This window comes from Sminthopsis crassicaudata, chromosome 6 (assembly GCF_048593235.1).
Source record: "Sminthopsis crassicaudata isolate SCR6 chromosome 6, ASM4859323v1, whole genome shotgun sequence".
Taxonomy (NCBI): domain Eukaryota; kingdom Metazoa; phylum Chordata; class Mammalia; order Dasyuromorphia; family Dasyuridae; genus Sminthopsis; species Sminthopsis crassicaudata.
In genome coordinates this window covers 234,097,851-234,242,029 of record NC_133622.1, presented here as the reverse complement: position 1 = coordinate 234,242,029, position 144,179 = coordinate 234,097,851, and the positions used below count along the sequence as shown (strand labels likewise).

Here is a 144,179-nt window from a genome sequence, read left to right as displayed (position 1 = left end):
GAGAGATGTCATGTGTCTAAGGTGTCTCTCTCTCTCTCTCTCTCTCTCTCTCTCTCTCTCTCTCTCTCTCTCTCTCTCTCTCTCTCACATACACACACACACACACACACACACACACACACACACACACACACACACACACACCAGCTAGATTTTGAGTCTAGACCTGATGCTCTTTCTGCTGATTTGATGATCTGGATAGAAAATTGATGAGCTTCTGTTGCCATGGTTGTAAGATTTCTTGATTGTTCACCAGACTTCATAATAGGTGGTTGATGCTGTGATTGATGCCGACCCTACTTCATTCAGACTGAAGCCGGCTCAGAATCGACCTATTTATGTGGATGTCCTCTTCCCTTCCCAGGCCCTGGCCACTGGCTCTGGCGAAGTCCTTCTCTCCATCAGTTACCTCCCGGCAGCCAACCGACTCCTCGTAGTCCTGATCAAGGCGAAGAATCTGCATTCTAACCAATCCAAAGAGGTCCTGGGGAAGGGTGAGTAGGGAAGCCCTGGGAGCAATGGGAAGGGCCTTTACTCAAGCCCCGGGGGACCTGGCTGAAGAGAACATGAAGGAGCAGGCATGTGGCACAGCAGGATTTCGGATCAGAAGACTTGGCTTTGAAGATGTACACACATACACACTCGCCGCACACATATGTTATACATGTACAGATATATACTTGAACACATGTATACATATGTATCAAACTTATATAATACATGACACACACATATATATACTTGCTATACAATATATGCATCCATGTACTTGCACATATGCATGTATACATACAAATTGTCTACATATGTAGAGATGGACATGTATGCTTACACATATACATGTGACACACTGTATTATTGCTACAAAATACCTGTATACATATACTTGCACATATGTATGGATGCATGCACACTGGCTACATATGATTATGTGTATTTATATATATATATATAACACATATACACTTGCTACACAATATCTATATACATATACTTGCACATATGTATGGATGCATGCACACTGGCTACATATGTATGTGTGTATTATATATATATATATATACAAACACACACATAACACACATATACGCTTGCTACACAATACCTATATACATATACTTGCACACATATATGTAGACATGCACTGGTCACATATATACACCTACACACGCATACATGAGTATACATATACACATCTGTCCTTGCATACACACACATACACACACACTCATCCACTCACACAGACACACAGAACATTACCCTCTTGTAGATTGCTTTGCATACATTCATAAACCATGTTAAAAAACATGTTTTTTTAGATTTAGAATTGTCTTTCATTTCTTCACCAAGAGCCCTTTCCTTTCCGTATCCCACAATCCTTCCCTGTCAAAAACAAACAAGTCTGTCAGATCGAATGACCTCGCAGTGGGTCTATCCTCCTGTACCATATCTAGCATCCTAGTCCTGTGATCTCTGGAGTCAGGGTTGGTCACTGCATTGGTTCTGAGTTCAGCTGCCTATTCTATGTACTGTATTCTTATTGTCTAGATAGCTTTTCTAGTCCTGATTCCTTCAAACTGTAGCCATTTCTATAACTTCATCTATAAGAATATACTGGTTTCCCTGCCACCATATACACACCCACTCATTGGCTAATAATAATAATAACAACAACAATTGCCATTTAGCAAAGCTTTCAAGTTGGTAAGATTCTTTATATACATATATGTGTGTTTGCGTGTTTAAGCCCTTTTGATCCTCACAACAAACCTAGGAGATAGATGCTATTATTATTATTTCCATTTTACTTGTGGGGAAACTGAGGCACAGAGTGATGCTGTGACTTACCTAGGAATTATTCCTGAGAGCATTTGCATTAATATCTTCTTGATCCCAAGTTCAGCCATCTGGACACTACACCAGGGACACAATCTTTGTCTAGTTCCACTCTTCCTTCTCTTCAGAATTTGCCAGTTCTCCACCTTTAGACCAGCTGAGTTTATGCAATGGCAGAAGGTGTGTGTGTGTGTGGGGGCTAGTTGGTGGGGCCTGAGGCAGGGAGAATCTGCTTGTTATAGGGACCAGCTTACCCAGAGTGCCCACCCAAATGGCCACCTTTCAGGACTCAGAACCCTGCGACTTTCTTTATCAGTGTCAGGGATCCCAGAATCTCTGAGAGGAATCATCTTCCCTTGGGACTAGTATGGGCTCATGGCTGATGATGTGAGCCAGAAGGAACAGAATCTTAGAAATGAGCGCTGGAATGGCCTCAGGAGCCATTCATTTCTATTCCCTCATTTTACAGAAGAGAAAACTGAGACCCAGGGAATAGTGACAGATCCAGTTCACAGCTAACAAATAACAGAGCCCAGTCGAATCTCTTTCCTGTCTCCCAACTTATAGACTTTCCCACTAAGCCATCCCAAGAGGATGGGAATCTCTCGGTCATTGTCCCTGAGCCCCACTGGGCTCCCAGAATGGAGAATCAGAGAACAATACAACCTCAGAGTGGGAAGGGATGGCAGCAGCCGCCTGGTCCAACGTGTTGTCAAGAATGAGCTCCCCAGCGTCCACAATGAGGACATATTCAGCCTTTGCTTGAAAATATCCCTTGAGGGACAGCCCTCCACCTCCAGAGGCAGCCCCTTTGCAATAGTTCTAATTGTTAGGAAGAACCTGTACTCTGGAGGGGAGCGATCACCTGAAAAGCCTGAGACAAGAAGTCTTGTCCCATGATTCCAAGATTGACAACCTTTCCATGACATCTTTCAGGGACTGTCTTAGATTTGTGGGAGCTTTTTTAGCTATAAAATGGAGATCTCTCCTGTCTTTTTCCAGTAGATCCTTGAGGGCAAGGACTGTGTTTCTTATTAATAAAAAGTATTTCCAGCTCCTAACATAGTGCCTGGCACAGAGTAGATGCTTAATACTTGTTTATTGGATTTACTGGATTTTTTTTCCCACTGAAGCAATTGAGGTTAAGTGACTTGTCCAGGGTCACACAGCTAGGAAGTATTAAGTGTCTGAGACCAGATTTGGACTCAAGTCCTCCTGACTTCAGGGGTAGTGCTCTATCCACTGCACCACCCAGCTGTCCCTTTGCTGGATTTTTTACAGCTCACTCAGGTAGTTCTCTTACAGCACTTATTTGTCTCTCAAATACCATTATCAAAAGGAAGCACTAACCACCCGAGGGTGATAATTATACTAATAAACATTGAGTTGTAATTACTCTCCCATTAGCTTCCATAACCCTGAGTTCACTAAAACTGGCTTTGGCTGTTAGATTATATACGAAAATGGAGCATAATGGGAAATGTATTACATTTGGTTTTAGGAGAATCTGGGATTGAAACTTTGCCTTTTGTGATCTTGGTCAAGCCCCTTCCTCTGTCTGGGTCTCAGTTTCTTTACCTGGGATATAAGACAGTTAGACTAGATGGTCCTAAGGTCTCCTCCAACTTTGAATAGTATGAATTCCTATATTGGGCATGGTCTTAAAATTCTGGGAGAAGCTTCTGGCAGTGTGCCCAGAACCTTTTCTCCCTTGGGGAGGGAGAAAGGAAGAGAGGGAGGAAGGGAAAAAGGAAGGAGGGGAGGAAGGGAGGGAGGAAGGAAGGAAGGGAGGAAGGGAGGAAGGAAGGAAGGGAGGAAGAGAGGAAGGAAGGAAAAAGGAAGGGAGGAAGGGAGGGAGAAGGAAGGAAGGAAGGAAGGAAGGAAGGAAGGAAGGAAGGAAGGAAGGAAGGAAGGAAGGAAGGAAGGAAGGAAGGGAAAAAGGAAGGAAGGAAGGAAGGAAGAAAGGAAGGAAGGAAGGAAGGGAGGGAGGAAGGAAGGAAGGAAGGAAGGGAGGAAGGGAGGGAGGGAGGGAGAAGGAAGAAGGAAGGGAGGAAGGGAGAAAGGAAGGAAGGAAGGAAGGGAGGGAGGAAGGAAGGAAGGAAGGGAGGAAGGAAGGAAGGAAGGGAGGGAGGGAGGGAGGCAGCAATGTAAGGGAGGTCACTTTGCCTTGGGTTGGGTATGCAATGTGGAACAGTGGGAAGTTTGGAGCTTGAAGAGGTTGGTTTGAAGTCTAAGAAGCGCGCAGAATAGTGGAATGAGAACTGGTTCTGGGCTTAGAGGAGTTGGGTTCAAATCCCATCTCTGATACTTACTCTCTGGGTGACCTTAGGAGGGCTACTAAAATTCAGTTTCCTCACCTGTAAAATGAGGTGTTGGAATAGATGACCATGATCTGAGGTCATGACTGGCGAAGTCATTGCTTATCTCAGGCTTTGTTTCCCTTGCTATTAAACGAAGGAGAAGAAGATCTCTCAGATCTCTTGTAGCTTTAAAGTTAGACTGCAGAGCCAAGGTGAACGTCTGAAAAAGTCTTTTTCAAAGAACAAGAAAACAGATGAGAGGGATCCAGCCAGCTAGTCAGCCAGGAGACGCATCATCTCAATGGATTTGGAAGGACATTGAATACAAGTGAGAGGAGGCTGAGTGCTGGCTATTCCCAGCTCCCATCTGCACTTGGAAGGCTGCCTTCTCCAGGAAGCCATCTCTCTTCTCCCCATCCCCATCCTCAGCTCTTTCTTCTCCTTTTGATACAGAGGAAAAGCTGCTGATTCAGGATTCAAAGCCCACCTCAAACACTTACTATCTGTGTGACCTTGGACAAGTGCTTAGCACAGTACCTGGCACATCTTAAGTGCTTCATAAATGGTTATGAACCCATTTATTGACATGAAGTCACTTCACTTCCTGGGCCTCAGTTCCGTAAAAAGAAGGAGCTGAATTAGATCACCTCCAAGTCTATCCCCTATCATCTCTAATTCTCACAGTGCCATGTTGGAAACTCTCCCCTTCACTTGGCAGAATCTGATTTGTGACTGGGTAGCTCTCAGACCTGGGCTGGTTTTCCACACCTCAGGGAGCCTTCCTGATCCCAGGAGCTCCTCATCTTCTTGATGGACGCCCAATTTAGTCTGTGATAGCTCAGACTCCTGAGCTCAAGCACTGGTCTCAGCCTTTCTCAGCAGCAGGAATTAAAAGCAAGTTCCTCTGCCATGTCCAAGCTCTTACCACCAGCTTGAAATCTATAATCCCCAAAAGGGAACGACTTAAAATCCCACTAAGAGAACCTCTGTGCCATTGTTCCCAGGAATAAAGGGATGGAGAGGCAGGGATGTATGAGGTGAGAGGTTGGCTTCCTTGGTCCAGATTATGCTCTTCAACTGTATAAAATAGGAGGCTGAATCAGGTTTTTCCCAGATTCCAAATTCTAGGATGTTATGACTAGTTCCATTCTGTCTCCTTCCCTGACTGTTGTCTAAGCTGAGGCCCCAGGAAATTTTGGGGGGCATCATGGTTCTTCTCTAGAGCAGTGTTGAAACTTACCTGTTTGTGTCTCTCATCTTCCCCTCCACTTTTATGCCCCCTCCTTTGCAGATGTCTCCGTCAAGGTGACCTTGAAGCATCAGGCCCTGAAACTCAAGAAGAAGCAGACCAAGCGGGCCAAACACAAGCTGAATCCCGTGTGGAATGAGATGATTATGTTCGAGGTACCCGACGACCTCCTGCGGGCTTCCAGCGTGGAGCTAGAGATGCTGGGCCAGGACGAGGCTGGCCAGAGCCACGTGCTCGGCCGCTGCAGCCTGGGCCTGCACTCCTCCGGCACCCAGCGCAGCCACTGGGAAGAGATGCTCAAGAACCCCCGCCGGCAGATTGCCATGTGGCACCAGCTCCAGATGTAGCCTCCGCCAGGATGGCAGGCCCTCTCCTCCTTGTCTCGCCCACCCTCATCCATCTGTCTCCCCGCCTTCTCCCCATTCCACCCTCAGTCAGTCGTGGGCTCAGATGACTCTGGAAGGTGCTTGGGAAGGTCGATCCCTGTACCGTCAGCCAAGTCGCCTCTCACTGAGCATTTATTAAACAATTACTGTATGCTGAGAAAAAAAGCCTTTGATCTCTGACTACAGAGCCCAAACGGGATCTCTGTGGTCGTGCTACCGAGTACATCCAGTAATTCCCTTCCCACTTGCCAAAAAGATGGGTGAGTTACAGCCCGTGTGCATGAGACAGCCCACACACAGATGGGCAGACAGGCCCTGGAAAAAGGCAAAGGAAAGCTTGATCTGACATTCATTATTTTTGAAAGGCCTATTCTTGAACATCGTGTTCTTTTTTATTGAGTAAATAAAAGTTTCCCTATTTTTTTTAAGAATTAAAAGAACCCCAGAATGTCAGTGGAGAAGAACTTTCAAGGTCATGCAGTCTGACCCCAATAACCCAGGAATAAACTCTTCAGTATCCCTGAAACAGTCAAATTAATCAAGAAACAACTATTAAACACCGGTCCATCCTCTGCTTGAATCCATCCAGTGAAGGAGAACTGGAGGGGTGGAACGAGGGCTGAGTTTGCAGTCACAGAATTTGGGTTCCAATCTTGACTATTTCTTAGTTCCTGTGTAGCCTCGAGCGAGAGAAGTGAAGGTTTAATTATATGATCTCTAACATCCCTTCCATCTCCAAATCTATGATCCTAATCAGGCAATTAGCTGTTTTTTTAAAATAAATTTTATTGATTCTTTTTTGTTTTTAAATGGTAATTCTGGATATACCTCTCTCCCTCTTCCAGCTTTAAATCCAATGCCCCGTGAACAAATAATAATCTGGATTCTTGTTCTGGCTCTATCCCTTCCTTGTAACTATAGATTAGTCACATCGTGCCTCTGGGTCTCAGTTTCCTCATCTGTCAAATGGAGGCACTCAGGCTACTACCTATCTTGCAGGGTGAGAAAACCCCTTTCATAAGGACTAAAGTACTACAGAAGTGTCAGCCGCCATTATTAACTTAATTATATAGTCCTTGAATCAAGCTTTTCTCTGCATTTTGGCAGTGCATGCAAGGGTCCACCCATAGCAAACGGGCAGTTGTGCAGGGCTTAGTGACATGTACACTGAATACAATGTCTGAGCCCAATCAGTGTCTTTGTTCGCGTTATAAAACAGTGGCTTCTGGCAAATATTAAGCCTAAGCTTGTTGGCCAAAATGTTGGGAGGCAGTTAAGGTACAGTGGGGAGATCCTGGCTCTGGAGCCTCTGACATTGATTATCCATGTGACACCGGGCGAGCCCCCTCTCAGGATCTCAGGCTCCCCATGATAAGAATGAAGGGGTCAGCTGATGTTCCTTCTGCTCTAGATCTGGGAACTTCCTTCTCTAGCAGGAGAATAGCCAAAGACCTGGCCACATGAATAGAGTATGCGTCAGGAGATGACGTGGTTGAGTGGAGTGGATGACGTGGTTGAGCCCAGGGACACCTGAGGTTTCTTTGTTGTCTGCCTTTGATTCAGCGAGGTGCACTGGGCAATTTGCTCAGTCTTTAATTGTCTCGGTTTGGCCCTGTCTAAAACTGGATGAATGACCCCTGACCAGAGTTGTAGGTGGGCCTTTTGGAGACTTTGAGTTTTTACTGAGGACTCCAAAGGATATTATTGGCTTGTGTTATTTTCTTTCCGTTCTGGTTTTCTAGCAGGGAGCATCAGAAAAGCTGGAGCAGTGTGCATGGCTAAGACTTCTAGATCTGAGAGTATCTGGACTTTGGAATTCTATTAGTCAAACACTTATCTTTCAGTGTTGGAACAGATTAAAAAGCAGAACCCTTGCTGCAATGGGAAAAAGAGTCTAGAACTCATATACTAGACTTTAGAAAGGGGACTTTGCAATCTGGAACATAGTGTGCTAGAGTCAAATAAGACTTTACAAAGTAGAACATAGAATGTCACGGCTAGAAGGAGCCTTAAAACACAGGACGTGGAATGTTAGAGTGGGAAGAGCCCTTAAGGAACACAGGATGTTTGAATTGGAAGGGACTTTAAGACACAGAATATATCAGAGCTGGGAGGAGCTTTTGAACATGGAAGGAAAAACCTTAGAACACAGAATGTCTCAGATAGGAAGGACTTCAGGATAAAGAAGGTCAGACTTGGGAGAGCTCTTAGAACACAGAATGATAGAGATGGAAGGGGCTTTTGGACATAGAAAGTAAGATCTGAGAAGTACCTTAGAACATTGTCATTTAGGAAGCCCCTTATATATAGAATGTCATAATTTACAGGGACTTTAGAACATAGAAGGTCAGACCTAGGAAGAACCTTAGAACACAGAACGGCATACCTGGGAAAGACCTTAGGACATAGAAGATCAGACCTGGAAAGGATTTTAGAATATGAGTTGTCAGAGCTGGGAGGGCCCTTATAATATAGAATGTTAGAGGTGAGAGGGCCTTTAGAACATAGAATTTCAGAGCTGGGAAGAGTCTTAGAATATAGAATAAGTCTTAGAATATAGAAAATGAAGCTAAAGGGCCTTTGGAGATTATTTACTCTGTCTTTTATTGAACATTTAGGGACATTGAGACCCTGGGAAGGAAATAGACTTGCCTGAGCTTACAAAGGGACTGAGTAGCAGACTGAGGACTTGAAACCTTATCTCCTGGGGTCTCTTCTAGTGGGAGTGCTGTGTCAATACAATATCAATATAAATAAATAAGTGCATTCGAAAGCTAACAGAGCAAATGAAAAGTTATTTGAGAACACTACCAGTTTTGTGGGGGAAGTGGGATTAGGGGGTTAGGAAGGTCCTAAGGAAACTGGGATTTGAGCTGACTGTCTTGAAGGAAGTCAGGTGGTTAAGAAGTGGAGGTGATGAAGGAAGGCCTTCTGGACACGGGAGACAAGTACTTCAGAAGCTTAGAGATGGGACGGGAAGAAGAGCAAGGTGGCCAATGTCACAGGGTCCCTTGGCCCAATAATTAGAAGGGAATAAAGTATATGAAGATCAGAAAGGAAGGACGAGGCTGAGTTACAGAGAGCTTTAACTGCTAAAGTTAAGAATCTATATTTAATCCTGGAGATCTCAGAAAGACTGACAGAATAGAGGGGTGAAGTGGTCATAGAAAAATCACCTTGGCAAGCTGAGTGGAGGGTGGATTAAAGTGGAGGATCAAAGCAGAGAGGAAAATTAGAAGAGTATTTCAGTAATGCAGGTGAGAGGCAATGACCTAGTGGTGGTTGGGTGAAGGACATAAACATACATGTGTACATGCATACAGACATACATACATATATATATATATATATATATATATATAATACAATATGTGATATAATACAGATTTATCTATATGTGTGTGTGAGAGAGAGAGAGAAAGGAGAGAGAGAGAGAGAGAGGAGAGAGAGAGAGAGAGGAGAGAGAGATGAGAGAGAGAGAGAGACAGAGAGAAGGAGAGAGCAACAGAGAGAGAGACAGAGACAGAGACAGAGAGACAGAGAGAGAGAGACAGAGAGAGAGACAGAGAGAGACAGAGACAGAGACAGAGACAGAGAGACAGAGAGAGAGACAGAGAGAGACAGAGAGAGAGACAGAGAGAGACAGAGAGAGAGAGAGAGAGAGAGAGAGAGAGAGAGAGAGAGAGAGAGAGAGAGAGAGAGAGAGAAGAGGAGAGGAGAGAGAAAAATGGGTGGAAACAGAAACCAGAAGACATGGTAATGAATTGCATATTTGGTGGTGATGGAAAATGAGGGGCAAAGAAGTTGTGATCCTGGCTGATTAGGAAGTTGATGGTCCCCTCAACACCAACAGGAAAGACAATTCAGAAGAGGGGAGGGTGTACAAAGGAAAGCCAATGTGCTGGTCTGAGGTGTCCTAAAAGCTGCTGGTAATTCAAGATGGAAAGAGGACCCAGGATAGAACCTGGGGGCAGGTACCCACATAGTTAACATGTGTGTGACATGAATGAAGAACCAGTAAGCGAGACCAAGAAAGAGCAGGCGGATATATCTGGGAAAGCCAGGAGAAAACAGCATCACAAAAACCCAGAGGCAAAAGACTATCCTAGAGAATGTGGTCAGGGCTCTCAGATGCCACAGAGCGGTCGTGAAGGTTGAAGATGAAGAATAGTCCATTAGACCTGGTAATTAAGCTCGCTGGGACCTGTGGTTTTCCTGGCACCTCTGGGGCACTTCTAGGCAGTGAAGGAGCGCTGTAGCAATCTGCTTGAGGCTCACAGGATGTAGCATCTGAAGGGATCTTAGGGATGAACTAATCCAGACTCTCTGATAGATGGGTATTTTTGAGGGTCAGTCTTGCTGTTCTGTGTCCTGAGTTGGGCATTCAGTTTTGTTTTAAAGGGAAATGAACAATTAATTATATCTGGAGAAAAACAATCGGAAAGCTTATCGTAGAAGGAATCAGAGCTGGATAGTCTGGAGAAGTCAGTGGGAATGGGAAAGATCTGATAGCCATTTGTGGATGGAGTCACACCTTTGTGATGTTGCACAAGTTGTTTCATTTCTCTGAGCTTCAGGTTCCCTCATCTAGAAAAGAAGAGAATCCGGCTCAATGATCTTTTAGGTTTCTTCCAGCTGTTTATGAAATCCCTCACTTGATGAAATACGGACCCATCACTTTATGAAATAAAGTCAGTGAAGAAGAAAGACCACAAATTCCATCTGCCTGGCCCAAGTCAGATGACATTTATCTTATTTCTTAAAGACTGGGCTCTGAATATAAAATGTCAAGGCTGGAAGGCACCTTAAAACAATGACAAGGGTAGAAGGAACCTTAGAATAAAGGGTCATTGCATGTTAAAGTAGACTGAAATGTTTCAAAATGCAAAACAGAAGGCCAGCATTAAGAGGATCCGAGAGCAGTTGAATATCTGAGCTGGAGGGAGCAATCAATGTCACAGATGAATGGGACTTCACCATGTAGCATGTTATAGCTATGCTATGTCTGTAAATTTAAAATGTCAGAACCAGGAGGGATCTAGAAACAAAGAGCTTGGAATGTCAAAACTGGGAGAGATTTTAGAACACAGAAAATAGAATGTCAGATCTGGAAGGGATTTTTAAAATAGAATATTAGAAATGGAGGAGGAATTTAGAACATGGGATGTCAAAACTGGGAGAGATTTTAGAACATAGAAAACAGAATGTCATATCTGGAAGGGATTTTAAAAATAGAATAATAGAAATGGAGGGGGAACTGATAACATAGAACATGGGATGTCAAAAGTGGGAGAGACTTTAGAACACAGAAAACAGAATGTCAGATCTGGAAGGGATTTTAAAAATAGAATATTAGAAATGGAGGAGGAATTTAGAACATGGGATGTCAAAAGTGGGAGGGACTTTAGAACACAGAAAACAGAATGTCAGATCTGGAAGGGATTTAAAAAATAGAATATTAGAAATGGAGGAGGAATTTAGAACATGGGATGTCAAAACTGGGAGGGACTTTAGAACACAGAAAGCAGAATGTCAGATCTGGAGGGTACCTTAGAGAGAGAATATTAGAAATGAATGGGAAGTTTAAGAACATAAGATGTCAGTGGTAGGAAGGACCTTAGAACACCGAATGTCAGAGCAGAATGGGACCTGATACCGTTGTATATTGGCACTGGAATGGACCTTAGAACATAGTCCATGGAATGTTAGATCTTAACATTCTATGTACGTTGATGTGTATCCCTATCTTTAGATCTTGGAATGTGGATAAACATTGTGGGACTCATTTCAGAATGTCTTTTGACTTTAGTTCTATTCATCAAACATTTACTAGTCAGTTAACCAGAATTTATTAAGCATCAATTATGTGCCAGATGGATTAAGTGCCAAAGTCAACAAATAAGAAAAAGGAAAAAAAGAAAGGCCAAAGGTCTCTGTCCCCAAGAAGCGTGTATCCTAATGGGCGAGATACCATATAAATAAATAGATGCATACACAGAATAGATGGAAGACAGTTTCAGAGAAAAGACATTATGGCTGAGGAGACCGAGAAAGGTTTCTTGCAGAAGGAAGGATTTGAGCTGAGTCTTGAATGGGGGCAGAAGGAAGGAGAGAGAGCATTCTGGGCATGGAGGATGACCACCATAAGGACACTATCCACCAAGTGGGGCAGCTGGGAGGTGCCATAGTGCATAGAGTATCAGGTCTGGAGTCAGGACCCAAATGGGGTCATGAAGAGCTGGACATGATTGAAGAACAACTTGTGCTTTTACCTTTTAGGCTTCTTCCAGCTCTTTATAAAATCTCATTACTTTGTGAAATACAGTCCCATCACTTTATGAAATAAAGTCAGTGAAGAAGAAAGACCACAAATTCCATCTGCCTATTTTGGGAACTGAGGGTAAAAGTTGAAACAGAGGCTCAGTGATCCTCTTAAAACTCATCTTTGCATTTTCATATGTCTCCAATCCCCTTCACTTGTAGATGTGTTGAGCAATAATATGATACAGAACAAAGATCTGATGTGTATGTCATTACCAAGGAAATGGGTTTGGGTACACAATTTATCTAAACCGTCTGTGGGTGCTGACATAACTTAAAGATACTGACTACTTCCTGATCAAGACTAGAATGAGCTTTATAGACATAGTAACTTTTAGATAAGCTTTCTAGGTAATTCAAATATGGTCGTGGGATCTGAAAATGAGAACATAATGATATCTCAACCTCTAGGACAGTCTCAACAGGGTTCCCACAGTTTATGCTTGCTTACTTCCAGTAATAAGGAACTCATTACCACATAAGGGAGCCCACTCCATTGTTGGACAAGTCTAGGTGTTAGAAAGTTTTTTTTTTCTGACTACTGAATCAAAATCTGTCTCCTTAAAACTCCTCTTTATTGCTGCTGGTTCTTCTCTCACAGGTCTTATACTCTCCTACATGGTAGGATTTTAGAACTGGAAGCTATTAACCCCATCTCTCATTTTTCATCCCTCTCTACATTTTCTCTCCAAACTCCATATCCCCAGCTCCCTTAATTATAATATTTCACATTTATAGAGCTCGTTAAATTTTGCTGTTTTCCTCACAAGTAGTAATTAGTGAAAATATTAGCTTGAATTTATAGATTTTATAAAGCCTAACCGTGGTCCAGATATATTTTAATCAGGTTGCGCTATGAGTTTTGTGGGCAAAGCCACCCTTTCATTATTTTATGTGTTCTTGGACCAGAAGACCAGAGGTCCTTCTGAGGCCAGCAGCTCTTTACTACATTTTCAGGTTTCAGATAGAAGGTTTGCTGGACTCGCCAATCATGACTCATTGATTATGACTTCTCATATCATTTTAATGAAATACCAGCTTTCATATAATAAGAATTGAGACATTGAAGGTGACCAGCTGTGTAGAGGCTGAATTTGCTGAAAGGAGCCAACACATTCAAGAATTATCCCTTAAATCATCATCCTCTTACCTGACATTGCCCTTGAGCATGTGGGGGCCACAGGAACTTTAGTAGTTCTACTCCCTCTCTCTCACCAAAAGCCCTCTGAGCCTGACTCTTAAATTGTGCCCATTTTGGTTGCCCCCATTATTCTGGTAATTTGAGATATTTCAAATGAGATGTTTTAATAATAATGGAGAGTGTTAGATATGAGATATTTCAAATGAGATATTTTGATAATAATGGAGAGTGTTAGATATGAAATCACAGGACCTGAGTTGCATCCATTTAGAGTTCAAAAATAAAATAAAAAAGAGTTCTAAAATAAGGAGGATCATGTTTTAGCTATTGGCCCCCAAGTCCAGAATTCATAATCCAGATTTCATTATAATTATCTTGGTTTCATTGATCAAAACTGGATACAAATATGTATTTTGTATAGTGGATAGAATGCTGGATTGAAAATTAGAAAGACCAAGGTTGAAATCCCACCTCAGATACATACTAACAGTGTAATTCTGGTGAAATCGTCATTTCTTCTATTCTACTTCTACTCTACTCTATTCTACTCTAAAGGAGGTTTGTAGAATGTCATCTAGCTCAACCCCCATTTTAGAGGTCATGATACAGGAAAAAAATGGTGAAATGACTTATCTAATGTCACACAGAGTGAAGCTGGCCCCGGAATTTTCAGGCTTATCTCTTTCTACAGTGCCTTTCTGTTTCCTAATGATGTAACACCTCTAAATCTCAGTTTACTCATCTTTAAAATGGAGAAAACAATAGTATCTTTTGCAGAATTGTTGAATAGATCAAATGAGATAATGGATTGCTTTGCAAACCATAAATGTAAATTTATGATTCAACCTTGAAAATGTGAATAAGAATAAATTCTACTAGTCTTAAAGGCAGGAAAGCTTAGGTTTAAGACCCCATTTGACCACATATTGGCTATATGGCCCTGGACAATTCAACCTCTAAGTGTCTGAGGCAACTCACTAAAGCAAAAACAAAAATTGCCATGAAGGTGCCTATCTGTATTGGTAGAAGAAATTACTTACTGTGTGGGGGAGGAGGGTGTCCCTAAACCATTGAAATCACAGATCTGTTAAAAAGTTGAGCTTTTTTCTCCCTAATTTTTCTCATTTTAATGTTTGAATATAAAAAGTTCAGGATCAATTTATTATTGTCTTTTCACGTTTCATATTTGGTCAACTACTGCATTGTTGGAGAAAGTGACTGATTTTGCCATTGAATCAAAGGGATGGGATCAAGTCTCATCTGTAGATTCAGTGAATTATTATTGTTGTTGTTGTTATATCATTAACGTCTCTATTATTATTAGAAGGCAACTTGATGTAACAGAAAGTTGGCTTTGGAGCCAGTCGAGCTGGGTCCAAATCTTGGAGCTGACATTTCCTATCAGGATAGACATGGGCAAGTTGTCTCAATTCCATATTCCTCCAAACCTCTGGTCTCTAAATTGTTGACAAGTGCTTCCCTGCTTTACAGAGTTGTTGGTAAAAAAAAAAAAAGCTTTGCAAACCTATACATGTCATATAAATGTATATTGTTATATTGATGTAATGAACAAGAGAATATCTCACCATAGCTGAAATCCTCTATCTCTGTCTCAGTGAATGTTCAACCTCTGATTGCTCTAAGTTGCCCTTGTGTGAGAAGATCCTTGTGTCATCTGACCACGTATGTATTGGACTTGTTTGTGATGGTCCCCAAAGCCAGGGTACTTGACCCCATGCAAAGTTAGTGCATCATTCTGGAACAGACCTATGCACATTTCACTCTGGAGGAGTTTCTAAATAATTGAATGAAGGACGATTGAGATACTAGCTCAGGCAGGGACATGATTACCAGTAAATTCAAAAGAAAAAATCTGCTCCCTCTCTCCAGAGTTCAACCTGACCATTATGTCTTGCACTGAATCCAAATGGATCAGCCACCATTTGCTGGGCACCTGCTATGGACAAGGGATGCTGCGTGCATATGCGTGTCTATTCCAGATGTGATCCTAGATGCAAATCCTCCAGTAAAATGACCAGATGGAGTCCCAGGAATTTTTGCCAGGAACTTAGTTGCTGTTGGATCTCAAGGAGACCAGGATGTGAGAGATGAACAAAAAGACAAATGGCATTGGGGTATAGAAGCTGAACGAGAGAATCCTATCCCTGGTGACCCTGTATTCCTATTTCCTGTTGTCTATTCAGTGCTAAGTGTTTTGGTCTTTGTATTTCAATAATGATGTGAAGCACAAGGAGACAGCATGGGGCTTCTGTTGTCATGTGTCTGGTGTGATGGTACCAGAAAACAGAAACATCCTGTGGTAAATAAATAACCTTCAACTGGGAGATCTGAGTGACAGTTTCTTTCTTTTTCAGACTCTGATGGGACTATGTGTGTTTGGAGCCTTTTCAATTCAGTTCAATTATATTCAACAAATACTTTTAAATCATTTTAATTAAATCTTATTTTATTTTCAAATGAAGATCTGTCTTCTCTGCTTTCAACTTCCCCTGCTTACCCACCATTGACAAAGCAAGAAAAAAACAAAATCTCTATTACCAAAATGTGCAGTAACATAAAAACAAATTCTGCATTGGTCATGTCCAAAGAAAAACAAAATCCCTATTACCAACATGTACAGTAAAATAAACACAAATTCTGCAACAGTCATGTTCAAAATAAAACAAAATCTCTATTACCAACATGTACAGTAAAATAAACACAAATTCTGCATCAGTCATTCCAAAGAAAAACAAAATCCCTATTACCAAACTGTACAATAAAATAAAAACAAATTCTGCATCGGTCATGTCCAAAGAAAAACAAAATGCCTATTACCAAAATGTACAATAAAATAAAAACAAATTCTGCATCGGTCATGTCCAAAGAAAAACAAAATCCCTATTACCAACATGTACAGTAAAATAAACACAAATTCTGCAACGGTCATGTCCAAAATAAAACAAAATCTCTATTACCAAAATGTACAGTAAAATAAAAACAAATTCTGCATCGGTCATGTCCAAAGAAAAACAAAATCCCTATTAGCAAAATGTACAATAAAATAAAAACAAATTCTGCAACGGTCATGTCCAAAATAAAACAAAATCTCTATTACCAAAATGTACAGTAAAATAAAAACAAATTCTGCATCGGTCATGTCCAAAGAAAAACAAAATCCCTATTACCAAAATGTACAGTAAAATAAAAACAAATTCTGCATCGGTCATGTCCAAAGAAAAACAAAATCCCTATTACCAACATGTACAGTAAAATAAACACAAATTCTGCAACGGTCATGTCCAAAATAAAACAAAATCTCTATTACCAAAATGTACAGTAAAATAAAAACAAATTCTGCATCGGTCATGTCCAAAGAAAAACAAAATCCCTATTACCAACATGTACAATAAAATAAAAACAAATTCTGCATCAGTCATGTCCAAAGAATAAGCTCCAAATGTATTCTGAGACCATCATCTCTCTGTCTAAAGAGGAATAGCATGTTTCATAAAGAGTCTTCTGAAATTGTGGTTGGCTATTGTATCGATTAGTGTTCCTAATCTTCTGAATAACAACAATATTGCGCAGACAAATAAACTTTGTGCAATATTGTATTTGTTTTTCTTCTAGTTCTGCTCACCTTGCTGCATCAATTCATATCAGTCTTCCTGATTTTCTTAAAATGTCCTCTTTCTCTCTTTTTAGAACACAGTAGTATTCTATCACATATATGTACTATACCTTGCTCAGTCATTCCCCAATTGACAATCACCCCTTAGTTTCCCTTTTTTTTTTTGCCATCATAAAAAGAGCTGCTATAAATAGTTTTGTACATGCGAATCCTTTTCTTCTTCCTTTGCTCTCTGGGCTATAGGTCTAGTATTGACATTTCTGAGTCAAAGGAATATACAGTTTCATAGCTTTTGGGAATGGTTACAAACTGCTTTCCAGAATGACTTTCCAGAAGTCCTGTGACCCACCTTCACCTTATCTCAGTGAAGTTTAAACCATTCAGGAGTATCCATTGGTTGGATTTACTAAGTTATGGCTGGTTGTCATCTATCCTAGCGGTCTTCACTATTGAAATCCTAAAGCTTTGTTTTATTAATGTCATTAAGCCATTGGGTTGTATATTTTTTAAAGAATAGGGGTGGGTGGGACAACAGCACAACCCCTGATTTCAAGAGGTTCATAGTCTATTTGGGTAGAGAGAAGAGAATGACATGTACTTGTGTTCGATTCCAAAGTCTAAATCTCACACAGAATTTGAGTAGGAGGCAATGTAGTATAGAGGAAAGAATATTGGCATGTGAGACAAATTGGAAGGGACCTTAGAGATTATTTGGTACGATGTCCTCATTTTACAGGTACGGAAACTGAGTCCTGGGATTAAGTGGTTTGTCCAAGGTCCCACAGATAGCTGAGATTCAAACTCAGGATCTGTGACTCCAAGTTCAGCCCATCTTTTCCCTGAATCCCACAGTCCAGGGTTTGAATCCTGGTGCTTCTGTTCATTGACTCATGTGACCTTGGTGCAAATGTATTTCATCTTTAGAACTCTCAGTGTCTTTCTCTATAAAATAAGTAGGGTTCAACAAGATCACTAAGGCCCAGCTCTGCATCCTTTGGTCCTGGTATCCTAAGAGATGGATTACAAAGGGATCTTTATGATCCTGGCAAATAAAAAAAAAGTCAGGAAGCCACATCATCTTCCTTGGATTAAAAAGTTGAGAAACTGGGCTGATGTCCATATGCCCAAGAGCGAGAGGGGAACAAATGCTTTGCTGAAATCCATTCATCTTGGGCCAGCAGAGATGCTATCGTGATGCCATCCGTGGCAAACTCCTTGGTCAGAAGCCTCTCTGCGCTGTGTCCCCTAGAATCCCACCAGAGCTCCAGTACTTTCATGTTGATCAAATCTTCTAGAGCTTTCTCTCTTATGGTAAAGATTTCTAGGACTTGGGGAAAATGTCACACGATATTGAAGGAGGACCTTACCGGTGCTGTTTGTCTAACCTAGGTGCTAAAAACTTCCCTTCTGGAGCACTTAGCTCAGACACTCCCAGTCCTCCCCTAGAACCCCAACATTCCCCACACTCTGATTTCCCTCTGACTGCCCTTCCTCATCCCCAGCAGAACCAGCTGACTTCTAACATCCCTCCGAGCTTCTACATTCAATGTTCTGTATTCTAAAGAGCATTCCAACTCAGTCAGACATCGTATGTTTTTTGGACTAATGCCTTTTCCAACTCTAATAGTTTTCCCGACCGGCCATCCCGTCCATTGTCCTGCGCTTTAATCACCCTTCCAACTCAAATATTCTTTGTATTATGATCAAAGGTCCCTTTTAGCCCTGACATTTTTCCTAAGTTCCTTCCAGATCGGATGTTCTGTGTTTTAAGTTCTCATGCCTCTAGCTTTAATGTGCTGGGCTCCCATGGCCTTTTGGGTTTGAAGAGCATATTTTAGGTTTGAATGTATCTTTTGGCCATGACAGTCTATGCTCTAATATTTCTGTCAGCTCAAACATTTAGTTTTCCGGAGCCCTTCCAGGCCTTGGCACTCCACCCCTAGCCGTGCCACTTAAGGACCTAGATAAACCATTTCTCATTTGTTTAAGTGCCCAAGTGGTATTTTCCACAACTTTCTAGATCTATAGAGCTACTTGGAAACACTCCACCCCCCATGGGCAGGAGAGGCAAACCATAAGATCCCAACTTCCTCCCAGGGCAGACACCTGGCAAAGGGAGAGGCCCAGAATGTGGTAGGCAGCAGCTTCAGAGTTCCAGCCATTTTCCTGATGGAAGTACTGGATCATTGCCCCTGTTCCATCCTCCTTCACCCTGTGAAGGTGAGTCAGCCCAGATGGCCCTTTTGGCACGAGCTCTTCCCTTAGCAAGTCCCTCTAGTCCAATGGAGGAGGCACCTACCTGTGAAGGGGATAGAGCAGAGGTAGCCCTTGGCTTTGAAAGCAAGGGTTGCCATAGAAACCAACCTAGAGTCAACCTGTTTCCCAATGGAGAATCTCACATTGAAGAATCTCATCACATGGAAGGCAAGACAGACCCCGGGTTCTGTCTACTCTCTCACAGTCCCTCGGTTCTGCCCACTCTCTACCCGTCTCTCACAGACCCTCGGTTCTGCCCACTCTCTACCCGTCTCTCACAGACCCTCGGTTCTGCCCACTCTCTGACCATCTCTCACAGTCGCTCGGTTCTGCCCACTCTCTACCCGTCTCTCACAGTCCCTCGGTTCTGCCCACTCTCTACCCATCTCTCACAGACCCTCGGTTCTGCCCACTCTCTACCCGTCTCTCACAGACCCTCGGTTCTGCCCACTCTCTACCCGTCTCTCACAGACCCTCGGTTCTGCCCACTCTCTACCCGTCTCTCACAGACCCTCGGTTCTGCCCACTCTCTACCCGTCTCTCACAGACCCTCGGTTCTGCCCACTCTCTACCCGTCTCTCACAGACCCTCGGTTCTGCCCACTCTCTACCCGTCTCTCACAGTCCCTCGGTTCTGCCCACTCTCTACCCGTCTCTCACAGACCCTCGGTTCTGCCCACTCTCTACCCGTCTCTCACAGACCCTCGGTTCTGCCCACTCTCTGACCATCTCTCACAGTCGCTCGGTTCTGCCCACTCTCTACCCGTCTCTCACAGTCCCTCGGTTCTGCCCACTCTCTACCCGTCTCTCACAGACCCTCGGTTCTGCCCACTCTCTACCCGTCTCTCACAGACCCTCGGTTCTGCCCACTCTCTACCCGTCTCTCACAGTCCCTCGGTTCTGCCCACTCTCTACCCGTCTCTCACAGACCCTCGGTTCTGCCCACTCTCTACCCGTCTCTCACAGACCCTCGGTTCTGCCCACTCTCTACCCGTCTCTCACAGACCCTCGGTTCTGCCCACTCTCTACCCGTCTCTCACAGACCCTCGGTTCTGCCCACTCTCTACCCGTCTCTCACAGACCCTCGGTTCTGCCCACTCTCTACCCGTCTCTCACAGACCCTCGGTTCTGCCCACTCTCTGACCCGTCTCTCACAGTCGCTCGGTTCTGCCCACTCTCTACCCGTCTCTCACAGTCCCTCGGTTCTGCCCACTCTCTACCCATCTCTCACAGACCCTTGGTTCTGCCCACTCTCTACCCGTCTCTCACAGACCCTCGGTTCTGCCCACTCTCTACCCGTCTCTCACAGTCCCTCGGTTCTGCCCACTCTCTGACCGTCTCTCACAAACCTTCGGTTCTGCCCACTCTCTACCCGTCTCTCACGGTCCCTCGGTTCTGCCCACTCTCTGACCATCTCTCACAGTCGCTCGGTTCTGCCCACTCTCTGACCGTCTCTCACAGTCCCTTGGTTCTGCCCACTCTCTGACTGTCTCTCACAGTCCCTCGGTTCTGCCCACTCTCTGACCGTCTCTCACAGTCCCTTGGTTCTGCCCACTCTCTGACTGTCTCTCACAGTCCCTTGGTTCTGCCCACTCTCTGACCGTCTCTCACAGTCCCTCAGTTCTGCCCACTCTCTACCCGTCTCTCACAGTCCCTCGGTTCTGCCCACTCTCTACCCGTCTCTCACAGTCCCTCGGTTCTGCCCACTCTCTGACCGTCTCTCACAGTCCCTTGGTTCTGCCCACTCTCTGACCGTCTCTCACAGTCCCTTGGTTCTGCCCACTCTCTGACCGTCTCTCACAGACCCTCGGTTCTGCTCACTCTCTGACCATTTCTCAGACACTTCATTTAGATCCTTGTGTATTCCCCTCTCATTCCCTCAGTCTCTTCTTGTGAGCCCATTATCAAGAGAGCAGTGACAGAGATTGTGCCCCATAGAATCCTATTACAGCCAGAAAAACTGACCCAGGGGGTGGCCATGGAGGGACTTGGTCATCAAAGGAATAAATGACTCTCTGCCCTCTCCTCAATTACTAAGAGTTCTAATGGTTTCAAAGGAAATTTGGGTAATGGAAGGGGGAGAGGGGGAAGAACTACAGAGCCCCAATGTGCTTCTGAAAAGTAGGTAGCTGAAATGGATTTGTTCTAGTCATCAAATGGAGCATTATAGTTACATAATCTCAAGCCCAGCATATGGGCAGTCTCAGGAAATGGCTACCATTTTGCTAAAAGAACCATTACGGCATAAAACAGTGAAACCTCTCTGCCCTGGGCATCATCAGGAGTCGTGAGGGGAAAACGCTGTTAGCAAGGAACAGCAAATAACTCTTCTGCTCTCATCCCAGAGAACTTTAAGAAGCCATAATAACCAGATGGAGGAAAGTGACTAACTGGGCCTTAGGAGACTTGGTTTAAATGACAGCTCACATATTTACTAGCCATAGGGTCCTGTGCAAGAAACCTAATATTTCTGAAAGGCAATTTCTTCACCTATAAAATGAAGGTGATCTCGACAGTTCCTTCCGACTCTAATGTTCTAAGTTCTGATTGGGTCCCGACAACTCAGACATTCTATGTTTTAAGGGACCTTTCAGCTCTTTGGCATTCCCTAGAAAAAAATGCAAGCTGATGGAGCAGAAGGAAAGCCAGTCAGCAGCTCTGGATTTAAATCCCAGTTTAGCCATTTGACAAGTCACTTTTCCAATAAGTGAGGGAGTTGGGGTGGGATGCTCTTTGAGGTTCTTGCCACCTCTAAAGGACCTCTACAACTGACATTTGATGCTCTAAACCAGTGGTCCTCAAACTTTTAAAATAGGGGGCCAGTTCCCTGTCCCTCAGACTTCTGGAGGGCCAGACTATAGTAAAAACAAAAGCTCACATTCTGTCTCGGCCCTTCAGCCCATTTGCCATAACCCGGCGGTCTGCATAAATGTCCTCAGCGGCCGCATCTGCTCATGGGCCGTAGTTTGAGAGCCCCTGCGTCTAAACTCTGGGATCTAGAGTTTATGAACCTTATGATCTAAGGCTCGGACACTTTCTGCTTTCTGTTCTAAGGTCCCTGCCAGTCCCAACCCTAAGGACTGCGACTGCTTTCTCTGCATCCAATTGTCTCCAAACCAAGATGAGAATTGTTCTAATTTAACTTGACTTTTATCATGGAACTACCATCCAATAGTTCCTCTCTTCTGGCCTCTTGCCCCTGCCAACTTCCTTTCCCAGGGAGAGTGAGGACATGAAGAAGGAGGTCTCCCCATGTTCTAGCAGGTTTTCTCTTTCTGCACTTACTGTGATCACTATCATGGCTTTGGTCTGAGCTGGCACTTCCATAGGAATGGTGATATCCATTATGAGGACGCTCCCTCCCTCAGTGTAGACTATAATCTGTTTGACAAACAATTTATAGTCAGAATTGCCTGAAGATTGGAGGGTTAATTGATTTGCCTACAGTAAGACCGATGTCAGAAGATTTGAATCCAGGTCCTGCCCTGGAGGCTTGCTTCTCTCCATTCAGTCATGCTGCCTCCTCACATTAATATTACATCATCAATCGAAAACCATTTATTTAATGATGTCAGGCACTGTGTTAAGTGCTAGGGAGACAAAGAAGGGCAAAAAACAGTCCCTGCCCTCAAGGAGCTTACATCCTTTTTTTTTTCTTTTCTTTTCTTTTCTTTTTTCTTTTTCTTTTTCTTTTTTTCTTTTTTTTTTTTTTTTTTGCTGAGGCAATTGGGGTTAAGTGACTTATCCAGGGTCACACAGCCAGGAAGTGTTAAATGTCTGAGACCAGACTTGAACTCAGGTCCTCCTGACTTCAGGGCTGGTGCTCTGTCCACTGCCTCAAGAAGCCACAAAGAAGGGCAAAAACAGTCCCTGCCCTCAAGGAGCCTTACATCTCCTTTTTTTTTTTTTTTTTGCTGAGGCAATTGGGGTTAAGTGACTTATCCAGGGTCACACAGCCAGGAAGTGTTAAATGTCTGAGACCAGATTTGAACTCAGGTCTTCCTGACTTCAGGGCTGGTGCTCTATCCACTGCCCCAAGGAGCTTATATTCTAAGGGAAGAAACAATATGGACAGGACTTAGAGAACAGGTAGTTCAGGCTTCGATTTGGCAGGTGTCCATTAATTCTATCTCCTCAACATCTCTCCAATCTATTTCCTCCCCTCCACATAGGTGGTAATTAACTTAGCTCTGTGCCCCTTACCCTCAGATTTGCACATGGCACACCATAGGTACTAAATAAATGTTTACTGTTACTGGTTCTGACAAATAATGGAGAACCCCAGGATGGACACTGAGGGAAGGCAAAGGGGAGAGGCAAGAATTGGAGACCAGCCAATAATAGATTTAAATGATTTTATTAACAATCATCTTACATTACGAGGATAATATGACAAAAGGAAAGTCTCCGTGTACATACTATGATATACCAACATAGCTCTATTTGTATCCAGTGTTCTAGGGCCCCTCACACAGGTACTATAAAGCAGAGTCTGTCAAATAATAACATCGAGAGGTTTTATTTTCTTTTGGAAAGGTGATATTAACATATTAATACATATGTAATAATAGACTTCTAGATACTGCCCTTCCCCCCCTTTTTATTTTAGCTTTTCTGGGTGATTGAAATGAACTGTTCAGCAGCAAAGGGAGAGAGAGGGAGGAGAGAAAACAGGATGGGGAAAGCCCCCAGATCAATCTCTTGATTTTCCCAAAGAGACAGAAGTGAAGATCTGGAGAGAGGGGATGGATGGACGTGGGGAAAGCTGTGCCTTCACTTGTTTTCAGCATTGTCCCTCCAGGGCCCCCCTGTCTTCTCTCCCGGAGGGTCTGGGATTGCCTCCATGCCCCAAGGAGCTGAGGTACAGTGCATAGGGGATCCCCACCTACCCAGAATGCCCCATTTCCTGACAGCCCACTTGATTGGTTTTCTATGGAAGGAGAGGCAGAGACCAAGCCAGGACTGTGTGTATCTCAAGCTGGGCACCGAGGGGCTTCGGGAAGCCTGTTTGGCAGTTGTAGCCCAGCAGAGACCACGCTGGATTGGGTGGCGGGGAGCACTGGGGGTTGCCGGGAGGTTGGCACGCCAGAGGCACGATCCCAGGACCCTGGATTGCAGTAGAAATGGGGATCTACTGGAAGATGAGGTACATCGGTAGAATGGTGGGGAGGTGGGCACAGGGCCGGGGTCAGAGGAGGCTGCTTCATCTCTGAGTCTCAGTTTCTTCATCTGTAAAATGAATTGGGGAGAGGAGATTGGACCAGAGGACCTGGCTCAGAGATTCTAGGAAGTGACCCAGTCTGAGAGCTGGAGAGTGGAGTGGGCCGAGGGGCCGTCCAGCTGCCCACATCTGGGGTGACCGCCATGCCTCTTCTGACCCCTCCCTCCCTCCCTCCTATAGAAAGAAAATGAATCTGCTGCAGGTGCTTCTGATCCCGTCAGGGCTGCTTCAGCCCTCCGTCTATGGTACATATAAGCTGCTCCATGGCCAGGCCACGGCTGCCCCGCTTTCCCAGGAGCTGGGGAAGTATGGGAGAAAAAGGCCCTGCCGCCGGGACCCAGGCACCGGCCCTGGAATCACAGAATCACAACAGTGACTAAATAAACCTGCCTACGGTGGGGTCGGGGCTGAACCTCAAGAGGAGGCGGAGGGAGAGGATGGGGGAAAAAGTGCTGTCCTGAGCTGAAGCCAGGCTGTGCAAAGTTGACTGGGCTGAAGCCCTTGGTTCTGAACTTGAGTAGTTGTGTGTGAGAGTGTGTGTGTGTGTGTGTGTGTGTGTGTGTGTGTGTGTGTGTGTGTGTGCTGACCCCATTCTAGCAGCAGGTGCCTTCTCTGACCACAGGCACGTCTTCTACTGCAAGGACACCGATGAGTTCCTGGAGAGGCAGACCTGGGCTGCTGGGCTGTAGGGCTGGGGCTGAGGAGGTTTAGGAGAGCTCTGGCTTGTTCTGCTTGCCGGCCCCCCTGCAGCGCCCGGTCCCGCTCTCTACCTCATGTCTCTCGGGTACCAGGCACTCTTGGGTGGCGGCCCCTCTGAAAGTCCATGGCCAAACTCCCCAGGTCCCACGAGTCCTGGCCCGGGGTTGGGGGAGAGGAAGAGATGATACCTTGGAGACTCCCATCCATCTCCCTGTCCAAGACAACGGACGGTCGGTCCCCTGGGTGGGGACGGGAGATAAGCCTTGGGAAGTTGGCAAGCAGCTCCCTCTCCTCCTCCACCCTGAGGGCCATCCCCACAAAGTCAAAGTCGCGTGGGATAAGAATGTCGCTCCATCCCAAAACTCCAGAAGGAGAATGCTCTCTTCCCCCCACAGCTCCTTCTGCCCCCCAGAGACAGGCGTTCCGCGGGGCTGCCTCAGCTCTCAATAGAATCTATTTTTTATATCTATTCAAAACATAGAAATGTATAAATATATAGGATATTATTTATAGATATATAGACACAATTTAATCTGTTCCTCTGCATGTATACATACGGCATATGTCCATATATACTCTCTCTATATATGTATATATATGTATGTATGTATGCACCTATAGTATACACCGATATAACCCCTGCGTCCATGTACACACTCTATGCGTCCCCAAGGGAGACTGGAATTGCATAGGTCTTAAGGGGGTGATACCATTCTAAAAATCCGGGAGGGAAGGCTCTACAAAAAGAGGCACGTACCATTTCCTCCTTCCCCAAGAGGACATCGTTCTTTAGGTTAACACGCAAAGACAAACCGGCTGTCCCCTTCTCTACTCTACCCAAGAAAAGCGTACTGGCCAATAGGGCAAAGGACCCTCCTCCCTCGGAAGTGGGGAGAGGGCCTGCATGATCTCACTGATGAGTTTTCTTCCACTCTGAGGATTCTGGGAGATAGAATTTCCAGAGCAGCCTCCGGGAGGCTGGAATGTGGCATAGGGGCAGGTGGGGAGAAGCACTGGGATCTCCTGGGTCCACAAAGGACCCTGCTCTTCCCTCGGAAAGTCTGACCTCAGCCTAGGGCATTCCGCTTGGGTCAGGATGGCCAATCGGAGCTTGAGGTGGCGCCCCCACCCAAAATACTGGGTGGGAAAGCTCAGTAGAAATGGGGACTTGGGTTTGGTAACTATCTTAGTGTTGAGAGGGGAAAAAAAATCAAGACATTTTTCAAACTGGAAAAAAGTATTCTAATTCAGATTTCCAGGTCTGAAACCTGGATCCGATGGTGTTAAAAATAAAAAAATAAATTAAAAAAAAAGAAAAAAAAAAAGAAAGGTGTGTTTGGGGAATAGGGGGGAATAGGAGTTGGATGTTCTTAGTCCAAAAAGTAAAGGTTGGATGTAGAACACGAAGAGAAAAGATGGGACCAAACAGAAAAGTGAAGAGGTAAGAAGTAGGGAACAGAAAAGAGAAAAATGGAAAGGAAGGTAACCCAAGTTTGCATTTGGAGTTGCCCCAGCTCCTAATGCTGCTTCTCAGGACCAGGGAACATCCTGAGATGTCTTTCTGACATCTTCTTCCTCTGAGAGGGAACCTGGCCTCCTGCCTCGTTCCCTCATGCCACCAGGGAAAGGACGGGAGACATCCTGGCCACCCTTGTCAGCCTCTCGCATGAAGGCGAAGCCTTCAACTCCATCGTCCCAACCTCTGCTCTACAGTCACCCATAGTCCTTCCTCTTGGTATACTTTTGAAAAAACACACACAAACACATCACAAAATCAAAATCAAAAAGTCCCTTTCCAAAAAACAAAGAACTTGGCACCAATTGCTATGACACTGGCGGGGACACTGGTCAAAGGTGACACAGAAGTACATGGCAAGGACCCAAGTCACCGACATGCAACCCTGAATGGTATTAACGGGATGGTGCTCCTTGCGAACACCTTGGAGGCAATGGAACAGGGAGGGCCCATTCCCACATGAGGATGAGAGTGAAAGGATGGGAGACCAGGAGGTCTCAGGGCTAGATGGGACCCTGGATAATGGAACACAGAAAGAACTGCAGAATACAGAACAAGGAATGTGAAAGCTGGAAGAAAACTCAGAACATAGAATATTGGATTCTGGAAGCACCTTAGAACGTGTAGAGTTGAATAAAACCCCATCCTGCATTAAAAGGCTTAATATGACAATAGGAAAGTCTACAATACATACTACAAAATGTATGAACATAGTGACCAGAAGGTCAAAGCCAGGAAGAATTTCACTCTGAAAATAGAATGCAAAATGTCAGAATGTGATGACTCTACAGAACACAGAATGTCAGAATTGGAAGGGAACCTAGAACTCAGAATTCAGAGGTAGAAGGAATTTTAAAACATAACACATTAAAGTGAAGAGACTTTAGACCACAGACTGAGCTACAATGGATGTTAGAACCTAAAAAATAGAATGTCAGAGCTGGAAGGAATCGTAGAGCATAGAATCTCTGAGGTAGAAGGGATATTAGAACATTAGAACTAAAAGGAACTTTAGAACATAGACTGAGCTAAAATGGACCTTAGAATCTGGAAAACAGAATATCTGAGCTGGAAGGAACCTTAGAACATAGAATGTCTGAGGTAGAAGGGATCTTAGAATATGAAAACTAAAAGGAACTTCAGAACAGGCTGTCTGAGCCATGATGGACTTTAGAACCAAGAAAACGATGTCTGATCTAGAAGGAATCTTAGAACATAGACTCTTGAAAATGAAAGTGACCTTAGAATTTTGAATGCCAGAGCTAGACTGAACCTTGGATAGATTATAGAATGTTGGAGCAGGAAGAGACCTTACAACCTAGAATATTCAAGTTGAAAAAGGCTTTGGGAATACAGAATGTCAGAGCTAGAAGAGACCTGAGAACACAGAAAATTCGATCTTCAGAGATCATCTAGTCCAATTCCATCATTTTTCACATGATGAAACTGAGGGCCACAGAATGGGGAGAGGAATATGATTTTCCCAACTTCGTACAGGCCCTTCCATCTTGAAACTTTTGGGAAGAGCTCTTATGAACAACCCAACCTAGAACATCAGCGGGACATTAAAAGACATTGTTTACTTATCTAGAAATTGGGAACCCACTTGGATTTTACCAAGGGTGAGGGAATCATTCAGAGAAGTCATTTCTCAAGTGCTTCTGCTGAGAACCACACCAGATTGTTCTCCCAATAGATATTCAATGGCGCCAACGGACTCCGTTTAAAAGCACTTCATGTCTCAATCACTGGGGCTTCTCTTTGTCATGCTTCTATTGCACCCATTTGACCTGTTTTCAAATGAAGTCGGTGCTCTGAGCTTGCCCAAGAACAAGAGACTGAATTTTCCTCCATGAGCCTAGAAGGAGAGAGAGTCATTCTTGATCAGGTAGAGACAGAAGCACTGAATTCCAAGTCCACCATTCTCTACTTGGAAGCCAAAGGCTGGGAGAAGGGTCCTGCTCTGGACTAAAGTGACAGTAACAGGGAGGCCTGGGGCCCCAAGAAAATAGGAGACCATCAGTGGTGACTCAGAGAGGAGGAGGTCTGAGGATCCGCTTGAAAGCATGAGAAATATGGTATCCCGGGCAGTTCACCTGAAAGTGCTACCCACTGAAAGACCCCTTTCAAGGAGACTGAAAGGGAAGGTCAGCCTGGGAGCATAAGAATTCACAGGTTCTGGAGGAGATTCAGACCACTTGGAACTAAATGACATGAGAGAGAAGGTCCATAACTCTAAACTGGGGTTACCCAGGATGCTTTGCAGGCCTTTTCTGCCAAGGGGTCCGCGTCCCCCTGGAAGTCTAGTCTGGGGCAGCCCGAAGCTCCCACTTCCTCGGGTGCCCCAGCACATTCTACTAGCCCCTAGGCCTGGCTAAGCCTGCAGAGGTCAAGCCAACAAGTCTGGAGAGACTCCCGTCCCTTGCTAGTATACTGTTTCCACAGGCTGGAAGGCCATTGAAGGAGGTCTTAGGACGGAATGCTGACCGAAGAATTCTGGGGACACGTGTGTCCGTTCTTCCAGAGTCAGAGCCTAGCACTCAACCCCAAAGGGTCAGTCCTTGAGGTCCAGATATGGAACCTCCCCTCCGGATTCTACATTGAGTGGTTTCCAGATAAGGGAAAGAACGCCCACCCTATGGGGTGGGCTAGAAGAAGGTGCATGGGCCAGTTGGCCTGGAGGCCCGTGCAGTTTTGGGGCTGCCTTGGCACTAACCTTAGGAAAGTCCAGACCTGCCCTCACCCATTTCTCCCTGTCTTGTCCAGCCTTCCCGAGCTGCCTCCAAGGAAATCTTACTGCCAGCTATGCTTGTGGTCCGAGCATGGTCCAGGTGGGGAAGCGAAGGAATGAAGGGAGGGGGCAGTCTAGTGCTTTCCAGTAGTACCCTACTTGGGTAAAGACCTAGAGCTGGAAGAGACCTTAGAGGTCATGGACTCCAGCACCCCCACTGGTCAGAGGAGGAGGCCAGGAGTGAGTGACTTGCCCACTCACAAAGGGATTAAGTGGTAGAGTCAGGATTTGAATTCAGGTCTCCCGGCTCGGAATTTAGTGCTCTTTCCATGACATTATCACTGGTTCCTGTCACCGTGCCCACGTGACAAACGTAGGGGTCAGGAGTCAGTGAGAAGCCAGGTAAGTGGGCCTTCTCTTTGGGGGTAAGGCAGGAAGTGCTTGGGTCCTTAGGTACGGGCCCTGCCCACCCCCCTCCTGGGCTAGGGCAGGGGAGGGTGCGAGGGAGCTGGGGGGGGGGGACGCTGAGTGAGAGCCAGGCAAGGTTGCTTAGTTTCATCGTAGAAGGCAGCTTATGAGACCCGGCAGTGGAACAAGTAAGTGGGAAAGACTGGATTTTGACAACATGCTACATCACTGTTGAAAACAAACAAACAAACAAAGTTTCAAAAATAATATATAATATATATATATAATATATAATATATTTATATAATGAAAAGCTATCGACTAGCAGCAATGGTTCTAGAGTTCTCTTAGCACCAAGACCAATGGGAACGAGGGTGGGGATGGGGACAGGAGAGAGTGGAAGGACAGGGAAGGGAGAGTATGAAAGGTTCAGTGTTGATGACCTCGACACTATGGGTTGTGGGTGGCCAGCCTCCGGTAAGGGACCAGGTCCTCTGAGATGGGAGAAAGCGAAAGAGGAAATCTTCCCAGCCCTGACGTTTCTCAACGAGCCAGGCTGAGGATGCTGGTGACCCGACCGGGCTGTTCCCAGCTGACCCATTCCGCTGCCTAGGATGAGGTGGATGAAATGCGAACGGTTCCCACCCCCACCCAACGTCCGTATTACAGGGAACTGGATTTTGATTTAAATACACATATATGTCATCCTTATAAATAAGTACAAAAGTTTTATCAGCCCACACAATTATTTGTGACTCCCTTAGGAGGTACAGTGGTAGCAAATGAATGAAATAGCCCAAATTTAGACTTTCTTGGTCTAAATTGGTACTTGTCGGAGAGGGAAGGTGAGTGGCTATTTCTAAAGCTTATGACATTTCCATTTGTCAGTGTGTGGGAGAGAGAGAGAGAGAGAGAGAGAGAGAGAGAGAGAGAGAGAGAGTGTGTGTGTGTGTGTGTGTGTGTGTGTGTGTGTGTGTGTGTGTGTGTGAGACTATGCATCCGTATGCAATCAGCTTTGCTTGGACTCACAGCCAAGCGCGTAAGTGTGTGAATGTTTGTGTGTCCAGGGCTGTGCATTGTGAAAGTGCATTTGTGTGACCATGTGCGCAACCAGAGAAGTGTGGCTGTGTGTAAGCTAATTCACTGAGAGGCCTTTTGCTTGTTTTTTGCATCTCTTTAGAAGATTTTTTACCCTTCAAAGAAGAAAGATTTCACAGGGATAGACAAAGCATCCAGCTTCCTGCCAGGCTGTGGACTGACTGTGTGATCACCTTGGTCACAAGAGAAAGAGTGAACCTCTGGGAAGTCCCGGAAAGGAGCGACCCAGAACTCACCTTGCATTGATAGCCCCTGCTACTGAAGAAGAGCAGGTATTCTGTGACTCTATCATGAAACAATAATAACACCATCCCACCCCCCAATACAACAATCTATGCCTACTGAATATAAATAATTAGAATATCTTTTTGTTGTCATTTTCTTATTTTCAGCCCCAAATCTTTGCCTCTTTTTGGGAATGGATTTGAAGGCTTGTTGGCTGTTCCCAAGGGCGCTGGAACTGAAAAAAAAAATCTTACTGTCTTATCCCCTATGACATCACAACAGAAGTGCAAAAAGTTGACCCTCTTCCACTTGGTTCAAACCCCAAGAACTATTGCCATTGGAGACCACGTATGGAGAGGTTCCTGGGTGGAGCCCAGGGGAGGGGTAAGGGGAGATGAACCGCTTGGATCTCCTCCTCCTCCTCCCATCGGGGTAGGAGCCAAGGAGGAAGAGATGGATGTTGTGTCACTATTTGGCTGACACTCTTGCTTCTAAGACAGTGAGAAAATTAAATCAGGAAGCAGATTCCCAAATGGAAGTAAATGGAGGAAGAGGAGGGGAGAAAACACTCCATTTTACAAATTGCCATCGGAAATAAGAAACCCGACTCCAACTGGGCCAGAACCAGCGAACAAAGCCCAAAACAAACATACAGACAAATAAACAACAACCTTTCCAACCAACCAGAAGAACCAAAAAATAAACGAACGAACGAACAAAAACAACAACAAAAAACCCCACCAAAACCCCAAACGAGAACATACATGAGGTGAGCTACCAGAGAGGTGGTTGACAGAGACCCGTCATTTTAGCTTATACTGTTGGTTGATAGTTAGACTGGAACCCCAGTGGCCCCCAGCATGGGCCATGATGAGTAAGAGTGAATTGCCATGGATATTGCAGCTGCCAAGTTTTGTAGATAAGAGGAAAGTGTTCGACATCATTGCATTCTGAAAACTCCAAGTAGCTTCAGTCAGATGCATGTCCCCTTAATTTTTTTTTTTTAATTTTCAGTGTGGGTTTATATATATATAATATATATATATATATTTATATAATATATCAAAGCTTAGGAGTATAGATATTTTTCTTTAAAAAAAATTATTCAACAGCTTGGTAAAATCTGAGGCAATGACTTCTTAAAGATCCGAGTAAAATTCTGACCCGTGGTCCATGCTTGGAAGCATTGGCTTCTGGTCCAGGGCAGACATCCTACTGAGGACTTCAGCAGACAGTGTGTAACTATTGCCAGACTTCTCTTCGAACCAGCTATCCAGTGCCCTCTTGGCATCAAAATTGGCAATGGGGGGACCATTTACAGCAATTGTCAAAAGGTCACTGAGCTGTTCCAAGGTCAGGCGGGAGCGGTTGTTTTTGCGCACTCGCTGGAGGGCGACTCGCCCTTTCTCGCAGCAGGCCGTGGAGGTGGGGAGGACCTTAAGGATCTGGATGATTTTATTCAATAGGGGAAACCTCTGTTTGTACTTGCAGATGTGGCTGATCAAGTCTTTGAAACCATTTTTGGTATAGTAGTCCGCCTTGAGTTCCCGCCACTCCATCAACAAGCTTCCCCGGGGGTCCATCCCTTCCCTGCAGATCTCCCTGGAGAAGGATGGGATGGCTTCCAGATGGTCGAAGATCTGGACCATGTCCTCTTTGCCGTAACTCATGAGCTCCTCGGTGCTCCTGGGCCAGGCTGCCAGGTCAAACACCTGGCAGGCTTTCACAAAGGTCCGGCTGCGGGAATCGAACCTCTGGGCCAAGATCACCTGCGTTTTCTGGCAGATCTTCTCCCGGATGGACTGGAACTTGGCTTCAGCCACCCGCAGGTTCTTCACCGCGACCCCGTTGAAGCTCTCTCGGAAATTCTCCTCAAACTCCTGCAGGTACTCTCCGGGAGAGTCGGCCAGCCGACTGATCTCCTGGATGGCCTCCTCGATCTTGTCGTCCACCTGGGACACGAGGAGGTATTCGCCCTGGAAGATGTAGGCCAGGCGGGAAAGCACGGCGATCACATCGAGCAAGAAGTAAATCAGCTTGATGGACTGGTAGTCCATGAGAAACTGGAGCAGGGCCAGTGCGATGGCCGAGGCGTCGGCGCGCTGCGTCTGCCCGCTGACGTCCTTGAGGTGGGCCACCACCTCCAGGTAGTCCTTGATGAGTGCATTGAGAACGTTTTGCTCCCCGATGATCCACCTCACGGCCCGGATGTCCCCCAGGAACTCCGTCTCCTCGCAGAGGGTGGACGCCGTTAATCGGAGCTCGCACATGAGGCGGGGCGAGTAGCGGTAGAAGCTCAGCAGCTGCTTCAGGTTGTTCTCCAGCTCCTCCAGGCACGGGAGCTCCTTTCCGCTGATGGCGTCCAGGATCTCCAGGTGGGGCCGGTGCACCATGAAGGGCAGACAGAGCAGCCAGGGCAGGGTCTTCCTGATCGTCATGAACATGCTGGCGCGCAAACTGGCCGTGATGTTGGCCCCGTCCACCCCCAGGCCGATGGTGGGCTTCTCGTCCTGCAGCCTGATCCCCAGGGAGGAGAAGGCGCGATCCAGCGCTTGGAGGTAACTGTCCGTGGTGGAGAAGCCCAGCTCCTGCAGGGACAGAAACTCCGTGGCCGGAGGCCCGTCGCTGCTGGTGTACTGCACGTAGACCGCCACGGTGTCGGCCAGCACGTCGTCGCTCTGCCCGTCCAGGATGATGCTGAGGAACGGGGACTGGCGGATGCGCTCCACCAGGTCCTCCCGCAGCGCCCGCGCGATGTGGTGGATCAGAATCTGGCAGTCCCCTTCGTTCATGTACTGGTCCACCACCTTGAGCTCGCACTTCCTCAGCAGCTCCGCCAAGGGCCGGAAATCAAAGTAGGGCCGGCCCTCCAGGGCCAGGTGGTAGGCCGTGTTGAAGAGCAGAGTCATGTTCCGGCACATCTCCTCCGTTTTCTCGGGGTGCATTCGGAGCTTGTAGAGCTGCAGGCATTTCTTGTGCAGGTTGCTTTGGCTGTGGAGCTTGATGGTGTGGATCTTGAACTGCTTGGAGCCGATGATGAAGGCCGACGTCCGGGAAGACTGCACCGTGTACTGGCGGCACACGTGGCACCACATCTCGTTGAGCGTGGGGGAGTACCGGAGGAACCAGAACTTCTTCAGCCACTCCTGCTTGAAGCGCCGGATGCGGCGTCCGGTGGCGGAGGACATCTTGGAGGGCTCGTCCGTGGCGGCGATCATCTCGTTGGAGACGGACTCGTCGGCCGAGTCCACCTCCTGGTCGTCGTCCTCCAGCATGGTTGGCACGGAGACCACGCTCTCCGAGGCTGCAAGAGAAACGGAAAGGGAAGTTTACCACAGGTTGGAACGTCCGCGGAATCTCCCAAAGCCGATGCATTACTGTCCAAGGACTTGACTACATCGAACAAGGTAATGTCTCAATTTTGCATCCCATTTTGGATCTAATTTTATTTTATTTCAAAATTGTCTTGTTAAATATCTCCAAATTACATTGTTTCAAAACATTTTAAATACTCATCTTTGGAAATGTTGAGCTCCACGCTCTCCCCTCCCTTTCCCCCACTCATTGAGATGGCAAACAACGGAATATCGATTAAGGTACGCAAAACATACTTCCGTATTAATAAGGGACACTGGTGACTCATGTCCATCCGGGACATACCTATAAACACCAACCTGGCTAGCTCCCAGCAGCCAGAGCCAAGCTTCGCTCTTCAAATCCAAATTAACTTCCAGTATTCTGGACTAACATCATTTACCAGGTAGAGACATAACTAAGTTCCTTTCCCTCTCTAGATCTTAATTTCCTCACCTGTAAATGGGGCGATAAAGATGTACAGACTCACCTCTCAGAGCTGTTGGAAAGAAAATTCTTAAAGCACTAGGCTCAGGAGTAGTACAAAGAGCTGTGGTTTCTGCAGATCACAAACCTCCCTGCCTTGGGGAACACTGTTTTGTCTATCACATTGTCCAACAACAACAAGAAAACCTATTGCCCAGAGACCAAACTGGAGATGAGCTGATATGTGGCGAGCAAGGCCATCCTCAGAAGGCAGAAAGCAGCCATTGGTGGCTGGGACCAGCTTAGAAGACTTTGTCACAGCTAAATCCTATTCTCTTAATCTTTGAGAGCTGGGCTTCTTTATTTAACTTGATGAGATATTAAAGTAGAATTGAAAGTAGAAAGAGAATAGCTAATATATTATAAGCTGGGTAGTTCAGCATGGCAAACTGGATCAGAAGGCATTCATAAGACAGAGCAATGACTTCTGGGTGTTCTGGGCCATTGTTCCCTACCATACCTATAGTCAACTAACAGCTAATAGACCTGGAGACAGACCTTCCATAAGAGCTTGATGAGATTTAGCTAATACCCCATCTCCACCCACCAAATCGATATCCTTTCCACAAGTGACTTTGAATTTATTTTTAAATACACAGCATGGTATAGGGGATCAATATTCAGCTTTAGATCCAGGGAAGATGAAGTGCTGCCTCTGGCATGTATTGGCTGGGGGCTCCCAGACCACTCATGGAACCTCACTGTCATTTGGTAATTCTCTACGATTTATAAATAACAAATCAGTTAATATTAGTTAATAAATGCAATTTGCATACTAATCTGCACTGATAAGAGAGAGTTTCTGAAGTCATAAGTGTATACTTATGGCAACACAAGTCCTATAAAACCCAACATTTTGCATTCATACACATTGTCTCCCCAAATAAAGAGAGGCTTCCAGAGAGCAGGGCCTGCTTTATTTCCTTCCTTTTAATCCCCACTAGCTAGCACACAATAGATACTTAATAAATGCTTGTAGAGTGACTGACTGCTTATATCATTGGGTAGGTAAATCGGTATGCCTGATGAGCCAGAGGTGGCCATTCGGTTGCATGACTAGCCAGGGCTAATAGATAAAGGTGTTCAAAGGGAAGAGAAACCAAATTTGGCTACCAGGGGCTCTGCAACTTATCATCCAGTCTGTCCCTCTTGTCACGGAAAGAGGAAAGAATGGTAGAAGGTGGGAAGGTAGGGGAAAGTTAGGGATGTGGGTCAGACAGTTCCCTTGGGAGCAGTATTCTTGGGCCACCCTCCATCTCAGTCTCTGGGGTTTTGAAAAGGTTTCATAAATGCATAAATAGCAAACAGCTTCTGCAAATTAAATAGATAGGTCTCATACATCTTTGCACCGCTATTCTATCTGTAGATGCAGATGTATATGTATGTGTATGCATATATATATATATGTGTGTGTGTGTGTGTGTGTGTGTGTGTAATCCCAACATATTCATGTGACTGATTAAAAAAGTCATTTCTTTCTTTCTTATAGATTTCTGTTAATTTCTTTTCAGTTTTAAGTTCAAATTCTGTCAGAGATATTTATTTCAAAGGTGGTTTTCTTTTAACCCATTCTATAGCTTTCTTTCTGATGTTATCAGCACTGATTTTAATTATGCAAAACCCTTTAAATTTCATGTAATTAAGTCTGTTGATTTTGGCAAGTGTGATCTCTCTTAATTCTAGTTATTAATTTTTCCTCTATCCCTAATCATAAGAGATTTAACCTTCCAGCATTTTCAATTTGTCAAACAGATAAATGTTGGGTATAGATTCACAGTATCTTTTTGTCAGGTGGGGAATTTCTTTTTTTTTTTTTTTTTTTCTTTTTTTACTTAAGAGGACAGCTATCCTTTTTTACTAATTTTATAATTATCATTTTTTTTGCCAGTACATATGCATGGGTAATTTTTTTACACATTATCCCTTGCACTCACTTCTGTTCTGAATTTTCCCCTCCTTCCCTCCACCCCCTCCCTTAGATGGCAGGCAGGACAGCTACTATCTTATCTTAGGATTCTTACAAGGTGCTAAGTCACTGAAATGGACATAATTATCTAATTTAGCATGGTACTTAACAGTTCTCTAGTTCAGTAATGTGTTTACTAGAATTCTATAAGATTCACACCTTTAAGAGAGCATACTTTTAAGGAGCTCCCACAAGCCCAGGGAGTACTCACAAACCCATTCTATGGGAGGATATAAAAAGCCAGGATTCAGTCAAGGAGAGGACTTCCTGGGAGAACTTCAGGGGACTTCGGAGGAGAGGACTTCGGGAGATTCAGGGCCAAAGAGGACTTTGGGAGATTCAGAACTAGGATTGACTTCTGGGAGATTCACAAGGCAGAAACCCACAAATCTACACTCTTCGAGGCAGAGTCAGATTCATTCCCACGTCTACCTTTGTGCTGGCTGGAGACATTGGGAGGATGAGAGGCTGAAGCTGGCTGGAGACATTCTGACAAGAGCTCATTGGGGAACCAAGGAGAGAGACAGGCCTCTATTAAAGCCAACTGGACCCCAGGAAAAGATTCAAGACTTTGAAGGACACAATATAGGATCTGGACTTTAATTCCTGGCTGCATTTTAGGATTATTGGAACTGAACTGAAACTAAGGTTGCCTCCAGAAGCTCCCCAAGAAACCTGCCCTCAAGAGAACGAAAACAATTTAGAGAAAAGAGAATATTACATTTTCTAATGTTAGAAAAGAGTCTTCAGATCCCAAAGATTGGGAACCACTACTCCTACTAATAAGTAGCATTTATATAGCATTTTAACATTTGCAAAGTGCCTTACAAATATCTCATTTTATTCTCACAAGCCTAGGAGGTAGGTGCTATCTTTATCCTTAGTTTACAGATGAGGAAACTGAGGCAGCCAGGATAAAGCGATTTACCAGGGTCACATAGCTAATAAGTGTATGAATCTGGATTTAAACTCATGAAGAGGAATCTTCCTGATTCCAAGCCCAGTGCACTATCCATTCTGTCACCCAGCTGGGCAAGGATTACTTCTTATTTATATTTCCTCCTGCACTTAATATTTGTGAGTATTAATTCATTATGAATATAATCTTGATGAATATTAATAGGTGCATGTTGGTTATGCAAGAAGAAACAAGGCAACGTGTCTCCCCACTCTCTGAAGACCCACCCCCCCTCTAAATTTTAGCCCCCACCCCGATTCTGGGCACAGCCTTGAACTGGGAATGGAGATCAGCTAGACTCAGGGGCCAAGCTCTGGGACAGTCTCCACTGGGTTCCACCACAAAGAGGTCAAGAACACAGCACACACCCCCTTCTTGTGGTGGAACTTGCTTTATTGACAAGGGCTCGGGGTACAACGGGAAGTCACAAAATCGCCCGCCCACTGGACACAGTGCCACAGACCTGGAGCCTCCCCACCCTGAGGTCCCGGATGCCCTCTGCCCAATGTCCGCCCTGGCTCTGGGTCCGCCACAATCTCCCTTTGGAACAATCAAGCTGAGGCATTTCTGGCCACCCTCTGCACTGCCTACTGTGCGCTCCTCCCTCTAGCCATCATCTCAACCAGACCAACTCACCTGCGGGGTCTGAAAACTCAGGGAGCTCCGGTACCTGGGGTGGCAGCAGAGGGGGCTCAGGCAGCTTCCCGGACTTGAGCATATCCAGTTCAGCCTGCAGCTCCCTTATCTTCTTCTTCAGGCGGATACAATTAGGGCAGAAGGAGGTGGTGGGGAGCTCGTGAGGGTCGGACGCCAGGGAAGCCTCGGCAGGGCTGTCTGCCTTGAATGACGAAGGCTCTTCCTCCTCATCCTCCAGCAAGCTTGTGTCCTTGGAGGGACCATAGGAAGCCCCTTGGGGAGCCTTCCACTCTTTCTCCCCCTGGTTTCTGGAGAGATCCTGGGGCTCCTGGGGCACGGCCATCCCACACTGATCATACACGTCTTCTGCGTGGAACTTGGGAGCTTTCCTGAGAACAAGGGGGGTGCCTGGGGCCAGAGGGGGCTCCTCTATCTTTGCTGTCTCCAGGGAAGCCTCCAAAACGTCCTTGAAGATGAGGTCAATCTTCTTCTTCTTGGGCGGAGGATGAGCATCCACCTCATCAAAGCTACGCTTGTAGGCGCTCTTGCCATGCCGCAAGACCGTGAGCTGGAGAGGGCCTCGAAGGTCCTCCGGGTGGTCCAGAGCCTTCTCAGGCTTCTCTCGCTGCAGCTTTTTATCTCCTAGGAAGGAAAACCAGGGTGTGAGGAGGTGGGGAGAAAAGATCAAACGGGAAACACCAAGCTAGATCAACAAAATTGTCCTCTGGGCAGCCGTGGCTGGGGGCTTCCAGATCCTACCCAAAATGGCAGATGGGTCACCCAGAGGAAGATGGATGGAGGGCCCTGGGAGCAGGTGTGAAGATGGAGTTCTGTAATGGAAAGAAACCCAGAACTGGAGTTGGCGGACATGGGTTCAGTTCTTAGCTCTTCTACTTACTCTCCACTGGATCACAGATAATAATAATAACAACAACTACAGTAGTTTCTAGCATTTATATGGTGCCTTAAGGTTCACATAGGGATATTATCTCATTTGATAATTTGGTCTGAAGAAGTCCTCAGTTTCCTCTGTAAATGAGAGGTTTACGCTAAATGAGTTCTAAGGTAACTTCCCACTGGAAATCCCAAGATCTTGTGAGTTATTCATTCATTCATTGACAAAGGAAAGGCTAGAAGCAATCTTTAAGATCCCCACCAGGCCCAGGAGCCAGAGGATGGCTCACATGGTCAAGCTAGGGGAAGATACAAGGCCAGCCAAGTGATGTCATTCATCACCCTCTTCCCTGCCCCATTCCCAAGGACTCCTCCTTCGTCCCTCCTTCCACTTTCCCTCCTAACAACCTGAGGATTTCAGCTTCAACTTGGTAAAAGGTGTCAGGCACACAAAATGACTTTCCTGTTCTCCATCCCAAGACAACCTGGTTTTAAAAAGACTTTTCCTATAAACGCCTCTCTAGTGGAAATTCCGCCCCCCCCCAAAACAAACAAACAAACAAACAAAAACACACACACACACACACACACACACTGGTTCTGGAGCTAAAGGATTTGGATTCAAATCCTACCTTAGACACTACCCTTGTGACTTTTAGCCACTTAAGACCTCTGTGCCTCAATTTCCTCATCTGTAAAATGAGATGGTTGAACTAGAAGACCTCTAAGGTCCTTTCCATTTAAGATCTAGGATCCAAGAATCTTTTTCTTGGTTAAAAAGCTAGATGAAATAAGAACAAGCAAGGTTTTTTCTCATCCTCATATCTGTTAGTATTCTCTCTGCCAAAATCCCTCCCTAGAATGTAAGTACACACATAAACTCTCTCTCTCTCTCTCTCTCTCTCTCTCTCTCTCTCTCTCTCTCTCTCTCTCTCTCTCTCTCTCTGTCTCTCTGTCTCTGTCTCTGTCTCTCTCTCTGTCTCTCTCTCTGTCTCTCTCTCTCTCTCTCTCTCTCTCTCTCTCTCTCACACACACACACACACACACACACACACACACACACTCACACACACACACATACATACACATACAGAGAGGAGGAAAGGAAGGGGAGAGAGAGAGAGAGGAGGGGAGAAGTTACTTTAGAAATAGAGTGGTGCAGAAGAAAAGAATGAGTACACACAGATATGAAGAAAAGAAAGATGAAAGGAAGGAAAGAAGGGAAGGAAAGAGAAATAAAGGGAAAAGGAAGAAGAAAGACAGAGGAGAGAGAAAAAAGAGAGAGTGAGAAGAAGGGAGGGAGGGAGGAAAGGAGAGAGAGAGAGAAAGAGAGAGAGGAGAGAGAGAGAGAGAGAGAAGAAGGAGAAGAGAGAGAGAGGAGAGAGAGAGAGAGAGAGAGAGAGAGAGAGAGAGAGAGAGACAGAGAGAGAGAGAGAGACAGAGAGAGAGAAGGAAGAAAGGAGGGAGAAGTACTTTAGGAAAGGGAGGTTTGGAGCTTGGCCTCAGTATCTGTATCTGTAAAATGAGGGGATAGTTAGATGAACTCTGGGGCCCCTTCCAGCTCTCAATCTATGAAATTTTGTGTATATCTTACATTTACTTATCTGTGTTTACATCTCTTTCCCTGGAAAGGAATGTAAACTCTTTGAGAACAGGGATCATTTCATTTTTGCAACCCCATTTTACAAATTAAGGAACAGACTCAGGAAAATTAAATTTTTTCATTCCCATGCTACAGATAACAAAACTGACATACAGAGATATGATGTTATTTGCCTAAAATCCTAATCCTAATAGGCAGCAGAGCTAGAATTTGAACCGATCAATCAGTCAATGTGCGTTTATTTAAAAACCGAATCAAGGACGCTTGTATTATGTCCAGTATTAGACACCAGAATCAAAAAATAAAAGTTTTCATTGCCTTTATGGGGGCTTCCATTGTATTGCCAGTCATCTGACTCCTAATCTAATGTATTTTCCATTATTCCATACTCTAATAGAAGGGATTTTTAACACTCTTTCCAGCCAAAGACATTTGAATCAATGATCCTCAAACCACTTTTATCAAATGAGAGAGTCTTTCAGCAATCTAGCTGCCTGAGTCCTTAGTGCTAGGGTGTGTGTGTGTCTGTCTGTCTATATTAACATGTTGTTATAGATATTTGTGAATGAACATATGCATGTATATAAATGCATATATAGATATATATGCATATATCTATATAAGCATATCTATCTATATCTATATATCTATATATGATCTATCTATCTATCTATCTATCTATCTATCTATCTATCTATCTATTTACAATTAAACACACAAATGCAATGATTGTCCTGATAGCTGTAAAGCTGCAACAAGATTTGGGGGATATCCTGTGTATATACATGAAATGTGTTGCATTCTCCCTTGCCTCTGAAACCTTGCTTCACAGGATCACAGGATATTCGTGCTGGAACGGACCTTTGTTCCAGTCACTTTTCAGTCCTGTCTGACTCTCCGTGACCCCATTTGGGGTTTTCTTGGCAGAGATACCGGAGTGGTTTTCCACTTCCTTCTCAAGCTCATTTTCCAAATGAGGAAACTGAGGCAAACAGGTTGAAGTGACTTCTCCAGGGTCACACAACTAATAAGTGTCTGAAGTGAGATTTGAACTTAGAAAAACGAGTCTTCTGAACTCCAAGTCAGCACTCTGTGCAATATGGTGCCACCTAGCGGCCAATGGATTGCCCTTACAAATCTAAAAAATGTTAAGGACTCCTGTAGTGGAAAGACCTTAAAGATCTTTGTAATCTAGGAGTCCTTAACCTTTTCTGTGCCCTGGACCCCCTAGATGGTCAGCCTGGTGAAGTCTATGGACTTCTTAGAATCGTGTTTTTTTTTTTTAATGTTTTAAAATGAAAGACATTGGATCACAAAGGAAATTGATTCCATTGAAATAGTTATCAAAATAGCTTTGTTTTTCTGAAAATAACAAGTCCAATTTAAAAAATATTTATTTAAAAACAAGAGGAATGGAATAGAGATTCATGGTTTCACACATGGTTTCACAATATTTTTAAAACCTAGTTCATGGATGCCCAAGTTAAGAAATCTTGACCAAAGCAACTTCCTTCACTTTATAGCTCGGAGGTGGGGAGTGAGAGGTCCGATTCATACTGAGATGGCAGAAGCAAGATTCAAATAAGAGATTCTGGCTCCAAATCTAGAGAGTTTTCTCTGGGGCCACAAAGATGAGGAGAAAGGAGATGTGGTTTTTAAGAGATCAGATTCTCATTTTCTCAAATCTTTTCACATGCCTGAGTGACTTCAGAACCATGGGGGAAACTGAGTCAGAAGGGAGGAAGGAGAGGTACAGCAAGCCAGCACCATTCCCTACTTAATGGTCCAGAAGAAACATCTGATTTTATGAGGCCCCTAGAGACCAGGGACTTCTCTTCTTTCTCTCTAGCTAAACTGAGACTGCATTATCTCTTTCTCTGTCTCTCTTAGTTCTCTGTTTGTCTGTCTCTCTCTCCACACCCACCCACACACACATACACACACATTTTCCCCACAATAATACAGGATCACAACTTTAGGGAACAATGGGACCTCATAAGCCATTGAATCTATGTATCTTATTTTAGAATTGCCATCTGTTTGTGCTGTGGGGAAGTGGGTAGAATAAGTCCCCAGCATTGAACTCTCTCTGTTGCCAAGTTGGGACTTATCTGGTTTTTGAGGCTGTCTCTTCAGCCTTAGGATTACATGAAAAACCACTGTGGTCATGGAATACATCCCCTGCTTATCAGGAAGGCTTAAAACCCCCACAATAAATCAATAGAATCTTACAGTCAGAAAGGAAAGTGGAAAGAGAAATCAGGTCAAATCTTAGCTCCGCCACTGAGCAGGTCATTTTCCCAGCCTGAGCCTCTGTTGGTTTGCTCATCAGAAAAATAAAGGTGTGGGAAAAGATCTCAAAGGTCCCTCCAGTTCCGACATTCTGGGACCTCAGAAGTCATTCTAATTTCTTCTATATCATCTCCAACATCAGCTCCGACATGTAGGTCATCCAGGTTGAAGTTGAAGACTTTCAGTGACAGGGAACTTACTCCCTTATGAGCTGGGCAGTTGAAATCGTTAGGAAATCCTTTCTTATCCTGAGCCCAAATAAGCCTCTTTGTAACTTCCTCTATCAAATATTTGTTGAACACGAAGTCCATGCGTCACAGAGATATCCCAGATCACAGAGAAAAAGATCCCCTGACGTACTCCAGACGACAATGAGATCTCCAATTTTCTGATGAATAAGTCAAAAGCTCAGAGCTGGAAAGACCTTACAAATCATCCAATCCTACATCCTCATTTTAGAAATGAGGAAATCAAAGATGGATCCCATAATCTAGGTCACAGGGTTGATGAAGAGTTGAAGTGGCATTCAGATCAAGGACCCCTGAGACCAGAGTCAGCTCTCTTTCCACTATGGAACACTGATCAAAAGACACTGAAAGACAGTAGGATCTCTGGCATGGCGTATCTGGCCTCCACTGACCTCATTTCTCGGGAGCTTGAGCAGATCTTTAAGAGAAGGAGTAAAAGACTTCCAAATCTGACATTTAATAAATGGTTACTGAATTGAAGTGAAATAAAGAGGCAAGTCTATGAGGAAGAATGGTCTCCAAGCACTACCAGTCATGGATTATCTGTGTGACCTGTGTCAGCTCTATGGGAATCTCTGCATCCCAATGTGGGAGAAGGAGGACTTAGCCACACACACACACACACACACACACACACACACACACACACACACACCATGCCATGGCCCAAAAAAGTTAAATATATCAACGCTTCTCGGCTTTTGATCCAAGCTCATCCATTTTTTTCATCCTTCCTCTGCAGCTCTTAAAAAATTCCAATTTCTTTGGTGAAGATCTCCATTGATAGGGCCCTCCCTACAATCTTTTGTAGCTCAAAACCTGTGGTTTTCTTCTTCTCTCTTATTGTTTTCCCCTGGGCAGGAATATTATCTTGCATATTCCCACTTGTCTTCATCTTTTCCCACATGTGCTTCGGGATCACTTTCTACAAAAGCTCTCTTCCAAATGGCTCCCTATCACTCATTCCCTTCAACAAGCTCTTCCCTTTTATCTCTCAGCCTCTCCTCACAATGATGGATATTTGACTCTCCGAAGGTCACATTGAATCCCACTGAGGAACTTTTCACCAGGAAAGTGCTAACATCCCCAAACCCAGGAACTAGGACATTCAGGAAATGAACTTAACCAGAATTTCCCTTACCAATGTCCACTGAGTCATGAGACACCTTTTACCAAGTCATATAGCTGCTGCATGCTTAATGGAATGCCAGAATTTCAAAACTGAAAGGGACCTCTGAGAACATCTAGTCCAAATGTACCTGAACAAGGAGCTTCACCTTGATGAACCCCAATGAAATAGGACTCACTACCTTTTAAAGTAGCCTGCTTCACATGTTAACTGTGGTGATGGTTAGTGGTTTTAATTTTTTTCCTTAAAAAATTAACTTCAATGGACCACTTCCAACCTTTCCCATACCCTCCATTCTTCCATTAGTTGTCAGGTTCCTGATCTAGTGAGTTTGAACTTACTCCTTGTGGTTGGACCAAATAGACTCTAGGCCTACTGGACAAATTTCATGGACTAAGAAGACTTTGGAATTAATCTGAAGGTGATATTGGAAAGAATTCGGCTTTTACAGTTGATCAGCAAGTCCAAATGTGGCTCGACTTGTGACGATGATGATATTCTAAATTACTTTCTTGTAGTATCCATATGTCCCTATGGACAGAGACCCATTGCCCATCTCTCTCTGGACCTCCTTATTTACTAAGGCTTCCCACCTTCCCTCAAAATTATCTTTCGGACAGGCTTAATGGCCAAGGAAGAAGAGAGAACCATTAGCTCAGCAAAATATAAAGCATGGGAGTAGTGAGAGTTTAGCCTTAGTAGGAAATAGAGAAATAGGTCCCAATAAGGTCCTTTCCCTCTTCCCCTCACTGAGTCTCCATTTCTACTTTTCTAATGCTCTGGAATACGTGATCAGGGTCTCTGTTCCTCTGGTTACTCAGAGATAGAAATCTATAGGATGGGTTCTAAAATCTCACTTGGTTTCATTCATCCTTTCTCTTAAAAAAAATTAGCTTCTTGCTAGTTTCCCATGAGAAATTTATTAATTTTTCCCTTTCTTTCATCCCAAAGATAGTGGCAATCTGAGTAGTATATCAGGGTAGTGAGAACTATGAAGAAGACTGGGACATCTTGCTCAGTATCTTCAATTAGGCAATATTCCATCAACCAGGAAGGAGGCAGTAGGGGCAGGGAGAAGGTCTGTGGGTAGGGAAGGACTCACCTCTGGTCAGATTGCGCTGTATTGTTTCCTGGGACATGCTGTGTAGACGTTTCATATAATCCTCACTGTACCACACTCGTAACCGCTCCCCAGGTCGGATATCACGGCACACCCGGAAGTAGATTTTCTCACTATGCTGGAAGGCCATCAAATTTTGCTCTCTCTCTTCTCGTGAGATGATCACATATCTGGGAACAAAAGTAAAAATGACACGAACTTAGGCCACAGGTCCTTAACACATCCCCATGTGCATCCTCACGTACATGTACTCATATAGAGACACTAGAATAGGAGCTGGATGACAAGAGTTCAAATCCCAGATCTCCCTATGTGAGCTCGGATAAGTCAATTGGAGTTAAACAACTCTAGGAAATTCTGGATTACTCTGAATGTCAAAGTACTCATCTATAAAATGAGACGGTTGGACTAGGTTATCTGTCTGGTTCCTTCTAGAGTTCTATGAGCTCTGAGCTCCTATCACCAAGTACCTAGTATATAATTTCGACTATTTCTCTTATAGTCATCCTAACTTCAATAGTTTCAAAATAGACTTCAAAACAGACAATAATAATTTACAATAATTTTTACCACTAAACCCCCTTACCCCCTTACTAAATTTTATCGCTTCCGTCAAATCCCAAAACTGGATGATAGGCCTCCATTCAAAACCCACTTCCTTCCAAAATTCCCCCTTTGTTTTGTTTTGGGATTTTTGCACTTAATAGTATTTTATTCCCTCCCCCCCAATTACATATTAAGATCGTTTTCGCCATTCATTTTGGTAAGATTTTAGAGTTCCATATTTTTTCTTCCTCCCTCCCTTTCCTCCCTCCCCTAAAGATAGCAAGGACTCTGACATAGGCTATACACATACAATCATGATACACATATTTCCATATTAGTCTTGTTGTGAAAGAAGAATCAGAAGAAAAGGGAAAAACCATGAAAAATAAAAAAAAATCAATTGTAAAAAGTGAAAACTGTATGCTTCAATCTGCATTAAGACTTTACAAGTCCTTTAGAATTGGCTTAGATCATTTATTGCTGAAAAGAGCTAAGTGTATCATAGTTGATCACTGCACAATGTTGCTGTTACCGCATCATTTTCCTGTTCTGCTCATTTCACATCAGACTCTAAGTCTCTTCAGGAATTTCTGAAATCAGCCTGCTTATTATTTCTTATAGAACAATAATATTTTAATACATTCATATATCATAACTTGTTCAGACTTTTTCCGATTGATGATGTCCCATTTTGTTAAGGGACTCTATCCTTCTGGTCATTCAGGTTCACAAAAGTCATCTTTGATTTCCCTCAATTTCACTATCAATATCTGATGGCTTATCAAATCTGCTTAATTCTGTCTCAACATCTCTCACACCTGTCATTCTTTCTACACTTAAAGGTCATCCCTCTAGTTCAAGCTTTCATCGCCTCTTGCCTCAGCTGTTTTAATGGCTTCCTAATTGGATTCCTGATTTCTGGTCTCTGCCCCTTCAATCTATCCTCTATACAGTTGCCAAAATAGTTTTTTAAAAGCTGTCTCACCAAGTATTTCCTTTGCTCATAAAATTTTAGTAGCTTTTGCTTTTTATTGCCTTTAGGACAAAATGCAAATTTCTCAGCTTGTCATTGAAAGCTCCAACATCCCTTTCTGGGGTCATTGAAAATTACACCTCCTCACATTGTGGACCAAAAGGAATACTGGGTATCTCATCTCCCATATTTGCTTAGGCAGTTCTTCATGAGTGGAATATACTCCTCCTCTTCTCTGTCTCTTAGAATCTCTAGTTCCCTTGAAGATTAAGCTCACATATCATCTGTAGAAGAGACTTTCTAATCTCCTCTTCCTCCACAACTAATCAGGTATATACTTATCTGTTTCTATGTTATATCCTCCCAGTGGAAGTCAGCTACCTGACGGGAGTGGCTACTATTGTTCATTTTCGTTATTTCCAAGCCTGACACATAGTAGGTGTTTTATCAATGCTTGTTGGTTTGCAATAGGTTGTAAAATGGGGATAATAATAACTGTCCCCTTGTGCAAAGCAAGAAGGTATATTGACAAGAACAATGGCTTATGGGCAGATGGCCTAGGTTCAAATTCAAGTGGCTCTGCCATTCACTCTCTGAATTCTTGGGCAAGTAATTTCTTTCTCTAGGTTTCTAATTCCTTCCCAGTAAAAGGATGGGGTGGCTAAATGACCTCCTTTCAGTCCTAGGATCTTGTGAGCTCACTGAGGGTTGGAAATGGGTGAGTCTCACAAAAAAAAAAAAAGTGAGTCCTGATTATATCCAAATGTTCTCAGATGGATGAAAAAAAAATCTTAAAGAACTAGTCTTTCATAGAGTTGAAAATACAAATGGCCTTGGGACAGAGGGTAAACTGTAAGGAATATTGCCTAGAAGCAGTGGAAAGAACAAAGATTGTGGTCAAAGGTCCTGCATTCAAGTTCTGACTATTATTTCTTCCTGGGCTATTTTTAGACAAGTCATTTTCCTTTGCATGGATGTTAATTTCTTTTTTGATAAAATAAGAGGGTTGTACAAGATGGCCTCTGAGATCCCTTTGTGTTTTAAATCTCACATTCAAGTCAGAGGACTGGGATTCAAATCCCATTTCTGCCCCGATTACTTGGCTGACTGTGGAAAAGTTGATTTCCCTCTTTTTACCTTAATTTCATAATCTGCATACTGAAGCAGTTAGACCGGGAGAATGCTAAGGTCGGTTCCAGTTCTAAATCTTATGAGCCACAGAGAGTCATGGGGTTGTCGAAGAACTCTACCTTTTCGATCCAACAACCAAGGTTTGATATCTGGCCCTCAGGTTCTAGTAGTCAGACTTGATTCTGACTACTAATGAGGAAGAAAGAAATAATTAATAAATGAATGAATGAATAACTGAATGAATGAATGAATGAATAAATATATCTAAAAATAAATCATAGAGTGAGTCAAAGGATCCAGGAAAGACAGATGATGAAAACTGACTTTCCGGACAGATTCCGGAGCTCTCCAGGATTCTGAATAAAACCTATCAGAAGGAGAATTTCCCATTAGGGACATTTTAGTCTCCCACCCTCCTTGATATTCTGCCTTGATGCTTGTTCATCATGGCACATAGGTAACCCTGGGTCTGTGAAGCAGTCTCTTACAAATCACTTTACTTCTGTTACTTCAGTTTCTTCAACTGTAAAATGGGGATAATAATAGCACCTACCCTGCAGGGCTGTTGTCGGGATCAAATGAGATAATATATGTAAAGCACTTGGCATTTTTGTTGTTGCCCAGTTGATTTAGTTGTATACTACTCTTTTGGCCCCATTTGGGGCTTTCTTGACAAAGACTGGAGGGTTTGCCATTTTCTTCTTCGGCACATCTTACAGATGAAGAAACTGAGGCAAACAGGGTTAAGTGACTTGTGCAGAGTCATATAGGTAAATAGCTCAGGTGAGATTTGAACTATCTTGCTATATCCACTGCACCATCTAGCTGTCATAGGAGACATTGTATAAATGTTTATAACTCCTTTTCTTCCTTTTCTTCCCTACTCTTCTATGCCCCATATAATGCCTTGTGTTTCATCCAAAGACCTAGCTCACTGAAGATGGAAAGCCTTGTCATCAGAGCTGGTCACTATGGGACAATTTTCTAGCCCATTGGCGGGCACATGGAAGGAACTTAATAGTGATTTGTTGACCAAACAATTTTTGGCCATAGCAACTCATGGTGTCATCTACTTAGGTCATGGCAGGGGGATTTCTATAACCTGTGTCTGGAGCAAGTAACTATGGTAATGAAATCATGGGGCTTTCAAAATCCTATAGCATTATTTTAGCCAGATTCACATTAGAAATGTTCCAGCAGCTTTAGTGTAGTTGATTTGATGCCTTAAAACTGAATCAAGACTTTTAAGGTTCCCTATATTTCGATAGTGCCTTAAGGTATGGAATGGGTACATTATTTCATATCTTTCATAATGTCTTTTGATGTATTTTGAGTCTTCCAGGCATAGCACATATAACAAATTTCAATCCCCCAAATCATTGGAGTCTTTTTGCCTTATTGTTCCAGATAATTGGGCATCTTCTTTCCACAGAAGTGAACCTTTAAAAAAAGTCTAAAGCATCCGATCAAAGATCTGGGGCTGGAAGGGACCTCAGTGCCTACCTAGTCCAATGACCTCATTTTACCATAGAGAAAACTGAACTCTGGGGAAGGGAAGGAACTTGGCCAATGTAAGTCAATCAGATGGTACCAGATTCAGGATATGAATATGAGACCTCTGACTCTCCAGAAAGTTCTCCTACTGTTTCAATCTGTTTTGAAACAATGCTGGTTCTCCCTTACAGAAATTGTGAGTGTGTGAAGATATGAGGACCTTTAGATGTGCTCCCGGAGTCCAGGTCTTCCCCAATGTGATAAATTTCTCCATAATAAATGGACTTCAGTCCCCCATTTTGTGTCTGCCCTGCCATGTAAAGAGAACACAAAAAGTAGCAATGTTTCCTGATTATTCTGAGTGATTATGTGCAAGATAGCAAGGCCATCTTATGGCAGGTGCCATATTGGAGGAAGTCATATCATAACCCTGGAAGGCAGAATGCATGATGGGAGGGGGAAGGGAAAGGGCAGGCAAAAACCCTTAAAAAAATCCGGCTGACTGCCAAAAGTTGAAACCTCACTGGCTATTTCTGTCTCATTTGAAGTTAGACAAATCAATGAAATACCAAAGAGTCCTAGACTAAATGTCTCAAGGCAGACTCAAAGTTTTCCCTCCGATGTTGCTGACTCAGACATGGAGTGGCTCCAAGAAAACTTAATCCATTGTCCTCGGACTTTTCTCTAAACAAAGCAGGTTTTCCAGTCAGGTCCAGAAAGTCCTCAAATCCAATTTAAGAAAGATAAGCCTGGATAGATTCAGTTTGCCGGAAGGCATGAGCAAGGAGTGGTTGAGGGAGATCTCAAAGTTGAATCTTTCTGAAGAAATAAAACTTCTAAGGTAGTTGAATGGGGTAGGAATGAGAATGGGGGAAGGGAGTTTGGGAGTCAGGTGGGTAAAGGTTGGAAGTGGGGAGGAAAGGAAGTAGGTATTTCAAGCACATCAAGGAAAGATTCTCAATCTCCTTCCTGCCCAGCAGTAAGAGGTATATTTTTAAATACATTTTACCATCTCCCACCTGGCAACCTCAAAAGAACTGGTGCTAAAATTTGCATATCTTGCATTTGGGACCTTATATAAAGTAAGTGTTTAATAAATTTGTGTTGACTAAGACCTTATGTATATGTCACCTCCCTAAAGATACCATGAGCTGTTTGAGAATAGAGAGTGTATTTTATGCTTCTCTTTATCAATCACAAAGCCTAGGGAATAGGCTAGATGCATTTTTCATCCATCCATCCATCCATTCATTTATTCATTCATCTAATGCTTTTCCACAGCATTTTTTTCTTTTTTCTTGTTTTATAGCGATTGGGGTTAAGTGACTTGCCCAAGGTCACACATATCATATCCTGATGTCATAGCCCTCTTCCAGAATGAAAGAAAAATAATAACCTCCATTTCACCAATAAGGGAAGGCTGGATTCATTTATTCATTTTATTATTTTCTACATTCACACCATGGTCTATTGGAAAAAGAGGTTCAATTTCCATCCATCTATCTATCCATCTTATGCTTCTCTGTATCCAGAATAACATCAAGAACAAGGACAAGCACATTCATTCATTTTATTGTTTTCTACATTTATATCATGTTCTTTTGGAAAAGTAGCTTTAATTTTTATCCACTCATCCATTGATCCATCCATCCATCCATCCATCCATCCATTCATCCATATCTTATGCTTCTCTGAATCCTGAATGACAGACATCAAGACTAAAGCTGGGCATGTTCATTCGTTCATATATTTCTTAAGTGTTTTACTGTGTGGGATGCATAGCTAACAGTACTGGGGAAAGTACAAAGAGAATTAGATATAGTCCTTGACCTCAAGGAGCTTACAGTCTATTAAAGGGGATCAGATGAATAATAAAAAAATGGAATATTGTGAGTGCACGAAAGGAGTACAAAGTACTATGGGATCAGATCAGGAAGAACTCATTTCCAGTAGGAATTCCTAAAGAATGAGTCGGATGTGAACAGGTATGATGGGATGGGGACAGTGCTCCAAAGATACTTCCTGACTTGAGTGATATTAGTTAAATCTAAATATAGATTTAGAAAGCATTTTATGCCCTTTGCCTTCTTTTCAACCAACTACACTAGTTTCTTAAGGGCTCAAGGACATATTATGGTGAAATGGGTGAGGGTTGGATGGGAGTAGGGTAGGAAGTGAGCACACACCAAAGAAAGAACTTGAAGGCTAAGTATGTTAGAAGTGTTAGATATTTCTTTTTATTACCATTTTAACAAAAATACTTCCAAAGGAAAATTGTTTGTAGGGGAAGGGGCGAGGGGAAGCATAGCCACAGGGTAGGGGATAAGGAGAGTCTCAGCTCAGGTAGCAATGCAATGCTATTCTAAGAGATCAGAGTGGAGAGAGAAGGCTGAGGGGAAGCGCTGAGGCACCTAATGCCTCCTCTCCTACCTCAGGCTTGAGAGCATAGGCTTTATGTGTTATGATGAGTCTGGGAAGGACTCGCTTTTCAGGTCTAGGTGGGCACTGGGTATCAGCCCTGACTCAGGGGGCTCTTGCTTGGGCCAGCCTTTGGGACAGGAGGCCAAAAAGAACATGGGGCTGAATACTGCACATTCACGTTCATTAAAGCCGCCTTTAAACTCTCTCCTTGACACCATGAATGCAGCTTTCATGCCAGAGGCCAAACACCAAAACAAAACCCAGCGAAAGTTATGGATGTGAGTATTTGTACCCTTACACATGTTAGCTTATCTACAAGACAGCTCTGGACAGCCAGAGCAATGGAAGGGGTCCTGATGTCCCTGGAGTGCCAGGAGGAAGGGAAGAGAATCGCTCATCTCAAGAGTTCTCTTGTGACACACTCCTGATATTTGGACCTCTCACAGAGCACAGTAGAAAGCTCCACCAGACTCCTGAGAAGTCTGCTTCCTCAGTGTCAAAGCCAAGGGATCAGGGTCAAGAACAGCTACAGGAAGGTTGACGGGGCTGGGACAAAGGCCAGGTTCTCATCCATAAAGGGTGATACATTCTCCTCCTCTTTTGCTATCAAAGATTGATCTCCTGGCTGGTGGAAAAGAAAGGATGGGAGTCTAGAAAAAAGAAGGCCCAAATATACTATTTTGGCCCCTTGACAAGCCAAGTCAAGACAAGTCACTTTAAACTTCCTTGGGCCTCATTTTTCACAAATGAAACTCAGAATCTCTTCCTGCCTCCCAGTCTCAGAGATGTTCAGAGGATTCAGCGAGACAGTATATTATGAGTGAGCTTTATAAAGTACATCGCATCAGCTTTGGGTAGGCAAGGCTTTAGGGGGATTTCCTTCCATTTCATCCTATATTCCTTCTAAGATACCCTATCCTGCCCCACCAGAGGCAAAAACACAAAACTAAACTCATATAATGGCTCTCTGAAAAGCAGGCTAGCCGGCTGGGCACAGTGACCAGGCAGGGACGCCACCAAGCAGAAGACATGGCCAGCTTGTCTGAATGCTGAGCTCTAACCACCACCCTCTCCCCGTCTTTCATCAGCAGAAACCATGCCTGGGGCCTGTGCTCAAGAAGGTTGAGCCCACCTGCCTAGACCATACGGCCAGTCACCATTCCAATCTCTTTGGGGTGGAAAGTCAGATTTCCCACCCAGACCCACCCAACGTAGGCTGGCTGCCCAATAAGATGAAGACTTTGGGGAGTGACTCACTGAAGCCAGCGAGCACCCACGGGTTCCTGCAAACCTCCATTTTAGGTGGGAGACAAGGAGGAGGAGGTGATGGCTTGGCCCTAGACATGCCTAAGAGATCAACCGAGACTTTCCTGATGATGTCCCTAAACATTATGAATCGAGATGAGGAAACCCTTCTCTGTAATGAAGGTTCCCATGCTCAGGGACAGCTAACCCCTTTCTGTATCTTTTCTCTCCAGCTCAGACAGGTTTGGTTAGAAATGGTGTTTTCGCTTCCGAGATCGAGTAGTCCGTACGGTTGGGATTGGCTCCAGGCTGGGCTCTGCTTGCTGGGGCTCAGGCTGGAGTGGTGTTTCTGTGGTGGCCGCCAGGCTGGGTCCTCGCTGGAGTGCCTGGACTCCATCTCGGATCTCGCTCAGCATCTGGCACATCTGGCTGACCCACCCAGTCAGTTCGGCCATAGCCTGGCCTATAGCTTGCATACTGTCTGCCATGCCCCGGTGGACGTTCACCAGCTCCTGGCAAAACCGTTGAAAGGGCTCAGACTCCTGGGCATGAGAGTGGAAACGATGTTGGTCAAAGCCTGAGAGTGGGGGGCTCTGGGAATGGGCATGCGGGGTTGCCTGGGGCGATGGCTGTGGCACATCCTCTGGCTTTATTTCCACTGTCTCTGACTGGTTGGAGGAGGGCAAAGGTTGGAAGAGAGCCGGCCTGGCCACTTGGGCAACTTCTTCTTGATCTCGATGCAGAGACGTCAGAGGGGGTTGATGTGAGGGTCCAGGAGTCTCCTCGTCTTCATCATCTTGGGAGAGAGAAATCAGAAATACAAAGGATTAGTAAGGCAGAAAAAACTGGTTGTTCCAGAATATCTACTGCCAGGTCTTTCTTATTTCTGCCGGGGACAGGGGATGGTGGTCCTCACAGAGTTAAACTTAATAAGACAGCTGCCTCCCCCACTCCCAGATCTATTATCCTTCCTATATTAGTGTCTGGGACACCCTGATTGAATGGAAATGCAGTCTAGGAAGGAACATCATGCTCTTCAGTTAGGGGCACACCTGGGTAAGTGAAACAAGGGTCAACAACTGTCCTTGGGAACCATTTCCCTGGGGAATATTCTGCTTTAGAGAAAGCACTGAACTAGGGATGAAAATACCAAGACATTCCCAGCCTTGCCATCAATGACCTATGGGACTTTGGACATCTCTTTAGGCATCAATTTCCCCACCATAAAATGAAATGTTAGACTAGATGACTTCTAAGGTTCCTGCCTACCTTGATATCCTATGATTTGTGTTCTAAGGTCCCTCCCAGCTCTGACATTCCATATTCTAAGGTCACTCTAGGCTCCAACATTCTAAGTTCTAAGGTTCCTCTATGCTCTAGCATTCTATAGTATAAGGTCCCTTCTTACTCTGACATTTAATGTTCCAAAGTCCTTCTAAGTTCTGACATTCTATGTTCTAAGGTTCCTCCTAGTTCTGACATCCATGTTCTAAGGTTCCTTCCAGTCCTAAGATGTTGTGTTTGATATTTCCCTTCTAGTCCTGATAGTCCACATATATGTTTACATATATACATATGTATTGGAAGGTCCCTTCCAATTCTGACATTCTATGTTCTGAGATCCCTCTAAGCTCTAAGGTCCCACCTAGCACTGGCATTCTGTGTTCTAAGGATCCTCTAAGCTCTAACATTTTTTGTTCTAAGGTTCCTCCAACCTCTGACATTCTAGGTTCTAAGTCTCCTTCCAGTCCTAAGATGGTGTGTTCAATATTTCCCCTCTAGCCCTAATAGTCTCTATTATATATCTGAAGGTCCTTCCCAGTTCTGACATTCTATGTTCTAGGTCCCGCTAAGCTCTAATCTTCTATGTTCTAAGGTTCCTTCCAGCCCTGACATTCTATGTCCCTCTAAATTCAAACATTACATGTTGTAAGGTCCCTCCTAGCTCTGACATCCTAGGTTCTAAGACTCCTCTAGTCCTAATATGTTGTGTTCAGTATTTCCCTTCTAGTGCCGATAGTCCATATTATATGTTTTAAGGTTCCATCCAGTTCTGATGTCTTGTGACTCCGTTTAAAGGCTTACAATTTTCTGGACTCCAAGCCTTGAGTGGCCATTTACCAGTTTTGGGGGCCATCTCGTGGCCACCGTGGATATTGCAGTTTTTGAAGCCGTGTATGGGACCAGATTGGTGAAGAACAGGAGAAATCACACCTCGGGGTCTACATCCCCACCGCTACCGTTTTCTCGTCACTAGAACAGATCCTGAGACCAGAGGGAGGAGTGAGGAAGAAACACATCAGGCTGTCTTCAGCGTGTGGACTAGGGGCTGGACCTTCACACCCCCTAGTCCACAGGCAAAGGCCATCTAGAACAAGACAACTAGCTCGACGTGTGGTTCCTCGTTAACTGAGAGAGGGATTTCCACAGCAGCAGACTCCATGACCGCTCCGCCATCTTGGAATGGAAAGCTTCCAAGTGGCAGTCAGTCTCAAGAGACTACACTCCCACCCAATCTCACCTATCACCCCAGTGCTGCTCTCATCTCCCTGGGGAACGTGCACACCCACACACACAGTCCTAGCCCCACGGTCGGATCTCGGAGACCAGAAAATCCACGGTCAATGAAGGATGAGGGACCTGCTCTTTCGAATGGGAATTTCATAAGTTGATGGGCAGAGGGAGTCAAGGTTCAGTATCTCCTCTTTGTACCCTGTACTTGGGCAGGGTTGTAGAGTGCTGGCAGCATGGCGGACTGGATGGAGCACTGAACTTGGAGGCAGGAAGGCCTGGATTCAAATCCCACCTTGGAAACTTAATACTTGTATGATGATGGACAAGTCATAGTCATAGCCTCTCTAGCCTTCAACTTTTCCATCTGCAAAATAGGTAGAGTTGGACTCACTGGCCTCTAAAATCCCTTCTTTGATCCTATTATTTCTAATGTATCTTCTACTTGGAAGCCAGCACGGATTCAATTGATCATTCTAAGGAATGACTTTGGACACCATGAAACATGCAGAATACAAAGTGTTGAACTAAGAATCAGGAAGACCTAGCATTTGGATCCTGGACAAGCCTCTCTAAGATTGAGTTTCCTCATCTGTTTAAAAAAAAAAAAAAAAAAAAAAAAAGGGTGGGCTGGGACAGACAGCCGGAAAACTCACATCCAACTCTGGCCTCTTGAACAGGCTCCCAGACAAAACTAAATCCAACCTGGCCCCAAGCCTGCACTCCACTGGCACGGGGCTTCGGACAAGTGGCTCTGGCCTCCAAAAGTCGGCTTCCCATCAGCTGGGCTCCCCATACCCTACACACCCTTGCCCTCACTTCCTCAGTAGCTACTTCAGCTTTTAAAGAAGGTTATCCCTCAGCAAGGATGGTGGGGATGGAACAAGGTGGGGCCCGAAGAATTTGGAAGTCCTGTGATGGGAAGAGAGGCAGGTCCCTGGATGGGCTCCCTCACATGCTGAGCAGTTGCACATGATACCAAAGTCCCAAAGGACTCTAAGAGGCTAGGAAAGGATACTCTGCTCCCCCAAACCCTGGCCTAAGAGTCAAGTCTATGTTATATGCAGGAAGGAATTGTGAGAGAGAGGAAAATATTAGAGAAAACAAGGAGACAGAAGTGAGAGACAGTGGGAAAGTATAGAAAAGAAGGGGAAGAGAGCAAGAGCAAAAGCGAGAGAGAGAAAAAAAAAGAGAAAGAGAGAGAATCAGAGAGACAAAGTAAGAGAAACAGAGAGAGTTAAAGAGAGAGAAAGAGAGAGAGAGAGAGAAGAGAGGGAGGAGGGAGAGAGAGAGAGAGAGAGAGAGAGAGAGAGAGAGAGAGAGAGAGAGAGAGACAGAGAGAGAGTGAGAGAGAGAAAGAGAGTGAGAGAAAGAGAGTGAGAAAGAGAGTGAGAGAGTGAGAAAGAGAGTGAGAGAGAGAGAGAGAAAGAGAGTGAGAGAGAAAGAGAGTGAGAAAGAATGAGAGAGAGAGTGAGAGAGAGAGAGAGAAATTGTAAGGCAGAAAAGATGAAGAGAAAACAAGGAAAAGGCATAGAAACAACAGCCCAGAGGAGGCTAAAAGAACCAGGAGGCCCAGAAAGAAAAGGGAAAAATCAGTGGGAGAGAGAGAGAACAAGGCAGGTTAAAGAAGTGATACTTACAGCTAGTCGAAGGACTGTCCACGCCATTCACATCTGCTCTTGGGAAGCCACGGACCGAGTGGGAGGTGTGCAACGTGGACTCAATGGCTCTCTCATGGGCAGTAAGGATAATGGTAGGGGGGTGGCTTCCACTGCCAGGGCCAGACAGCGACTTCTGCATGATGGCCAGTTTGTCTTTAGTACGCCTCTTCATATCATCCCATCTGTGCTTAATGTCCTTCACTGAGCGGGGGACTTGGCTGACTGAGGTGATTTTCCGAGCTATTCCTTCCCAGATCTTGTCCCTGTCGGCATGGGACAGCCTCATGGTCTCCCTCCCAAACAGGACGGCTTCATTGTGGGTCACCTCAGTGACCAGAATGTCCAGCTCATCCTTGGAGAATTTAGGCTTCCTCTTACGTTCAGTCATGGACGCCATGTTCCTTGGGTTGAATATCCCACAAAGCACAATTGGGTAAATAGAAATCAATGAGGGGTGGGGAAGGGGGGGTCCTGCTCCTACCTACACTGCTGAACTCCCCAAGGGAGAGCTGACTTCATCGCCACTCCTATCTAAGTTAGACCCCCTCTATCTTCCCCCAGCAGATAGAGGGGACAACCAAGTCCAAGAGAGAATAGCACCCAGCTGAATGGTCAGAAGGGCACAGGCAGAAGAAGGGATCTTTATGAATTCTGATAAGAATGCAGGCCATATAGTATCTGTTGGAGGCCCCAAAGAAAAGAATCTGGCCAGAATCCTTCCGATGTACCCCAAGGGCAAAGGAGTCACCTTGGGGGAGCTCCAAGCCCACACCAGCCCTGCGGCCACAAGAACGACGCATGACTTCCAAGGACACGAGGCCCACCAAAGAACCAAGAAAGGGATGACCAAAGGAGGAAGCCGCCTGGCTGGAATTCAAGGAAGGCTTTGGGTGACGGGAAACAGGGCAAGTTGGCGGGAGGCTTAAGTCGGTATTGTTGGATGTCGCATTGGTAAAATGTGGGCACGCCTGAGCTTTCACGCCAAGGTCCACATTGACCAACTTCTCAAACCTAAGCCACATCGGGGAGGTTCCGTTCAGCAAGCAGGCACTTAGGCAGCCTTGAGAGGATGGGGAAGGGACATCCAGCAAGCTCACAGTCCCTGACCTTTCCTGAATACTCATATGGAGACCAGGCTCCTGGGCAATCCTGCTGGACCTTCTACTAGCACCGAGATCTCTACCTAGGAAAAGCTGTTGAGGAAAGCAGTGAAAAGAGAGAGCCGATGTCGAGTCCACAGCTTGGCTCATCTGGAGAAACCATTCTAAAGGACTAGGTGGAGAGATTCGTTCACTCCTCACAGAAACAGTCAGGCACCGCATTTTTTAAGCGCTTACCATGTGTCAGGCACAGTTGAAGCAATGAGTTGGAAAGCAGAGGACCTGGGTACAAAGGAAGTTCTGCCACCTGCTTCCTGTGTGACCAAATAAACTGGTTTCTCACCCTGGCTTTGCCCCTTCTGACTGAGCATGACTGGGTAAGTCACTCACCTCGATTTCGGGACTTTTCCCCCCTCTAAACCTAAAATCCTAATCCTATAAGTCACCTCTCTCTCTTGTAAAATGAGAGGGTTGAATGAAATAGCTTCTAGGATCCCCTCTACGTATGACTCCAAAGAATCTCCACTCACAGCCACATTTGAGGGTACAAGGAGAAAGTGTCGGAGGTTGGCAACCTGGCTCTTCTGAGTGATCTTGTTTCTCTGAAAGCTGACCAGCTCATCCCCATGGAACTGGATACAGGTCTCCTGGCCCCTAAAATTAACACCTGTCGTCCCGAGCCACTTCGGTGATGGCAAGCTATTTGAACACTTGTGAGGAATATTATAGAGCACATCCCTGGTGAGCGGAGCGGGCCGAACACAGGATTCGGACTAAGAAAGATCAGAGTTTGAATCTTGCCTTAGACTTCCTAGCTATGTGACCTTGGGAAAGATATTTAATTTCTCTCTGTCTCAGATTCTTCATCTGTAAGAGTGGGATAATAATAGTACTTTTCCCTGTTGTAATGAGGACCAAATAAGATTACACATATAAGTGAGCGCTGATCTATCCATGCATCTATGTATATATGTATCTATTCATCCAATTATTCATTCATCCATCCATCCATCTATCCATTCACCCATCCGACCATCCATTCATTCAGCCATATAACCATCCGTCTCTTCATTTAGCCAACCATCCATCCAACCATCCATCCATTCATTCATCTATCCAACCATCCATCCATTCATTCATCTATCCATCCATCCAACCATCCATCCATCCATTCATCTATCCAACCATGCATCTATCCATCCATCCATCCATCCAACCATCCAGCCAGCCTGTCCATTATTCTATCTAAATGTCTAGCTACCTAATAGAGCCATACACAGATATTATGAGTTTTGGTTAGTATGCACATATGTGTATATAAAGCTTTACACACCTTAAAAAATCAACATCACGATTATTTGCATGCTCAGGAAAGCAGATAAACAGGGGCATTTTGAAAGGTTACAGAAGGATTTTCTAACCCTTATCATGGATTCATCCCATCGGAGATCATTTTTATTCATTCTGACAGCCCAGAACAGTAGCCATTCCACTGCAGCAGTGCTCCTGAAAGCAGGGAGCTTCGAATTCCCCCAACAGTCTCATCTCATTTGTGTCAAACCCATTTCCTGACCTCTCCCCTCAAATCTCCCTTGCACTTCTCCAGTGGTTCTCCTTCTAGGTACCCCCTGCGCCAGGCAGTCCTGGACAAAGAGCAGCTGGACCACATGAGCTTGTCCACCTCTCACCTGCACACATAGGTCTACACACGTATACATTGGCCACTGATGCTTCTCCCCCAGCCTGAGAGGTCAAGTTCACCGCTCCTGTACCAGACACCATGGCTGTGTCTATGGCACTCCGTGGGTGAATGGGGATTTCTCAGCCTGGTTTGAAATCCTGCTTGAATTCACTTAAGACTCTTGGGGAATATGGCTTTGACACATGGTCTCTAAGAGCCACTACTTCCATCACCCCCCACCTCAGCCATCTGTGGGTATACAGGTGTAGATCAAGGGTTTTAGAATCAGAGGTTCTGGGTTCAAATTTCAGATCTGTTATTTAGTATCTGGGTGAAGAGGGGAAAAATATCATTTGACCTGTTGATTTTGTTTCCTTAGTTGTGAAATGTAGGGGTTGGTCTAATTGCTTCCCAGCCCTGACCATAGTGGCCCAGCCACAGCGAACATGCTCCGAAAGATACGAGGAACCCAATGTACGCGACAGGGTACTAAGTTTCAGGACAAAGATGGCGTTCTCTTGGTGACAGATGTGATTTAGGAATGGTTGAGAGGCTTGGGGAAGTACTGGTGAAGCAGAGAAATCCACCCACTGCCCTTGTCCACAATTTCCCAGAGTCCAGTCCCACCCAAGCAAGATACGGGCAGGAGGGCAGCCCATGGCTCTGGAGAGCTGGGTGGAGGGCCTGCCCCATCCCTGGTCCCAAGAGGCCTGAGCCTCCACTGCCTGGCAGCAGCCTTTCAAGGAAAACCTTGTGGAAAACCAGCCATGGGCCAATTTCCTCTCTATTCTCAGGGTTCCCATGGCATCATAGTCATTTCTTCTGACCCCTTTGGCTGGACAGCGGCAGGAAGTCAAGTCACACTGAGTGAGGTATTTCCAAAGCATGGGAAAAGATGAGAGGATGGAGGCTACTGTCCTCTCTCCATGGTCACTCCCACCCACGCCCCCCACTCCCTGACTCCTTCATTTGGGGGGGCGACAAAGAGGCCCCATGACAGAGCAGGACTCACCTCATCCAATTGGCTTTGGTTTCATCTGTCCCATCGATAGACTTGTAATGGTTGTTCTTGTCAACAATCTGGAAAGGCAGAGAGAGAGAGAGACTGGCAAAACCAGGGCAGAACCGTACCGGCCAAGCTGAGGGCGCTTCCTCCCTTCTCTCACACTCAGAATGGGGGAAGATCTCCCCTCTCACCCTCCCTCCCTGAGCTCCACGGGGCCCTTTCCAGTACCCAGCATGACTCCATGTTCTTATGGGAGATGTCAACGTTCTAAGCCCTTCTCCAGATGAATGAATGAAAGAATTTTGTTAAACCTTTGCTATATCTCCAATCCAGGCAACCAGGTGGCACAGTGGATAGAGTGTCAGGCCCGAGGTTGAGAAGATCTGAATTCAAATCTGAAGGAGATCACTGACTGTGACCCTGGATGAGTCACTTAACCCTGTTTGCCTCAGTTTCTTCATTTGTAAAATGAGCCAGAGCAGGAAATAGCAAGCCACTCCAATATCTCTGCCAATAAAGCTCCCAAGTGGAATAATTAATACCTGAATAACAACAACAATATGTCTCCGATTCCTGCACTAAATGACAGAGATGGTTAAAAGAAGAAGAAGAAGAAGAAGAAGAAGAAGAAGAAGAAGAAGAAGAAGAGGAAGAGGAAGAGGAAGAGGAAGAGGAAGAGGAAGAGGAAGAGGAAGAGGAAGAGGAAGAGGAAGAAGAAGAAGAAGAAGAAGAAGAAGAAGAAGAAGAAGAAGAAGAAGAAGAAGAAGAAGAAGAAGAAGAAGAAGAAGAAGAAGAAGAAGAAGAAGAAGAATGGGAATGGAGGTGAGTGATCTGGGTTTGGGTCTGGGAAGTCCCAGAGATGTTGAGTGGTCACAAGGAAGCAGCGATGATAACATAAATCAGCTTTTATACAGTGCTTTAAAGCTGGCAAAACATTCTACCAATATTATTTTATTCAATCCTTATAATAACCCTGAGAAGTATCTCCATTTTATAGATAATTAAACTGAGACAGAGACTCAAGGATTTTCCCAAAGTCATGAGGCTAGTAAATATCTGAGGGAGGAGGTTAAAGTTGTATTCAGATCTGCCTGATTCCGAGTCTGAAGTTTTATCCACTGCCCCACCTCAATGGCAGATCAATGATCTGCCAACAGTTAAGAACCTGAAAAATGGGGAAATGGGATGTTTATGTGGACAGTAAAGAGATGACAGTGTTAGATAGGATATGACCCCTGACCTGGCCTAAACCCAGTTATAGATAGGACAACTAATGCATGCCAAGAAAAAAGCAATCTGCCAGCTAATTGCCCTCTACTTTCCCATCTGTATGATGGGGATGGGAATGGTATAAAGCCTAACTTCTAAACAGTTCTAACGTTTTCCTCCTTTATTCATAAATATGCTCCCAGCTGCTCTGAAGGCCAGTGATATGGGTCTCCCTGCTGCCAGTCACACGTGACACTCCAATTTCTAATGCTGCATTTCAGACAAGTCTCCCAATCTGGAAATATCTCCTCCTCCCTCCCTATCTTCTGGCTTCCTTCTGATCTTGTTTCAGTTTCCCTTTCTCCAAGAAGCCCTTCCCAATTCCCCTTAATGCTGGAAGTTTCGTCTCAGACTTTCTCGGAGTGATCCCGAATGTTTCATTTGTACCCAGTTGTTTGCATTTGCCCTTCCACAATTGAACTCCTAGAGAGCAGGGACTGGTTTTCCCCCCAATAATTAGCACAGTTCCTGGCACACAGAAACTTAGTAAAAGCTGGCTTACTTGACTCTTTCTTCAGCGATAACTGCAGGGTTGGAGCGTAACTCTGGACAATGGTGTACACCAGCTATGGGTACCTGGGAGCTTGGAAGATATCTGACTTGAACAGGACAGGGTGACTTATTTGCTATTCCTTTTTTCCTCTTAAAAGGCTCCCAACATGGCTATGAGTAGAAACAGATGCTCATTTACCCAAAGCCTTCTGGGTAGGGAGACAATGGCAGCAAAGGTTCTGAATGCGAGGTTGGGGGAGAGAGGCTGGAACTGAAACAAGACCTTGGAGGGAAGTGAAGATCACAGGGTCATTGATTGGACCTAGAAGAGGCCTGAGGAGGGGAATCATTCATACTTCTCCTGTCCTTCCTCTTGATAACATAAAAAATTGTGGAAAGGTCATGATGTAGTTGGTGATCCCCCAGTTAGCTACTGGTCATGGATCAGACAGCCTGAACTGGTGTCCCACCTCCCCAGGGCTTTGGTAGTAATGTGGCCCTGAGTGACTTGCTTTACAGCACTGGTAAATGGGATAATAATCTTCCTTGACTTACAAGGTATCCTAAGGAAAGTACTTGAGAGACCTGGGGACACTATGGAAATCTGAGGTTTTGCAGAGCTCTGTGCTATGATCGGAAGCGCTCCAGATTGAGAGTCAGGACACTTGAGCTTGACACATGTTGGCTTTGCGACTCTGGACAGGTCTCTTGCCTTTCTCAGTTTCAGTTTCACCATGTGTGAAACATGGCGATACTCACAATTCTTGCCACACTGGGTTGGAAAGAAAGGGGTTTAAAGCATTCAACCTCTCTGTGACTCAGTTTCCTCCTCTGTAAAATGAAGGAGCTGGACTCAATCACCTCTAAGGTCCCTTTCAATATGAAACAACCCTAATTTTATGTCACAAATGTGACTTTTATTATTGTTATTACTATCAACATCATCATCAAGTAAGCATTTGAGAAGCTCTTAAAGAGCACAGCCCACTGCTCTTGTAGCCCCTTTCCCTGATGGTCAGTCCCTCCTGGACTTATTCACCTTAGTTTGGTGAAAGATCCAGGCCAGTCCCGCTCATTTTTCTTTCCTTTCTGAGAGCTTCTTTCTCCAGCATCCTTGTCCTGACCTTTCAACTTTCTCCCAAGTACTATCTTCCCCCATTTGAATGCAAGGCTCTATTTTCTTTAGGCTGATATTTGTATTCCCTGCTTAGATGGTACCCTGTAGGCACTTAAGAAATGTTTTTTAAGGGGCAGCTAAATGGCTGAAGTTAGGAGGACCTGAGTTCAAATCTGATCTCAGACATTTAAAACTTACTAGTTGTGTGATCCTGACTAAGTCACTTAACTCCAATTGCCTCACCAAAAAAAAAAATTGCTTATGGAAATATGTTTAAAATGATTGTGCATGCTATTGTGTTGGGGATGTGTGAGATAAAGAAGGGAGGAGGGAAAATTTGGAACTCAAAAGTTTATAAAAATGAATATTGAGGAGTAGCCAGGTGGCACAATGGATGAAGCACTAACCCCTAAAGTCAGGAGGACCTGAGTTCAAATCTGGCTTCAGACACTTAACACTTTCTAGCTGTGTGACCCTGGGCAAGTCACTTAACCCCAATTGTCTCAGAAAAAACAAATAAACAAATAAAAATGAATGCTGAAAACTATCTGTATAGGTACTTGAAAAAATAAGATACTCAAGTGGAGAAAAAAAGAAAAATGTATTCATCCTCAGAGAAGGAATTGATGGTGTCTGAATAGAGACTGAAGCATAACTTTTAAATTTTATTTTTCTTTATTTTTGTCTATATTTTCTTTCATACCATGATTAATATGGAAATATTTTACAAGACTATACATGTATAACCTATATCGATTTGCTTGCCTTCTCGGGGAAGGGGATGGAGAGGAAGAAAGGGAGAGAATTTAGAATTCAGTTTTAAAAATGAAGGCTAAAAATTGTTTTTACATGTAATTGGAGAAACAAATAAAAAAGAGGAAAGAAAATTGTCTATATATAATTGGAAAAATACTATTTATTTTTTAAAAATAAAATATATTTAAAAAGAAATGCTTGTTGACAATAAAGGTGAAGCTTCACTACAGAGCAGAAAAGCATTGTGATATGGGGGAAGGAAGAAGATTAGACTTGGAAGAAGAATGGGTTGAAATTTGGATTCTGCTCCCTGCTAACTAGATAAATAAGTAAGTAAATTAGAGCTAGATAGATAAATCTTTGCCCCCCACCCCCACCCCAGCCCCTCTGGGCCTGTTTCCTTCTCTATGAAATGAAGGGGCCTAGACCAAATGAGCTCTCAGGTCTCATCTGCTCCAGCAACTGATATTGGGAGGCAGGTGTCGGGCTTTGATTCTTTAGAGAGATCTTTATCTCTCTGAGCCTCAGTTTCCTCATTTTTAAAACAAAGGCAGCCATTTCCAAAGTCTCCATTTCACAAGGGTTGTTGAAGGGATCCCACGAAATAACCCTTTCAGCTCTGATATTCTGTATTCTAAGACACTGCTGGCTTGAACATTCTATGTTCTAAGATTTCTTCTAGCTCTGATATTCGGTGTTCTAAGGTCTCTTCCAGCTCTGCGTTCTAAGGACAATCCCAGATCTGACATTCAGTGTTCTAAGGTTGTTCCCAGCTCTGACATTCTGTGTTCTAAAAATCCTCCCACTTGTGGCATTCTTTGTTCTAAGTTCTCTCTTATCACTGGCATTTGATATTCTAAGATCCCTACTAGCTCTGACATCTGTGTTCTAAGGTCCCTCTTATCACTTACATTTCATATTCTAAAGACACTACTGGCTTGAACATTCTATGTTTTCTTCTAGCTCTGATATTCGGTGTTCTAAGGTCTCTTCCAGCTCTGTGTTCTAAGGACAATCCCAGATCTGACATTCTGTATTCTAAGGTTGTTCCCAGCTCTGACATTCTATGTTCTAAGAATCCTCCCAGCTCTGACATTCTATGTTCTAAGAATCCTCCCAGCTCTCACATTCTGTGTTCTAAGGTTCCTCCTAGCTCTGACATTCTGTGTTCTAAAAATCCTCCCAGTTCTGGCATTCTTTGTTCTAAGTTCTCTCTTATCACTGACATTTGATATTCTAAGATCCCTACTAGCTCTGAGATTCTGTGTTCTAAGGTTCCTCCTAGCTCTGACATTCTGTGTTCTAAAAATCCTCCCAGTTCTGGCATTCTTTGTTCTAAGTTCTCTCTTATCACTGACATTTGATATTCTAAGATCCCTACTAGCTCTGAGATTCTGTGTTCTAAGGTTCCTCCTAGCTCTGACATTCTGTGTTCTAAAAATCCTCCCAGTTCTGGCATTCTTTGTTCTAAGTTCTCTCTTATCACTGGCATTTGATATTCTAAGATCCCTACTAGCTCTGACATTCTGTGTTCTAAGGTCCCGCTTATCACTGATATTTCATGTCCTAAGAATGTTCTTGGCTTTAACATTTTACATTCTAAGATTCCTCCTAGCTCTGATATTCTGTGTCCTAAGGTCTCTTCCAGCTCTGTGTTCTAAAGACAATCCCAGCTCTAACATTCTATGTTCTAAGGTCCCTCCATCACTGAATTTCCATGTTTTGTCTTAAAATCCCTCACAGCTCTAACATTCCACATTCTAAGGCTTGCCCAGCTCTAACATTTATATCCTAAGGCATCTCTGAGCTCTTGCTTTCTATGTACTTAAGATTCTATCAGGTCTGCCATTCATCCTTTGTACCTCACCACCAGAGCACCGCTGCCAGAGGGATCTCCTTTCGGAGCTCTGCTTTGCCCTCCCTGCCCATACCCATCAGCTTGTCTCCCACACCAGCTTCGTCACTCCATCTCCCCTTACTCTCTTTGACTAAGATGTCCAGGTTTTTGCCCCATCTTCCTGGCACAGGTAAGGGTTTCTATTGGGAGACCTAAGGAAAATATGAAGCTTTGCTGCAAAGAGTCCACTATGTCCTCCTGCTTTAGGCATCTTGCATCCCAGAAAGCATGGAAGAAAGAGGAAATGCAGAGAGCAGTAGCATATCCATCCAACTCTGACATTTTTGGTTCTAAAGCCATTTTGTTTGCACCAAGCAGGTCTTGTAATCCAATAATATGAGCTAAGAGGGATCTTAGAGATCAATGACTCTAACCCCCTCATTTTACAAATATGGAAACTGAGGCAGAAAGAAGTCAAATAAGTTGCCCAAAGTCCCAGAGATAATGAATCTGGATTTGAACCTAGAGTCCCTAAATCCAAATCCAGTGTCTTTGCCAGTGTACCACCATGTTTGCTAATGAATTTTCCTATTGCAGGGTGAGCTCCTTAGCCACTGTGGACCTCTGTGGGCACAGTAGGATTACTACTTCCCACATCTCTTATGTTAAGGAACTGAAACCTAGGCTCTCTGGCACTGAATCCCCTCAGGGAGGACCCACGTGAGTAACAGAGGGAAGACTCACCAACCAGGAGAAGAAGCCGGCCGACTTATCCTGTGTCGAGATCTGCCCTTCGTATGGCCCGAAGATGTGCCCCTTGGGGATGACCTCATTCATGCAGCGAACGTCGTTCTGCCCACTGGCCTCCTTGACCACCTCCATGCCAGGCGGGATAGTGAGGGCCGCTCGGTCAGGGATGCCCATGGGCACGGGTGTGTCAGACACAAATACGGGGGGGCCATGGTTGGGGCATTCATCCACAAAGTATTCTTGGCAGGACTCACAGACTGCAAGGGCAGAGGGTAGAAGGAGGGAATTAGCTTTTACAGCAGGCACTTCTCCATGGCTTCACCTGGCTGCCAAGGGAGGGATGGCAGGGACCAAACAGCTGGGTGTGGGGAGGCAGCACAGTAGAGTGTATAGCACCCTGAGCTTCAATTAAAAAAAAAATCAGTTCAAATTTCACACCTGATCCTTACTACCTGTGGGATTCTGGGTAAGACACTTAACCTCTGCCTGTCTCAGTTTCCTCATCTGTAAAGTGGGAATAATAGCTTCTATCCTCCCAGGATTGTTATGTGGATCAAAGGATAGAATATTTGTAAAAAGCATTAAGCACAGTGCCTGGCACATAGTAGGTACCATAGCAATATTAGTTATTATTATTTTTGTTGTTGTTAGTATTGTTTAAATCAAAGAGTTGGATTTACTCTAAAGCTGTTATTGGGGTAAATTTAGATCCTAAATATCCTTGTTTCTTTCTTTGGGATTTTGGGTAACCTCGTTGGACCTCAGTTTCCTCATCTATAAAACGAGCAGGTTAAACTCAATGTCCCAAGGTTCCTTCCAACTCTAAATTTATGATCACCTCCCATAAGAAGGCATTCCCAAGCCCCACCACGGCCAGTTCCCTCCCACCCAAACCACAGCACATTCCACTACATTCTATTTATTTGCAGTTAGTTTGTAGGCATTTCTAGAAACAATTGCTCTCTACTCCATTCGAGTCAGCTCTCTGAGGGCAGGGATTGGTTCATTTTTATTATTTGTATCCCCAACACCTGGCCCACATCATACATATAGTAGGTACTAAATAAAGTTTTATTAAACAATGGCCAACCACAATTCTAAGGATTCATAATTAAATATGTCTCCCAGCTCCTGATGGAGAGGTGAGAGACCCAGAGCCTGGATGGGAAAGCACATTTCGTGGAGGCGGCCAATGAGAGAATGTGTCTGCTTGCTATACACGGTCATTACAAGGATTTTGTTTTTGTTTCTCTCTTTTCAAAGAGAACAGAAATAGGAGGGATTTTTAAAAATAATAATAAATAAACCAATTCTTGATGACTGATCTATGGGCCTTCCCGTTATAATCTCTTTTCCATGATCTCCTTTAGCTCTGAGATTCTTTATCATCAGGCCCCTTCCAGCTCTGACATTCTATGTTCCACAACCTCCTGGTTCTAACATTCTTGGCTCTAAAACCCCTTCCTGCCCTGACATTTCATTTTTCAAGCCCATATTCTATGTTCTAAGGCTTCTTCTGGCTCTGATATTCTATGTTCTAAAACTTTCCAGCTAGGACATTCTATGCTCTAAGATCCCTCCAACTCTAATATTCTTGGTTCTAAGACCTCCTCTAGCTCTCATATCCTGTGTTCTAAGGCTTCTTCTAGCTCTGATATTTTGTGCTCTAAAATTCCTTCCATCTCTGACATTCCATTTTCCAAGGTTCCTCTAGTTTTCCTATTCTGAGTTCTAAGATTTCTTCCAGCTCTGATATTCCATGTTCTAAGATCCTTTCTAGCTATGATATTCTATGTTCTAAGATCCCTTCAGGGTCTAATATTTTTGGTTCTAAGACTCCTTCTAACTCTCATATTCTATATTCTAAGGCCTTTTCTAAGCTCTAATATTCTCTCTTTTACATTTAAAGGAAGGCAATTCCAAAATTCTGAATCCATGCCATTTGAGATCAGCTAAAGAAACACGTGGCAGTTAACCAATCCATCGAAGAAGAAAAAGCCCAAGCAGAGACATGGTACCTGTTGTCTGACATTTAAAAGGTTATTATGTACAAGAGAGAGCAGACTCACTATGCTTGGACTCTTATTAGAAGCAATGGGCACAAGTTTCCAAGAGGCAAATTTAAGCCTGATGTCAGGAAAATCTTCATAATCACAGCTATCCAAAAGTGCTCCCATAGAAGGTAGGGAGCTCCCCGTTCAAGCTAAGGCTAGATGCCCACTTCTCTGGTATTTTATAATGCAGTTCCTTGTACCAGATATGATGGGTTCATAGGGAAGCTAGGATGGGGCCATAGTGCATAGAAAACTAAGTTTGGAGTCAGAAAGATTCATCTTCTTGAGTTCAAATCTGGCCTCAGATACTTACTAGCTGTGTGACCCTGAGCAAGTCATTTTATCCTGTTTGCCTTAGTTACCTCATCTATAAGTTGAACTGGAGAAGAAAATGGCAAGGATCTTTGCCAAGAAAGCCACAAATGGGGTCACAAAGAGTCAGACGTGACTAAAAAACAATCGAATAATGACAGCTTTGACTAAAAGCCCTTGGGGTTCCTTTTACCTCTAAGGTTTTGTAATTAAAACATTCTCTAAAGCTAGAGTTGAATGGTCCCCTTTACCTTCTCTTTTCTGATACCTTTTCTCCTCCTACTGCTAATGGCTTCCCTCTGTGATTACTGCCTATTTATTTTGAAAACACCTTGGAAGGACATGGTTCTTTACAGGTTTCTTCCATTAGACTGTATGCTCCAAGAGGGCAGGGATTGCTTTCCTGACTTTATTTGTATCCCTTGACTTAGCCCAGTGTCTGCACATAGTGAGCACTTAATAATTGTTGAATTAGTGATTGATTGACTTTTTCTATCATCACTCTGCATATGGAAAACTGGCTCACTTGTGCTTTCATTGCTTGAGAACTCATGGAAGGACCACAATTCCAGATTGTCTCCTTGACATGGTCTCTGGCCCCACTCAATCCCTCCAAATGTTCAGGCTCAGAGAGGGAGTTGGGAACTCTTCGGTTCCTCAGTTCGGTCTGAGTCTCTTTTCTCCTATCTCCTAAGGTTCTAAGGTTCTATGTTCTAACAATGGTTGCCAATGACTACCACCTCACTAGAACTTGCTTAAGCATGTCATCCTATTCCAAACTTGAGATCCCTCCTAACCTCTTTCCCCAGTGGGTGGAGGGACACTCATAGAAAGGGAGCAGGGAATACCAGCCAAGGCCCTACTTACACCAGAAGTCTACTTGCTGGAAACTCTTGGTCATGATCAGCTCTCGCTTTCCCTTCGGTTTCTTGGCTTCCACTTCCATGGATGAAGGGTCAGGCCTTCCGGAGCTGGGAAGGTCAGGCAAGGAGACAAGGAAACAGAGAGGAGAAACTTGGTTGGGCCAAGCACTAAGGATAGTAAGAGAAGCTAGAGGCTGGGATGTCTATCCTAGAAGGGCATCCCCCTGCCTCCACCCCCTCCAGGTCTTGGCCTAGCTTCCCCATCACTTTCAGTGACCCAGTTAATTAAGCTGTTGACAAGATGGGTCCTGTGTGCTCTGCCTACCGTAAATGTCTACCGTAAATGTCCCTTGGCTTGGTCAAGGACTTCCTAGATCTTTAAGCTAATCGTAATCCTCTATATGGCCTCAGTGCAAAATTGGACACATGTAAATATTAAGGCAATATGGGAAGAGTTGGGAGAATGGGTTCAAGCCTTGGCTCTTCCACTGTGTTCTGGGAGCTCTTTGATCTTAGGGTATTCCCTGAGCTCCTCTGGGTCTTTTCTTGATTTAAAAAAAAATTAGGAGAGGAAGAGTATGAATGACATGATCTCTAAAATCTTTTCTAGATTTCAATCTATGATGTATGATCTCTCTAGCATCAACATTCTATGCTCTAATATCTTGTTTGTAAAATTCTAGGTTCTATTTTCACAGACTCTTTTTGGCTCTGACCTTCTATGTTCTGTCTTCTAAGGACCAAGTTATCTCTAACATTCTATATGCTCTCTTCTTAAGTCTATTCTGCTCTAATAGGTATCATCCATTCCTTACATTTTATGTTCTAAGATCCCACCTAGTTCTAGAACCCATGTTTTATGTTTTAAGGGCCCTTCTAACTCTGACCTTCTATGTCCTGTCTTCTAAGGGCCAAGTCATCTCTAACATTCTATATGCTCTTTTCTTATGTTCATTCTGCTCTAATAGGTACCATCCACTTCTTAAATTTTATGTTCTAAGGTTCCATCTAGTTCTGATCCCATGTTCTATGTCAGGGGTTCTCAAACTACAGCCCTCGGCTTAGATGCAGCCCGCTGAGGACATTTATGCGGCCCACCGGGCTATGGCAAATGGGCTGAGGGGCAGAGACAGAGTGTGAGCTTTTGTTTTTACTCTAGTCCGGCCCTCCCACAGTCTGAGGGACAGTGAACTGGCCCCTATTTTAAAAGTTTGAGAACCACTGTTCTCTGTTCTAAGGGCCCTTCCAGCTCTGACCTTCTATGTTCTGAATCGATACAACTATTTGGCTGATATCTCAAAGAGATCAAAGAGAGGTCAATCTAGCAAGGTTTTTAGAGAAGCTCTTTTTGTAGTGTCAAACCAAACCAAACCTAATCTGGAAACCAGGGGATGGTCCATTAAATTGGGGAATGGGTGAACAAATTAAAAATGTAACAGAATACTATTGTCCCATGAGAGATGTCAAAGAGAATGGTTCCATTTGAACCCCATATGAACAGAACCAGGAGAACAATATATTCAATAACAACAATATCACAAAAACAAAGTACTTCGAGAGTCTTAAGAACCCTCATTAATGCAATTTGGACCCATCACTACTCTAAGGGAGCTTGCTCCCTGCCTACTAACAAAGAAGTGGATGGACTCAAGATGAAGAACGAGACCTGCATTTCTGGACATGGCTAATTCAGGAATTTGTTTTGCTTGATTATGCACATGTTACAAATTCCAGTGAAGAGGAAGAAAAAAATTAAATGCTTATAAATTTGCAAAAACAAAATTTGAAAAGAAAATCTAGGTATTCATGGAAATTCCATATTCTATGTCTGAAGGTCCCTTTTGTAATCTCTCAAATCCAATGGTTCTTGAGGCTTTTTTCATTATAAATGAAATGAACCCACCCAGATACTACCCCAAATGCCCTCTCTGGCAGCATGATGGGAGGAGATGCCTTACCAGGGCTGGCCATACTCCTGGTCCTGTCGGGGTGAGCAGACCTCTGTCTTCACAGTCACCATCTCCCCCATGGAAGCCTGGGTATGAGCCAAGCAGGCCTTCAGGTTCTCAGTCATTCTGTTCTAGGGACAGGGGAAAAGGAGATGGGGGAAAGCAACAAAGAAGGAAGGGGAGAGGGGTGAGTGATGAAGCAGGCAGGGTTGGGAATGGCTGGGGGATAGGAATCAGTTTCTTATTACCCTTGAAGCCAGTAAACCCTGGCCATTTCTGGAGGAAATGCTAATAACATCAATGACAAAACAGTTGTATTTTGGCCAAGAGGAAATGCCATTTCTACCCCAAGCCGGTCTTGGGGTTGCCTGAAGCCATGAGAGACATGGGATTGGAGGCGGAGTAGGCATGAAGCAGCCTAGGCTAAGTAGGAAGTCCCTCAGAGACATCAAGGCCCAGTGGTTGGCCCGGGTACAAGGAAAAGTTGCCCTCAAACATGCCCCCAGTCCAGATCATAGAGTGCATGGCCAAGAAGGCTCCACTCAGTTCCTGAGCATGTAGCAGAACAGACTAGAGAGGGGATAAAGACAAGGGGGCAGCCTTAAATTCAAACCCACAACTCTGCGTCTCTTTTGTGTCCCACCAATGGATACTTATGGTTTCAGGATCAAGAGTTTAATAACGATGATGATGATGATGTTGACGACCATAATCATAATAGCTAGCATATATGTGGCCTTTAAGTTATATTAATTTATTTTATCCTCAAAACCTCCTGGGATATGGAGGGAAAGTAGATATTGTTATTATCCCCATTTTACAGATGAGGAAACTGAGATACAGAGAGGGTAAGTGTTCTAAGCCCAGGGAAACACAGATAGTAAGGACTAAGACTAGATGTGAACTCTTCCTGAGTCCAGTTCCACTTTGCACCTAGATGCTTTAGCTCTGAGAGGGACTAGAGATCACAGAAGAAAACCCTCTCATTTCACAGGTGAGAAATTTAGGCCCAGAGATGCTAAATGCCTTGTCCAGGGATAGAGAAGCATTTACAGGAGGTTGTTCAAATATTGTTGGAGCTACATGGTCCCAGTGGTTAGAGAACTGACCCTAAGGTCTTGAATTCAAATCCAGTCTTCCACACTGGGACAAGGTACTTTAACTACTCGGACTCAGTTTCTTCAACTCTCAAATGTAAATGATATCAACACTTCTCTCCCAGGGTGCTACAGAGATCCAACATGATATCTTTAAGGAGCTTAGCCCAGTGTTACAACACAGTAGGTGCTTAATAAATGCTTATTCTGAATACCAGATTTCAATGCTCCTTTATGTATTATAGACAAATTTTGCCAATAAGCAAATCTCCCTACCTCTCCTCCCCAATACTCAGAAATATGAAGGGAGCTTTTTCTTCCAAAAACACCACCCAACATGGCAATCATGACTGAAAGCACATGCAATTTTCTGCTATTTCTTAACAAAAAGGAATAAAGTGTGCTTTGCCTTCAATCCTCCAGAACCAACCTTCGCCACTACTTTTAATCTGAATTCTGTGGTCTTGTTTGCATTATTGTAGACACTGAATGTATTTTCCCCTGTTTTTTCTTTCTTCCTCTGCATCAGTTCAAATAAATCTTTCCATGTTTCTCTAAATTCTTCATATTCATTATTCCTTTGAAGGGGAAAAGGGCTCTAGAACTATCATTAAATCAGTTTGGAAAAACTGATAAGTCCCAGTGTGGAAATTTCCTTCAACTACACAGAGAAGCAACTCCTCTGCAGCTTCTAGTAGCTGAACTTTGTCTGGTCTGGGACTTCTTAAGCTTTTTCCACCCATAATCCCTTTTCACCAAGAAACTTTAATGCAAACTGAGTACAGGGGTATGTAAAAGAGTTACACAAATCAAACACTGACTGATAATAAATCCACATTTTGCAGTTCCACATTTAATTGAGACCCCGTATGAGGCTGTGACCCACAGTTTAAGAACTGCTGACCAATCAGTTTTCACTGAGCACCTACTAAGGCTCTATGTATTCCCTGGGGATACAAAGAAACAAGGGAACCAATCCAAGATGGAAAAGTTTACAATGTAATAGAGTAAGCAACATGTAAACAAATGTATCAGACTGTATACAGAGTGACTAGGAAATAATTAACAGAAGGAAGGCACCGGAATTGAGAGGTCAGGGAAGTTCAAGGACTTGCCAGTGGTCATGTGGCCAGAGCAAAGCATGAACTTAGGTCTCTCTAGCCCTCTCCCCCCTCCTCCAGGCAAGTTGTCTGTTTATAATATCCTCCTCCAACTCCTTCTCCTTCTCCTTCTCCTCCTCCTTCTCCTTATCCTCCTCCTTCTCTTCCTCCTCCTCTTCTTCCTCCTCCTCCTCCTCCTCCTCCTCCTCCTCCTCCTTCTCCTCCTCATCCTCCTTCTCCTCCTCCTCTTCTCTTCCTTCTCCTCCTTCTCCTCCTTCTCCTCCTCCTCCTCCTCCTCTTCTTCCTCCTTCTCCTCCTTCTCCTCCTTCTCCTCCTCCTCCTCCTCCTCTCCTTCCTCCTCCTCCTCCTCCTCCTCTTCCTCCTCCTCCTCCTCCTCTTCTTCAACTTGGCTGTTCCTTGAGGTTCAGTGATCATTCAGTCCATTCATTCTCTCCAGTTTCAGGAACCGTTTCCCTCTCAGTCCCTGGGCACCCAGCTAGCCTAAGAAAAATGCTGCTGTGGATGTTCTGAGGCAAATGGAGTTTTTCTTTCTGCCATTGACCTTCTTAAGATAAAAATCCCAGGATGGGATTGTGAATTATGGATAGATTAGTCGCTTTTTTTCAATTACTCAATCCATCAATTGAAAATTGTCATGTTCCGGGTATTGTGTTAAACTCTGGGAGACCCAAAGAAATATGGGGGGGAGTCACTGCTCTCAGATATTTCTGAAACATTTTCCAAAATGATTAGATTAATTGAGCTCCATCAACACGGTATTAGATTCATTTCACAGACCCTCCAACAATAGCTGTCTCCCTCTTTGCCCATCCATGTGAGCTCCTCCTCTCCCTACAAAGTATAAGTCTCAGGTAAGGCAAAGGTAAGAAGGTAGGGGAGGAGACAGTGCACTTGAAGGGGAGAGAAGAGCTTTGAGTTTATATGTAGGTTGCACATCCCTGATTGCCACCGCCAGGGCATCTCCCTTCCCCCAGGTGTTTAGTCCCTCCTTTTAAGGCCCATTGCTTGGAAATGTCTCCAGGATCCTGTAGCCTCTTTAGGAAACGTGGGGTTGGATTCAAAGCCAAGCCTGAGGGATGGGCCACAGGCCACCGTCTTCCATCTTGTCAAAGAAGACTCCCAGGACCTCAGACATAAAAAGTCATTCCTGCAAGCCTTGCCTGGTTATATATATTTCAAAACAGCCAAATCTCTTTTAGCCATAATATTGAGATCCCCAAACCCAGCTAGGCAGCTGGCTAGCAGCCTGACTCTGGTAAATACAATAACGCTACATCTTATCTCCTCATCTCCAACCTTCTTTATAGTATGCAAAGCATTTCCCTCTGAAGCAGGTAATGAAGGCAATATTAGTCCCATTTTACAGAAGAGAAAACTGAGGCACAGGGCAGAAAGTGGCTTGTCCATTCATTACATGACCATAGGCATGGGACTCAAGTTCCAATCTCAACTCTGATATATATATGTGTGTGTGTGTGTGTGTGTGTGTGTGTGTGTGTGTGTGTGTGTGTGTATGTGTACATATATAACCTGTGTGGCTATATAAGCTCATTAATCTTCAAGGTCTCTCTGAGTCCTAAACCTTATGATATCTTAGAATGAGACTCAGGTAATTATGATCCTCCTGGTCCAAAACAGGTCAGAGAAGTCCCAGGCCAGAGCCGTACAGGGGGCAATCTGCCACATCAATGCAATGTCATTGAGCAAGCATTTATTCAGCACTTGCTGTATGTAGGAGGCTTGCTGTGGGGGGTACAGGAGGGGAAGGCAAAAAGAAAGGCTTCTAGGTGAGTCACTTCCTTCCCCTCTCTGGACCCGTATGTAAAACAAGGGGGTTTACATCTGAGATCACTTTCAGCACTGGAGCTATGATTTCCAAAAGCAACTAATGTAACATTTTCATTTAACATACAGGGAAACTGAGACCGGCTGCTGCTGAATGGCTTCCCCAAGGCCACCCAGGTAAAGAGCAGATGGTGTCAGATTCTGGGCCCTTCCCATTCTCCCAGCTGACTCTCGGCGTCACTGACCCCAGGCAGGAAAAGGGAAAGAAAAAAGAGGCAAGAAACAGAGCTCAGAGAGAGGCCGGCCTGAGGAGACTGACCTAGGAGGGGAGGAGGGGTGCAGTTCCAAGGGGAAGGAGGCCGGAGGGGCAGCAGAACGGGGAGAGAGGGAAGCTCCTTTGCTTTTTACTAACCTTCCCAGCAGGCAGCAGCGGGGCCACATTCTTTGCAGGGACATGTGCCTTCATGCTGGCCTTGGGGGCAGGCAGTTGGCTGGGGTTTCGGGAGGGTGGCGGAAGCTGGGAGGCCAGGGAGGGGGGCAGCTGGGCTGCTGTGTGCCCGGGAGGGGGGAGAAGAGGGGGAGTTCCCTCAGAAGCTCAGCTCCCCCTCCTACCCTCAATGGAGCCCTTTTGGAGGCAGGCCCAGCAGGGCCCCTTGAGTGGGCCACTTTCGGGGCCCCTGGCTTTCTTCCCAAGGAGTGTATGCGAGAGTGTGTGTGTGTGAGTGTATGTAGGGGGAAATCAACAGAGCTCCTTGTGGGGGCCTGAAGCCTCACCAGGACACACAGGACTGGAAAAAGGGAGGAGAGGAAGGAGGAGGGGGTAGAGGGGGATGGTGGAGGAAGAGAGGAGGAGGCGGGTGTTTGGGTGTCTGGCTCTGTGTGATAGGTGCTGGGGTGGGGGCAGGGCTGAGCTCGGAACCAGCGCTTGAGGATGGGGGAGGGGGGCAGGGGGCCCCGGGGACCAGGGTGCTTTGGGCGGAAGGAGAGGGAGAGCTGGCCTGCCTCTCTGCCTGTGGAAGCTGCTCCTTGTTAGCCTTGGGCCAGTGCCCTGAGCAGTACCTGGCTGAAACTTCCCTGGCTCCCTTCTCCCTTCTGTCTGAAGCTGGCAAATGGAAATGAATGCTCCCCACCCTAGAGACTTTGTCTTCCCTCTAGATTATATCCCCACACAGCCCAGAACTGATTTTCCGACTGAGCTGCAAGGGTGGGATTCAAGCAGAGGATGAAGGATACAAAAAGAATAGCCAGCCTTTATGAAGCACTTATAAAACACTATCCAAGTATTAGATCGGAACATCTGTTTGTGGAAGAAGCTATTATTACTACCATTTTACAGATGAGGAAAACTGAGACTGAGTCATATATCCGAGAGCAAGATTTGAATTCAGGTCCTTCTGCAGCCAGACCTAGGGCTCTGTGGCCTTGAAAGTCCATCTTAGGTTTTCCAATGCAATTACTTTTTTCTACTCCCATCCCCAAGATAAACCACATGATAATCCCTGGGAAGTATGAAGGGGAGGACCTTTTAGGCTTTTTTTCCCTCTCAGATGAAGATGCTGAGTCCTAGAGAGGACAAGTTCAAAAGATGAGAGCTGAGGGCAGCAAAGTAGCACAGTATTTTAAAATGCTGGAGTCTGAAAGACCCAAATTCAAATTTGACTTCAGATACTTACTAGCTGTGTGACCCTGAGCAAGTCCCTTAATCTTTGTCTACCTCAGTTTCCTTAACTGTAAAATGAGGATGATAACCTTTATCTCTCAGGGTTGTTGTGAGAACCAAATAAGATAATTCTGTAAAGCATTTAGCATAGTTTCTTCCTCTCTTCCCTTCCTTTCCTTTCTTTTTTCTTCCTCTCCTTTTTCTCCCTCCCTCTCTTTTTCTTCCTTCTTTCTCACTTTCTTTTCTTTTCTTTTTCTTTTTTTCTAAGGCAGTCAGGGTTAAGTGACTTGTCCAGTCACAAAGCCAGTGAGTGTCAAATGTCTGGTGTCATTTGAACTCAGGTCTTCTTGAACAGAGCTATTGTGTTATGCCATCTAATTGTCCCTTCCTCTCTTTTCTTCCCTTCCTTCTCTTCTTCCTATTTTTCTTCCTTCTCTCTCTCCTTTCTTCCTATTTTACTTCTTCCTTCCCTTCCTTCCTTCCCTTCTTCTACCCTCCCTCCCACCTTTCTTCCTTCTCTTTCTTGTTCTTTTCCTTTCTTCCTCCCTCCCTCCCTTCCTCTCTCCCTCCATTCTTCCATCCCTCCTTCTCTCCCTTCTTTCTTTCCCTCCTTCCTTCCTTCCTTTCTTTTACTCCCTCCCTCTCTTCCTTCCTTCCTTTCTCTCCCTCCCTCTCTTCCTTCCTTTCATCCTTTCTGTTGTCCCCAATTTTCTCATCTGATTGAATGTAAATAGCAATTGCTATTATTTGCCAGGGTCTCCCCCTCCCAGATTGATTTTTTTTTAATCTTAGCTATGAGGCCATTCTCTGCCTCATTTCTTACCTAGCCTTAGTCACTGAATGGGCATTTCCTCAGTCAAACTAAAACCCATTAAAGAGCTTAGCTTAACTACTGGGCTTATATCCCAAGGAAATACTAAAGAGTGGAAAGGGACCTGTGTGTGCCAAAATGTTTGTGGCAGCTCTTTTTGTTGTAGCTAGAAACTGGAAGATGAATGGATGTCCATCAATTGGAGAATGGTTGGGTAAACTATGGTATATGAATGTTATGGAATATTATTGCTCTGTAAGAAATGACCAGCAGGAGGAATACAGAGAGGCCTGGAGAGACTTACATCAACTGATGCTGAGTGAAACAAGCAGAACTAGGGGATCATTATACACTTCAACAACAATACTGTATGAAGATGTATTCTGGTGGAAGTAGATATCTTCAACAAAGATCTAAATCAGATAAAATTGATCAATGATGGGCAGAATCAGCTACACCCAGAGAAGGAACACTGGGAATTGAGTGTAAACTGTTTGCACTATTGTCTTTCTACCCAGGTTACTTTTACCTTCAGAATCCAATTCTTAGCGTGCAACAAGAAATTTGATTTTACACACATATATTGTATCCAGGATATACTGTAACATATTTTTTTTCCCTTGAGGCTGGGATTAAATGACTTGCCCAGGGTCACACAGCTAGGAAGGGTTAAGTGTCTGAGATCAGATTTGAACTCGGGTCCTCCTGAATTCAGGGCTGGTGTTCCATCCACTGCTCCACTTAGCTGCCCCTACTGTAACACATTTAACATGTATGGGATTGCCTATCATCTAGAGGAGGGAGTAGCGGGAGGAAGGGGAAAATTTGGAAAAGAAGTGAATACAAGGGGTAATGCTGTAAAAAAAAAATTACCCATGCATATGTACTGTTAAATATATATATATATATATATATATATATATATATATAATTATAAAATTAATTAAAAAAATAAAAAATAAAAGGTCTGGGTCTCCCTCTTCACCCAGGGCCATCTCTAGTTCTGATCTATATCTGGCCAGTAAACCCAGATGGCTCTGGAGGGAAAAATAAGACAGGTGACTTTGCCCAGCCTGCCCTCCCTCAAATCCAATTCCCTTGTGTGTCATGGCAACATCTCCCTGACGTCATGGTCCTCTTCAACAATAAAGAACAAAGAATAACAATAACAACCACTTTCCTTCCCCAGTTTTCTCTTCAGTCAAGTGGGGATGAATAACATATGTCACAGATTGGGTGGAAGGCTCCAAGGAGACAACATGACAAGCCCTATAGAAATATGGGTTATATAAATATGAGTCGGATACTATCTTGGAGATCATCAAGTCCACTCTTTTCACTTTATGAGAAATCTAAGGCTCAAAGAGGCTGATGCTTCGTGTGAGATTACAATGACAGGAGCAGAGGCAAAATATGAATCAAAGTCTTTTGACTTCAAAGTCAATGTTACTTCCACTGTACAGCACTGTCTCCTATGGGAAAAATCCTTATTTTCCACCTCCCATCCATTCCCTTTTTAAGACATACATAGATATTTGTGTAATCGCCAACTTCTCCTCCTTCTTGAGGGACTCTAAGGTTGAATCTGGTCCTTGATTATTGCTTGGATGGCAGAGTGGTTCAACACTGAGCTAGGATCCCTGAGATTTCAGGGAATGACACAGTCTGTCAGATCACTTTTTTTTTCCATTTGGAGCTTTATTTGGATTTTAGAGCCTAGAGGGGCCTGAAAGATCAGACCTCTGTCCCCTTCGCTCTCCTTAGAAAGATTAAGGATTCAGAGCAGGAAGTCATTAGTCCAAAGTCACTCTTCTGGGAATTAGTGGCAATATTTGGTCATACTCTTGCTGTATGTGTGCTATTTTTGAAAGTAGGTCCCTCTTCTCTCTACAGAGATGGTGAAAGGGGATGGCAGAAGAATGAACTCACTTGAACTCAACTCTTCCTCCTCTTTTTCTCTCCCCTTCCCTCTCCTTCTCTCTGTCTCTCTGTCTCTGTCTCTGTCTCTCTCTGTCTCTCTGTCTCTCTGTCTCTCTCTCTCTCTCTCTCTGTCTCTCTCTCTCTGTCTCTCTCTCTCTCTCACCCCTTCCCTCTTTCCTTTCTCTGTGTCTGTCTTTCTCCTCTCCATCTCTCTTTCTCTATTTGTCTCTGTCTCTTCTGTCTGTCCCCTCCCTCCCCACACCACCCTAATTCTATTCAGAGAAAACCAGTCTGAAGCCTTACTGGCTGCTGTTTCATTGCTATTTGCTGCCCCCGCCCACTCCTACCTCAAGCTGCCCAACCTGCCACAGCAGAAATTATTAAGGGGATAGATTTATATTATTGACTACAATCTTGGAGCCGTGAGGATAAAATGTCAGAGTTCAGAAGGAACTTAGAATAGAGAATGTCCAATCTGGGAGGGACCTTAGAACGTGGAATGTAAAAGCTAGAGGGGGCATTAGAACAGAGAATGTCAGAGCCGGGAGGAACATGGAATGTCAGAGCTGAGAGGGGCCTCAGGACACAGAGTGCCAAAAGAAGGAGGGACCCTAGAATGTAGGTTCTGAGATAAATAGCTTCCAGATGCCTAAAGCCTGAGCTAGTACCTTATGCAGACTTTTCATGGATGTGAAAGAAAACAGAAAGCTTGGAAAGGGAAATGATGGATGAATGTCAAAGACAGGATTTGAATCCAGATCTCTGGATTTCCATCCAACGCTTCCCAGTCTAGCTGAGGTTCCTGCCTGGAGTGTCCCTGCAGAGAAGTCTGAGGTCACCTAGGGCTTGCAGGGAGGTGGCCTGCAGGTGCCCCTCTGTGAGCACGGGACTCAGTGCCAGCTGGCTGGGCATGCCATGCCAGCTGGCTCCTCAAAGTCTGGAGGCTTAGAGATTAGTCAGGCTCCAAGTCCAGCAAACAGTAGGAGCTCCAGGAGGCCCTGGGGGCTAGAGGAGACAACTGGCCCCACCTCAAAATCCTGGAGCCCAGCATGGGTACCCAGCCCAACCCTAAGGGATCCTGGAAATGCCAACTCTTGTCTGACCAGGGGGGATTGGAATTCCAAGAAATGGGGAGCCCTCTGTGCTGGTGAGTGCTGAGGTGTGTCTGCCTTGTCTCTGCCAGGAGCCTTTGACGGGAGCAGTGTATCATCATTAATAATAATAAATAATATAATGCAGTAACTTATGCATACTTTTCACCCTTATATCAACTCCGGGTAACTTGGAAGTAGACCTATTGTTAACCCCTGGACAGCGGGACCTGTCGACAAGGAAAGAATCTAATCCAATCTCTCTGGAAAATAACTGGCAAAAGTGAGTAAAATCACTAAATTATTCATATGCTATGATCCAGCAATCTCATTATGGGTCTAAACCTGAAGGATGAATGACAGAAAGATAGGTGATATGTACACAAAATTATTCTTAACAAGCAGTGTGGAGAAGTAAAAAGACACCAGATATGGGGTTCAAATCATTCAGTTTCCAACCTGTGTGACCTTAGACATGTCACTTCATAATAATAGCTTGCATTTACATAATGCCTTAAGATTTGCAAATTGCTTTACAAAGATGAGCTCATTTGAGCCTTACAACAATTCTATGAAATATGTACTATTATCAATCCTATTTTCAGTTGTGAAAACCATGGTGGAGAGAGGTTAGGGATCATCTGTTTAGTGACTAAGGTGGAATTAAAACTTAGGATTTCCTGACTCCAAGAAGAATATTTATGCATCATGCTGCCCGGCAAACAACTGAATCCTTTGGATATCAGTTTCTCCACTTGTAAAATTAATAAATTGGACTGGTTGTCATTCTAAAGTAAGGATTCTTAGCTTTTATTATATGTCATGGATCCTTTGAGGCAGCTAATAAAATCTGTGGACCATTTCTTATACTTTTCTTATTCCATTCTATACATTTCTTATTTATGCCTTTTTAAAAATGTTTGAAAAAGACCCCTAAATTTCAATTAAGAGTTAGTGAAAATTAAAGATATATATATATATATATATATATATATATATATATATATATATATATATATATATATATATATATATGCTTGTGTGTATGTGTACATACACATGCACACATTTACATATATACACACATGCAGATATAGATATATAAAGATATTTTCCCCATCCAAATTCACAGACTCTTCACTAAAATCTATTCACAGACTCTTTGCAAAGCTTTGGGCCCCAGGTGAAGAAACCTTGAATTAAGCAAGACTCCTTTCTATTTAAAAACTATATTGCTATGATTCTACTTATAGTACTCAAAAGCTAAAAATAAATCAGGTACTCAGAGATTGGAAGATGGCTGAACAAAACAGGACATTCAATTCAACAAAACATTCAATAAATAAAGCATGGTGCTAAACAAAACCAGGAAGTGATGCCTTTCTTCAAGAAGCTTTCATTCTAATACTTATTTTGATATGAAAGTAGGGACTAGAGAAAGGGATGAGGGATTTTACTGATCCAGGGAATTCTTTCTCCCAGTGCTAACTGGCATCTTTTCTGACAATTATAATCTTGCCCAGGTCATGTAGTCAACACTCAAACTCAGATTTTCCTGCTTCAAATTGGAGCTCTATGCTGACTTCAGTATTACTGAGCTATAAGTGAAATGAGAGAAGACTCACAAAACATGATGCTGAGTAAAGTTAAGAAAGCCAGATATGGGGAATTATATAGATAGGAGAGAGATTCCATAAGCTAAAAAGATTTCTGATGAACCACAATGGCTAATGTTGATTATTAATTGAAGAGGAAAGCTTTGACCTGAGTCATCAATCACAAAGGATACGATGTGGTTTTGCTTCTTCTATTTTTTTTTTCTTTAGTGGAAAGTACTAGGTGTTGCCATATATAAAATGTCTGGCTTGAAGTAAAAAATATTCATCTTCTTGAGTTCAAATCCTGCCCTTGATATTTATTAGCTTTGTGACTCTGGACAAGTCACTCAATTCTGTTTGCCTCAGTTTCCTCATCTGTATAATGAGCTGAAGAAGGAAATGGCAAACCAGTATCTTTGCAAGAAAACCCCAAATTGGGTCACAAAGAGTAAAATGCAACTGAAAAATTACCCAACAACAAAACAACTAAAGGAATTGGACTCTGTACTAAAAGAAACTGTATGGCTAGGTATGACAGTGTACATCAAGCTTCAGCAGGAGCATTACTTAAACTCCAGAGCATGCCCATATAAAGAAAAGAAAAAGAAAAAAATATGAAAGATCTCCTGAGAGGAGAGAGCAACCAGGCTGCCTAGGGAGATCAAAGTTCCTGGGCCAGTTACCAAAGGGATCTAGTCCAAGAGTGGTCACTTCATTTTCAGCTTGGATGAGATCCAGTTTTCAAATACACAAACAAATAAACTATATAAAAATTGTTTTAAGAGAATGAAGATCTAATAAGTTCATAGCTAGCTAAAGCTGAAGGAAGCTCACTAGTCTTCCAACCTATGAATCCCTTCTTAGGATAATGTTTTAAATAATTGGAAGTAAGATATGTTAAATTCAGTTAGAGGTTAGAGAAAATAAAGATGTGGATTTTTTCCCTCAACCAAGTTCCTAAACCCCTGAAACTTATCTATGGACCATAGATTAAGAATTTCTGCCTAGCACTCTCATTTTACATATGGGAAAACTGAATTTGCCTTGAGCCCTGATTGTGGCTCCCTGATATTTGAATTGTTTCTTTCTGGTCGCTTGAGTATTTATTCCTTGACTTGATAGTTCTTAAATTTAATTTTAAAGGTCCTTAGAGTTTTGATTTTGTGATCTCTTTCCTGAGGTGATTAGTGGATTCTTTTAAGACTATTTTCCCTCTGCTTCCAGGATATCAGGGCAGTTTTCCTTGATAATTTCTTGAAAGATGCTGTCCAAATCCTCCTTTTGATTATAGCTTTTAAGTAATCTAGTGATTCTGACACTGTCTCTCCTGGATCTATTTTTCCAGATCAATTGTTTTTTCCATGAGATATTTTAAATTCGCTTCTATTTTTTTTTCATTCTTTTGAATTGGTTTGAGTTTTCTTGATGTCTCAGAGAGTCATTTGCTTCTACTTGCCCAATTCTAGTCAGCTTTTGTACTCTTTTTTAACTTGGCCAATTCTTTTTCAGTAGTTGTCTTGGTTTTTGTTTGTTTGTTTGTTTGTTTTGTTTTGTTTTGTTTTGTTTTGTTTTGTTTTGTTTTGTTTTCCCCCAAGCTGGTGACTTTCTTTTTTCATAATTCTCTTGCATCACTCTCATTTCTTTTCCTAATTTTTCTTCTGCCTCTGAGATGATTTTAAGCTCCCTTTTGAGAATTTCCAGGAATTCTTTCTTTGGGTTTTGCCCACAGATATTTGTAGTCCTCATCCCAAAGAGATCTTAAAGAAGGGAAAGGGACCTGTATGTGCAAGAATGTTTGTGGCACAGGCTAAATGTACACTATTTCAAAGTCTGATTCTTTCTGTTCAGCAAAACAACTGTTTGGTCACGTATACATATATTGTATTTAATTTATACTCTAACATATTTAACATGTATTGGTCGGCCTGCCATCTGGGGGGTGGGGAAGGAGAGGAAAAATTGGAACAAAAGGTTTGGCAATTGTCAACGTTGTAAAATTACCCATGCAAATATCTGGTAAATAAAAATTATTATTAAAAAAAAAAAAAGAATGTTTGTGGCAGCCCTCTTTTTGGTGGCCAGAAACTGGAAACTACGTGGATGCCCATCAATTGGAGATTGGCTGAATAAATTGTGGTATATGAATATTATGGAATATTATTGTTCTGTAAGAAATGACCAACAGGATGATTTCGGAAAGGCCTGGAGAGACTTATATGAACTGATTCTGAGTGAAATGAGCAGGACCAGGAGATCATTATCTACTTCAACAGCAATACTATATGATGATCAATTCTGATGGATGTGGCCATTTTCAACAATGAGATGAACCAAATCAGTTCCAACAGAGCAGTAATGAACTGAACCAGCTACACCCAGCGAAAGAACTCTAGGAGATGATTATGAACCACAACATAGAAGCCCAATCCCTCTAATTTTGTCCACCTGCATTTTGGATTTCCTTCACAGGCTGATTGTACACTATTTCAAAGTCCGATTCCTTTTGTACAGCAAAACAACTGTTTGGACAAGTATACATATATTGTATTTAATTTATACTCTAACATATTTAACATGTATTGGTCAACCTGCCATATGGGGGGGGGGAGGAGGGGAAAACTTAGAACAAAAGGTTTGGCAATTGTCAATGTTATAAAATTATCCATGTATATATCTGGTAAATAAAAACTATTTTAAAAATATATCTGTAGTCCTCTTCTGAGTTTGTGTCTTGATCTTCTTTTCACTATAACTTTCTATGGCCAGATTCTTTTGGGTTTTGCTCATCTTTTTTGTCCTTTTCCCTTTCTTTTAAATTTGAGCACTCCTTCTGGGGTGGAAATAACACTCTCAGGCTTCTTGTGCCAGGAGCTACAGGCCCTGTTTACCTGCTGGGGCACTGATGTTTCCCTGAGGCCCAAAGGGGACCCTTGTGTCTGGTGCTGCTCTGATGGGATGTTGTGGGACTGTAACTGACATTGCTGACAGCCGTAGAGATCTGGCAACGTATCTGGTGCTGAGCCAGGGTCCTAGTGCTGCTGTCTCATATGGGCTGAGGTCTGTGGGGTTTACAAAGGGCTACACTGAGGCACATAGCAGCCTGACCACTTGGGGCTACTTGCTTGCCCTTGACATGAAGCACATGGCAGGGCCCCAGCACTGGCAGCTGCCTATTTGCTTAGGCACTTGTAAGGCTGGCACCTACTTGTTTGCTTGAAGCTATGCTGAAGCACAAGGAGGTCTGGCTGCTGGAGGCTGCCTGTTTGCCCTGAGCTGTGCTGAAGCATGGGGAGGTTCTTGGAGCTGGAGTCTGCCCATTCCCCTGGCTCTCCTGGGGCATGTGAGAAGTTTAGTGTGGGCATATGCCTGTGCCACCATACCGGGGTTCAGGATCTCCTGATGTTTGCTGAGGTGGGGCTTGTTGCTGGCTTACTGGGATGTTTCCTATCCTGTACGGGACTTCCCTTCTGCCTAAGTGAAACACACCTTTTTTAGCCAATATTTTAAGTTTTTTGGGCTAAAAGACTGCTTCCCCCCATATTTTTGCTGGTACTGTGGTTCCAAGACTTGTTTCAGGATGCTATTTTATGTTTTTTGAGGTGATTTACTATTTACTCTGTCATTTTGACTCCTGGAAATCCAAGAGATTTGAATTAAATCAAGGCTTCTTAACCTTTTTTGTACGTCATGTAGTCTGGAAAATTTTATGGACTCCTTTTCAGCATGTTTTTAAATGCATAGGGGTACAAAGTAAAGCCATTATATTTTAATACATTATCTAAAGATTTTTAAAAACAAGTTCTTGGATCACAAATACATCTGACATCTGTTTCAGCTCCAGATTTGGTTTCCTATATAATCTCCAAAAGCAAGAGATCTTGATTCCTGGGGGGGAGGGGAAGAAGAAAAAATACTTGGGTTATTAAGTGCCAGGCTCTGGGTAAGGCTGGGAGGTGTGTCAGACAGTGAGAATGGGTAGGGTGAGGAGCCAGAAAGGGGTCAGTAGAATACAAAGAGGTCACTTTGTCCCTGACAAAAGCTTATTGGCTTTTGGCACTAGCTCTGAAATTTTGGAGTCATAGGACGATAAGATTGCAAGGGACCTCAGAGGCCTCGGGAAACTGAGGCATAGAGCGATGAGGAATATGAAGCTACTGTGTACCTAAGGAAAGATATAAATTCAGGTCTTTCTAACTCCAAGTTCAGAACATTACCCATTGAGCTATCTAGCCTCCGAGTCACTCATCTTTAACCACCCTGGCAGCGCCATCATCCATTTCTCTATGAAACTTATCACCTGCCTGTTTCTGTTCCCCCATGCTCGGCAAGCAACTTCTCCACAGTCTCCACTGCTGCCCAGACCACCAACACCAATCATTCGAGGCAGAGCTTTGAGAGCTTTGAGCTTTGTGAGACTTTCTTTGCCCATGGAGATCTGCCACAGCCACAGGGAGAAGGGCAAAGTCATGGGGCATCGGGGCCTTGAAAGAACCTACCGCCTGCTCCTTTTGGAAGTCATAGAGACCAGTAAAAAGGGCACTGGTTCTGAACCCAGAAAGAATGGGTTTGGATCTAAACTCTTGATACCTGTTCCCTGGGTGACTCTGGGCAAATCCCTAAAGTGCTGGACAGCAGCTCCCTCCTCTATAAACTAGGAGATTTCAACGAGATGATCTCTAAGGTCCCTGACAGCTGGAGAAGAGTCTGGTACATAGGTAAAATTAAAATATAATGTATTATTATTATCCTTATATTGTTATTATATATAATGTGATATAATAATAATAATAAATTATTATTATTATTAACAGCATTCATTATTGTTATTCACATTTCTAGTGACTCAAGGTTTACAAAGCATTTTCCTCATATCACCACTGTAGAGGGAGGTTGTGTAAATATTACTACAGCAAGGTGGCTCAGTGGATAGAGCTCCAGGATTGGAATCAGGAAGACCCCACCCAGTTCATTTGTGATCCTGAGCAAGTCACTTAACTGCTGTCTGCCTCGATTTCTCTATCTGTAAAATGGAAATTAATAACACCTCAAATGAGATGTTTGTAAAGTAGTTTGTTGGTAAAGTTGTAGTTTGCTCCTCCATGGTCTTTAAGACAAAAACAACTAGAAAGGGAGATGCCTTCTCCTATCCCCTTCCCAGACACTCCTCTGTCTGCTTGGTTGCATGACCAACCCCAGTCTTACCTATCACCAACCCCTCGTGGCAAACTTTAACTAAGATTTATTATTACAGTTTTATTATTTATTATTATATCATGTTATATATAAATTATAATTACTATAATGATCATTAATATATTATATCATTATAGTAATATATAATTGTGAAATGCTTAGCATAATATCTGGCACATAGTAGATAGTTAACAAATGCTTGTTCCTACCCTCATTTCAGACCAACTTTATAAAACTTAGAGTTGGAAGGGACCTGGGAGATGGATGTCATGTCTAAAGTGGTGAGGATTTAGTGCAATACCTTCATTTGAGAGATGAGAAAGCTGAGGCTTTGAGAGATTAAGTGACTTTTTTTTGTCCCAATGTTAGTGAAATGTCATGGGAGGAGCTTCCCAATTCCAAGCCCAGCACAGAAATATTGCCTCTGCAACATCACCCTGCATTTTACAGGTGAAGAAACTGAGGCAGTCATTTTTTTAAAATGACTTACCCACAAACACACAATTAAGATCACAGGATTTTGAATGGAAGAAACTGGAAAAGCATCTAGTCCACCTTCATTTTGTAGATGAGGAAACTGAGTCACACAGATTTAAGTGGCTTGCTCAGAGTCTTATGTCAGGGTCAAAATTGAAATCTAGGAGTTTGGCACTTTTACTGTGAAGCAAATGTCAGAGCCAAAAATGCATCTGGGCTTCCAGCTACAAAACCTGCGCTCTTTCCCAAGAACAGAGTTCAATGGACTTGACTTCCCCCGAGTCACTGGCCCAGGGTAACACCTAGATTACATCAATCTTCCAGGCATGAAGTCCACAACCTCCAAATCAACTCCACACTTTCACTTACTCCAAAGTAAGTTGCCAAATGTTGTCATTTTAATCTCTATAATGCATCTGACATCTATTCCTTTCATATGGGCATGGTGTAGTGTGGTGGGGGTAATGGTAGAATGAGGAGAGAGGAATCTAGGGAGAGGATAGTAAGAAAGAAGGAGAAATAAGAGAAACCATAAAAGGAAATGAGGAAGGAAGGAAAAGAAAAGAGAGAGAGGGAAGGAAGGAAGGAAGGAAGGAAGGAAGGAAGGAAGGAAGGAAGGAAGGAAGGAAGGAAGGAAGGAAGGAAGGAAGGAAGGAAGGAAGGAAGGAAGGAAGGGAGGAAATAGAAACAATCCCTGCCTACAAGAAGCTTACATTCAAGGGCCCAGGCAAGGGCCTCCTGGAAACCAGTTGTAGACCAACTCTGAGAAGACTGGGGCTGATATTATAACCAAGCTGGGACCAGAAGATTGGTCCATTAGTTATGAGAAGTAGACAGAGGAGGTATCTGGGTAGGGGATGGGGAGGAGGCATCTCCCTTTTTAGTTGTTTTTGGCTGACAGACCACTGAGGAGCAAAGTCCTTCACCAACAGGTGTTTTCTTGTAGTAGATAGGAAAGTGTTAGAAAGGGCAGAAATGGCAGCCAGAGAGTGCAGTGAATAGAACAATGGGCCTGGAGTAGATAGATGTGAATTCCAACCCAGTCTTAGACACTAGCTATGCGACTTTGTGCATGTCAATTAACCTCTGTCTGCCTCAGTTTCTTTAGTTGTAAAATGGGGATAATAATAATACCTACTTCCCAGAATTATCATGGGAATCAAATAAACTAATATTTGTAAAATGTTTTGCTTAATAGGCACTTAATAAATGTTTGCTCCTTTTCCCCTTTCCTATTGAAGCAAAAAATCACAAGATGTGATTATGATTCTTAAAAATCACAAAATTTGGTTGTAGTTTTGTCTCAGCCACTAACTGTGGGGGTCAGTTTCCTTATCTGTCAAAGAATTGCTTTGAACTAGAGCCAATCCAACCCAACCATTTCCTAACACCTACTATGTGCAAAGCAAGTGTGCTGGGCAGTAAGGATATTGAATACTTCTCTGAGCCTTAATTTTCTAAACTCTAAAATTAGGGAGCTGGTTCAGATGCCTCCTCTTACAGCTCTAAGGTTATAAGCCAATGAGTTTACTTCAAATTCTGGCAAAGGTGTTTGCTAACTTTAGGTTGCTGCACACTCTGAACCTTATCTTGTTCATTTTTAAAATGGGAATAATAAAAACTTGTTCTGCTGGCCTTTCATGGTGGGTATGGGAGAAGTACTATAGACACCTATAGAAATAGAAACCTTCATACCATTTATTTCCCTGTCCTTGAGGAACTTACACACTACTATGACAATACCACATATAAAATGAGGAGAATATGCTTAGATCATAGACTTAATGTTGGAAGAGACCTCGGAGCACATGGAGCTCAGGTGCAGATTAAGAAGGTTCCTTCTATCCCCAGATTAATACATTATGACCAAGTAGGATTTATACTAGGAATGCAGGGCTGGTTCAATATTAGGAAAACTATTGGCATAATTGACTTCATCAATAACTAACAAAAATTATATGATTATCTCAATAGGTACAGAAAAAGCATTTGACAAAATCTGATGCCCATTCCTATTACAAACAAAATTAGAGTGTACAGGAATAAATTAAGTTTTCCTTAACATGATTAGTAGCATTTATTTAAAACCATCATCAAGCATCATATGTAATGGGGATAAACTAGAACCATTCCCAATAAGATCAGGATAAGTTTTCCCACTATCATCATTCCTACTCAATGTTGTATTAGAAATGCTTGCTTTGGCAATAAAAGAAAAAGAGGTTAAAGGAATTAGAGGAGGTAATGAGGAAACCAAATTATCATTCTTTGCATATAATATGAAGGTATACTTAGAGAATGCTAGAGAATCAACTAAAAAAACTACTAAAAAAAAAACAATTCACAACTTTAGCAACATTTCAGAATACAAAATAAATCCACATAAATCATCAGCATTTTTATATATCACTAACAACATCCAACAGCAAGAGTAATTCCATTTAAAATAACTGTCGATAATATGAAATATTTGGGAGTCTACCTGCCAAAACAGTAAGGAACTATATGAACACAATTACAAAATACTTTCCACACAAACTCAGATCTAATCAACTGAAAAATTATCAAGTATTCATAATTAGGCTGAACTAATATAATAAAAATGACACTACTACCTAAATTAATCTGCTTATTCAATGTTGTACCAATCAAACTCCCAAGAAATTATTTTACAGAGCTAGAAAAAAATAATAACAAAATTCATCTGGAAGAACAAAAATTTCAAGGGAATTAGTGAAAAATGCAAATGAAGGTGGCTTAGTTATAAAACTATATTATAAAGCAGCAGTCATCAAAACATTTGATACGGCTTAGAAATAGAGTAGTCGATGAGTAGAATAGGTTAGGTTCAAAGGACAAAATAGTCAATGATTATAGTAATCTAGTGTTTAACAAATCCAAAGACCCCAGTTTTTGGGATAAGAACTCACTACTTGACAAAAACTGCTGGGAAACAGGAAATTAGTATGGAAATTGACCCACACTTAGCATCCTATACCAAGATAAGGTCAAAATATGTTCATGATGTAGACATAAAGAATGATATTATAAGCAAATTAGAAAAACAAAGGATAGTCTCTCTCTCAGATCTGTGAAGGAAGGAAGAACTGGAGTACATTATTGAATACAAAATGGAAAATTCTGATTATATTAAGTTAAAAAGTTTTGTACTAACAAAACTAATACAGATAATATTAGAAGGAAAGCAATAAACTGGGAAAAATTATATTCAAGGGTTTTGATAAAGGCCTTATTTCTAAAGTATATAGAGAATTGACTCAAATTTGTAAGAATTCAAGCTGTTTTCCAATTGATAAATGGTCAAAGGATAAGAACAGTTTCCAAATGAAGAAATTAAAACCAGGGCAGGTAGGTGGTACAATGGATAGAGTACCAGCCTTGAAGTCAGGAGGATCTGAGTTCAAATCTGACCTCAGACACTTAACACTTCCTAGCTGTGTGACCCTGGGCAAATCACTTAACTCTAATAGCCTCAGAAAACAAACAAACAAACAAAAATTAAATTAAAAAAAAAGAAGTTAAAACCATTTCTAATCATATAAAAAGGTATTCTAAATCACTATTGATCAGAGAAATACAAATTAAGACAACTCAGGTACCACTACACACAACTCAGATTGGCTAAGATGACAGGAAAAGACAATGAGGAATGTTGGAGAGGATGTGGGAAAACTGTAACACTAATACATTGTTGGTGGAGTGGTGAACTGATTCAACCATTCTGAAGAGCAATTTGGAACTATGCCCCCAAGTACTATCAAATTGTGTGTGCCCTTTGACCTAGCAGTGTTTCTATTGGGCTTATATCCTAAAGAGATCATAAAGAAGGGAAAGGGGCCCATATATGCAAAAATGTTTGTGGCAGCCCTTTTTGTAGCGGCCAAAAAACTGGAAACTGAGTGAATGCCAATAATTTGGAGAATGGTTGAATAAGTTATGGTTTATGAATGTTATGAAATATTATTGTTCTATAAAAAACGACCAGCAGAATGACTTTAGAGAGGTCTGGAGAGCCTTACATGAAACTGATACTGAGTGAAATGAGCAGAAACCAGGAGATCATTATGCATGACAATAGCAAGATTGTATGATGATCAATTCTGATGGATGTGGCTCTCCTCAATAATGATTCAGGCCAGTTCCTTTGGTCTTGTGATGAAGAGAGCCCTTTGCACCCAGAGAGAGGATCAAGAATGCTAACAATGAGTGAGATGTGAGAGGTCACATTTGTTTTAATAAAAATAAAAAATCAATAATAATAATAGGACTTATATAGCATTTAAGGTTTGCAAGCACTTTATAAATATTATTTCATTTTATTCTCACAAAAACCATGAGAAGTAGATGTTATTATTATCATCTCCATTTCACATATAAGAAAAACTGAGGCAGATAGAGGTTAAATGGTTTTTCTCAAGGCCACACAGTTAATAAGTGTCTGAGGTCATATTTGAACTCAAGTCGTCCTGACTCTATGCCCACCATAGGGTCCATCCATTGGGTTATCCACCTGCTAAGATTGTAAAAGATAGAAGTGAAGAAGAAGGGGCATCCCAGGCAGGGGGCATGTATTCCCTGTGGATCTTCAGAAGAGAATTCTAAGGTCTCTTCAGGTTCCAAATCTCTGAGCTACACTTAATCTATATTTTAAGGTCTCTTTCCAGCTCTAAAATTAAAGGCTTACATTAAAAAAACCAGACAATGATTCCAGGTTCCTGCATTTGAGGGCAGTTTGGGAAGTATAGCAAATAATAAGGCACAAAGAACCCCCAGTGCAGTGTCAGAGGTTACCACCCACTACTATTGCTTTAATATATACACACTTCTTCCTGCCCCTCTTCTGGGTGCTGATGGCTGAAAGGGAAACTCCACATTCTCTCCAAGAAATAGTCTCAGGGTCTGCCAAGCCAACATAGCCAGAGCAGGGGTATTCAGGGGCAGAGGGATCTGCTACCAGGTTAGAAAGGTAATGGTGAGCTCTGGGCAAGTATAACTGATCTCCAAATGGGCTCATATTGGTCAGAGGAGAGAGGGGAAGAAAGAAAGAGAGGGAGAATGAAAGAGAAACATGAGAATGAAAGGATGAGAGAGAAAGGAGAGAATAAAAGCAAAAAATGAGAGAATGAGAGGGAGAATGAAAGAAAAATAGGAGAATGAAAGAAAGAATGAGAGAATGAAGGAGAAAGATAGCATGAGGAAAAGAAAATGAAAAAGAATGAAAGAAAAAGAAAAAGGAAAGATGAGGAAAAGAGAATGAGGGAGAATGAAAAAATGTGTGAGAGAGAGACAGAGAGAGAGACAGAGAGAGAGAGAGAGAGAGAGAGAGAGAGAGAGAGAGAGAGAGAGAGAGAAAGAGAGAGAGAGAAAGAGAGAGAGGGAAAGAGAGAGAGAGACAGAGAGACAGAGAGACAGAGAGAGGGAAAGAGAGAGAGAGAGAGAGAGAGAGAGAGAGAGAGAGAGAGACAGAGAGACAGAGAGACAGAGAGACAGAGAGACAGAGAGAGAGGAGGGAGGGAGGGAGGAAAGGAGAGAACACAAGTGCAGCAAGAAGCTTAGACTGGCATGCATGGCCCTTCCAGCTGGCAGGGGCTGCTTCCACTTCTCACACACCCGCCCCCGGATGGGAAATGATTCATGAAAACGAAGAGGGTAAAATTAGCCAGAAGGCAGCAAAATAATTTATGCGTCCCAACAGTCCCAGGCTGGCCAGCCCACGCTCCCAGCTCCACCTGGCATCCCCTATTCTTATAAGGGATCTGCCCAGACGGTGTCTTCTGTCTCTGGACTCAGCCTCTTCAGGAAGATGGGATTGGGGGGGAAGAAGGCTTGCTTGAAAATAGGTCTGAGAATAAGGATTAAAGCATGGGCATTGGTTCATCAGAAAGAACCACTAGTTTTGGAGTCAGGAGACCAAGATTCGGGGAATCATAGGTCTTTGACGTACTCCCATTGGATACTTCCATCATCTCTTCACTGCTTTTCACAGTCAAACTCCTGGGATTTGCGGGGGAAGGGGGGAAGGAGGGATAGAGGGGGAGCAGGAAAGCTGACTACCCCTGCTCTCTCTCCTCTCACTAACTTGCAAACCTTTCACAATATGATTTCCAAATTCATCATTCAACTGAAGCTACTCTTCTCCAAAGTTATCAATGATCTCTGAAGGTCTTTTCTTGGTTCTTGTCCTCCTTAATCTCTTGTGGTAGCATTTGACGCCATGGGACACAATTCTCTTTTGAATGCTCTCTCTTTATGGGACCCTGACTCTTTCCAGGGTCTTCTCTTACCTGTCTGACTATACACCACTCTATTCTGTGGGGTCTTCATCCAGGTCAAGCCCACTGGCTGTGGATGTCCCTCGAAGCTCCGTCCCGAGTCCTCTTTTCTTCTATTTCACACTGTTTCACTTGGTGATCTCATCAGCTTTCATGAGTTCAATGATCCTCTTCAGGCTGATGATTCCCACTATTGGACGTTTCCAAACTCATCAAGTTCCAAAAAGAACTCATTGTATTACTCTTCAAACCTTCGTCTTTTCCTAACTTCCCTCCTTGTTTGGGAGGTACCACCAGCTTTCCCTTCTGCCTCTTTTCATCCTGCTCATTCTCCCTCCACCTCTTCTCTAACCAGTTATACTGCCAGATGTAGCAGTTCTAAGTCAAAAGGTTCTTTCTATAGTACATACCCAATTTTTCAGGCTGGATGGAAGGCAGTGCTTTAGACTGTCCACCACAGGGACATAGAATCCATAACTTTAGCTCAACTCACCACACTAAGTAGCCCAAGACCCATAGAATAACCAATCAATAGCCTGATCTGCCTCATACAGATTCCTGTCTCCCTCCATTTCTTTTCTGCTAACATTCTGACTATCCATATTTTTATATTTCCACCCCAGCTGCCTTCTAACCTTAGAGATGTTTTTACCCACTTAGGTCCTTCCTCTAATTCATGAATCCTGTCCAGTAGGCATTTTTGCCCCCATGGAATATAAGCTTCTTGAGGGAAGGGACTATTTTTTTTTGCTTGTATTGTTCTAATAGTGGAACATGATAAGCACTTGATAAACACTTATTTACTCTATATCTATCAGTCCTTTCTATTCATCCTTTCTTCCTCTCTCTTCTTTTTCTTCCTTCATTTCATCCTTTCTTTCTTCCTCTTTCTTTCTCCTCTTCCTCTTTCTTTTTTCTTTCTGTTCTCTTTTTTCTTTCTCTTTCTTCTTTTTCTTTTGCTATTTCTCTGACTTTTCTTTTTCTCTCTTCTTCCTTTGTTCCTCTTTCTTTTTTCTTTTTCTTTCCCTTTCCTTCCTTCCTTCCCTCCCTTTCCTTCTTTCATTCTTTTCTTCCTTCCTTCTTTCCCAACCTTCTTCCCTCTCTCCTCATTCTTTCCTTCCAACCTCTCGCCTTCCTTCCTTCCTTTTTTCCTGTCTTCTTCTTTTCCTCCTTCTCTCTTATCTCTGTTTCTCTCTCCTTTTATCTATTTGTCTATCTCCTGGATTCATGCAGGTGGATAATGTGGAATTGAGTTAAAAATAAAAAAACCCAAATGAATTTAGAAAATCTGGACTCAAATCTCACCTTTGATATTCACTTCAGTGTGGGATCTGATAGGCCAGGTACTACTACCAAGCTACTTATCCTCTCCTAGCTCATCCTCCTTCTCTGTCAAATAAGAGGGCTTGTGTCATGGATCCTTTTGGTTATTTGCTGAAGCCTATGGCCTCCTCTGAATAATATGTTTAAATACATAAAATAAATAGGATTATAAAGAAACCCAATTATATTGAGAAAGTTATCAGAATATTACATATACATATATCTGAAAATAAACCTACACAACCTATACATATACATATACACACATGTTCATAGACCTCAGGTCAAGAAGCCTGATCTCTTAGCATCTTTTTCGTTCTAAAACCCATGAGCCTGTCACAAAGCAGGAGAAGAGCCTTGAATGCCGGCCACTACAAGCTTTTAGAGTATGGTTAAGAGGCAGGTCCCCATCTAGGGCAAGCCAAGGTTAGCAGAGGTGGACAGAGTGGCCTTCTCAGGCCGGCCAAGAATCCAGGCCTAGCCCATTTCTTCCTCGGTGCTCCTCCCATATGGACAGAGATAAAATCAGCTGGTACAACAGGCCCCATTCAAAGCCAGTAAATCTGTCTGCCATCCAGGATTCAGGTTACTGTATTCCAGAGACCAGGGCCAAGTGAGGGGGTCAGTTTGACCTGCTTCCCTTCCATTCACTGGGCCTGGAATCTCCAGGGCTCAAAGGTGCCAGGAAATTCAATCTCTACTATCTGCATTCCCTGGGAGGCAGCCCTCCATGGGAACATTCCCTTCCCAGAACCCCCTAACAGAAGAGAGGCATAATTCAGACTCTAGGCTCTTCCTAAGTGGGATGGATTCTTTCCATTGGGTCATGGCTCTAAAGTTAGCATAGAGCAGGGAGGTCATTTAGTCCAACCCTCTCGCTTTACAGATGAGGAAACTAAGACCCAGCTAAGGAAAATTCTGACTATCCATATTTTTATATTTCCACCCCAGCTGCCTTCTTACCTTAGAGATGCTTTTACCCACCTAGGTCCATTCAATTGCAAATCCATTCAATTTGACAAGCATTCACTAAACACTTAATATGTAAAAATAAAAACAGTTAATTTTTCTATAGTGCTTATTATGTGCCTGGCACTGTGCTAAGTTTATCTGATCTGACCCTTATAACAAACTTGATTCATTGAAGGGAGAGAGGGTTGAGGGAAGAATGCATTTAGTGGTGGAGGGGATATAAAAACAAAAGATACATATACATTGTATTACATTAACATATTTTATATGATTTATTTTTATATTTATATAATATTGCTCAAATATAATACAAATATGCAACATTATATAATATTAAAATAATTGCAATAATATATAATAATAATAATAACATAATATTTTTTGAATTGTAAAAGAAGCAAAGGATTAAAAGCCATTACATCCAGGCAGGCCATACACATTCAGTCATTTGTCAGTCGTGTCCAACTCTTCCTGATCTCATTTGGGGTTTTCTTGACAACAATACTGGAGTGATTTGCCAATCCCTTCTCTGGTTTATTTTACAGATGAGGAAACTGACACAAATAGGTGTGGGTGACTTGCCCAGGGTGATACAGCTAGTAAGTATCTGAAGTTAGATTTGAACTAAAAAAAATGAGTCTTCTTTACTATAGGCCCAGCTGTCCAGGCCCTCTCTAACCCATATCCAACAAGCACGTTGACTGATTAACTTCTCTGGACCCTAGTTTTCCATCTATAAGATGAGGAAACCTTTAAAGACCCTTCTAGCCCACGATCGGTGTCCTCTGCAAATTGGGAATAATATTCTACAAATCCTATAAGGGCATTTTGAGGGAAGCACTTTGTAAACCTCCAAGTGCTATAGAAACATATGATTACAACAATGGGATAGAACCATATGAGAAATAGAATCCATTGGCTTGCTATACCAGTGCGTACCTTTTTTTAAATGAAAAACTTGGACTTTGTGAAACTTTAATGGCCTCAGAGTAGAGAGAAAAATGCACCATCTTCCTTTCTTAGCAGAGGTGGGAGACTACTGGTATGGGATTCTGCATATGATGTGGGGAGTGAGCAATGTGAATGTTGGTCAGCTTCACTTAATGATTTTTTCCTCCTTTTTTTTATACTTTGTTAGGAAGAATGGTTTCCTGGTAGCTAGGTGGGGAAGTGAGTAGTATATTGGGAAATGCACAAAAATTGCCAAAAATGTATCAATGAAGACCATTTTTTACAAGAAAGAAAGAAAAAGAAAAAGAAAAAGAAAAAGAAAAGGAGTCCAGAAATCTAGCTATAAATCACTTTCCAAAAAAAAAAAAAAATTAACTCATAAATCACTTTCAATAACAATCCTAAAACCAGGGATTTTTCTGTCGCTATAGTGTGAAGAAAGGAATTTAATTCAATTCAACAAGCATTTATTAAGCACCTACTTTACTTAAGTGGGAATATGACAAAAACAATTCCTGCTTACAGCCTGCTGGAGTGGAGTGGGGAGAAGAGGGCATTGCATGAACACAGATAAGTAAATATCAAGAAATAGCCCCAATGAGTACAAGAGAAAGAGCTACAATAAGAATACAAAGTCACGTCAAGAAGGAGAAGGCACTGGTGCTGCTTTGAAGGGAGGAGGAAGTTCTGAGAAGCCACAGTTAGATTTCTTTATTACTAGCAAGGATCAGCAGAATCCTGTTGGTTAACAGAAGTAACAGGGTTTGGGGAGAAAAAAAATAAAACTCTATACATACATAGGATCTGGCATGAGAAGGGAACTCAGAGGTTATCTGCTTCAAACCTGTATCTGAACAGAAACCTCCAAGCTCCAATGTCCAAGGAGTCTGGAGGGAGCTTTCCAGAGACAGTCAATTCGCTGCCTCCCTAGGGAGCCATTTCCTGTTTGAAGAGTTCTGGCAATGTCATATGGAGATGATACACCGGCAAGGTGTCCAGAGTGATGAATTTTACTGAGCTAGAAAGCTTAAATAACCACCTTGCCATTCTTCACCAGGTCCCATTTAAGAAGCAAAGCAGAGTTGTTTTTTTGTTTTGTTTTGTTTTGTTTTTTTTTCCCAGATAAGTGACCTTGTTTCACTCCTTATAGGAAGTTATATATCTGAGCTAGAAGGAACCTCACAATTTATATTTGTCTTGTTCCTCTACTAAAATCAATAGGATCTTCTTTTACCTCAGCTTTCACTATTTCTCAGCACTAGTAATCTATACACAGTGGGCTCTTAATATTTGCTAAATGAAATGAGTTGGGTAAACCTGAGTCTACATCTGGCCCATACACAGTAGGTATTTAATATTTGCTTAACAAGTCATGAAGAACTGAGTACAAATCTGTCCTATATACAGTTGGCACATAATATTTGCCTAATGAAACAAGTTGGATAAATGAGTTCAGATGTGAGGATCAAATGAGAAAATGCTTGTAAAGCACTTAGCACAGTGTCTGGTGCATAGAGGTGCTTAATAAATGCTTGTTCCCTTCCCCCTTAATGAATGATTGTTTAAATGAATGAAATCAATAGCTGACTTTCAGCCCCTTTGTCATGACTTGTTCCAAGAGTAGAGTATAATTGTAATAGCTAATAATTGCTTATTGATGGATTGATAATAAAGAACTTTCTCTCTTCCTAACCATATAACAAATGAGGAAGCTGAGGAGATAGATGACATGATCTCTAAGGTTTCTTCCAGTTCTCAATAGATAAATCTATAAAGATCAGAGAGCTTCTGTTATTTGTTGAGAGCCACAAAGCTAGCAAGTATCTGAGGTAGAATTTGAACTCAGATCCTCCCAACTCCACATCCAGCTATGCTGCCTCTCTGCAAAACATTTCTCATGTAACATTCCTGTAATGTAGCTAGTATATGTGTTATTGTGCCTATTTTACAGATGGAGAAACTGAGTTTCAGAGAAGCTCAGTGACTTGGTCAGAATTACACAGCAAATAAGTAGCACTTTCTTACAATACTTTACTTACAATACTCTATAATTCTATAGCTTCCTATCTAGATGAGACGATGGTTTGTCAAACTGCTATTTTCAGGCCTCTCTGAGATAGCCCCTTCAGCAAAGAAGGCAGCTAAACCCTGAAGTTCCCTGCCCACCCTTCTACCAACCAAGAGGCCAACCAAGACTAGGATCCCTGGAGGGTCCTGGGGGGGAGCACTGGGGAGGACTCCACATAGATAGAACCTGAAACCATCCCACCATTGGCAAGGCTCTAGTTTCATCCTTCAGATAGCTCTTGGTACCCTGGAAATCAGGTCCAGAGGCTCTGTCCTTACAAAGGAGGGTTCTATTGGTTCAGAAAGCAGCTTCCTAGCATAGCACAAATTGTCTGCCTGACCACAATCACCTGAACCCTCACAGACCCACTTACTCTCATCCAGCCATCCCACAATCCTGCTCTTGCTCACAAAAATGACCAAGCAAGGTAATTCTTGTCTTGCTTTGGATTTTTCATGGGCCCAGATCTGACACTTTGCCAGCCTAGAGAATTCCCAGTGATTCTTACCAATGTCTCTGGCCACCTGCACTGCAATTTATGGTATTCAATAATTTCCTTGGGAGAATCATAGCAAATCTGTGTCATAGGTAGCACTTGAACTCATGGCTTCCTGGTTCCAAAGCTATCTTTCTACCCACTAAGAACCCTTCTTTCATTTCAGATATCAGATATAAAAATCATAAAATGTTAAGTCTGGGAGGGACCACGGAGGGTATGATAGTCTCTGCCCTTAACCACCATTTCCTGCTGGGTCTCGGCCCTGCCGTCTTCATGCTTTATTTGAATCAATGATCAGATTTCTCCATCTCCTTAAAAACTACCTTGACCCTGCCCTGGGACGTCTCCTACTTATTTTCCAGTTTCCCTTTATGTGCTGTGTTCCATAGTTAGAATGTAACCTTCTTGACAGTCTTATATTTGTATAAACTTGTATTTGTATCCCAGAACTCAGCTCAGTGCCTGACACATAGTAAAAACTTAATAAAATGATTCACCTAATTCTCTCTCTCTCTCTCTCTCTCTCTCTCTCTCTCTCTCTCTCTCTCTCTCTCTCTCTCTCTCTCTCTCTCTGTCTCTCTCTCTGTCTCTCTCTCTACCTCTCTGTCTCTCTCTCTCTGTCTCTGTCTCTCTCTCTCTGTCTCTCTCTGTCTCTGTCTCTCTCTCTCTGTCTCTCTCTGTCTCTGTCTCTCTCTCTCTCTGTGTCTGTCTCTGTCTCCTCTCTCTCTCCTTCTCTCTCTTTCTTTCTTTCAATCCATCCATCCATGTGTGTATGTATATATGTATGTATCTATCTATAGCTATAGCTATATAATCATTACCACTCCTTATATATCTATCTTCATTATCATTTAACTATCTGGATGGATATCCATTACTCTATCCATCCATCCACCTGTTTGTCTGTCTATCTATCTGCCTGGCCACCTATCATCTAGTCTAATTCTCCCATTTTACTGCTGAAAATACTGATTACCAGCAAGGAAAAGTGATTTGTCCATGGAGACACAGCTAAAATGTAGTAAAGCCAAGTCAATCCTTTGCTCTGATTTCCTATATGGTTCTATTTCTTATATTCAAAACACTAAAAGTCCATAATCTAGAGTATATGATATGATAAAGTATATGGAAATAAGGAGATTTGGGATATGATTCAGCCCCTTCACTGAGCATTTTGTGACCTTGGTCAAACTAAGTTAATCCTTCTGATTAATCCTCAATCCCTCAGTTTCCTTTTCTGTTAAATGCAGCCATTGGAATAGATGATGCTACAATTTCCTTACAGCATCCAAAGACCTAAAAGCTTTGACTTCAAGAACATTCTAGCCTGGGAAGCCTGAGAAGGACCTTGGAGTTGAACAAGCATTATCCTCTCATTTAATAGAAGTGGAGGTTCTTGGATGATTTTTTTTTAAGCTAGGATAGTTAGGTGGTGCAATGGATAGAGTGCCAGGCCTGGAGTCAAGAAAACTCATCTTTCAAGTTCAAATCTCACCTCAAACACTTCCTAGATGCATGACCCTAGGCAAGTCACTTCACCCTGTTTGCTTCAGTTTCCTCATCTGTAAGATGAGCTGCAGAAGGAAATGGCAAACCACCCCATTACCTATGCCAAGAAAACCCTAACAGAATCACAAAGAATCAGATATGACTAATAAAATGACTGAACAATAAAAAGCAAAGGTATATCACTTGAAAAGATAAAAAATGCATTTCCTTTTTTTCTTTTTGGAAATGCAGGACTATGGACATGGAATAGTGCATATGCTGACACTGAAGTTAGTTTCACTGAATTGATTTTTCTTTTTCTTTTATTCTTCTTCCTACCCTCCCTCTTTCTCTTCTTTCCTTCCTTTCTTTCTCCCTTTTTCTTTCTTTCTTTTTTTTTTTCCTTTGCTGAGGCAATTGGAGTTAAGTGACTTGCCCAGTGTCGCACAGCCTGGAAGTGTTAAGTGTTTGAGTCACATTTGAACTCAGGTCCTCCTGACTTCAGGACTGGTGTTCTATCCACAATACTAACTAACTACCCCTCTTTCTTTTTTTCTTTCTTTCTTTATTCTTTCTTCCTTCCTTTTCTCTTTCTTTCTCTCTCTCTCTCTTCCTTCCTTCCTTTTTTTTTTCTTTCTGTTACAGGAATATATTACTACATAGGGAAGGGGAAAGAATATATTTAGAAAAAAGGGTGATATTAGAAAGGTATCAATTTTTTAAAATGTCACTATTTGGAGGTCATCTTGAGCCTGATGCATAAGAGTTTTACTGGATTTATCTCATGCTCCCCTTAAGCCCAACCTAGTCACCAGAGGATTTCTTGCTGAAAGAAATTGTCCGGTGAATTCTCCCCTCGTTTACAACAGAAGAATTTGTGCCCAGAGAAGTCAGTCTCAGCCTCAGCTTCCCGACAGCCCACTGTTATTCTCACACTAATATGCTCTTGATGCTTGGCCCTGGCAAGCCCCCAGATGGACCCCTCAGGAGAAAACCAGAAGGATCTGGACCTGGGAAGCTGAACAGCATCTCCTGAGGCAGCACAGTCTGTAGAGACAAAATGGGGGAGTCTGGACTCAAACACCAGCTCTGATTGTTCTCCTCACAGAACCCCAGAATTTGGAAGTCTAGAGAGACTCTAAACTGTCTCACAGGCTTATTGTGAAGAAAGCATTCTATAAATCTCAAGTCAAAAATGCAAGAAATGGAGGTGGAGGGAGAGGGAAGGAGGTACACTAGCCTGTGCCAGCTAGGAGAAGCACTGGATTCCCAAGGTCCCAGAGCTCCGGAACAATCACCGTGTCTAGGAGATCTAGCCATCCCTGGTGTGCTGAGTACCACCCAATCCTGGCAGAAGAGGTGAGAGGGGAATAGGAAGGTGTGGTTTGTGAAATAAAAAAGGGAAGGTAAACCAGCTTCTTTTGTCTGTTCCCTATGCAGAAGGAAAACAAGCTTTTGTCTGTTCCCCAAGCAGAAAGAAAACAAGCTGAGGGAAAAAGGAGAGGCAGAGATCAACCGGCCTTCCTCGGCCCTGGTCATATGGCTCACAGGGTCACAGAGACAGAGCTGGAAGGGACCTCGTCAAGTCCCACTCTCTTATTTCATAGTTGAGCAAACTAAGGCCCAGGGAGGTGAAGGTGACTTCCTTGAAGTCACAGAAGCAGCAAATGCCAGGGCCATTCTTGCTTGGATTTGATGACTCTAAATCTCCTGGATAGAGGAGAGGATCTTGGTTGTCCATGAGGCAGCAAAATTCATGGTCTTTCAGGAGGAAGGGGATAGTACGTACCCACCAAGCCTAGAGAACTCTGGGATATCCTTGACCCTTCCCTCCACACAAACAAGTCCCCCTCTTCCAAGGTCTTCCAAAGAAGCCGTGGACAGAAGCTTAGAGATCTGATCTTTTAAAGAGGAGGAAATTGAGTTTCAGAGAGATCAAATGACTTGCCCAAAAGTTGCCCAGGTTAGGGGTGAGATTTGAACTCAGGCCCCTGATTCCAAAGATGCTTCCCTTGAGCTATCAGCTACAAGTACTTCTGTTTTTATATCTGTCCTTGGACTCCTGAGTCCACAGCCCCACCCAAAGTCTATAGGAAGATTAAGCCCTGCTAGGGAGCACGGGGAACCCATCAGAAAGTCTTCAATCCAATGCTACTCTCCAGGCCCACAAAAGGGCTCCCTATCAGGACAGTGGAATCGAAAGACAACAGAGTTCGCAGTCAGGAGAACTGGGTTTGAATAATGGCTCTGCCACTGATGGCTAGTGTCACTTTGGGCAAGTTCTTTGCCAGTTTGAGCCTCAATTCCCTCACTTAAGTAGGTTAATTGAACGCTAGGTCCTTCCAAGCCCTAAATCTTATCGCGACTGATCTGCATTTAGGAATTGTCCTTCTCTGTCCCCTCCTTCTTACTTTTCCAGACCCTGCCTCATCCACCGCTGACAGCTCAAGCAACACCCCTGTGGTCCTCAGACCCAGCCAGCCCCCCCAAGGCGCCCACCAGCAAAGCCTGACTCACCGACCCATGGGCCCCAGGGACCCTCGCAGCGCCAAAGCCGGGAGGGAAGACCCTGTTGCGGCAGCTCCTGGCGCTCCCAGATGCCAATCCAGTGACCTGGACGGAATAGGGAATGCTGTGTGTCGCTCACACCCTGGGAGGCCCAACTGCCGAGGAATATTAGCTCACCGAATGACTCATTGGGCAGCAGGCGAGAAGCCGTCTGGCTTCATCAGAAAGAGCCCAGCTCTCAATAGGGGAAGGAGCAAACAGCTCCATTTGCTGACACAATCAGAATATGGAGCTTTAGCCATGGGCAGTGAAGAACAGTAACTGATAAATAATAACAGCCCCAATATTGCCTCATCTGTGAAATGGCGGGGAGGGAGGTTGGCAGAGGGCAACATGGCCTCTGTGGGGAATGATAATGATGTTCAAGGTTGCCCTATCATGCAATACTCAAGGTTCTAAAGTCCCTCCCCACTCTGACTTTCTCTGTTCTAAGATCCCTCCTAGCTCTGACATTCCATGTTCTAAGGTCCTTTTGCAGCTCTGACATGCTACATTCTATAGTCTTTCCTGGGTTTAACATTCTACATTCTTAATGACCTTTCCAGTTCTGATATTCCCTATCCTAAGGATCCTCCCAGTTCTGACGTTCTCTGTTCTAAGTCTCTAAGATATTCTATATTCTAAAGTCCCTCCCAGCTCTGATATTCTAAGATTCCTCCAAACTCTGACATTCCATGTTCTAGGATCCTCTGACATTCTACATTCTATGGTTTTTCCTAGGTTTGATATTCTATGTGCTATTTACCTTTCCAGTTCTGATATTCCCTATCCTAAGATCCTCTTAGTTCTGATATTCCATGTTCTAAAGTCCCTCCAAGTTCTGACATTCCACGTTCTAAGGCCCTTCCCAGCTCTGACATCCCATGTTCTAAGGTCCCTCCCAGCTCTAACATTGCATATTCTAATATTCTTCTCAGCTTTGACATTCCATGTTCCAAGGTCCCACACAATTCTACTATTCTGTGCTATAAGAGTCCTCCCAGTTTTAACATTCTAGGTTCTAAGGTTATCCTCTGCTCTGGCATTCTCTATTCTAAAGTCCTGACAAGCTCTAACACTCTGATTACATACCATCAGACTTTTAACTTTTCAAAACACTCTTCCATCCTCTCTCACATCCTCACAACACCCTCCCCAGCAGGTATTCTATATTCTATATTCACTAATTCTATTAAATTAAATTCAACAAACACTTATTAAGTGTTTACTAAACACAGAAACTGAAACAACCTTTCCTATCAAGGTGACTCCATGGGAACTCTTGTGATGGACCTGAAGTCAAGAAGACCTGGATTCAATTCCTGACTCTGAGACACTGACTCTAGGCAAGTCACTGGAGCTTTCTCTGCCTTAGTTTCCTCAATTATAAAATGAAGAGATTGGACTCCATGACTTTTAAGGTCCCTTCCTGTTCTAAATCTACAATCGTAAGGCTCTCCCAGATGAGGAACTGAGGCATAGGAAGGAAAGTGAATTATTTGCCTAAAGTCACTTAGCTTGTCAGTGGCCCCAGGTGGACTAACTTTGATTTATAGAATGTATATGGCTGCTATAACTCTATTTACTCATTTATCTATTTATCTGTCTATCTTTCTATCTATCTATATGTCTCTTTGTCTATGCAAGTAACCATCCATCCACCTAACCATCCATCCATCCATCTATCTATCTATCTATCTATCTATCTATCTATCTATCCATCTATCCATCTACTTTCTGACTATCCAACTATATATCTACTTAAATCATCAATTTCTCTTTTTTTCTCCTCCCAAGAATCTGTCTTGTTACAGAATTGGGGATAGAATGGACTTTATATATTTTCTAATCTAGCAAACTCATTTTGAAAATAAGGAAACTGAGGCCCTGATTAAAGGCGTCTAAATTTGGAGTTAGAAGGCTAAAGTTAAAGGTCAGTTAGTACAAACCCCTCTTTTTACAATTAAAGAAACTGAGGCACAAATAAGTGGCAGAGGCAGGATTTAAATCCAGATCTTCTGACTCCAAAGACAGTATATTCTTTCTATACTACATCCTCTTTTTAAAATTCCATGTGTGCTTTTTCCCTTCTTCTGTCATTTTCTTCTTTTCCTTGAAGATATCCACACCCTTATCTCCATCCCCTTAATCTCTCCTCAAGTTCCCCACACTTCCCCGATTTCTTCCTTTCCCCTAACTCTTCCATCTATTGTTTTCTAGAGACGATGCCCTCTGCACTGGGCTCTGTCTACCATGCAGCTGGTTCTGGGGAGGAGAAGGGAACTCAGCCAGCCTTGACAAAAACCAGCCCAGACTTGGGGGCCGGAGGAGCTCTGCCTTCTCCCTTTTTTCCCTAGGGTGAGTCTGGAAATATCTACCCCAAGCCGGCAGGAGCTGGAATTCCTCTTCCTCGAGCCCTCCTTCCTCGCCCAATCTGCTGCCCCTGGCACACCGGGGCACTCGAGATTCTGTACCTGGCAATGAGGTAAGTCTGAGCCAATCCAGGAGGATCCTACCTGGGGCTCCCCCAGGTGCTTCATCCACGCCAGGGATGGGAGCTGCCCCTCTTCAGGCAGGAGCGGGTGCTCCCTGATCCACAACAGTAGGTCCATCTGCCTGTTCTCAAGCCCTCGGCTTCCTTCCCCCTACACCCCTCCACCCCCCATCCCTCTCCTTTTGTTAAAGTGCAGAGATAGAGGAGCCGCTTGGGGAAAAATGACATTGTGGGGGTGGATCCATATATATTCCCTCAGTGACGTCCAAACCAGCCCTGCTCAGGCTCCCAAGTCAAAAGTTAATCCGCCCGGCGACTGGCACCACACACTGCACCTGGGAGCCGGGCAGTCCATTAGGAGCTGGCCCATTGTCCCACCGGGGGAAGTCTGGCCAGGGTTGTGGGGGAAGACCACAGGAGACCCAGGACCTGGCTGAGTAAGGGTGACCCGGGTGGGATGGGTAGCTTGTTGGGCTGGGGGGCCAAGGGACTCAGATTCCAATCTAAGCTCTGCTCCTGACATGCTAAGGCAAACCACCCAGGCAGTCCCAGCTTCCCCTTCAGAAAGGGAGGAAGAGGGATAAAATGACCTTTAACATATCTCCCAATTCTGGCAATTCGGAATTGTAAGAGTTTTCCAGTTCTGGCATTCTGTGTTCCAATGTTCTTCCCAGCTCGGACATCCTGTGCTCTAATGTTCTTCCCCAACTCTGATATTCTACATTCTAAGGTCCCCGCCAGTTCTGTCATTCTATGTTCTAAAGTCCCTCCAGCTGTGACATTTCATGTTCTAATGATCTTCCCATTTCTGACATTCTATGTTCTAAAGGCCCTCCAGCTGTGACATTCCATGTTCTAATGATCTTCCCATTTCTGACATTCTATGTTCTAAAGGCCCTCCACCCGTGACATTCCATGTTCTAATGATCTTCCCACTTCTGACATTCTATGTTCTAAAGTCCCTCCAGCTGTGACATTCCATGTTCTAATGATCTTCCCACTTCTGGCATTCTATGTTCTAAAGTCCCTCCACCCGTGACATTCCATGTTCTAATGATCTTCCCACTTCTGACATTCTATGTCCCTCTCATCTCTGACATTGTCTGTGTTCCCATGTGTTCTAGGTCAGCCGGATTAGTTCTGATGACTCTCTTTTTATTCACTTTTAATTAAAATTTTGTTAATGCTTTTTTGTAATCTCTTCTAAATATTCCCACATGAACCTAGTGCCCTCAAGTTTTCCCTTGAAGCCAAGAAAAACACCTAATCAAAACTAAGCGCCCCAGCAACAATGCTTGACAATATATGCCATAGTCTGTGATCCCCCATCTCTACAAGGAAAGAGGAAGAGAAATGGGTTTTCTCTCCTCCAACGTGAAAACTGGTCACTGCAGAGCATTCAGCTTCAACTGTCCTTGTTCTTCACATCACTATAGTCAATCCTTGTATATAATCTTTCCTATTATAAACTATTTTACAAAATATAATGGAAAATCCCAAGGAACCAAGTGGTAAACTCAGTTTTAGTTTAGTTAAGTTTTTTCCCCTTTCACATAAAAGTGTTATCTGACTCTATACAGTTGCCCACTTGGGACCAAAGAGTATCCACCTTCCAAAAGCAGCCCATTTGATCTTTCCACTGGACAATGCCCAACATCTGCCACGAGCTCTTCCACCTTCCCCTTTCTTCCCTTCCGTGTCTCATCAGGATTCTCTCTCTGCCTCCAGCATCAAACTCACCTTCCAAGGGGCGCCTGATCTTGCCATGAAGTGAGGAGGCAGATTGCCCCCAGCTCTTGCTGTGGGAGCCCCACAGGGATAACATTCTGCTGGGAAGAGGAGAGGTTGGAAGCTTACACAGCAGAAGAGAGGGACAGAATGGGGGAGTAAAAGGGGGCAGGGGAAGGAGTGGCTGGAGATTAATCCCAAGATTGGCTATGGCAGCAAGGGTGGGATACAATCTTTTTACCCTTAGATTGGTGGATGACATCCCCCTGAAGTCAGTCTACAACCCCCCTCCCCTCTTACAACCAGCCTGTCTCTTTAGATCACAGGAGCCTAGATTTCAGAATGAGGAGGGCTTTAGAGGCTCTTAGATGTGCCCAATGAAGTCAAGGGGAGGCTCTTAGATCTGTGCAAGGGGAAAAAAAAGGTTACTCTTTTTTTCCTGAAGATAAACTCTGAAGAAAGTAATTTCAGTTTCTAAATCTCCTCTTCTTCAGGTTAAACATCATCAGTTCCTTCAAAATGGTGTTTTTGTGCCCTAGCTTCTGGTTTCTCATTATCTTCAACTAAAAAATAAAAGGGATTGTATTGTATATTCCCTAATCCTGAATTTATGGGGCTGGGGCTGGGGGGGGGGGAGAGAGGAAATAAATGCAAATTAATTGAAAAGTTTTAATTAAAAAAGTTTTTGATGCTACAATTCAGAACCAAGTCTTCTAGATAGAAAAACTGAGTTTTCCCCCACTAAACCATGTGCCCTGGCTATCCTTAGCCTGTCTAAATATGGCCGGGGGCCACTTCCCTTGTATCTAAGAAGAAAGGCTGTCTCTCATTTGGATTCCAGGATTTACAGGGTAAGCTTTCTCCGCTCCCACGTACCCCACCCAACCGCAACCCCTTTCCTATTAGTCTTAAGATCAACTTGCCATTTCCAATTGGGGGCACCAGTTGCTGCTCCAGCGACCCAGACACCAGTGGAGAGCAATATGGGGCTCTATAATGTGGGGAGGGAGGGGAAGGGAGCCTCTGGCACCTCTAACAGGTGCCCAGGCTGGAGGTCCAAGTCCCAGCTGTCTCTCCCCACCGTCAGCTGTTTAGCCCCAACCCTATATATGCCACACCCTCCTTCCAAGGTCAATTGCCAGAACTTTTGCATAGTAAGTCACCTTTATTGGGATTTTTTAATAAACATTCTCACTTGTACCTTTCAAAGTAGATTTAAATAGGCAGGAAAAAAAGTGCTTCTTCAAAATAGTAACGTGTGTGTGTGTGTGTGTGTGTGTGTGTGTGTGTGTGTGTGTGTGAGAGAGAGAGAGAGAGAGAGAGAGAGAGAGAGAGAGAGAGAGAGAGAGAGAGAGAGAGAAAGTCTGTGTGTCTCTGCATGTGTGTGTATGTGTAGGAGATATAGGGACAGAGACAGAGATAGAGACAAAAACCAGGGAGGGGGGGGAGAGAGAGAGACAGAGACAGACAGAGACAGAGGCAGAGAGAGGGAGAGTCTTTGCATCTCTGCATGTGTGTGCTGTGTCTGCATGTATGTGTATGTGTGTAGGAGATATAGAGATAAAGAGAGAGAGAGACAAAGAGAGATGAGAGACAGAGAGACAGAGTGAGAGAGACAGAGAGGCAGAGAGAGAAAGAGAAAGAGAGAGATGAGAGAGAGAGGGATAGAGAGACAGAGAGAGAGAGAGAAAGAGAGAGAGAGAGAATCTTTGTGTCCCTGCATGTGTGTTCTGTGTCTGCATGTATGTGTGTAGGAGATATATATATATATATATATATATATATATATATATATATATATATATATATAAAGAGAGAGAGAGAGAGAGAGAGAGAGAGAGAGAGAGAGAGAGAGAGAGAGAGAGAGAGAGAGAGAGAGTTTTAAACAAACCAGCTTGTTTCCTATGGCACCTGGTACCACCCGAAGAAGGTACCTATTCCGTCTCACCTGTAAAACTCCCACAGGGCAGGTGGACAGAGTTCCAAGAAAACTAAAAGACAATAAGAGAATCACATAGGAAGAAGGGCTATAAGATAATGGCTAAAAGAAGTTTAAAGCCCCTTCCTGTTTCCAAAGGTCATTATTTCACTTGAATCTCACAATTCTGTGAAGTAGATACTGCAGACATCAGATTTTGAACCCAACAATAAAGTGACAGCATTTATCAGGTGCCTGTTTTTATTTGGGAAGAGACAACTTGATGCCATGGAGAGAGAGAGGCAGCCCTGAAAGTCAGGAAGACTGGAGTCCAATTCAGTCTCAACAGAAATTGGCTTAATCCCTTCATGTCCCCAGACTACTCTAAAATATGATCTGTGGAGAAGTAGAAGAAACTGAAGGACCTCATAATGATGGGAATACCGGCCTTGGAGGTGGGAAGATTTGAATCTTAGTCCCATTTCAGATACTAAGGGGACCTTTGTGAATCACTGGATCTCTTAGAAAAGTTAAATTTTGATTTAGAGAGCAGAAGCCAACCTTCACATTTTAAAAAAAGAGGAAACTGACTCTCAGAGGGGATAAGTGAATGACCAGGATTACAAAGATTGTAAATAACAAATCTCAGCCTGGGAGTATACTGGTCAAAGTTTAATACCTGCCCCCATTCCAAAAAAAAAAAAAAAAAAAAAAAAAAAAAAAAAAAAAAAAAGCTATACCTTTAAATTTAATCCAAATTTTTTATAAAAAGGTTTTGCAATTGTCAATGCTGAAAAATTACCTACGCATATCTCTTGTAAATAAAAAGCTATAATAAAAAAATAAATTTAATCCAAATTATTAGCATTTTCTCCATCACTTTCTAAGTCTAGACAATCAATACAATAATAAATCCAACCTGGATTTGTAGTGTTTACCAATTTCTGGGATGCAAATTCTTATGCTGAAATTTAACTATCTCAGTAAGAGCTGACTCCAGTGGCAAGCATCAGGCAAGAAAACATAAAGAATGCCCATGAAATGCTATATAAAATCAGTTATTTTTATTATTATAATAAGTCATTGATTAATATGCTCCTGGATTAAACAGGATCAAAGATTTAGATGTGAAAAGACCCCTAAAAGCCTTTCTTTGTTACTCATATTAATTAGTCAGGACTGAAGATAGAGGTACTGACTTAAGGACTTAGGATACAAAGTCAAGACAAAAGCAGACCCTGTCCTCAAGAAGCTTACTTCTTCTAGGGGAATGTGCCAGGCCCTAAATATAATATATAAATAAATTTCAAGAAGAGCTGAGAAATGGTCACATCAGAAAACGTCTTAGAGAGGAGGAAGCCCAGGAGCCTTGAAAAAAACCGGGGGTTCTAGGAGATGAGGATAAAGAAGGTAGTACTCTCCAGGTACTGAAGAGAAAAAACCCAGGGAGAATCATGACCAGTACAAAGGCAAACACTCTTCCCTGACTCAAACTCTGCCTACTATTAATCAATCAATCACTAAACATTTATTAAGTGCCTACTAAATATTAGACACCGTTGTGTGGACTATAACATGCTGCTTCTGAAAGACCAAGAACAAATTTTATTAAACACTTCATGTGTAGTAAACTGTGAATACAAGAGCGAGAGATATTAAGAAAGAGATAACAGTGATGGGAAAGTGGGTATGCTAGAATCCATAAACCAGCTGTATCACTTTAGCAAATCAGACTTTGTCTGTTTCTCAGTTTTCTCCTCTGTAAAATGGGAGACTTGGAAAGATTTTTTTCCTGCTGGAGTTAAATCCTGATTCAGGAACAAATCAGAGCCCTGTAGAAGTCCTTTCTTTCTCTTTCTGCAAACCTCTTATGCTACGTTTCATGTTTTTTTCTGCTAATGCTGCAGTGATGGCTCTGCTTTTACATGAACCTCACTATAGTTCTGTTGTTTCTTACCTCAGCAACTAAATCATGCTGGGCTTCAATTTATCCACTTGTAATTTGAGACACTGGACTAGTTCAGGAGTTCTTAATCTGGGACAGGTGAAGTGCAAAAATCATAATAATAATCGCCTTCCTTTGTAATTTTATGCATTTTATCTGAGCTTTAAAAATCATTCTTAGAGCACAGAATGTCAGAACCAGAAGTAAGCTTAGAATAAAGGCTGTAGAACATTGTAACTGAAACTGACCTTTAAAAACCTTGAGTCTCTAGACCCCTTTGGCAGCAATCTAGGGAAGACTACGGTCCCCTGCTCGGAATGTTTTTAAAGGCAAAAGATAAAAGAAGGAAGGCCTTTTCTGAACCCCCCAGCTGGTAGAGCTCTTCCCACCAAGAACATCTTGTATAGATTACAGATATAGACCGACCCAGAAGTCTCAGTGCAGCCCTAAGCTTTAATAACTCAAAATAGCTGTAATAACTTAAAGTTTTACTACAACTTTTATACATTATAGATCTACTACCTATTAGTTATCTATCTGACATATAAATCTATAAATGCATGTTGTCTTCCTAAACAGACTATAAATTTGAGGGTAGATACTGACACTTTTGCCTTTGGATCCCCAGTGTCTGGCACACAGTAGGCATTAAAGCTTACTGATCAATTGATTGCATTAGATGGATGATCCTTCCCATGGAGGAACCTTCTATTAATGATATTCTATGTTCTAAGGTTCTTTTTTTGCTTTAAGGCCCCATCTAGCTCCAACATACAATAATCAATCAAAAGCATTTGTATTATGTACTATGTGCCAGGTACTGTGCTAATCCTGGGAACATATATATATATATGTATGTATATATACACACACACACACATAAACACATATAAATTTATATATGAACACATATATACATATATGAACATATATACATACATGTATATGGATGGATTGTTTCTTTGTGTATATACATTTTATTGTATTGTATATATATATGTGTATATATATGTATATATTGTATCACATATGTATATTTATATATATTATATATGTACATATATTTTCTTTCTGTGTCTGTGTGCACACAGAGAGAATGAAACCATCCCTAACAAAACCTTACATCTGGCAGGAGGTAGACATATAAATATGTTCAGAATAAATATAAATCAATAAAAAGTCATGATTTACAAGGCAGAGTGGGATGCAAGGAACTGGTCACTTGGAAGAAGGAAGGAAGGGAGGACCAACATAGTGAAAGGCTTCATACAGAAGTATATCTTCTAAGCTTTTCTCCTGCTCAGATATTCTGTGTTCTAAGGCAAAACTTCTTAAACTGTGAGTGATGTGTAACTGAACATGGAGGTCATGAATTTTTGGTTTAATATCAATAAATGTTTGATTTTTGTGCCTATTTTCTATACCTGGATAGTTGGAGGGATGTAAAAATTTCTCAGGCAAAAAGGTTAAAGAAACCCTGCTCTAACATCCTTTCTGGCTCTTTTATAATTCCTCAAATATCACTAGGCTATAATCCTGCCAGATCAGAGACTGGACCTTATTTAATCTGGGTGTCTCCTTTAGTGAACAGAGTAATTGTCTCTCTGACCCTAAGTTTCCATATCTGTAAAATGAGAATAACAATGTGTTCACTACCTTCTTCAGGAGTCATCATAAGGTAGATAAATGTTATGCAAACCTTCAGAGCCTGTAGTAAAATAGTTGAAACTGGTTGTCTTTGAAATAGTTCTGCATAAACAGAACTCTCTGCTCACCATTGTAAGGAAGGTGGGAGTCTGGGAAAATCAAACAAGTCTATTCACAAGGTCAGTGGATATCTGAAGTCTGAACAAAGGGCTCTGATGGTGAGTCTTCCTCTCTCTAGTACTAATGTTGGATCCCAACTATCCTGACCAGCCTATTTTTCATTACTAACTTAAAGAATAGCTTCCTTCCCACCCACCAAGACTTTCTAGAAAGAGAACGTCAGCTCGGAACATAAACTGTCAGATCTAGGAGATATTAGCATATGGGATGTCAGAGCTGGAGAGGAACTTAGAACATGTGGTACTAGATCTGGGAGAGACATTTGAACATGGAATGTCAGAATTGGAAGGGACATTAGAACATGGGCTATTAGAAAAGGAAGGGACCTTAGAATATGTAATATCAGAGCTGGGAAAGAATTTAGAACATAGGAGGTTGGTGCTAAGAACAGAGGATGTCAGAGTTAGGGCCATCAGAGCACAGACCATCAGAACTGGAAGAGAATCTTAGAACCTAAACTGTCAGAGGTAGGAGAGAATTGAGATCATCTAACCCAGGATAAGTGGCAGTGCTAATTATCACCCAGATTTACCTCCTTGCCTTTGGTGCTGGCTGGACTTTCCAGGTTCCACTTTTACAGTGTAACTGTCCCTCAGAGGAGAACCCAGAACACTTTCAACAGGGATTCTTAATCTAGGGCTCCCGAACTTGATGTGAACTTGATGTTTAACATTTTGAAGACTTAATTTCATTCTAATTGGCTTCCTTGGTAATCCTATATATTTTATTTTATTCATTTAAAAACATTATTCTGAGAATGGGTCTATAGGTTTTACCAGACTGCCTACGGGGTCCAGGACACAAATGAAATTGTGGTTAATGAGTTCATTGGATTCTTCAGTGCCAAGAGAGAAGAATAGCAGGAAAGCAATGCCCAAGGCACACAATAAAAACGAAGAAGGGAAGGGGGCAGAAGCTTTGCTCAAGACCAATTACCTATTTTACAATCCTGCTAAAGGCTGGTCCTGCCAGGAACCCTTGTAATGACCTGTGAAGGCCTCTAAGCTTGCCTGCCAATAATCCTTGGGAAGTCATACTGCTATTATTATGCCAAGTTCTTGGTCTGATCACCGATGTAGATTGAGAGATAGAGAGAGATAGATGATAGATAGATAGATAGATAGATAGATAGATAGATAGATAGATAGATCAAATCAAATCATGGATTCAAACTGCACTGGTCCTGCCAGGGATTTAGAGTCTCTGGAAGTAATGAGTTCACACGGGAGCTGGATGACCAAGCTTCCTTACATTTTTAAATCTGTGATTTTTATGGTCTCAGGGCTAGCATCTACCTCCCAAAATGGTTGTAAGGATAAAATATTTGTATAACATTTAGTACAGCGCACTTAATGAATGTTTTCTTCTTTCCTTCCTTCCTTTGTTCTTCTTTCCTTCCTTCCTCTTTCCTTCCCTCCTTCATTGTTTTCTTCTCTCTGCCCTTCCTTCTTTCCTTCCTTCCCTTCTTCATTCTTTTCCTCCCTCCTTCCTTCCTTCCTTCCTTTTCTCCTTCATTCTTTTCCTCCCTCCTTCCTCCCTTCCTTCCTTCCTTCATTCCTTTCCTCCCTCCATCCCTCCCCTCCTTCTTTCTTTCCATGACTTAAAATCCAGTAGTTTTTCCACTATATCATCCTCTCTCCCTATAAGGACAGATCTTTATGAACCATAGATCATGTGTGTGTGTTCTTTGAGATTCCTTGAGATTAGTATCCTCTTCAATCCTATTTTAGCTCATCATTAGATAATGGCAGTTTGATGTAACTGAATGATGTCCTGAATTTTAATTCTGGCTCCTTCCCACCTAGATGACCCTGGCCAAGTCACAATGTTTAAGGGCCTCATTTAATTTATTGGTAGAATAAAAGTGTTAGAATAGATGCTCTTCCCAGCTTGAAACCTCTCCTGAATTCCAGCCTCACATCACTACTTACTGGACTTGCTGAACTGGATATCCCAGAGATGTCTCAACCTCAGCACGTCCAAAACAGAACTCTTCACCTTTCACCCCGAACCTTCCCTTCTTCTGAGCGTCCCCCCCCCATGACTGTTAGAGGCAGAACCTCTCCCTGGAGTCATCCCCGACTCCTCATTCTCACTCATCCCACCATCCCAATCTGTGGGTGAAAATGGTATTTCTTTCTCCAGTAGCACCTTTCTGTTCCACACTTTCTCTCTACACATGAGACTAAGTCTTACCACATCATTTTTCACCTGGACTATTTCACTAGATGGCTAATAATTGGATTCCATTTCTCAAGTTTCCCTCTTTTTGAATCCACCCATTAGGCATTCCTAAAGCCCAGCTAGATGCCTCAGTGGATAGAACACCAAAGCAGGAGTCAGAAGGACTCATCTTCCTGAGTTAAAATCCAACCTCAGATACTTCTAGCTGAGTGCTCTTGGGAAAGTCATTTGACCCTGTTTGCCTCAGTTTCTTCATTTGTAAAATAAGCTGGAGAAGGAAATGGCAAACCACTGGGTGTCTTTGCCAAGAAAACCCACAGAGAACATTGGAGTGCAATAGTCTGTGGGATCACCAAGAGTTGGAAAAAACTGAATGACCACAGCAAAGCCATCTCAGACAACGTTATTCTGCTGCTCAATAAATTCTGGTCTATTAAGCACTAGGCTCAGACAAACTTCTTTGTTGGGCATTTAAAGGCTTTTACCACCTGGCAGCAGCCTCCTTTCTCTACCTCAATTATACACCACTCCCTTTCCCGTTCTGTATTCAGGCCACACAGTCTCATTTGTCCTTCCTCTCAGAGGCCCTGAAGTCATCCCCCATGTGCTGAAGGCACTCCCTCCTCACCTCTGAATCTTAATTCCCAGATTCCTTCAAAATGTAGCTCAGGGGCTACTTCCAAGATGAGGCAAAAATCTAATCCCCATACTGCTTTCTTATGCCTCCTTCCCAATTTATACTGTATTGGTGTTGTATATACTTATGATGTATGGGTGATGTCTCCCAATAGACCGGAAACTCCTCAAGGGTAAGGACAATTAATTCTATTTTTGTTTTCACATCCCTAGTACCTAGGACAGTATCTGGCACATGCTGTTGTTCAGTCATCTTTGATTCTTCATGATTCCATTTGGGGTTTTCTTGGCAGAGATATTGGAATGGTTTGCCATTTCCTTCCCAGCTCATTTTACAGATGAGGAAACTGAGTCAGAGTAAAGTGACTTATCCAGGGTCGCACAGCTAGTAACTGTCTGAAGTCACATTTGAATTCAGATCTTCCTGACTCCAGGTCTAGGGCTTTATTCACTGAGCCATCTAACTGTCACACATACCAACACTTAATAATATTGACACTTGTAGATTGATTGATCCTGTGCGGTAATGTGTTGATAAATGTTTAACAATGGACTTCTAGAAAATCCCAAACCTAAATCGCAAATTTGAATTATTAATACTTCCTCCATCTCTTTCTTAAATGCAGGTAACCAAAAAAAAAAGAAAAAAAGAAGGAAACTCAAACAATAAATCAAGCCTTGATTTGTAGCTTTGTTGATTTCTGAGGTGTAAATATTCACCCTGAAAATGTAGAAATCTACTGGAGAACTAGTTTGAACTGGTTCCAATACAACCCTGTAGTGTATGGGGATTATCCAGGGTTCTTGAAGACTCTATCAGCAGAATATCACCTCTGTCACATCCTGCAAATCTGGAAAGACTTTAGATGTGGGCCCAGAAGAGCACAGCTTGGCTAAGTGGAGAGAGGGTCATCCATCCCCTGACTGACCCAGGTGTGATGGTTTCTGTCCAAAGCAACTCATGATAATCTACAAATGAATAAGGTGGGGGAGGGGGGAAGGATTGTAATCTACTTCAATAGACAATGATGAAGTCATTAATCCTTGAAATAGTCCACGCATTGACTGCGGCGCGTAAAATCTATATCAGATTGGGAAGGCAGGAGAGAATTTGGAACTCAAAATTTTTAAAATGTTAAAAATTGCTTTTTATATTTAATTAGAAAACTATATTAAAATTTCCCCTCCAAAAAATAGTATATGTGCACACATGTATCTGAGTATGATAGGAGGCAATTTGATATAGAGGTTAGAAAGCAAACTGAAGCTGGAAAAGCCTGGGTGCAGGTCTTGCTGCTTCCTCATGCCAGCTGTGTGATCCTGATCATCTTAACGCTCTAGTTAATTCTCTGAGTGGCAGAGAAAGTGACAACTTGCTTTGGTAGAAGAAGTTTTCCACTTGGGAGTCCCTTAGACGGATCACCTATGAACTATCACTTTACAGACATGCCAGTCAAGTATCATTCCCCCAGCAGAGATATCGAGGCAAAGGAAGGGTTGTTTGTAAGAATGTGTCCAGGTATATAGAGACAGCCAGAGATCTGATCTGAGAATCTCCCCAGAATCCCCATGTTCATTGCCTAAGTAATCTTGGATAAATCTCCATCTTCCCTGGGTCCCTGATTCTCCTCTGCAAAATGGGAAGTTGAACCTGCCAATATCTCCTCTAGTTCCAGATCTAGATCAGATCAGTTGCTTAACTTTCCTCAGCCTCAGTTTCCTTATTTGTAAAATGAGGGGATTAGTCTGGCTCAGAGTTGTCAAACTCACAAAACTCCGAAGCAGTGGTCCTCCCCATTCTAAAATGTAAATGAGAAATGTTTAACAAAATAAATAAAAGTACAAGACAAGACATAATGGTGACTTGTGGTTTTTTAAGTCAATATGAAGCCTAAAAGGATTCCGTTCTATTTGAGTTTGACACCGATACACTAGATGATCTCAGAGATCTTTTCCAGCTCTACTGCGGGCTCACTGGATTCAGGCAAAACACAAACATCCCAATTTCTCCGAATTCTCTGGAGACGACACTGCCTTTCGTTCCCTCACCACTCCGTCTGGGTTCCTTGAGAGGTTCGCATTTGTCCGCGTACTTCCTAAAAATGTGGTTAACAAAACGGAACCCACTACACTGAGATTTCAACCTCTCAGGTTTGGTCGTTGAGTTCTATGATCACAGGTAAGTCTCTTCCTAAGTGTAAAAAGCTGAAGTCCTCACTCCAACAGACCACTCTGCCAATCCCCAGCAATGTACCAAGCACGTGGTCCACCCGCTGCCTGGGCGAACCCCAGGCTCCTGTTGTTGTCATTCTGGGAATTCTGTGGCCAAGCCTTCACCTTCTCTACTACAGCCCAAGGAATGGCTGCTGGGTACACCAAAGTCTACGGAAGGAGCTTTCCACAAAGTTTAGTCAAAACTCATAAAAGTGAAAAAAAGAGACCATGATTACTCCCCAGGGAAGTGGGTGTATATGCCCTTGAATCAGATATCACTGTCCAAATAGATTTGAACCAACATCAAAACAACTGCCCGCGGAAGTAGGGTGTTTCCCCGGACTGTCTTAGGCAGGAAAAAAGCAAGCTGGGATTCCAGTCTGAGCCTGTGTCACCTCCACACGGGAGCCGGGCCCACCTGGGTTTATGTCACACCCTTCATACCCACGGCTGGCAACGCTGGGGAAACCCCCTTCTCAGTGCCAGGGCTAAGATGATGGATTTCTGAGAAGGTGCTGCCCTGCACTGCCCGAAAAGTGCGCTCACCTGCAGTTCCCCAGACCGGCAAAGCCCAGGCGCAGGGCCGGAGCCGCGCCGACTCGGGTATATTTATCGGGGCAGAAGCTGCTCCCACAGTAGACTACGTGCCCCTCGAGGGCAGGGTAGTTAGCTCTCTTTGACTCCAGATCCCCAGCGTGGTTAGCCCAGTGGTTGGCGCACTTCATTGATCCTTAGCAAATGCCGGTTGGTTACTTGGTTGACCCGGGTTGACTCAGCTACCTGTGTGACCTTGGAGCGTGGAGGTCCAAGACCTTAGTTCTAATTCTTCCTGTGTCACCTGTGTAACCTGGGGCTGATGGCTTCTTTAATGACCTCAGTTTCCTCACTAGGGAAGCGGGGCTAGACCTCCCCGGCTCTTCCCACTTCTAAGTCCATAATCCCAGCATCCAAATTCCTTTTCCTTCCCGGATTTCCCCCGTTTCTTTCCCGGTGAAACAGCCCCAGAATGAGACGACTTGCCTGCTTTTAAAGGGGTTGACGCCTCCTCCCCGCCCCTCCCCCCCATCTGGGCTCCAAGGGGCCGGGAGAGGGTATCCTTCCTCAACTTTTCCATCTTTATTTTCCCGGAGTGGACCTGCATACATGGCTTCCCGGGCTGGGAGGAAGGTCACCCCGTGACAAAGTTTCTGCAGTTTCTGCATCACAAAGTACCTCGGGGCCTGAGGGAGAGGCAGAAGGAGGGGAAGGGGAATTCAGGAGGGGGAGCTTTCCTGGACTCAAGTGAGCCCCCGATGGAAAGCGGCGCCCGCTGCGTGAGCCACAAGAAGCGGGAAGTGCAGAACGCCCTCAGTAGAGGCCGCGTTCAGTTCCCAGCGAGTCCCGGAGTCCCCCAGGCCAAGTGCGAGCGCGAGCCGAGCCAAGAAGTGAAACTGACCAGGAGAACTAGGCCAGCGGCAGCTGCGATCCCTCCAACATTCCAAGCTCCGCCCAGCTCGTGTCACCGCGTTCTAATTCCGAACGCTCGGCCCCGGAGCGCCCCCGCCATTGGTCGGCGCAGACGTCCGTCAGAGGGAAAGAACGCAGGGGGGGGGGGGGGGAAGGGGAAGGCTACATTGTAACAAGGAGAGAGCGGAGAGGTGGAGGAAGGAGGCGGAGGCGGCTGCCGCCCCCGAATCCCGCAGCGGTAGCAGCTACCTGCCGAGGGTTAACCCACCTCGGAGCGGGGGCCAGGCTACTCCCCCCCGCCCCGCCTTAGCCCGCTCCCGGTCCCCTTCCCCGGCCCGGGCCCCCGCCGCCCCCAGCCCGGCCGGAGCCAGCCCCGCGCCTCCCCCGCCAGCGATCCGGCCCCGCGGCCTCTGCACCAGCGGCCCGGCTCTCGCTGGCAAACTGCCGAGCGCTCTTCGAAGCCATTTTCATTGGCCACATTGGCGACCGGAGGGGCCGAGCTGACTCACCTTCCCCGGGAATCCGGCGGCAGCCCGGCTCGGTGGACGCGGGAGCGGGGGCGGAGGGGCGCGCGGGGACGGCTCGCCCCCCCGGATGGCAGCCCCCAGCGGCCGCGGGGAGCGCCCCGGCTGCCGGCTCCCTAGTCCCAGGCGAGGGAAACTTTCACAGCCAGCCTGGGAGCGGCGGCGGCGGCGGCGGCGGCGGCGACTCGCTGCTTCTCTCCCTCCCAGCTTTGACCACCATCTTATTAGTACAGGAAATGACATGGAAAACGGAAGAAAGCGGCGTTTGGGGCCGACGCGGACCCCCCAAATCAGGGGCCGGAGCTGGGACACACCAGTCACTTCCCAACTTGGCCCAGAAGGCGCCTCCCGCGTTCCCCGGGCTCCCACCCGGCGCCCTCGCGAGCCGGGGGGAGGAAGAAACTCCGCGATCCCGGGGCGGGCGGACTTTGATGCTCTCCCCGGCCGGGGGAGGGGACGGGGGGGGGGGTCCGCGGTGGGGGCTGGGAGGGGGCACCCTGGAGCGGGAGAGAAAGGTGAGCACAACTCCGGGATCGGGGCACGGTTCCCGGAACGGAAAGTTATTCCCGAAATGCGAGCCCCAGAACTGGGGCATTTCTCAGAGTCCTCCGGAGAGGGGCTCCCCTCCATCCCGGGCCGCCCGTTTGGGAGCACCACCCCAAGACCTCGGAGGAAAAATAAACCCGCTTATATTTTTAACCCTTTCGGAACCCGAGGCAGAACACCTGTGCTCCCAGCCCCTTTCCCACCAGCCTCCGGTTTCCTTTAACCTGTGCGGTGCTGGGCTGCCGGGCAGCCGCTTTCGGGGGCTCTCCTCGGGAGCCCGGGGGAAGCACACAAAATTAACTATTTCCCAGGGACGAGAGGGCGCAGCTGCAAAACCGCAAGCATCCTTCTCCCCCCCCCCCTTCTTTTTTTTTTAACTGAAATCCTTCCAAAGAAGTTTTTCTCAACGAGTTTGATTTTTTTTTTAGCCAGATTTAGACCAGGCTAAAATCAGATCCTTTCTCAGTCCCGTGCCTCAGTTTCTCCCAACTGCAAATCCCAGCCCCCAGGTAACTTGGGGGAGGGGTGGACTGCTTGAATGAACGTAGTTCCCGTGCGTTTCTCCAGCTTTCGCCTACCCAGGGCTTATCCTCTCCTCCCTAGGCGGGAGAGTGAGGCAGAAGCTGCCATACACCCCCGCGACCCTCCAGTCCCGCTCTGAGCCGATGAGGAACCGGATGCCAGGAGACGGGACGGTGACTTTCGCAGCCTCCTCTCGGGACGCAGGCTCTTTTTTTTTTTTTTTTTTTTTTTTTTTTTCTCGAATTCTAGAGTAACTGGGTTGGAAACTCCGAGATTTCTCGCAGAATCGCTGCGATCCCAAGGGGGACGAGCCAGGAGCAGACAAAACCAAGAGCTTTCGTGAAGTTCGGAACTCGTCCTTGCCAATTACAGGAGGGACGGCTTAGGAAGGAGAAATGGGCCCAGCTTTGGAAACGACAGCAAGCTTTTTCTCAAAAAACAGATTTCGCTTGGAAGCAGCCCCAATGATGGCCCCACTACAACGGATGCTGCTGCGGCTTGTCTCCTCAAAACTCTATGAGCTTTATCCACATTTGATAAGTTAAGAGTTTATGCAGAGAGCAACAAAGTAGCTAGATCTGAAAAGGAGCCCAGAATATAAAAGCCAGAACTGAAAGGCACCTCGGTCCATTAGGCAAATCCCCTTATTATTATTGTTTTTAAAGAAAAATGGCTCCAGATCACAGGGCTGTTTATGATTATGTAGCACTGATGATCTGAGGTCCTGAGGAGTCACTGCCACCTTTACCAGGAAACCTTGGACAAACACCTTCATCTCCCTGAACCTTAATTTCCTCCCCTTGAAAAATAAGGAAAACATGAAAGGTGGAAAGAATACTCCATTTGGAGACCTTATAGGATCATCACTTGAGAGATGGAAGGAACCTTAAAGGTCATCTAATCCAAGTGCCTCATTTTACAGATGAAGGCGGGGGAGGTTGTGATTTGCCCAAATTTCTTGGAGTATAAGTATGAGAGGGTCACATTTGAATACAGGTCTTAACAAGCTAAAGTCAAGCATTCCACTGCATCATGAGAAACACTCAGATTTAGGTTCAAGCTGGACATTTGCTGGTTCACTGACTCAGGGCACTCCATTTCCTTGTGCCTCAGTTTCCTCATTGGTGATTTAGGGATTATAATACTTATGGGAACTTTGGGAGGGTGTGGTCTATTTTGTATGCCTTAAGGTGCTATAGAAATGAAAGTGATTATTATAATCTGTAAAATTAAGATAATAGTTCTTACACCACAGACCTCACAGGGGCTACTTGGAAAATCAATTAAGATAATGACCTTGAAATTATCTAGTAACCATAAAATGCTATGTAAACATTAGCTATGAGGTGAGTGGTTCTAATTAGAAGTAGCTGAGCTGGGTAGAAGCTAGGTGGCTATTTCTGCTGCTGTCCACCCTGACAAGCCTGTTGCCTCCCCTGCCTACCCAGGGAGTTTAAGTGGAATTAGGGAAATTTGGCACATCTCACACTGAACCACTGTCAAGATGTCAGCAGTCCATTGGCATCAATGAGTACTGTGTAATGAGAGAAATGGAAGCTTGTAATGGATGGCCTTGGATATTTGGCTTTGGATAAATGGAAGCACGATCACCATACCACTTCATTTGTTTTCTTGGCTTCCTGGCAAGAAAGGCATAAATTAATTCTGGATCTTTAAAATGAAACCAGAACAGGGAATGTCTTAGCTGGAAACGAGAGTGTTGTCAGAGCTAGGACAGACGTCCATTCTAATACAGAATGTCCAGGCTGACAGGGGATCTTAAAACATGGAATTCCAGAGAGGGTTGGGATTTTTTAGAATATGGAATTTCAGAGCTGGGAGGAACCAATATTAAGTGCCTATGTCCTAAGAGAAAAGGGTGTTGCTTAATGGCTAGAGGGTCATCTCTGGAGACTGACAATCTTGGACTTGGACTTGGACAATGGAGGGACTTTAGTTTGTGTCTAAGAAGAAGGGCTACTTTTTTTTTTTTTGGTTTTGTTTGTAGAAAAACTTTATTTAATATAATCAAAATTATCCATTTTGCATCCAATAATGTACTCAAGTTCTTTTTTGGCCAAAAATTGAAGAAGGGCTACTTTCAAAGGACAAAGGAGGGTATAAAAAAAGTTTCAAGGTGTTGAAAAGTGGTAAGAGAATGAAGTCCATAATTTCAGTGGCTCAGGAAGCTTGTTGACATCGTGGAGTGTTTTGTTTTATAGCTTTTTTGTACATTACAAATAAAATATGGTCATCACATCCTCATCTGCCTTATCCAATCAGTTTCCAAATCTAGTAGATTCTTCATCCATCACACCTGTCTTGTTTGTCCCTTTCTCTTCAATGGCAAAGATGTCACCCTAGTCATCTTTTAATCGTCCCCTCCCACTTCCTACCTCACCCCCTCCTAAAATTCTTTACAATTTGGCTACAGCCTACTTACCTGGCTCCCTGCTCATTATTCCTCTCTACACTCCCTCTCACAAACACCATGGATTTCTCTAAATCTGGCATTCTCTGTGCCAAGGGTTCCCTGCTTAGGCTGTCCCCCCTTACCTGAAGCATGTCTTCCTCACTTTTGCCTCATAGAATCCTTCATAGAAGCTTCATTCACTCTTGATCAGAGCTGACCAAATTCAGATCCCCACTCCTTTAACTTCCATCTTGCTCTCCTCTTCAAAATTTTCAAACCGTATCCTTTTTATTCCTCAGAGAAAATGTAGCATCTGCTCCTTCCCATTCCTGCCAACCTCCAAATGCCCTATAAAATCTTTCAGAACATTGACTTTGTTTCCTTTTCCTTCTTTCCCTTGTGTCTAGCATAGCATCTGGCACACAGAATTGTTTATTGAATGAACATGAAATATCTTTTCTTCTTTCCACTAACCAATATTAAGTGCCTATGTCCTAAGAGAAAAGGGTGTTGCTTAATGGCTAGAGGGTCATCTCTGGAGACTGACAATCTTGGTTCAAGTCTTGGCTTTGATCTAGACTGGATTTATGAATATGGGTGAGTCACTTTAAATTTTTTAAATGGGTACTCTCTGGGACTGTCATTTTTACAAATAAGTAGATAAAAGGAAGTTTAATCCACACCGAGTTAGTTTTCCCACATTTAATTAGTTACAGGTGTTGAAAAAGAAAATAACATACAAGTATAGTGTAGTGTATGTACCATTTTTACAAAAAATAGAAATGACCCAGAATTTACTTTCAAGAGTTTATTACCTAAGAGGAGGGAGAAATTGTATAGCAAATCACTCTGTTCCTATAAGCTACGGTGAGAGAAGTACAGTGAAGTCTAGACAAAGATTTAAAAGAAGTTTCAAGAAGAAGGGCTATTAAAGCACAGAATATCAAAATTAATTGTGATTTTAGGGAACGTGAAAAAATTCAACTGGACTGCTAGATGACACCATAGTACTCTATGTACTGGAGCTGGAGTCAGCAAGACTAAGTTCAAATCTGTCTTCAGATGCTTACTAGCTGTATGCCTCTGGGTAAGTCACTCTTACCTCAGTTTCCTCTTCTGTAAAAGAAACTGGAGAAGGAAATGGCAAATCACTTCAGTATCTTTACCAAGAAAATCTTAAATGGGATTGTGAAGAGTTGGATACAAGATACTCAATTAATTTTTGGTAGGAGGGAATCAAAGCTGAATCCCTCCTCACTCCCACCCCCCAAAATTTTGTCTATAGTTTTATGAGAGGTAGATTGGCCTAAAGTACTAGATTTTGAGTCCAGAAGACCTGGATTATAATCTTGCCTCAGATACTTGCTAACTAAGCAAATTACCTGATCTGTCACCTGTCACAAAGGGAGTTCTTATGAAGATCATATGAGATATTATAGGTTCAATGCTTTGTTAACCTTAGAGAGCTTTTACCATATGGTTTATACTATAATTCCCTGTGCTTGGCATTGCTTTTCTAGAGAGATTCTAGCTATAGGATATAACCAAACACAATGGGACTTCGGGTGGAAGAAGGTTCAATTCAATCCAATTCAAAAGATATGCTTTAAACACTTACTATGTTCAGAGTCCCATAGGTAGGATGAAGTGAGCTCTTCTCCACCCCCACTCCCTCCACCACAGATTGCAATTTAGTCTAGCTTTTTTGTGTCTTAGTCCACTTGGGTAGTCATTTGGGAGAGTCTATGGATCTCTTCTCAGGATTCCATAAATATATAAAATCAAAATTGTAAAATTATAAAATTAAAAAGGATTCCCCCAAAAAATATTATATTTCAATACAGCTATCAAAATATTTAACAAAGAAGTTCATGGACCTCCAAGTAGAGAATCTAGAAACCAGACTAAGCAGCAGAAAACAGTTCCTTAACAAGACAAGATTGTTATTTGACCTTTTTTTTCCCAAAGAGAACCAATGATATGATGGACTTGATGTCTTGACTTTCAAGTAAATTGGATTTAAGTGAGGCACAATTGTACAAAGTCATCAGTTTCACTCTTTCAGAGTCATCATAGTCCAATGGCAAGACAAAAGTCATGATGACTGGCACTGTTCTGGGATGCAGTGGGATGACCATGTCATCTTCTATATCTGACTAAAGTTTTAAAAAAAGCAGAGCTAGCAATATTGTTCTCAGATAAAATAAAATTTTTAAAAAATAGACTTAATTAAATAGAAAAGGAAGGAAATGGCATCTGGCTAAAAGGCACCATAGACAATAAAGCAGAATCAATACTAAATATATATGTACTAAGTGGTTTAGCTTCCATAGTTTTAAATAGTATTTTATTTTCCCAAATATGGGCAAATATAGTTTTCAACATTCATCTTTGCAAAACCTTGTGTTCCAATTTTTTTTTCCCTCTCTCTTTCCCTTCCCCTTCCCCAAGACATTAAGCATCAGATATAGATTAACACATGCAATTCTATTGATTAGAGAAATGCAAATTAGACATCTTTGAGATACTACTTAACACCTCTCAGATTGGCTAAGATGACAGGAAAAAGTTATAATAAATGTTGAAGTGGTTTGTGGTAATACATTGTTGGTAGAATTGTGAATTGATCCAACCACTTTGGAGAACAATCTGGAACACTGCTTAAAAGACTGTCAAACTGTGCATACCCTTTTATCCTACAGTGTTTCTACTGGATCTGTATCCCAAAGAGGGATACTGGAAAAAGGAAAAGACCCACATGTAAAACAGCAGCTCTTTTTGCAGTGGCAAGGAACTAGAATTGAGTGGGTGCCCATCTTTTGGGAATGGCTGAATATGTATCATTATTATTATTATTATTATGAATGGAATGGAATATTATTGTTCTGTGAAAAATGATCAACAGACTGATTTCAGAAAAGCCTGGAAAGATTTACATGAATTGGTGCTAAGTAAAATGAGTAAAACCAAAAGAACATTGTACACAGCAACAACAAGATTATGTGATGAAAAAAATAAACATGTATAATTCTTCTTAAACATATATCCATACTTGTCGTGCTGCATAAGAAAAATCTGATCAAAAGGGCAAAAACACAAGAAAGAATAAAACAAAAGTAACTTCCAGATTCTTAAAGAAGTCAAGTGAATTAAGGTAGAAACAGACAGCAAAATTAAATCTACAGAGGACCTCAAATATTTCTCCCTCCCTTCCTTCCTTCCTTCCTTCCTTCCTTCCTTCCTTCCTTCCTTCCTTCCTTCCTTCCTTCCTTCCTTCCTTCCTTCCTTCCTTCCTTCCTTCCTTCCTTCCTTCCTTCCTTCCTTCCTATCTTCCTTCCTTCCTTCCTTCCTTCCTTCCTTCCTTCCTTCCTTCCTTCCTTCCTTCCTTCCTTCCTTCCTTCCTTCCTCTCTCCCTCCCTTCCTTCCTTCCTTCCTTCCTTCCTTCCTTCCTTCCTTCCTTCCTTCCTTCTCCTTCCTTCCTTCCTTCCTTCCTTCTCCTTCCTTCCTTCCTTCCTTCCTTCCTTCCTTCCTATCTTCCTTCCTTCCTTCCTTCCTATCTTCCTTCCTTCCTTCCTTCCTTCCTATCTTCCTTCCTTCCTTCCTTCCTTCCTTCCTTCCTTCCTTCCTTCCTTCCTTCCTTCCTTCCTATCTTCCTTCCTTCCTTCCTTCCTTCCTTCCTTCCTTCCTTCCTTCCTTCCTTCCTTCCTTCCTTCCTTCCTTCCTTCCTTCCTTCCTTCCTTCCTTCCTTCCTTAGAATTATGACTTAAGCCCAAATCACTCTGCCTCTCAAAACCTGTTTTGCCCCTGCTTGCTTCAGAGTGAATATAAACTGCAATTATTTCTATGGCCAGAAACCCTGAACATCTTCCCTCCCAAAATGATAATTTTTTTTGACTAGGTAAAAAAGGCCATTTGGGGGCCTTGTTTCTTTGCTACCTTGCCTAATCCCTGAATGGATGCAGCCTCAATCAAAACAAGACCTGTAAAGACCTTAGCTTAAAAAGGCCAACGTTTCCCACTGCATCCAGAGCCATCTCCAGTCCTCCTGATCTCCATCTGGTCCAGATGACTCCAGAGAAGAAAGTGAGACTGTTGACTTAGCACAAACTCTTTCATTCAAATCCAATTCACTTGCATGTCATGGCATCACCTCTCCGATGGAGGACGCCCATTTGCCTGGGCTACACTGAAGCATGTGGTGGTTCTCCATGTCTCTGTCTCACCTGACTATGCTAAATCATGGTTCTGCTATTGTAGGAGCTGTTACTGTTATGCTCACATTTGCTTGTTTTGCTTAGATGGTGATTTTCTTGGTGTAGGGATCTTTCCTGCTTTGGGAATTCTGACCACTGAGGCATCTTCTTTGTTGATCATTTTAGAAAGTTTCCTCCTCTCCTCTCCACTTCCCTTCCGCCCCGCAGATGTTGTGTTTTGCCCGGGATCACGCAGTTAGTATATATCAGAGATAGGATTTGAACACAGATTCTTCCTGATTCTGAGTTCAGCTTCCTTTCTTACATTATACAGTTCCTTTCACTTCATTTTTATAATAAGGAAACAAATCAGAGACACTATTTATCCAAGGTTGCAGAGCTGGCTCTCGGGACCCAAGTTTCCCATTCTTTTCTTTGAGATTCTCTGTCTGTAAAATAAGAGTACAGACCACCTGCTCTAAAGTCCCTCTGAGCTCTGAGAGCCTATGTTCTAAGGTCTCTGTCAGCTCTGAGATTCTATTCTCCAAATCTAAAGTCTTTCTTTCCCCCCCAACACTCTTTTCTGAGGTTCCTTTCAATTCTGACATTCTATGTTCTGCATTCTAATGGCCCTCACAACCCTGGCATTGTGTTCTATGATGTAATGTGCCTTCCTACACTGAATCCTCTGCATTGTCATCAGCTGTACCGTCCTCAAGGACACTGTCTTAGTCTTTCAGATCGACTTCCTCCCCTTGCCCAGAATAGTTCTACAAACATATATCAGCTATTTGAGAAAATCTGATTGTACTGCATTGCCTGCCATTTCTAGGTAATTCTCACCTTAGCACCTGCCTGCCAGTGGCTGCAATACTCCCCCAGCTTTCCTCTTCAACTGAAGGACCTTGGGGACTATCACACAAAAGGTGCTGGACTCTCTTAAGCTTTCGGGAACCTCATAAAGACAAACGCTGTGATAACTGATCAAAGAGTGTTGAAGCTGAAAATGGCCTGAGAGGTCATCAAGGATAAGCCTTCCTTTTCACAGATGAAATAAATGAGACTCAGATAAGGCAGTCACTTGCTGTAAGTCAGCAGTTGTCAAAGTGTGGTCTGGTGACCCCTGAATATCTCCCAGAGCCTTTCAAAGATGTCCATGAAGTTATTTCCACAAAAAATACTAAGACGTTTTTGTTTCTAATATGGTAAATATCCATAGATTTAACTGTCAATAATTTTTAAGAGTATAAAGGGATCTGAGACCAAGGAGTTTGAGAACGTGGCTGCTCACTGGTAGTAGACTCTAGAACAGCCTATAGATCTCCAGGTATAATCTGGAATGTTATTCTAGGTCAATCTTGGATTTAATTGATCAATCAACAATTCTTGAGGGCTAGGGATAAGCTTAGAGAAGGAGAGGCCTCTGGACGCAGAGTGGGGGGAAAGGGGTCAATTTTGGAGGATGTAGAAGAGAAGATTAGGTTAAAAAAAACCCACTTTTGCCCCTCAAGGAGTTTAGAACCTACTTTGAAAGACAGAAGCAAATCACATTAGATCATAAATCAGGGCATATTAAACTGGGTGTTGAGGCTTTGGATGAATATTGCAGGTCAGTGGGATGGAGGTGATAAATGGAAGTTGATAGGATTTGGATTATTGAGGAGGAGTATTCTAGCCAGTGGGGAGCTCCTCTGGAAGGCAAACAGTATGGAGAATAGCTGCATAAATATGTCTATGAACAGAGTTCAGACCCACTCTTTGTGACAAAAAACCCAAGAGAAGAGTCACATCGAAGGCAAATGTGTGGTAGTGACAGAAGAGGATCCAATAGATAGGTGGTACCCTCAAATGATTAATTAGACCTCTATTTTTATCCCAATCAATTAGTATTAATCAGTTTGATATGATTCCATAGAGGTAGTGATTATAAGTTCTGTATATTAGGCTCCAGAGCTGTGAACTGCAGGTTTTAAGTTCCCTTGATTAATCACAGAATGTTAACTAGAGGCCCTCCACCCTTGTTTTTACCTTCTTAAGGTGACCAAACCCATCATGGCAGAGATGACTTAATGATATAGAAAGTTCCCCAGCTATTTTTTGTTGTCCTTCCAGCCCTCATCATCTGTCTTATTGCTCAACATAGGAAGATAACCATGAGCACCTGATCTACAAGTGTTCCTGTTTGCTCGCCTGTGACCTGTCTTTTTACTAACCCATTAGCCTATGTAGATTTTTTGATGTCTGTTTATCAGCTCAGCCCTTGATTCTATTCACCAGCATGGTAGAACCTTCTGAAAGGTCAAGGTAAATATGACAAGATTTGCTCATCAGCTTGTCTGTCAACCAATAGAGGATCAAGGTCAAGAGCTACCAACCAATGAGACTCTGTATTTTACTGTGCCCCTTCTGCATCATCTGGGTATCAAGCATTATCAAGATCCTGGAGCAATGGGGCATCTCAGATCATGAGGGAGATAATAAAGTGCTACTGACTCAGAGATCTGACTCAGTTTATTATTGTATTGGACAATTTTGGATCCCACACAGAGGTAGGTAGCAGATAGCAGAAAAGCACTATGGTCCACCTAACGTCAGCATCTTGAGGCAAAATCCCATTAGTTTCATTCTCATTATGGTTCAGTCTTCTTTGTCTACATATAGGTGGTGACTGTTGACTTTTTATATTTGGAGATTTTGGTTGCCGAAAGGAGCACAAATTTGTGTAAAGAAAACTTTTTAAAAAATATCTTAAGAAGAAACAGCCTCTCATATAAAATGCTGAGGATCTAGAAGGAAGTGCCCTTAAGATAAATGTACTGAAAGGACTTAGCTGAAGACTGAGAATTGGCTGAAGTAATGAGATCTGTAGGGCATGGTGGGTCCATCAGCTCATTTGCATATTATAAAATAGAGATTTTCTATTTGGGTTCTTTATGAATGCTATGTAAGGATTATTAGGTCATACCTGACAGAAAGCTAAAGTAATTGAGATTCACAGGATGGGTAACAGCTTATGAAGAGGAACTCATCTGAAGCTTTAGAAGCACTAGGAACAAAGAAAAGGAGCCTGGGGGAGGGGTTAGCACAACAACACCCTGGGGGAGGGGCAGCACAACAGATAGGGGGCTAGATGAATCAGTAAGACTTGTGTTTGAATGTTGCATCAAATATTTATATCTGTATGACTCTGGGCAAGTTACTTAACCTCTGCCTGCCTCAGTGTCCTCATCTGCAAAATGAATGTAATATCCAGGGTTATTAATGTGAGGATAAAATGAAGTAACAAAAAAGTGGCTCATAAATTTTAATGATTTCAAAACATAAATTATGATGATGATGATGATTAGAAACTCTTTCTCCTACCACTGCATTGTCATGGTGGGAAGCTATGCCATGAAGCATTACCCAAGACAGATAAGTCATGATTAGAGAGTTCTGACAAAAGGTGATTGGCTAGAGAAGGCAACGGTAAACTACTCTAGTATCTTTGCAAAAAACAACAACAACAACAAAAAAAAAAACAACCCATGGACAGTACTAAAATGATACAGCAAAGAACATCAGAATAGGAGCTTCTCAGGTCAGACAGTATCCAACACACTGCTGAAGGAGAGTGGAGGACTACAAACAGTTTCCAGACTAAGGAAATATCTGGCCAAAGCTGAAAGGAAGCTCTACTGAGGATGTGTCTGGTGACAAAAAAGAAAATTTGATGCTCTAAAGATCTATACTGCATATGAACATGGAATATAAACACTATGGACCAAAGTAAGCTGGATTTGCTCCAATAGGAGATGGAAAAACTAAATATTGGCATCTTGGGTGTCAGTGATGTGAAGTGGACAGGAATGGGTGAATTGAATTTGGGTGATCACTATGTATACTACTAGAGGCAAGAATCCCTTAGAAGAAATGGAGTAACTCTCGTAGTCAATAAAAGCATGAGAAAAATATACTGAAGTATAATCTCAAAACTGACAGACTTTCCATTTTATTCCAAGGCAAACTATTCAATGTCACAATGATACAAATTTATGCTCCAACCAGTGATGCCAAAGAAAACAAAGTTGATCACTTCTATGAAGTATCCTCTAAAAATAGCACTCAAAAAAAAAAAAGATGCAGAGAAATAGAAAAAAATAGAATGCAAAAGACAAGAAAATTAGAGATATCAAGGGTGCATTTTATGCCCCCAAAATGGGCATGATAAAAGTCAGAAATGTTAGGGACTAACAGAAGTAGAAGAAGTTAAGATGAGGTAGAAAGAATATACAGAAGAGCCCTACAAGAAAGAATTATCATAGGGGATTGGAATACTAAAATAGAAAAGATCATTGAAATAATAGGCAAATTTTGTTTTGCAGAACAAAATGAATCCAGGCAGAGATAAATAGAGTTTTGTCAAGATAACTCACTAGTTTTTCAAAGATCCAAAAGGTTACTTTACACATAGATATCACCAGATGGTCAATATCAAAATCAGATCGATTTTTGCACAGAAAGTATATAATTAGTCAATTAAAAACAAGACCTGGAATTGACTGTGGCTCAGATCATAAGCTTCTTATTACAAAATTCAGACTGAAATTGAAGAAAGAAGGGAAAACTACCAAACCATATAGGTATAATCAAATACCATTCCTTATGAATATGAAATGGAAAATATAAATAGATTTAAAAGATTAGATCTAATAGATTGAATACTTGGAGAACTATGGACCAAGGTTTGCAATATTGTAAAGGAGGCAACAACAACAATAAAAATTCCAAAGAAAAAGAAAAGAAGAAAAGCAAAAGGGTTCTCTGATGAGGTGCTATAAATAGCAGAGGAAAGAAGGAAAGTTAAAGGGAAAAATATGCAGAAAAGAATGCAGAATTCTTGAGAATGGCAAGAAGAGATAACATTTCCTTACATTAGCAATATAAAGAAGTAAAAGAAAACAATAGTAGGGGGAAAAAAAAGAAAATTAGAGATACCATGGGAACACTATGCAAAAATGGGCATGATAAAAGACAGAAATGGTTGAGACCTAAGAGAAGAAGAGATTAAGAAGAGATAGCATGAATACTCAGAAAAACTAAACAAGAAAGAATTAAACATCACCAGCAACATCACCAATGATATGCTTACTGATATAGAGCCATATATCCTTGAGAAAGAAGTCAAGTGGGCCTTAGGAAGCATAGCTAACAATAAGGCTAGTAGAAGTGATGGAATTCCAACTGAACTATTTCAAATCTAAAAGATGATGCTGTTAAAATGCAGCACTCATTATGCCAGCAAACTTATAAAACTCAACAGTGGTCACTGGACTAGAAAAGGTCCGTTTACATCCTGATCCTAAAGAAGACTCAACAAATATTCAAATTATTAAACAACTGCACTCATTTCACGTCAGCCAGTTAAGCTTAAGATTATATAAAATGGGCTTCAGCAGTATATGAACCAAGATTTACCAGAAGAATGGGCCAGTTTTCAAAGAGGCAAAAGAACTAGAGACCAAATTGCCAACACTCACTGGATAATAGAGAAAGCAAGGATTCCAGAACATTTTCTGCTTTATCCATTACACTAAATCTTTGACAATGTAGATCACAGTAAAATGCGACAAGTTTTCAAACAGATGGGAATACCAGAATATCTTATTTGTTTCCTGAGACCAAGAAACAATCATTGAAACCCAAAATGGAATAAATGTTTGGTTTAAGATTGGAAAAGGAATAGAATAAGGCTGTATGTTACCATCTTATTTATTTAACCTATATTCAGAGTACAACAGGTGAAATGCCAGTTTGAAGGAATCAAAAGCTTGAATTAAAGTTGCTGGGAGAAACATCAACAATCTCCTACAGGCAGACAAAATCTCTCTAATGGCAGAAAGTGAAATATCAAGAAGTTTATTGATGAAGATGAAAGAGAAGAGTATAAAAAGTGGCTTCAAGTTGACAGAAAAAAGATCTTGGCAACTTTTCTCATTACTTCCTGACAAATAGAACAAGAAAAAAAAAATGGAAGCAGTATCAGATTTTATATTCTTCTCCTCAAGGATCACTGCAGATGGTGACTACAGCCATGAAATTAAAAGAGACTCCTTGGGGAAAAAAAAAGCTATGACAAATCTGAACAGCATACTAAAAAGCAGAGACATCACCTTACCGACAAAGGCTTGCAGTCAAAGCTATGGTTTGAGCAATACACAGCTATGAGAGTTGGATTATAAGGAAATCTGACCACTGCAGAATTGACTCTTATGATTGTAATGTCGGAAACAACTTTGGGGAGTCTCTTGGATGGCAAGTAGGTCTGGTCAGTCAATATTTAATTCAGTCTATTTGTTACAAGGTCAAATACTGAAGCTGAAACTTAAATATTCTGGTCACATGAAGAGACTCATTGGAAAAGACTCTGAAGCTGGGAAAGACTAAAGGCAAAAGGAGAAGGGGGACATGAATAGATTGGGTCTTGGAAGCAATGAATATTAGCTTGAATAGACTTTAGGAGATAATATAGAATAGCAGGAGTTATGAAGAGTCAGACATGAGTGAATGTCAACAAGAACAACAATTATTAGAAAGAAGATATTTAAAAGTGGGGGAAAGATCAGGTGAAGCTAGAAGCAGGAGAGAGAACAGATTCAAGATCAGAAGTCACAGAAGTAGAAATTGGTTAAGGTACTGATGAAAAGAACTGTTTGCAAATGCCAGAATACTGCACCCTAGAAAGGTTTGTGAATAAGAAATTTCTATATTATTAGTAAGTTCATTTCAAATCATTGTAAGGATGTGACCTTCCCCATGTGAACCTAATCGAGGTAGGATGTGACTTCTCCTATGAGAACCTGACCATTCCTTAACCCATAACAACATACCATTTTTAACCTATAAGATGGGAACGTACCACCTAGGTTTTATCTCCAAATACGTGATTCCAGGAACTCGCCACTCCTTGGAATAGTTGCTGTTGATAAGGACTGGCCCCCTTGTCAAAACAACACTTGACTATAACCATCTGGAGCCCTTGTTGGTACGTTACTATCTTATATGATGTCTTTACTTGGCTCAAAGCCTTCTTTGTCTCAATCCCTATAAAACATGGGTAATACATTCTCTATTTGGAGTCTCACCCATGAAGATGACGATCTGTCTGGGACCTTTTCTTTTCCCATTCGGAACCTAGAGGCTGTTGAATCGGGACTTCCCAGCCGGTTGGAATCTAGTGTTGGTGCTCTTCTGAATTGGTGATGTATTCTCTTCCCTTTTCTGCTACCTTACTCATAACTCTCATATTCTTTGTCTTTTATGTATTATTTGTGTATTTGTTGTTATTGTAAGCATTCTATTCCATGCATTGTATAATTAAATTTTACTTTCACTTTGATTGAATCTGAGAGCATCATTTATAGGAGCGGATCTGAACTTTTCTCTAAAATTACATAACAGTTTGGTTAGCTGAATTTCACTAAATTCAGTGAATTTCACTAAAGCCTGGTAGACTCTGAAAGTGCTGGAAGCCTATTAGAAGAGACCTGCTTTGTGGGCTCATTTCTCTCCAGTGCTATATCTACAGATACAGAAGAGGAAACTTCTCAAGACTGCTTGTATTGCCTTCTACCTTTTTTTCCCCCTATGGTTTAAGAGTAAGAAACAGAGGGAAAAACAAGTTGTTATTCTTATGTTAGGTTTGTGATTTATTAATTTTTTGTATTTAAGGGTTAGTGATATCATATTAGTTCCTTTTGTATAAATGGGAAACAGCATGGAGAGAGGGAGAGGTAGGGAGGGAAGTAGGGAGGGAAAGAAGGAGAAAGGGAAGGAAGGAAGGAAGGAAGGAAGGAAGGAAGGAAGGAAGGAAGGAAGGAAGGAAGGAAGGAAGGAAGGAAGGAAGGAAGGAAGGAAGGAAGGAAGGAAGGAAGGAAGAGATAGGAAGAAAAGAAGAGGTAGGAAGGAAGGAAGGAAGAGAGAGGAAGGGAGGGAGGGAGGGAGGGAGGAAGGAAGGAAGGAAGGAAGGAAGGAAGGAAGGAAGGAAGGAAGGAAGGAAGGAAGAGATAGGAAGGAAGGAAGGAAGGAAGGAAGGAAGGAAGGAAGGAAGGAAGGAAGGAAGGAAGGAAGGAAGGAAGGAAGGAAGGAAGGAAGAGATAGGAAGGAAGGAAGGAAGGAAGGAAGGAAGGAAGGAAGGAAGGAAGGAAGGAAGGAAGGAAGGAAGGAAGGAAGGAAGGAAGGAAGGAAGATTAGGTTGTAGTTTTAAGCCATTATCTTTTCTGGGAACCCCTAGTCCTACCAATATGATTTCAGGTTGGGTGAGTAAGCCATCCCAAAGTGAGATTGGGGATTTTGTGATACCCAGAACACATAAGGCTGGTCCTACTGATTTACCACAATTTAAGTAAAAGAAGTACAGAGTCTTTTGAGCAAACCAGAGAGACTAATTCAAGGACAGTGTTGAATGACTTTGAAGTTCAGGAAAGTCAAATGGTTTTCTACTTCCATCTAGCTTCCTATCACTGTTATATTCTGAGAAGCTGTACCATCTCTCTTGCCTTTTCAGTCAATCAATCAATAAGCATATGCCATGTTCCAGTCACTGTACTAAAACCTGGAGATACCAAGAGAGGCAAGGATAATTCTTGTCCTCAATTATGGGCAATTATGGACCTGCCTCCCACCCCCATCCTTCAATGATCATTTTATTGCTTTTTGCATTATGTTTCCTGATGTGTTCTTGCTGAGTTCATTTAAACAGCTTCTGTATCTGGCATCTTTTCACTGATAAGAGTAAACTTCTCTCCATAAGACAAAATTTAGGCTACACAAAAGCTTCTCCTTCCCTTGTCACTCCCACCCCCAACCTATTCCACGGATTTCTGCAAAGATCAGAGATTTCCAGAATTTTAAAATTCAAAGGGACTTCAGAAATCATCAAGTCATACTCTTACCAAAAAATGAAAGTATATCTCACCATCCCAGAGATGTGGTCATCTAGTCACCTTATTTATTTAACTTATACGCAAAGCACATTTTAAGAAATGCCAGGCTGGATGAGCCCAAAGCCAAAATTAAGGTTGCTGAGGGAAACATGAACAATCTCAGATGTGTAAATAACATCACTATTGTGTCAGAAAGTAAAGAAGAATTAAGAAGTCTCTTGATTAAGGTGAAAGAAGAGTGTGTAAAAAGCTGGCTTGAAAATTACCATTAAAGAAATGAAGATTTTGGCAATTGTTCCCATTACTTCCTGGCAAATAAAGGGAGAAGAAATGGAAACAGTGTCAGATTTTATATTCTTGGGCTCAAGGATCACTATAGATGCTAATTATAGTCATGTAATTAAAAGACGCTTGCTCCTTGGAGGGAAACTATGGCAAATGTGGACAACAGACTAAAAGTGAAGACATCATCTTGCTGACATACATTGGTACAGTTAAAGCTATGGTTTTTCTAGTATCAACATATGGCTGTGAGAATTGAACTACAAGGAAAGCTGAGTACTGTATCAATGACTCAAATTGTGGAGCTGGAGAAGGCTTTTGAGAATTTCAATATTTAAAGAAATTAATTCATGCTATTCACTGGAAAATTAAACACTAAATAAAGATGAAACAAATACTTTGGCTGTATCACAAGAAGACATGGACTCATTGAAAACGACCCCAATTTTGGGAAAGATTGAAGGCACAAGAAGAAGGGGATGGCAGAGGATGAGATAGATAGAAAGTATCACGGAAACAACATATTTGAACTTAGACTTTGAGAAATAGTGGAAAATAGAAAGGACTGGCCTGCTATGGTCCATGGGCTCACAAAGAGTCTGACACAATTGAACAACAACAAAACTTCAATTAGGAAACATACTTTAGCATATAGCTGCAATTGCCTTTTGCAACCACCAACAATTCATCTTAGTTCTGCTCTTTGCAACTAAATAGAATGATTTGAATCTCTTTTCTACAAGATGTACCATTAGGCGCTGGAACACGATTTATCATGTTCTCTGTCTCTTCTCTTCTCTGATTTCTGTGATTGTGTGGGAAGAGTTCAGGATTTGGAACCAGGGAACCTGGATTTGAATTTCTATCTCTTATGCTTACTAGTTCTTTGTCCTTGGGCAAGTCTGTTTAATGAGCCTCAGTTCACTCTTATTATTTTTCTCCCCCAAACTAGGTCAATTTATTTTTTGTCCCGTGCAGTTCTCATTTATGATTTCTTGAAATAAAGCTCTGAAAAAAGACTTTTAAAAAGTTCATTCTGATTCAAATAAAGCCTTTAAACCCAAATCACTCAGGCTTTCATTGAATGGCCAATAATATCCCCAAGTTGAAGTTTCTGTGGCTAATTGTTTAGGTTCAGATGGCTTAGAATAAGTATAATTAGCAATTTATTTCTGTTCCTGTTAGAAACTTTGAGAGTCTTCCCCTACCAAACTGATATTGTTGTCATGGTAAATTAGACCATCTTTTGGCTCAGAGAAGCAGACCTGGAAGGTCAAGACATTACTGTTCTGATGTCGTTGATCTTCTTGGAGAACAAAGAAAAAACAACATGAATAATTTCTTAATTTATAAGTGATGAGAATAATACTTGCACTGTTCCATAAACTTTTACTCCATAAAACCCCATAGACCATAGCCTCCCACTCTTGCTTAACACTTACTAGCTGTGAGACTTGGAACTAGTCACTTAATCTCTCATGGACTCATTTGTTTTATCTGCAAGAGTGGGATTGATATGCGTCCAAGGACAGGGACTCTAATAAATGATCTCAGAAGGTCATTTCCTGCTCTCTAGGATCTATGATTCAAGTGGTACATTCATTCACCAGTTTATAGACTGCTAAGGTCTTTGATTCCTTTTCATTTTCAATGTCTGATTTCATTTAGCCTCACTGTCATGACTCCTCCAGCTGGAATAATGAAATCACAAAGGCTACCCATCAATGATTCGTTTATGTAACCTTTATAAACCTCTCAATAACTCCACATAGACTTGGCTATTTGGAAATGGTTATAATTATCTCATGTGACTTGAATCCCCATTTTACTTTGAAACTGGGAAAATTTCAAATCCAATATAGGTCTGGGGAGTCAGATTACTATTTTTTAAAAATTTCATTTAAGTATCTTCAACATAAAGAAGATCCAATTCACTTCCAGCTGATCAATGATGGACAGAAACAACTACACCCGGAGAAGGAACACTGGGAAGTGAATGTAAATTGTTAGCACTACTGTCTAAGTACCCAGGTTACTTATATCGTCGGAATCTAATACTTAAGAAAATTGGATTTACACACATATATTGTATCTAGTTATACTGTAACACATGTAAAATGTATGGGATTGCCTGTCATCGGGGGGAGGGAGGGGATAATTTGGAAAAATGAATACAAGGGATAATGTTATAAAAAAAATTACTCCTGCACATATATTGTCAAAAAAAATTATAAATAAATAAAATTTAAAAAAAATTTTCATTTAATTTAGTCAATGAACAAAAATCTATTTCCCCCTCTTACTGGCCCATACTATGTGCTTTATAGATGCTCGATGAATTGAACTGAATCAAAGATGAGCATACATTTATTTGGGCAGCATGATACTGTAAACAAGGTTTCAAATTCAGCAACTTAGAGTTAAAGATCTTTAAAAAAAAAGAAAAAAAGAAAAGCAAGTATGCTTTGAAACAAGTATGTATAATCAGGCAAAACAAATTCATATATCAAAAATATATATTTTTTAAAAGTCTCATTTTTCATGGTGAGTCTATTACCTCTCTGTTGGGTGATGGAAAGCATGCTTCATCATTAGTCCTAAGGTCATTATATCAATCACTATTTTTAGATCTTTCAAAGCTGTTTTATAAATTATTCTCTGGGTTTTCTGTTCACTCTGCATCAGTTTATACAAGTGTTTCCAGGCTTCTCTAAAATAACCACCTTTTTAAAAATTTTTATGGCACAATAATATTCCATGGCATCTATGTATTATAATTTCTTCAGCCATTCCCCAACTGATAGTTACCTCCTTATTTTCCAATTCTTTGCCCCCACAAAAGTGTTGCTACAAATGGTTATTTTTTTAACCTATAGATTCTTTTACTCTTCTTTTTGGATCTCTCTGGATCAAGGCTACAAATAGAGTATGAATCATCCCATTCTGTGTTGTTGTTTTTCTATTGATGACATCAGAAGAGTGACTACTTGCAAGTGAATTGAATTTAAGTGAGTCAGAGCTGTGCAAAGTCATTAGCCTACTCTCTTTTTCAATCATCAGAGTCCAGTGGCAAGATATAAATCAGGAGGATTGATAATAGTATTCTCTAAAATACAGGTAAGATTTTGAGGAGAGAATGAATGAAAAGGGCTTTTGAAATGTAGAGAAGGAAGACAATAATGCTATGGAGGCCAACCTCAACCTTCCCAGTAAGTTATGAGGTAAAGCCACTTCTAGAGGGAGGTAATTTTGAAAGTAGAGTTGTTGAGGAGAGGGAAGGTTTAGAGGAGATACTGAAGGGAATATCTTGGGAATTAATCAGAGGTGAATAAAAGGAATTTCCTCTATCATTTAGAGCCCACTTTAGACTAGATTATATGAATTCATCTCCAATCAGAATAATTTGGGGACTTTCTCCACTTGAATTCAGTAGTAGGAACAGAGAAGGCAGATGATAGGGATGATTAAGGAGTGAGAATTAGTAGGGAGCAAACAGCAGAAGGACAAAGAAGGACATTTTTAAAGAGTAAAGACCAATGTATACTTGAAGTGGTTAACCATGGTATTAAGAATAATAGGTTGGGGGCAGCTAGGGGGCGCAGTGGATGGAGCACCAGCCTTGAATTCAGGAGGAGGGGAGTTCAAATCTGATCTCAGATACTTAACACTTCCCAGCTGTGTGACCCTGGGCAAGTCACTTACCCCCAGCCTCAGGGAAAAAAAAAAAAAGAATAATAGGTTCTTAAGAAAGTGAAATTGGATGGGTGTGCTGGAAATGAGAATGAAAACTGGTTTAGAAGACGTCTCCCAGTATAGGGGTTAGAGAATGATACTTATTGTTATCAGCAAGGAGATATTTCAGAATTCAAGATCTTAAAGGTGAAAAGTAAGAGATAGTGAAAGGGAAGGCATGGGCACTACCTTGTATCTGAAGTAAATTAAAGAATGTGACCATGGGGATTGGAATGGTTGCTGAATCAAGGGTCATGAAGATTGACCATAGGAATTATCAAGAACAAGGGGAAGGGTGAGGATATTGAGTAAAATATTAAATCAGATCCTGTGGAACAAAGAGAGAGAATGATCTGGGGACCAACAATTGCAATGCTGGTTTAAATTGGGTTACGGGGACTGAATATCCATATACTTCAAAGAAGAGTTGGCTGAATGATTGTTGCAGAGAAAGAGTATGGAAGCAACAGTGGGAAGCAATAGTGAGGAGCAAGAAATGTGCCAAATCCTTCTCCTGGCCAAGTGTGTCAGAGTGTTTGCCAGGAAGAATGGCCAGCATTGGAGTGGGTGGCAGGGATGTAGCATCTTCAGCAGGAAGCCAGTTTTCAGTAACTTCAGAAGCTGAGAGATGTTTAGAAGAAAAGGATCTATAACAGAGGAGAGTTTATTAACAACAGAACAGGGGTTCTAAAGCACACAGTGGATATCAGGGCATAGGAAAATAGGTCCTAGAGAAGGTGGGATAGAAAGAAAATTAAAGATAGCAGGAGAGGTAGCAAAAGAGAGCCCCTTCTGGGCAGATCTTGTTCTGGAATTAATTACTTGATTAAAAGAAGGGAAGTGATGCTTTTGCTGATTTTGAGTCAGAGTAAGGACAAATAAG

The 144,179-nt window shown here is 42.9% G+C and overlaps 2 protein-coding genes across 10 annotated transcripts in view; one reads left to right on the top strand and one right to left on the bottom strand.

Annotated features, from left to right (window-relative positions):
- SYT13 (synaptotagmin 13) overlaps window positions 1–6,581 on the top strand; it is a 51,820-nt gene extending 45,239 nt beyond the window's left edge. The window contains exons 5-6 of the mRNA XM_074276126.1: window positions 365–494; window positions 5,428–6,581. Coding sequence (XP_074132227.1) covers window positions 365–494; window positions 5,428–5,732 — 435 coding nt within the window. The 3' untranslated portion in view covers window positions 5,733–6,581. The remainder of the gene's footprint in view (window positions 1–364; window positions 495–5,427) is intronic.
- Window positions 6,582–23,463: 16,882 nt separating this feature from the next.
- On the bottom strand, window positions 23,464–123,107 carry PRDM11 (PR/SET domain 11). 9 transcript variants are annotated; one of them, XM_074275305.1, is made up of 8 exons: window positions 122,670–123,106; window positions 72,884–73,005; window positions 70,930–71,033; window positions 67,691–67,953; window positions 61,482–61,549; window positions 45,689–45,876; window positions 38,421–39,062; window positions 23,464–34,324 (listed from the first exon to the last, which is right to left on the bottom strand). In XM_074275305.1, exons 1-8 carry the CDS (start codon window positions 122,925–122,927, stop codon window positions 32,160–32,162), a joined length of 3,810 nt encoding a protein of 1,269 aa, XP_074131406.1. In that variant the 5' UTR covers window positions 122,928–123,106; the 3' UTR covers window positions 23,464–32,159. The 9 variants fall into 9 exon arrangements, with proteins under 9 accessions (XP_074131406.1, XP_074131410.1, XP_074131413.1 ...); XM_074275309.1 differs by having other exon boundaries at window positions 72,884–73,000; window positions 122,670–122,798; XM_074275312.1 differs by lacking the exon at window positions 122,670–123,106 and adding an exon at window positions 110,003–110,623 and having other exon boundaries at window positions 72,884–73,000.
- Window positions 123,108–144,179: the final 21,072 nt, after the last annotated feature.

What these genes read in the sequence shown, in the direction of transcription:
- PRDM11 (XM_074275305.1), bottom strand. Translation starts at nt 122,927, where the DNA reads ATGTCATTTCCTGTACTAATAAGATGGTGGTCAAAGCTGGGAGGGAGA. An exon ending in CCGCCGGATTCCCGGGGAAG is followed by an intron (nt 73,006 to 122,669) that starts GTGAGTCAGCTC and finishes CCCTGTCCCTAG; the next exon opens with AACAGAATGACTGAGAACCT. An exon ending in CCGGCTTCTTCTCCTGGTTG is followed by an intron (nt 61,550 to 67,690) that starts GTGAGTCTTCCC and finishes CTGCCTTTCCAG; the next exon opens with ATTGTTGACAAGAACAACCA.